The following is a 144,179-nucleotide window of genomic DNA, read 5'->3' on the forward strand; positions in this document are numbered from 1 at the left end:
ATCTCCTCCTTTTCAGCCTGCAAACTCTGCCCAAATAAAACCAACAAGGTTGGGATACTCCTGCACTTCCACATGCTGGAAATCCCACGCTTGGCCTGCAGCGATGCCACCCTGGGGGGACACACAGGGATCCCACAGCAGCAGCATTGAACCTCGCACACACAGCGGGGACACAGCCAAGTTCATCCACCTCCCTGCATCTTCCTCGGGATCAGGTCTCCTGCTCTGGGCATGGCCGAGCCCTTTTTACATCTGCTGTGGGCAGCCTCACCTCAGGCAGCCTCCCACCTTGCTCTCTCGCAGCACAGGCGAGGCAGGACATCTGGCCCACACATGTGCAAGGGAGGAAAGATTTCTGCCTTGCAGGCCAGGGACTGCCCGTAACACTTGCTGTTCCCTGCTCTGGAGGCTCCTGGCTGTCTGGACACTCTCCATTACGTGCACTCAGATCCCCGGGAGCATGGCTGGAAGGCTCTGGTGGGGCCTGGTGGGAAGGGCCCGCATGGGAAGTGTCTCCTCTCCAAAATCAGCAGGCTCCCATGAAATAAGCACGTTAAATAAGGATATACAAAAGGATAGATAGATAGATTTTCTGCTGCTTGCAAGATGAAAGTAACGAAGCTTCATTTTCTGTCAGAAAGCACTTAAATCATTGTTTCAGACCTGCAGGCAGGGCTGGGCAGTCCTGTGATTCCCATTCCTTAGATAGGGAAGGGGAAATGAAAAGCCTCCTGCCTAAGGTCAGAGCAGGGAAAAGCCAGGCCCAAAGCCTGCCCTCCTTGAGGCTTTGCTGCTTTCCCTGGGACTCAATTATTACCATTATTAGGATTTAGGTGCCTACACTGCATTAGCTGCACTATCCTGTGAGGGCTGTAGGGGCTGGCATGACTTTCGGCATGGACCTAAGCGGTCCCTTCCCTGGCTCCTCTCTTCCTATTTAAGCAGAGAAATAAAGAGCAGAGGGGACGCACCACAGCCCTGAGGTCAGCCAGATGCTGCTCATTGCTTTTACCAGGCTGCTGAGCTGGATTTGTGGTCTTAAATTGACAGGCAGTTTGGCCCAAATCCCGAATTGCCCTGGAGGCTGAGGCCAGCTCCTCTCATGGCTAACCCAGCTGGCTGTGCAGCTGCCACTGCCTCCTGCATCTTCCCTCAGCAGGGCACAGAAGGACCCAGGCAAAACCATTCTTGATGAGGTACAAACGGCATCTTGCTGCTGAAGAAACCTCTCTATCAGAGCAAGGTTCAACACAGAGAGAAAGGCTGGAAAAGACCTTCATGATCACCAAGCCCAGCCATCGATTAATGTTGGCACTACTGAGTGCCAACATTAAGATTTGTCCCTCCATGCCATGACCTCACGTCTCTTCAATACCTCCAGGCACGGGGACTCCACCACCTCCCTGGGCAGCCCGTTAGGTGCCTTACCACCCACTCCATGAAGAAATTTTTCCTAATGCCCAGTCTAAACCTCCTCTGGCACAACTCAAGGCCATTTTCTCGCATTCTATCACTTGAGAAAAGGGACTGACGCCCCCCTTGCTGCAGCCTCCTTTGAGGTAGCTGCAGAGAACGAGGAGGCCTCCCCTCAGCCTCCTTCTCTCCAAACAGCCCCAGTTCCCTCAACATCTCCTCAGGACTCATTTTCCAGCCTTTTTACCAGCTTCCTCACTCTTCTCTGCACATTCTCGATCAACTCCCTGTCCTTCCTGCAGTGAGGGGCCCCAACTAATCACGGTGTTTGAGGCACATGGGCCTAAGGTGCCTACAGCTGGCCCTAAGCACCTTCAGGGCGCTGGGCCCACGGGTGCCTCCATCACCACAGCAGAGCAGAGGATTTGGCTGCCAACAGAGCCAAAGGACCCTTTCTTTGCCTGGTCCTTGTTCTCAGCTTGCCCCATGGCCCACACAGCTCCGTTCCTACCCAGAGATTTATGAACCAGACCAGAAAGAGCAGCGACAGCCCTCATGGAGCAAGGGAGTTGGCGTCCAGCTTTGGCTTTCCTCCTTTCTGCTTCTCTTGTGAAAGACACTTCAGAGGTGGCAAATTTAAACTTGGTTCAAAGGCCAGGCCCTGCCTCTGCAGAGTTTTAATACAGCATTTAAGGCAAATATTCCACCAACTGTGTTCATACTGCATAGTTATATATAATTTTAAACACTGATGTAATTGGGGTTCTTGTGAACTCCTTCCTGCTGTTGTTTCCTCATCTTGAGCCTGTATTCAGACATGAGATTTCACTGAGTTAAATTTTTAAAAGGAAAAAAGGAATCAGGCTGAGACAACTCAGACATCGCTGTCAAACTTCTGTCTGCCTTACTTTCACATGAAAGAGATTTCTTAAGTTCCTCCTAAAAATATGCATCCATGCAGCACTACCTTGAAAGGGAGAGAAAGGCGGTAACCACAAGTGCTCCAGAAACCTCACAAAGACCATTTCACAGCAGCAAAAGCCGCAGTCGCTGAGAAGTGAAGTTTTACAGGGAGGAATACACGCTCCGTGATACAGGGAGTGACGAGACTGCAGCATCTTGAACTGCATAATGAGAAGAAAGAGGAGAAAAAGCAGCAAGGGAAACGGTATATTTCGGAAGAGGTTTGGTCCTACTATCTTGCCTAACAGGAACTGAGCAGACTTAAAGCCTCCAACTTTTATGCTTTCCCATTACAAAGAAGCCTGCGAGCCCACTGGCAAACCATCACATTTAGAGAAAGTTGCAGAAATCCTTATTTCCTTGTTATGCTCATACCAATGTTTTTTTCCCCACTTACCAAAAAAAAAAAAAAAAAGCATTTATTTTAGCTCATTTAAAAAAAATAATAAGCTTACGTATTCACAGGGACTGCATACAAAAAGGGACAAATACAGATATAAACAAAACAGCGAATTACCCATTATGGAAATTAATTTCAAGAGTCACAAGGCATATTATTCCTGGAAATTGCTTTTATTTAGCAATTATGTTAACACCGCAAGAAGGCAGCTGGCATTGAAAACAAACAGTTCAATTTAAAAATCAGGGAAGGGAATTAACTGAAATTTCAGGGCACTCACACCTGAATACACTCCACTACCTTGAATACTTAAGACTCCTCAGAGGTTTAGGTTTAGGCTTTTGTTGAGGAATAGAAGAAATGGGATAAAAGAGTAGGAGAAGCTTTTTTTTGTTGTTGTTGTTTTGAAGTTATTCATTTGTTTTCGCAAATCAAAGTCAAACCCTGACAACCAGCCAGCAGGTGAAGAAACTGAAGGAGTCGATGACAATACTGAGATAACAATTTTTTTTTATTTATTTTTTTCCTGTAAAATGGCTTGTGCTTCCACAGGTACAACGGCAAAGAAATTAGTTCAGTCCATTTCACGTGGTGTATAAAAGACCAAGGTTACAAACATACCCAGCAGTTTAACAGCTGCTAACACTGTTCAAAGGTAAACATCAACTTCTCCATCGTTCGGGGCTCGCTGTGTGGATGAGGCCTTTCCTATGGTCGGGTCGAAGGAAGGAGGACCCTTCCAGGGGCTCTTCATCACGTATTTGATCCAAGAGGAAAACAATGCCCATCCCTTATCACCACGACAGAAACAGAAGGGACTTCAAGGTGACTTGAGACTGGCTTGCCCACCAGGAAAGCGTAAATATGCCCTGGTCAAAGGAAATCCTGACAGCCACTGGTTTTGTCTGTAGCTTGGTTGTCCAAGCAGCTTGCTTTTGTTCTGCTGCCAATAAACAGAAGCCGACCAACACAGAGTAAAGCTGTATCTTTACTACTTGTCGAGGCTCGCTCTACAGTTCTTGCAATATCAAAGTGTTTGCTGCAGTCGGTGGGACTTGGTTTGTACATTTTGACTTTTCATCCTAGAAACCCTTCTCCGCTCCCCATCCCCCAAATCAGCCCGACCTTGTAAGTTTTTCCTTGTAATTCACAAACTGTAGACTTGTGAAGAGTGCTTATAAAATAAGAATACTGAGAAAAATCTGAGAGACACTTGTAACTTCACTTTGTTTTCCTTGAACAGAAGCAAGCCTGAAGGTATCTCTTAATATTTTCTTCCATGTTTTCTTTTCAAGCTCTATTTGTTTACCTGCAGCTACATGGAAGAGCTGAGAATGAGATGAACCAACAACTCACAAGAGACTGAAAACTGAGTAAATGAGGAGGAGGATCCTTGGCCAGAGCTCTCCACAGCAGCTGGGCTGTCCACATCTGCTCAGCTCGAACGCCTGACAGACTTCTGCTTCCTACCTCTTCACATCGACAGCTCTACATATCGATTCCACAGGAGCCGTCACTTCACACCCCATGCAGCAAGTCAGCAACAATCTTGGACAAAACAGCATTTATCACCCACGACAGAACCACCCTTGACAAAGAAAGACAGGCACGGTCTGCCTCAAAAAAGAGTATTTGCAGCCTACCTTTAATCAAGAGCAGGAGTCAAGCCAGGTTGTTTTTTCTAGCCTATTAAAAATGCATTTAAACCACTATCAGTAGTAATGATGGCCAGAACACTACCACCAGTTCTCTAACCCCATGAAAGTGTCAAGACTACTATCTTGGTGAAACACGACTGTCTTGGAGAAGCTTCCACTTCCAGAACAAACGGTCAGCAAAAAAAAAAAGTGAGCAGCAAAGGTGAACAGCTCCTGCAACAGCACCAAAGGGAGTTACCACAGTTCTAGCCAGCAGTTTACTTTGGGTGGTGTGCGGAGTAAAATAGTAGATTGTATTCATAGACTGTTGAAGTTTTTCAGCAATTCAGGGGAGCCCCCACTCAGCACCTCTGCTCCCTGCTCCGGCTCTAGGCAGGACCCTTCAATTCCATGAATTGTCCTTAGAACCCAAGGAACATTTTGCTGGGAAGACCACCTGTGGTTCCAGCCTTTCCGATTCATCCTGGGGCTTCCCAACAAAAGTGAGTGCTTTTTAGAGCATGAGCCAGGTCTGAAAGCTCCTGGCATGGCTTTGCTTCAAGGCGATCTGTCCCTCGTGGAACCGGGCTGACAGTGACTCGCGTCTCTTTTGAGCCCCGTTCCCACCCTCAGGAAGAAAACCAATCCTTTAATTACTATGCCAGTACAGTACGACTACTGTACCCGAGGCACAAAGTGACCACACTTGGAAAAAAAAAAATCTTGATTAAAATGCAGTATCATGCTAACTCCTTTGTGCTATTTGGAACACGATTCAAATACGAACAACGCTTACCACTGAGCCGCTTATTGAGACTTCAGCACTCTACCAAGAAGCTGCCAGGAAAAAGGAAAGCATTACAGCTCCAGCATGCATGGATATGACAGGCTTTTTTTTTTTTTTTAGGATAGAAAAATACTTTTAGCTGGACGTTATGCAGTCAAAGCTGTTTTTGAAGCATTTAAATAGAATCAGCAGTTAACAGGTGAAAAAAATCCACACAGAATACACGGCCAGCACTTGAAATGCTACACAAGGAATATCATCACACTGAAATCATGAAATCAACTTTCAAAACAAAGTTTGAGTGTGGTTCTCAAATCGAGTCACTCCAAACAGAATTGGTCTTACTTCTCTAGAAATTACTTTTTCCAGCTGAGTTACCAGATCAGTGAAGGTGTGTGGTTATTGAGACAAGGGAAGGAGAAATGGGATAAGCAGCCAAATGGTCATTTAGTCAGAGCAGCATACATGGCACTAGTGTTTGAGAAAAATAATGCTACACTCTCCTGCCTTCCCAGTAAATCCAGCTCTGTGGGACTCACCCTGGATTTGAATACTGGTTAATGACAAAGTACCTGAATTCATGCAAAGGAACTGTGGAAATTTGTTCCCCAGATAAGAGGCAAGTTTTCCCTCCTACAGCGTTCGTTGTTCCACAGAATTGCTGACAAAAGAAAAAAAATCTTGCTTAGAACAGTCCTTCCAAAGGATGTTTCCCTAAGATACAAACCATCAGCCTGTTTTCCACATCATGCAAGCCAAACAACGCAACCCAAGGGTGTGCTGGCATTTCTAGTGAGCATTCCTCTAGCACTGTACATTCACTTTGCACAGGGTATAGCTCTACAAAGCCCCAAAGCAGCAATTAATCTGCAACAGCAAAGGAAGCAAGTAAAGCAGCTGGATAATGGAGATGCCTTAAAACCTGTACGTTTACACCCATTTACACTCAAAAGGAGACTACGCATGCATGTCCTGACCAGCTAAAGCTCAGTAAAACACAGTTGCCACTCCAGACCGGTGAAATTGTCATACAGGAAGCTCAAGACTCCTGACCCCGAGCAGTAACACACGGCTTGAGGCCTTAATTCAACAGCAAACAAACGTTTCCTGAAAGTGTGTTCATAGCATCTCTTGTGAGAACCAAAGTTAGGTATTTCAGAGTCCAGTAAGAACAAGGTGGAGGTGAGAGTGCCTCTCGCAGATGAGGTATATGCTAACCAGGAGTAATGCTGCAGTGTGCATGTGGAACCTGAGGAGCTGGAGCTGAATATAAACAGGGAAGAGGCACCTTCACAGTTACGACAGAAACCGTAAGAAGGAATTGAAGGCCCAAAGGCATTTCTTTCCCACCTGGCTGGGCTGCCATTCTCGATGAAGATTAGCCACAAGGTCGGCTTGTGGGAGTAAGGAGTCAGAGTATGGAATCACAAGAGGATCTCATTGAAAAGGCACTAGGAAGAAGCACATAGCTTTAGGTTAACGAGGTTCGTCCTATTTCCAATCACCGAGAGGGACAAAGCTGTACAGTTGGGTTTTTAGAGAAAATGCTGCAGAACGAAACTGTTTCTTTAAAGCAGCAAAAGAATAAAAAAGAAAAGTAAAGCTATTTTCAAATCATTAAAATGCTGAACATTTATACAGCAAAATTACACTAAAAACAGCAGCAGACAAAGTATATCCCATCACCATTGGCAAGGGACTTGTAAAATGTTTATAAGGTTAACTATAAAATAATTTTACAACCAAAATATGAACAGGCCAATTTAAGTATATATACAGAATATATTAAAATCATATAAATTATATATTTATACAAAGGGCACAAATATAGCAAAAAGCTATAGTTGACTAAACAGAACTGAGCTTGAATGGTCTATTTCATCTAGGTGTTATAATTTTCTCCCATTTTTTTTTTAAACCTGGATAGATTGATACCTCAGATACCAAGAGTACAGAGAGCAAAAGAAAAGAAAAAAAACACAAATCAAAGAGTTATCATTCTGTATGAAATGAAACTAACAGTGGGCGGGGTACATCTCATATGAAATTCTGATTTAATTATCTCCATAGTAAACATTTATCAGCTCCCTTAAAAAGTCAGGAATTTCAAGTGATCCACTTCAGATGCACCACCCTGATACATATATTTGATTACATTTGAATGCTGTTTGATTTGCAAACATTTGGAAAAAAAAATGGATACAAACACATCTCAATCTGCAAAAAAGGTGACAGATGGCAGCAAGTTGAAAAGTGAACAAAACACTCACTGGAACTAGATAGGATGCTCTCCTCTCAGCATTTTGGCTACTAAGTGAGCTTAAATAATAACTTATTTTTAATTGTTTTTTTATTTCAAAACATAACAGCATATAACCACAATCCATTGAAGCACTAAACAGTCCCATCCGTGGGCTTCTATTCAAACATTTACTAAGTGCTTTCCTGAATTCAGGTCTATGTGGATAAGCTCTGCATAAACTGTACCTAAACCTTCCATCTTGCTGCAGCACTACCCCTTCATTAATGCAGTTTTTAAAGGGTCGCCACATCTCAATTAACCCAATGGTTCTGGGCATGCAAGGAGCAGTTAGGGCAAGCTAAGTTAAGCAGAAAAAAAAAAAAAAAAAACAAGGCCAGACTACACATATACAGAACACCGGCTTACAAACCAGACCTATGGATGTAAAAAAACAGTGAAGCAGTTTCACCAGATGCAGGTTAAACAGGGAGGAAAAAGAAGAAAGAAAATCAGCCATATACCATACGCAGTGAACAGTGGATATCTATTACACTGAAAGGAAATCAATGCAAACAGGATTTCCTCAGTTTCAAGTAATCCTTGATGCCTTTTTGGCCAGCTGTGTTATACCATAATAGATATTTTAATAGCATTTATACTCTACAATTTAGGCAGCTAATTTTTCTCTTACATATCCAATTATCTCTAGTGAACATTCACCTAGGGTTGTCCACACATTCTGTATTAGCTCCTTGAGAAACTATTCAAGTTAAATTATATTGCAAATTAAAGACAGTTACATTCTGTATGTTCCTTCTAGATTTGAAAAATAGGTTTTAAAGGCTTGTCAAAGTTTAGAAGAAAAAACCTTTCCATTAAAAAATCTTAGCTTAAAAAAATCATTAAGACACCTTTTTCTGATCCAGGGTGCTAATAAAAAGATTACAAATATACTACAATTTGACCAAGAAGACTTCATGAATATGCTGCTTTTGAGCATGCAACACCACTGATATCTGTCGAGTTCCAGGTATCAATGCATCCCATTCCACCACAGTCCCTCACAATTTCTGTGTCAGCTCCCCATCCCCACCCCACCACCCTATTAATAACATTATAAAAAAAGGTAAAATCTAGAGTTAGTGGCAAAATCTTCACAGTAAATTGTTAAAGAAAACGTTATCGTGGTCATCGCAAAGTGATATCAGTCAATTGGACCCTGAAAAATTAGCTTGACGCAGTTGTGTTCCCCAGACAGTTGTGTTGCACAAAAAGGGCAGGCAGCATGAAATGCATGAGTACCATGAGGCAGTGGGATTTGAGACCAGTATTTTGCAGACTTCTCAGAGCACACGTGTCCACACGGGGTGAAAGCATGAGTCGGAGGACCAGCATCCACGTAAAAGCCTGCTTCACAACCGAGCCAGAGAGGCACGTAGGGGCCAACGGTTCTGCACATGGGACATTCCCGCTCGTTGGCTTCCGTGTCACTGCGATGCCCCCAGTTGTGATAGCCATGGACATGACCACAGCTGAGGTACGCCCAAGGTTGCTTCTCCTCTACCACATCTTTGCGGTTGATGCTGGGAAACGCCAACGTGTTTAACCCGACGGGACACTGCGGCCTGGCAGCGTTGATCTCCTGTCGCAGAGCCTCAATGTGTTTCTGAGTTGGAGTGTGAAACAGTCCGTCTGCTGTTCTCCACAGAAGGGTGGCTCCGCACAGGTCGATCAGGGAGCCGTCTTGGAGGACGTTGGTCTCATTTTCCACCTAGAGGTGGGACACAAAGATGATGGTCAGATCTCAGATACCACTTTTACAGACAGATCTATAAACGTGTCCTCTTTCTCAAATGGTTACTCTTACTAGCACGCTAACTAATTTTGCCTTACTGTTTTGTTCCCCATTTGTTCAAATTCATCTCATCTCTTTTCCAACATTTTGGTTTATAATAAGCACGGGTCTTTTATATGCTGTGCTTGTACACGAGGTACTAAATTTACAACTGTTAGATGCTGTGGGAATACTAGCTATTATGCACAGTTTTCCTTCCTGTAATTCTTTGGGAAGGTGCTACATTACACTGAGTTCCTCATAAGACGACAGGACAAGGAGTAATATTTTTAAAACAAAAAGGTTAGGTTTCGATTAGATATGAGGAAGAAATTCTTTACTATGATGGCAGTGATGAGGCCCTGGCGCAGGCTGCCCCAAGGAGCTGTGGCTGCCCCATCCCTGGCAGTGCCCAAGGCCAGGCTGGATGGGGCTGGGGGCAGCCTGGGCTGGGGCAGGGGTCTTGTGGTTAAGGTAAGTGACCACAGACTGAAGAGTCTGGCCATTCCTTAAGGGCTGTCTTAGCAGAGCACCCAACTAGTTCCCCTAAAATTCTCTGTTGATGTGTGTTGGAAGAGGGCTGCTCATGCAGCAGCAGATCTTTAGACCAAAACCAGCTACACCCAGGATAGACCAGCTGACTTCTCCTCAGATACTACTTTTTGGCTTGTGGCAAGCATAAAAGCATTTTGCAGAAGCACGAACTCCCCCAGCGTACCTCATCAGTGAAACAACTCTACCACAGATATATTATAGAAAAATGACAAATGCAATACCAGCTACGTGCACAGGTACTTTCACAGATATCATTACAGCAGAGTGAATTACCAGCCAAATATCTCAAGCAATAAATTCTGCAGCCAGAGCCACACAGCCTCAGCTTCTGAACAATTAGCCCCCCACCCCCAAACTAGTTAGCTCTTTATTCAGTGAGGTATTCCATGCAAATACAGCCCCAACGTGCACTGCCTAAAGGTTTCTTTCATCTGAAAAAGAAAAAAAAACAACAAAAGAAAAACAACACAAAAAGCAGGTACGTGTGATACATTTTCAAGGGATTATGCTAGAGACATACTGCACTTCGGTGAAATATTCCCTAGTTTATTTTAATGTTGAGAACACAGGCAAACTGTGCCGTTGCTCCCAGTTATATAGTGATGAATTTGTACTAAGTGAAATTTAAAAAGACAGACCTACCGGCCAGGTTTATACATTGAAAATGAATAGAAAATACCACTAAGGCAAAATAAATACCCTGGACATTAAATGGGTCACATTAAGTCATCATGTCGGCCTACGAATTGCATGAATGACAACTGCTTTGGCATTTACATTCTAATCCAGTTTAAATTCACAGATTAACCATGGATCATCCTTGCACAAAACACCTAGACAGTACAATGCAGACTACAGATAAAAGGTCACCACCATAAAGTACTACCAGCAGAGAAAAAAACTCAGCAATTGAAGTAGAGAGAATCCTTGATTTGATGCACTTCTCATATAATTCCTTCAGAGACAGAAAAGAAAAAAGCTCTCATATGCAACGTGTTCAATTCATTATACGGGGTGCATTTGGTTTTATGAACCCAATCAACGAATACTGATCACATCAATACCAGTGTGCCATGTAATTTTATTTAAATGAGAATCTGAGTCATTTTGGATGCAGGAAAAGGAATTTGTTTTCGTATTGCCTTCTTTTAGTAGCACTAATAAGGTGTTTTGCTAACCACGTATAAAGGGCACAACTGCAACATCATCTGTCCCAGTCCCTGAGGCAACATTTGCCTCCCACCATTATAATGGCAAAACAATTTATGTGCTGCAGGCTGTCTACTGAAAGCAGAACAAAATATTCAAACTCCATTTTCCTTACCCCCTTAAAGCAATCAGTTTTCACCAAAGCAAGTGGCAGAACTAGAAAGTCAGTTCAGTGCAAGCATGTAGGATAACTCTTAACACCACCAAGCTAAGGGGAACTCAAGGTTGCAGCACAAAAATAACTTTGGTCATGAAGAGAGGGATAAAAAAAATCCCTCTCCAGCACTACTCTGTCAGTGTTTAAAGTCTAGCAGCTGGATGATGAAGGTACAAAAAAGAAGGGGCATCTTTGTTTGTTGTGAAGGCTCTTAAAATCTCCTATCTCACCTCAAATCCTAAAAAATAGCAGAAGGTGCAAAGCACGAAGGATCTTCCAGGTCTGCAGTCAGGACAATACTTCAGTCTAGGCAGAGACAGGACTTCTGGCGAAGCTTGTCTGAGTGGGAATATGATAGTCTGTGTATTTCACTGAATTACTTCTGCATGTTGGTGTTTGGTTGTGGTTTTTTTTTTTTCTTTTTTTTTTCCTTCCCCTCAAGGGCAGGTAAGAAAAAAAAAAAAAAAAGGAAGAACAAAGATAGCATTTTTCCTTCCTAGGCTCTGCAGATCTTGGGAAGGGGAAAGAACAAGAGTGCTGTGCTCCTGTCTTCTATGGGGAAGTGGGCACATCCCTTCACAGGAACATCTATCCAGTTATGTATAGCACAGGTCTCTGCAGATGAAACTTTTCATTGTTGGTAAAGACAAAACCATCCCGCTCCATAGGGTAACACAAGAACACACTAGGCAGGGTTTCTTTGATCTTCTGAGTAGCAGGTAAATCAAACAGAAGCTGCGCTATTCAAAGTTGTTTTGCATGCAAGCATACTATTAAGATTTTATGCGCACAGGGAGATGCCTTTTGCAGTACTAACTTACAGATCTTCCCATGTCCCAAAAGGCCATTTTTTTTTTTTTTTTTTTTAAGACGTGGGGATTCAAGAGCAAAGTTTGTTTAGCTTTTACACTACGCTATTTCAGTTGGAAAAGGGACACAAGCAGAAAACTAGAGAGCATTCTGTATAAGCAGAAACAGAACAGCAACAAGAATGTACTGTAGCATATGCATACTTCATTGATTTCAGAGCCCTCGCTCTGTTTTAATTACCAGATGCTTTCAACTTACCAGTTTCCCCCGTTGTTGAGCAGATCTGGTTTCCCGCAGAGTGTACACGTCACCACAGACCGAGATCTCCCTCCAAACTCCAGGTTTAGACTCCTCAGTAAACCCTCCTTTTGGATGCATGACCAGCACCCCATTTGTTGTTAATCCATCCATGTGGCCATCAGGATTTTTCCATTTCGCTGCTTTTTCCTGCATGTGACAACCACACCAGGAAAGAAAGTTTGTCTAAAAGTTTAGAGACTGAACTTTCCTTAAGTTTTGCGAGTTGTGTCTAAAATGCTACATTTCCTCACCAGCCAGCAGCTCACAGATCTGCAGAACAAGTATTTTTAAGACAACCTTCACAGTCAGAGTAGCAACATCTTTTGCTCATGCATCTCCAGTTACGATCTTGAATATTATTTCCAACTCAGTTCAGGAACTCTGCACATCAGGTGATACTTGGGGCCCTGAACCTCAACCTGACCTTGAGGTCTACTCCAAGGTCAGTAGTATAAATACCTCTGACCACTGTGAAGGAACACCACTGCAACACGTGCACTGGTTTCCATACTGTGGCCAGTATGTTCCTTGGTCTTTTGGTCAGCACCAAAAACTACAACAGCAGCTGACTCACAAAGAATATCAAGAATATAAGAGACAAACCTAAAGAAAAACCTTTTAACAAAGGCTACTGAAGTAGAACTTCATTAGTAATTATCACCAAGAGTCCATGCTGGTAATAAATCTGGCACATAAAACTGCAGCTTCTGCTTAACGCCGTGGCTGGTACGCCGCAGTAATAAAAAACTAATGATAGGATAAGTCATTGACTCGTACAAGAGAATCTGGGGGCTTGAACATAAAGGAATGAAAATGGAGTTTGCTCACACGTAGCATAACCAGTAGCAGTACTTACACCAAGAAATATATTTTTGGAAGAGTCAAATCCAGCTGCAAAAATCCTTGCTGTATATGGCGGGCTCCTGTCACATACAATCCTGCACGCGAAACGGGATATGGTGCTTTGTGTAATCTGAGTTTCATCATTATTTTGACTTCCAGAAATAGTATCTGTTACTACAAAGTCTATAGGGCTTTCTGTTGACCTCCCAACCTGCAAAAAAAAAAGTAAAGACGTTGGTATAATTTGAAAGAGCTATAGAAGTATCAAACATTAAGGGTCAAGTTATATCAGAGATTTTGTCAAGTTAAGGTTGATGCCATTAAGAATCTACTGGCTACTGAATTTTTGGATGGCAAAATTCAACTAGGGACTAGTCCTTATTCTTCACATTTGTCCTAGCTATGAATACGCCACTGGCACCACAAGACAAGTGTTCACTTGCTACAACTGATGCACATGCCTGGCCAATTTTTTCAATTAAGAAAAAATTAGCTTGAAAATGGTAAGTTTTGCTCACAAGTCTAGTTTCAAGTCAGTTTGCCATGAAAATCAAGGACTTTTAAACTCAAAACTTGGTTATTTTCATACATCATAACAAAAAGCTACCCACCTTCATGTTTTCAGAATTTGTAGTTCTAGAACAGAAGAAATTTCAAGTAAAACCCCACAATAGGATTAAGCTTATTCCTAATCATGCATATGCACGAATAAAAAAGTTTAAAAAAACATTCTTGTCTAATGATCTGCAGTGTTTTATTTCTTCTGAAGAAAGGTGTTTTTACTGTTTGCTCATTTCTTTTATAGATTTTGCCACCTATGAATTTTAATTCTAAAAAACTGGAAGCATCTAGGCATCTGGAACAGAAAATTTTGTTACAAAATGGACAGTGGGATTCGACTGCCAACCAAACACAATGAGACTGCGTCAGTACTTCTACGAGCAAATTAGTGTTGCACCAAGTTTGAGCAAAATTGGGAAAGTAGAGCTGAGGAACAAAGCATGAAAAAGTTTTATTTTATTTATTTTTTCCAGACAACTTGTTTTTAAACAGAAAACTCAGAATTAAGCCTATTCTTTACATGGAACTACTTATCAAGAATCCACATTCATATGAAACGTCCTCTTCACTAAACATGATCACATCACCCCCCCCCCCCCCCAAGAAGTTGCACTCAGCTTAGCTCCTTGCTCCTCAAAGCCCTTCACATGTGGTTCCATCATGAACAGCAACAACTCTGCATACTAAATTCATTACGCCTGCTTAAAACAGTGAAGAAAAATTATTCAGGAGTTGAGAAGAGTGATATTTTTAATACTTAAGCCTTGCCACAACTGAACTGATAGCAACAGTACAGGGATCTTTCCCATCCTGCTATACTTGCAGTTCCACTTTTCAGTTACTCTTAAGCACATGCTGAAATTCACGACACATTCAGTTCTTTCCTCTGTATCACAGTTCTTGAAGTAGAAAATGTGATGAGCTTGCCACAGAAAAAACACCATAGAAATACCAAAACAGGTCTAATCAAGAAACGTGCACTTCAATTTTTCACAGAAAGCGACTACCAGAACACCCAAGGGACAGAGTTTAGAAACTACTTCATACAGGACATTTCTGATTCGTGCAACTTAACAAGTTCAAGCTAAAAGTTATAAAGCTTTATTCTTCTTCCTCTTACAATATTACCACCACCAGGCTCCTATATCCCACCCAATGCAGATCCTGCTAAGAGTCAGCACTGACCAGCAGCTTACTTGTAATCTTGGACTCTTAACCTGCATGCAAGCTCTCTTAAAGGGTAAATAATGAACATGAAGTCATTCTGTTCATAACAAGTTTCTGCCTGTTGCAATCTATCAAAGAGATCACTCTCAAAGCTTTTTATATGCAATTAGGGAAAATAAGACAGGTTCTTCTCTAAAGGATGACAAAGTATGCATGTGTTCCCCAGTAACTCATGTCATGGTCTATGAAATCTGATTATATTCAGATATAAATATTAAAGTCTATAAAGAAATCTTTGTGTTTTTAAAAATCTGAGATTACAAGTAAATTTTGAGCAACAAAATCATTTCTTTAAATCTCATTTGTGTCAGATGTACGTCTATACAGCCCCAAATATTTGAAATATTTGTGTTTGTCTTTTGAAAGAGCCTTCCAGATGATCAGTCCATGTAGCGTGCTACACTTCAGCAGTTTTCCATGCTTCATATCAACTCAGAATTTTGGATTTTAATATCACGAGAAGAAAGCCTTCAGAAACAAATGACAAATTTGATCAGCATTTACCAACTAGAAAAACAATTTTATCTCATCTGACGTTGCAAGGCAGAGCACCATCACTTCACACCTTCCACTATTCAAAGCTACTCATTACAGACTTCATTACATTTGGTAGTTTTCTTCCATTTTCCTCTATTGCATAGGAGGCTTTTCTTTTAAGGAATTTTTAGGCTCTATTTCAGGGCTCTTCTTCTGAATTCTGCCATACTCCATATTATTTCACTCAGCAACTTCCAACAACACACTACGAATCTTCCAACTGATGCCTCAGACAGCTTCTGTTGTCTACACCACAGGTTATTGTCAAGAGCTGTAAAAGCCAGGCAGTCAATCAATTTGCTAGTGTCTACCATCAGTCAAAGAAGTGCTATTAAACCCCCCCCCACTCCTGAGACAAGGCAAAACCAGACAACCTGCCAGCAGATAACATAACTGCTGTAGATTTTTAGTCTCAACAGAAATTCACTTTGATAGGGGGAAGCAGAGCATGCATTTTCTGCAGGGCTGTTTCTTTTTTTTTTTAAAAAAAAAAAAAAAAGAAAAACAAATCCAATATTCATATGCAATATAGCTGCTCCTATATATATATCGGTAGTTATTTAGTGCACTGGCTACACACTGTGGGTCCTTTTAGTAGCACTAACAGGTATAATCCATTCTTGTCCAAACAAGCCACGAAGGAGCAGTTTCTACTTCACCTTAATGCCTCACGAACAGAATGGTAACTGGACTCTGAAGGAAAATGGTGTGGGTTGCTTTTTTTTTTTTTTTGGCAATATGCTCATTACAAAAGGAACAACTTGCCTTTGGGAGACAGCAGATGAAACATTCACACATCCTTCTTGGCAAATGAGCAAACTTTATGTGGATGTCACTAACACAAAGCTCCACAGTAGCGTTTGTGCTCAGAATTCACTACAGAATTGCATAAAGGAAACCAGTTGTGAAGTGGTAGGTTACATGCACAAAGACACGTTAATTTTCATTTCATTACAGAAGGTATCAAGAAAATGGATGGTCTGACAGCCTGGACACTGCTCTTCAATGCCTTCTGATTTTTTCACTGCCCCTTGTACAGTCTCTCCACATTTTCCATATGTGCCTCACTTCTGCTAATATCTATTCCTGTTTCTTCTTGGTTAGAAGCTTGGAGAGCATAACGTGAGAAACTAATTCTGCGTTTATAGTCTTCAAAGTTTTCCTGCTTGTTTCTGAAGAGCTGCAGAATACAGGTCACCAACACTTCTCACGTTTTCCTTCAGAGAAAGGACAGACTACAGGCTCTCAAAGTGGAAGAAGGAAAGAGGTGAGAGGTTCTGTGAACTGAATCTCCCTCACTTTGAAGAGAAATCAGCTCTAACTGAATGGATTCAATCTTCATGGGTTAGAAGTCGTGCCCTGGCTACGGAGAGAAAGAAAGCAAGAACTCTTCCCTATGCTTTTTTCCCCTCTTTCAGGTCCCACTGCCAGCGTTATTCACAACCCTCTGTACATTCCTCAGTACGGTTACCTCAGTGAGGCTGTGCAGTGCTACTGCCCCATTTTCAGAGGGGGGAAAGCTGAGATAAAAGCTAAGCAATCTGCCCAAAACCAGGGGCTGAGGATAGTTCTATGGTCTTGGCATTATCGTTCCCTTTTCAGCTTCCACATCCTTACCAGGGTTCTATAAAAGCCAGGAAAACACCTTTGATAAGAAATCGGCAAGCTCCAAGGACTGCCTATGCAAGCAATGGTTGATCAGCAGTAAGGTTTTATCCTGTGGACCCCTAGAGACAACCTGGAATTTGCCACCAGGTACTAAATGGCAGCACAAGACAGTCCTCAAACAACTTTTCAGCCTGCCCACAATCCAATTCTTGAGAATAACTAAGGCCTAGTGGCTCACCTAAATAACAGAAGCCTCTTCAGGCTGCTGTCTGAGAATGGCTTCAGCAGCAAAACATTGCCACAGTCTATCAGACTAGTCCTTTTCCCATTTTCACAGCCATCAGGCCTTCTAGGCTGAGGCCTGCAGCACGTCGAAGACAGTTACAGATAGAGGAAACGTCAACCAGGACACAGTGCTCAAGGGGAAGTTGAGATGGAGTCACAGCACGATACATCAAGGTGGCTGAAACAAACCACGCTGAAAAGACAAATTTTTAACAACAAAGCAGCCGTAACCCTAACACGTTAGCCATTTGAGGGGTCACCAGAAGGACTGAGATGCTCTACAAACAAGACTCAGCTCCAAAAGTTTTATCAAGATGGGCTAGTCTGGCCTGTTACAAGCCAAACCAGGCATCAACTACAGGTGCATGACAGATAATGGCCTGAGAAGTGCATGAGTAAAGGGGATAAAAGGAGAGCTTTTGTGACATTTCAACAGGCATCCCAGAGCTGATCTGGGCTTAAAAAGCATTAGGAAGATGTGTGCTCTGGTGCCAGCCACCCCAGTGCAGATGACGCTGGCTCAGTGCATGCTCTGAAATGTCCTGCTCTGAGTATTGGGATCCTGAAGGGCACCAGAGGAAGACACGTTAGCCAGGCTATTCTACACTTCACCAGATGATTCCTCTGAGCCAAAAATCTTGGTATAGGTCCAAAGTATCCTTGATTAGCACCCGTAACCTACTGCCTTCAACAAGACACCCCAAGTGCAGTCTGTGCAGCACTGCTTTATAATGTGCTGCATCTCCGCACTTCATGCTGCTAGATTTCGCTAGTGACAGCTAATCCCCCCAGCTCATTATTCGACATCCCTCCAGCACACAAAGCTGTAACTACCACTACATTATTATACAATCAAGAGTCGTCAATAAAATACAACCAGAAAACGCAGCTGTTCTGCAACTCCTCTTTATTCATGTTGGTGTATAAAAGCAGCAGAAAAATTCTAGCTATCAAGAATGGCATTTCAAATTACCGACATACAGAAGAAGTTTCACTGGAGCTACTCAAAGCACAAAAAACACCTTGCAAAAAGAAAACAAATATCAGATAGTAACCCAAAAGGATGGGTTGCACTTTTTCACCAGTCAAAAGTCTATTTCAGTTCATTTGTGAAATCATTTTCTAATGATCCATTCATGCAGCAGCACATGAACTAAACTGTTTCTTCTCAATCTCTATTTGGACCTAATCATGCCTAAATCACATTAGGAAAGTTACACAGAGAAAAGAACAGAAGCCACATTAAGTAAGAACCTTTTCATCTTGACAGAGTCATTTCCCCTTCTGTCAACACCACTCAACTGCTGACCCTTCTGAATGTGAAAGACTCAACAAGGAGGGATAACAATTCATGATAAGATACCCTAATTACAGAGGTCAATGACAAGACAGACCTGATTAGTCTAGAGTGGAAAAGGTTGTGTATGTCTGTTTTCCCCCCGAGCTTCAAGTCTAACTTTCTACTGTATTTCTGAAGTATTTTATTAGGTATAAAAGCATTACACAATAAATTAGCTTAGGTTACCACAATGCTAGATGATGCAGAGAAACAGAAACACATATACGTTGGATATAAGATAACTTAGAGAAACCCAGCACAGTCCCCTACACTATTTTATACACTTGCATACCCTTCAGGAACAGTTTTATTACCCTATCACCAGCTTGCCTCTTTCAATGCAAAGCTCCCACATGCCCCTTCCTCCCTTTGCTTTCACTTTCCCTCTTTCCTATCCCATGTTCTACTCCTTATCTGCTTCCTTTTTACTGCAGTTACTCAATTAACTGGGAGCTGGGGTGGGGAGTAGGTGGAAAGGTGCATTCCTGTGCTTATTCATGAATTCAGACTACTCTTTTTCTTTTTCATACAAAATTTCATACAATTGTGACACTGTCCTTGTAGAAAAAGCAAAGAGCATTAAGGCAGTAAGGATACTGATAGTGCTGGCACTGGTTTGAGAACAGACAATTCAAAATTTCAAAGCTCTCATATTAGGCAGCTAGGTTTGGTGTAGTGGGTTTACGTGGCAAGGTTTTGGTAGCAGGGAGCCATAGGGGTGGTTTCTGTGAGAAAGATCTAGAAGCTGCCCCATGTTTGGGAAGGGCCCCATTGTTTTCCAGATCCGAGCCAATAAGCGATGTTGTTTTGCGCCTCTGTGAGAGCATATTTAAGACAGGGAAAAAACGCTGCGCCACACAGCAGCCGGGAGAATCAAGGGAGTGAGAGAACAGCCTTGCACCAAGGTCAGTGTGGAAGGAGGGGGAGAGGTGCTCCAGGCGCCGGAGCAGAAGTCCCCTGTGGCCTGTGGTGAGGACCATGGTGAAGCAGGATGTCCCCCTGCAGCCCATGGAGTACCACGGTGGAGCAGGGTTCCTCGCTGCAGCCCGTGGAGGAGACCACAGTGGAGCAGGTGGCCCTGCACCGACGGAGGCTGTGGAAGACCCCTGCCGGAGCAGATTCCGGGCCGGACCTGTAGCCCGTGGAGAGGAGCCCACGCAGGAGCAGGTGATGGGGCAGGAGCTGCTGCCCGTAGGGGAGCCAGGTTGGAGCAGTTTTCTCCTGAGGGATGGACCCCGTGGTACGGACCCGTATCTGGAGCAGTTCTGGAAGAGCTGCTGCCTGTGGGAAGCCCACGCCGGATCGGTTCATCAAGGACTGCATCCCGTGGGTGGGACCCCACAGCACAGGGGACGAGAGTGACCGAGAAGGAGCGGCAGAGAAGAAGTGCTGTAGACTGACCATAACCCCCATTCCCCGTTCCCCTGCGCCGCTCGGGGGGAGGAGGTGGAAGAGGGTGGATGGGGGGGGAAGGTGCTTTTGTTTTTTTTTTTTTCCTTTGTTTTCTCACTTCTCTCGCTTGTTAGTTGTAGGCAATAAATCTTACTATCTCCTTATGCCGAGTCTGTTTTGCCCGTTACAATAATTATTGCGTGATTTTCTCGTCCTTATCTCAATCCTTGAGCCCTTTTTCACATATTTTCTCCCATTCCTCTTTGAGGAGGGGGAGTGAGAGAGCGGCTGTGGTGGAGCTCGGCTGCCCACTCGAGCGGAACCACGACATTTGGTCATGAAAACTCCAGAGAACAGACAAAATACCTGGAAGAACATAATCCAGAACTGTGGTTTCACATGTTGCTTTTTAAAAAAAAAAGGAACTGGTCTTACCTGAAACATGTCTGTGTCTTTATCATGAGTATATTCCACCACAACCGTCTGGTTTCTGGATAAAGTGTAAGAGATACTGTGCTGACCTTTACAGCTGATAGCCTGTTGAACAAAAAACATCTATTATAGTTTCCACATAAATATTAGCATCAAATTTATTTTACTTTATAAGCACCTTTGACTACGTTCCTAACAGTGTATTAAAAGGCTTGGTAAATAAATACAGTAGGACTTTTTGTTCTGTTTTTAATAGAAAATCCCAAGCCGCACTTGTTTGCTTCTAGTTCTCAAGTACCTGGTACCTACCGTTTTCATAGTTTCAACTCCAAAACTCAGGAATTTCTGAGGTTTTACCTCAGAAATTATACTAAGTTCCTAAACCTCAGGGAAATTTGTAACCCCGTTGAAGACTAGATCTCATGGTTCTTTCATTGTGTTTTCTTTTTATAATAAGTGAGCAATACAGCTGATTTCCATTTAAATGTGCCAGGATTTCAGACGTAAGGATGTCATTACAGTTCAGCAGATTTCTAGTTACACCAAATAGTGGCTGTTTTATAACAATTGTAATGAAGAACGTGCACTTTCAACTTGTTTTTCCTCACTCACTGAATAGTATTTCTTACTGTCTGCCAAAGGAAACTGATCTCTACAGATATGAATACAGCAAAGACATGAATGTAGCTACAGATACGAGTGTGGCAAATACTAAATAGTATTTCGGTATTTAAAACAAGACAAGAGGACAGCTCCTGTTATTCTGCTTTATTTGGTTAAGACTTGGTTCTTTACTTGTTAAGCCTTCCTAGGTTTACATCTCTAGGTTGTCTTTTTCAGAAAAAAATAATTGTACCAGCCCAGGAACTGGTTCAAGAACAGAACAGACATCACTCCCACAAAGGAGCACCCACGGCTCTGAAAGAAACAATAATAACCCTTTTTCAAAGGACAAGGGCACAGTTGTCACAGCAGAGAGATAAGAAAGGGTGGGACTGGATGATCTTTTCAGAACCTGTGAGACGCACACAAAATCTCTGTGGCGCTAGTGATTGTCTCTCAAGCTTAAAGACTAATACTTACTTTAAACGATTATGCAGTGTCAGTGTAATTGCACGAGATGTACGATGTAAATGCACCGATAAAAGCTTCAGGACAGAGTGGAACATGCCAAGAAACTAAGTCTATTGGCTAACAAGGAAATAAATGCAAATATAAAGTCCATATAACAGCACACAATTAGGAAAGGTAATGACTGTTACTTCCCAGAAAACACTTGCAGACACTTAAGTACTGATTTAATAGGTAAATTAAAGCTTTCTCCACTTTTCTGCTGAAAGGGGTCATTACCTACAAGAGGTTCTCTCTCAATAGCTTCATTCCTTCATGTTGCTCTTCATCTACAACAATCACAGCTCACAGCTAGGGATGGGAGCACCATAGAATAATTAAGATTGGAAAAGACTTTCAAGATGATCTGGTCCAACCAATACCCTACTACCAATGTCACCCACTAAAACATGTCCCTAAGTACCTGGTCCAACTAAGCAACTAAAAATGTTCTACTCAGCTGTCATCTCACAGAAGTCTAAATGATCCTAATGCTACAGATAACTGTTAAACAGATCATTAAAAATTTTTTCTCAGTGTTAGAGGTATTAAAGACATCTATGTGCATACTGAAAGCCTAGTCAGGATGAGCAAAAATATTGATGAAATATTGAAAAAACAATGAATTTTTTTTGTAAACTGAGTAGTTGCAGCAACAGATTAGAGACAGCTTTTACAATGTGCCTCTTGCTGAAAGCTCTTCGCAGCTTCAGCACCTGCTAAAGATTTAGGCTTAGGTGATAATACCCCGAGGCAAAGCATTGGGTGAGATGACCTCTCCTAGTCCCTTCCAGTACTTTTGTCTGCAAGCAAGCTTTTAACACCTAGGAGGTGATGTGTTTTCAAGCCATGCAGTCTAGTTTCCATGATTTTATTTCAACAGTCATAATGATCACCAAAAAACGTGAGGTTAGCAGGAGCTATCTGTTAGAGTACCTCACGGATCATGAATTATAAGTTTCTCATTTGGAATGGACAGGCTGTTTTGTAATAACCATCACGCTGATGTGCAGTATGCTGCAAAAACAAACACCTGTAGATATGATGCAAATGAAGTCACTGCTGCTTTGTGGCCTGCCAAAACACTGAATTGGAGGACTGAACCACGTAACAAGAGCTTTTCCTCTTTGCATGCTTGACAGCTAACAATGGGATCTCGAGCCCCAAACAGCTTTCCGGTGCCTCAAGAATAAGAGAAAGACTAAAAGTGATGAGAGACCCTTATAACAGGCATTTTAATTATGACCTGGTAATGATCAACTCATACATTATAGGAAACCATTTCAAATATCAGAAAATAGCAGCTTTCAGACAAAACTTTTGTTTGTTTCCAAAAAAAACACAAACCTAGGTGGCAGCTGAGTGCATAGTGGAGGACGGGCCCATCGGCATCCTGCTCACCTGATGGTCGTGACTTAAACTCCAGCCAGTCCATACAGCACTGGCCATCAGCAGCCGGGTAAAATTCCAGGCACGGCTGCGTGCCCCAAGCTCCTGCTCTTGTCAGATAATACTGGATCAAACAGAAACCTTGGTCAGACCCAGAACCGCAGTTTTAAGGTCTGATTGAAAAAAAAAAAAAATGAAAGAAAAAAAACACAAAACAAGTGGGAAGGTAAGAACTACCAGACATACATTTAATAAGGTCATGTCCTCATCTACAGAACTTAGGGCTTAGATATGCTAATAATTCCCACTAGGATGGCCATGGTCAATATCTACTCTGAAAAACGAAGGTAGGGCATGACCTGTACTTTCTTTTCCCTCCCATCTTTTCTTCCTCGTTTTAAGGAGGCTGAGTTTAAACTCAGACGTTTCCAGCGTGAAAAGCCACATTTTGTTTCCTGGAATTGTATAACCATTTTTCAAAGTCTAAGAATATTACAAGAAATGTTTTTACTTATATCCTTGCAGTCTACTCAGCACCAACAGTTGCTCCAATTCAAAACACATTTTGCTGTTATTTTAATTGCTTATCTCAAAGCAATTGACCACTTCCAACTAAAAAAAAAAAGTAACTATTTCAGGAACTACACAAAACCCACAAACTGGCACAGTGAACTATGACAAGCGTAGGGCAAATACCTTAATAAAACCGTATTGTAGGTGAAATGGAGCCATAGGCAAAGTCATGAAGGATTTTGACAGCTTGAGGAGCTACAGAACCACAGCACTGCAAGTCCCAAAAAAGCTTGGAGATTGATTGCCCCAACCCCCTTGTAATTCTCATTGGTTTCTATCACCCAAACTAGAGAGGTTTCTTTTTCACTGCTTTTAGCATTCAGATTTCCAGACCTACTCCTGCCAGTCGGATTTATTTTATTTTCATTTTTTGCTCCCCAAGTCTTTGAGTTGAAGTCAAAGACTCGGGGATTGAAAAATGAAATCCCCAAGTCTTTGAGGCTGTCCCTAATTGCATTGCTCTGGTAAATTCTGGAAAGTCCTGACTCTCACAAGATGCACGATAGCATCACAAGTTCTAGCAGATGACTTCAGAGATTCAGGCTGGACACCACCACCTCCACCTTCCAGGCAGAACTAACCCACAGAAGAACAAAAACCAGGCACAAACATTACCTGGACCTCCCCACCTCCTGCTCGTGGCCGCCGAGACCCACCACAGCAACAGTGCATGTTTTCAAAGCATGCAAAAAAGGCCACCAAGCTTTTGAGACTGCAGGCCAACAGCACCTGAATTTGAGAGCAGCTCTCACATCTTTCAGGTTCTTACAAGTTTAGCAAAAATCAGTAACTGGGTACAGGAAAAAAAACCTGAACGAGTTCCCAAAAAAAACAACTGCTGGAAAAAAAAAAAAAAAAAACACTTTGCTAAGGTATATAGCCCGAGCTCGCCAAAGAAATCAGAAACATGTGGCTGCAGACTGGCCATAGCATGCGCTGCCTCCTGTCCAGCAGGAATGCTGTTGGGAAGATGCAGGGTAGATTAATTCAGCTGCCCACACAGCAATTTGTTTGATATGGTTAGCTGTCTCAGGCTGCTGAATTCAAGTAATCCCTCTGGAAGAAACAGAGAGGGGGCTAACTGACATAAAACCCAAGGAGGAAGAGGGGGAGCAAGCGATGGCAGCAGGAGATTTTCCAGAATAATTCCGCTGCCAGCATCCCCACGTCCACACTGGGGCTGAGGGATTTCAGCAAGTCCAACTGTCAAATAAAAGCAAAAGGAGATGATTGGGGTGCTGTACTCCACTTGGTATAGAGGGCCAGACTTCCAAAAGCATCTTTTCAGATCAGAGCTCACGTTTGCACAGCAATCACCTCCACAGGACTTCCAGTTGGAGGACACTGAAGCAGCTCCAAGCCTCACTGTACGTCAGGGCAGTTTACCTTGAGAAGAAGGCTCCTCTCCTCTCCATCACTCCAAGGAAGCCCTGCAGTTAGCTCGGCCACACGGTGCTCCCACAGCCCTGAGATTTGCGTTCCAGTGATTTTGGGACATCAAAAGTGCCATATATTACCAGAGACTGAAGAGAGGTAGATAGTAGAAGCCCCACTGTCCCACCCTCACCTAAATATGACCCAAGCAACTCAAGTTAAAAGAACAATCACAACCACCTCCCTCCCACCCCTGCTTTGGTAGCAGCTCTTCAAGTTTTGGGGTATTCCCTTCCCACTGGTTTCAATTATGCTCAGCCTTTTTTTTTTTTTTCCCCTTGCTTCTCTACGCACACTTTTTATTCTCACCACTTTCTCTCCAGTTTGAGAGCAAAACCTCATCACAGCACCCTGCACTCGCTATCGAAGCAGCAGCTCAAGGCTACGGCTGACAAACCTGCCAGGGCACAGCAGAGCAGAGATCAAGCAGAGCACTTTCACAGCAGCATCGCTGCAACTCAGCCTGCCCGCAACATCCCAGCCCTCACGAACCCTTTGCTCCCCCTGTGTGTCCCCAGAAAGGTGCCTGCTACCAGTTTCACCATTTTGAGAAGTGAAAAGTAAAAGTGCCCTCTACCCAGAGATGAAAACGCCTTGCGGGTAAGGGGAATAAGAACACACAAAAGTTTAGTTAAAAAAAAAAAAAGAAACCACGCAGTATTTCTTAGAACTCTTTTCGCTGGCAAAAGATACAGAAAAAGGAGAGAAAACACTTAAAAAATCTTTAGCAGACAAGATGTATACCCATTTAACCAGGGGCCATGCATACAACCACATCTGCAAACAAACAGCATTACTCAGGAGTGTGACAGCACTGCAAGTGCCACCTCTCTCCTAACCACAGACACCACCCGTGGCCACGGCCCAGGATAAACTTTAATTTGTTGTTGCACAACAGGAAATGGTCAGTGTTGTCAACACAGCCCCAGAAATGCCTTTATTGACCAGCAAGGCACAGGGAGGTAAGCAAGCAGCAAGCCAGCCCTTCCACAAGGGTCTGGAAAATATCCTGACCTGAGGTGGAAAATCTTTTTTAAGAGGTGAACTGCTCCATTGATAGATTTCTCAAAATACGAGAAGGAAAGCCGTATTTTCCTTCCAGCCCTTTTCTATGGGCTGTTCTCTGAGAGCTCTGAAAGCCCATTTTGCATCCTGCAATGAATTACTGAGACACTTCTTACAGAAGTCAAATCCTATGAATGATTCAAAGAATGCAACCTCTATTGGTGGTCAAAGCAGTACACTAAACATTCTGGAGTAAGGATCAAACCAAAAGAAAGGCTTGCAAAGTACAGGTGTATTTTTGCCCCCAAAACTGTATGAGTATGAGATTCTGTATTTACTTACAGAACTCCCCCAGAAGGGGAAAAATACATGGACTTCTCCCCCACCACCAGCCAGATGTTCCCTATCGAGGAGCATCTGCTGGTGTCCACAGCTCTTTCTGGCACGCTGACATTGATGAAGTTGCTCATTTTCCTTAGTCACCTTCAGCCCCACAGCTCAAGAACAGGTCAGGAGCTCACTGCGTGACTGCATTCATTTAACTCTGAGATCAAACCTTTCGTGCAGGGAGCGTGTCGATGGATCAACCGGAGGAGCACATCTCCAAATTCTCTCTGCTGCTTACGGGGAGCAGCTCTAGGCCACTTCCAGAAACAGAGATGTTCCTGCTTTCTTTGGTCTGCAAACAATACTTCCTAGACAAAAAAATCCCCTGCTTTTGGAAATTTAAGCTTTACTTGTGCCTGAACAGCTCCTCAAAGATCACGAGACAGACCTGGCATTATTAGGGTTACCAACTCTTCCCCACCACAGCAGAAGGGAAAGCTAAATCCATTAAGAAAAGAGGCAGATGTCTCGCAGGAAGGGCTGCTCCCTTAGAAGAGGAACCCTACTTTCATTAATTAGGTTGGGTTAGGACAATAAAGTGATTTATGCGAACACTTTACTTTTCTTTGTCGGTAGTCAAGCTGACCGACACCACACTGACGCATGCAAAATTAATGACAGCAGCAGCGCCTTCATGAGTTAACTGCTTGCTTTCTTGGCTGCTGGCCTTCGGTTTCTTTTCTGAAAAATAAAACCACTCAGGGACATCAGACAAAAGTTCTTGCAGCTTGAAAGCAAAAGGAAGCTTTATCTAGTGAGGAAGGAGTCCTTCTAAAGAGAAGAACGTATTTCCACTGGATTTCTGGACTGCCTGCCAGAGCCAGCAGACATCACGTGTGGACACATTTTGCCCACATCAGGGAAGCGTGGCCACTTCAGAAGTTTCCCAGCAATTTATGACAATTTTCAGTCCATGCACCGTTAACTAAAAACCAGTTGCAGTTTTATTCCGTCTCGACTTCAAACCAGCAGTAATCACCCAGAATTGCTCCTTCTGCAGCGCCGCATTTAAGTAACACGGAAAATTTACGCTGACCTCTAGCTACTGATACGGCTATTATATATATTGTCCTCCAGCCTTCTGCAGAGAAAATAAGAGACATTATCATGGAAATTTTATGGGCTCTGTGTGCAACAGGAGGGGCTGAAATGAGGTACCAGAGCCACGGGCCAGCTGCTTGGCAAGCCTGCATCTGCTTCCTGCCCAGCGCCACGCAAACCCATCCTTCAGGGGTCTTCCTTCCTCCCCTTGTCAGCAAAATCTAGGCTTTAAAAAAGATAATAAAGATAAATACCAAGGCTATCACTTCTTCTTACCTCTAATCTTTCAGGTGTCAATATCCTGAATGCTCTGAAATGGTTAAAAAGCAGCCCTCAAGAGGCAGTAAGTGCAGGTAAGGAAAATTAATGTCACCACAAAGAAATGGACGGAGCTCTGCAGGCAGCTCTCAGTACTCATTGCCAACTAATATTTCAAACACATGCAGGTGTTGCGACTACCTACGGGGAAAACTTTTCTTCAGGAGGTGGTAAGCTGAGCACAGCAACGCTGGTCTTCTGCTTCTAAGCTCATGTTTTTCAAACAAAAACCACAAGCGTGTAAAAATATCACAAATCCCCTATCGGTTTCAGACAGCTTTGTCTGTTTGTGAAATGATCTCTGTGCTAACAGTGACAAATATTTAAAACTGAGGGGGGAAGTTAAAAAAAAATACACATGTAACAGGTCATTAGATGAACTATTTCTTTAATGGTTGAAAATCTGTTAAAACCCTACACGTGTGGCACTGTCTGAGCTCACACCCCACCCGCAGGCTGCCTCTCCTCGAGCACAAGGCGAGCCCCAAACTCGAGGTAGAGAGGCTCAGGGTCTGTGCAGACACAATTGCAGAGTACACCACCTCTGTGCATGCCTTTAGTCCAGGGCAGACTGCTCCTCAGACAAAAAGCAGGCGTTCAAAATGCACAACTTGGCTGCTGCCTGCATTGCAGGGATGAAAGCGAGGTGGCCAAACCCATGTGCAGCCCCAAGTCCTACCTTAGCACCTAGGACTCCTGGCCAGATGTGGTAAAGCAACCCAAGCTGTTCTGCTTTGTAATTCAATGTATTAAAAGCAGCTTGAAGCAGGTGTGTTTTTATCCTAGCAGGCACAGCTACACAACGTAGAACCTCCAGAACTGTTTTGAGAGTCACAAACTTTTGATGGTTGGGAATCAACACCTGACCTACAAAACCCATCAATCACTTTCCTCCCAGTCTGACCTTTTAATTTTTCTAACCCTTAAAGACTTTTAATTTCCCCTTCTGTTTTCTTTTAAGTAACATCACATTGCAAGTGATCTTTCAGGCATCTTTGAAACAGAGCCTGGAAGCTCTCTCCCCTTGGCCAGCTTGCTCCATTTCCTCCCCCAGCAGACAGGAGCTGGAGACAGCTCAGACAGACACAATAAGCCACGACAGAGTCAGATGCATCAACCACCCACAGCATAACCATGAATCCAGAAGGCTCCTTTGGGCAAATTACTGCCTGCACTCTGCTTTCTATTGCGACTGCTCCAGAGCTGCCTGCTGTAGTCATGCACTGAGCACATCACACCTGCTTTGGAAGCCCAGCAGACACGCGTTTAACCACTGCCCTGCACCGAGTTTCATCTATTTGATGTGACCTGACCTGGCTTTGAGAAATCCAGGAAGTGTCAGGCTTCCAGGACACGCATATCCCTGGAAATTTTGCAGATCGTGTACTGAGAGCCAACAGTAATTTATCCATACTTAAAAAAAAAAAAAAAGTCATAGCACAATTTCTCATTTATTCCACCGTGTATTCTCTTTTCATTACCTTCACTGCTCACTACAGACAATATGGGACGTGGCTTAGTGACAGCACTCAGTAGGTCAGGTTGATTCCCAGACTTGATGATCTTGAAAGTCTATCCCAACCTAGATGATTCCGTATAGAGATCCACCCACTGCCTTACAGGTTAGATTTGTATCTGTCAGTGCAGACTGAAGTCATTTTTTATCTTCTTCCAGTTTGGGGGAATGGTTACACTACTTTTTGGAAGACACATTTGTTCCCATTTCAACTTCAGCCCACCATGCAGTGATAGCACTGTCTAGACACATGCAGGCATGAATTTGACGTGTGGTTTCCACAGGATATTTCACAGTTATTTGTGCAAAGGAAGCAAAACAGCCCAGGAAAGCAGGACCAAAGAGTTGGGACATGCTCCTGGTCAAGATACTGCTTTTGGAAGACCTTTTACTTTACAACGAACATTTAAGGTCCTCTATCTGCAACAAACAGGGAAGAAGGAAAGGGAAATACCTGAGTTATGCCAACAGCTACAGTACCTGGTCACACTGCGAGGGCTTCTGTAGAAATAAGGTTCACTGCCATGGTGAAACGGAGCTGGTTCCCATCATAGCAAGGAAGCCTACGAAACCTTCCCATTCAAAAGTGAGAGAAGCTGAAGAGACTGGAGTTCTTCTAAAGCAGACAATACAGCCACTTTGCAGAGAAATACTAGAAGGCTGACTGGAAAAGAAGCCCACTACACTGAAAACTACATGGAATATGCTGTTCACTGTAGTAAGATCACATGCTGAATACCACTAAGACTTTCCCTGATATGCGTGGCCTCCCAAAGAGAATCCTGACCCCCAAACCTTTGGCCTTAATTCACTAAGGGTAGGACTTCTTCTGGAAGACTACAAGCCTATAAATCAAAAACATGACGGCATAAACATGATTTTGCCACAGCAGCTGGAGCACATCCCCCCCAGACTGCCGATACAGCCACCAAAGTGTCAGTAATTAGGGAAGGATGCAGCAGTGTTTGCAGCGCAGGCTCTGGTGCCAGCAGCCTCCCATTCATTTATATACATCACGAACAAAAGCAGCAGATGCCTGGCTACACTTACGTATTTGGCTATGCCAAGCACACAAAATAGCCACAAATTAGAATCCTCAACTAAAAACACGCGAAAAAATAGTTAAAGTCCCCTCAAGGGTTTCTATCAATACACAGGCTGAAAGATTTGTACACTCGGCGCAGCAGCGCTGAATGCTTCTGTGAATCAAAGCACCCACGAGCACCAATCTGAGCCTGCCAAAGGAGAGCACATAATAACAAGATGAGAGGCTGCATATCATTCTGTAGCTTCCAGAAACCATAAATTCAATCTGACACAAATCAATTCTGCATTAAGACAGCCAAAGACTCTCTAGACAGTTACCTTAACAGACCTGTTAAGCAGCTGTACAAAAATCCCTCAAGAGGAGGAAAAAAAAAAGATAAAGAGATGTGAAGTTACTCTTGCCAAAAAGCCATTTAGTGCTTATAGAAAGCAGTTAAGTTTTTTTTAAAGACAACAAAGGACAGAAGTTGCTTTCTAGACTTCACACTACAGCTCAAGTATCGTCCCAAGAGAAGGCAATCTTTGATAGAACAAACCCAAAAGCGTTCGGTTCTTCTCCATTGGCCAGGTTCCTACAGAAATTGCAACGAGTCATTGCAACAAACCAGACTTCGCAGTGTTTTCCTTACCACCAAAAAGAATTCCTGCAGAATAGTTCAATTGGTACTTGACCAAGCTGGACAAACATTATTGATAGCAACCGTCGGAGGAAAAGCAAATTAAGCCCACCTTAAAGCATCCTGGCACCTTGCATCCTTGCTGTAAGGCATTTGGGGAGCGGAAGGGATCCTGTAGGATGTCTCCTACCTGGATGAAGTTCAGTCTGACCAGCAGGCTCTCGGTTTATGTTCAGATGCTAATATCCAAGTTGAAGAAACAGCGTGCCAGTTAATGGCATGCATCTTGTATGCCACTTTTTTTAATCTTTATGAGCCTACAGTAAGAAAAAAGTACTTCTAACCTTTGCAGTTATCAGTCAGACATATTCCCAAGCACCTTCCTGTGTAAAGTTCAGAACTTACTCACATTCCTTACACGCAGCTCAGTATATTTAAAAAAAAAAAAACACCGAGGCTTTTTTTGTTTAAACTGTTTGGCTAAGCTACTGAAGTGATTTAAGCCATAAAGTTAGCACACTAAACAGGAGTGAAAATGCAATCCTGATTTATGCTGCTGCACAGAAGTTGAAAAAATCAAGCCGCTAACAAGTAGGAAGCAGGGAGCTTGCTGCACTCTTCGTGCAGTTGCCAAGCTCATTTCCAAACGTAACTGGCTGCGAGCCCCTCTGGTGCTGTCTCTGGATCCGCACAGAACTGACAACAAGCCTGGCCCTGACTCACAGACCGTGTGTTAAAAAAGAAAAAGTTATGCAGGGAAATAACTGAAGCCCCTGTCTTGATGCAAAGAGGCAGTGCCATGCCATCTCCTAGCTGGTAAACTGCAGAGGATGCTGTGAGTGAGAGGTATGCATCCCATTCCTGGCCACCCACCCCAAATGTAAGAAGCTGCTAACAACCAAATTCAGGGTTCATTTATCAAAGTGTTTTGTCACTTGTGGTCACTCTGAGTATTTTTCACAGTCCAGGCTAAACAGATTTACAAAATAAATTCAATACTAATATAGAGAGGTTCGACCAAAAGGCAATTATTTTATCCCTTTGCCTGTTTATCAACTTCGGTGTGGAACAGGAGCTAAAAATCTGGGTATCAACAGTAAGCTACAGAGCAGAAGCAAGTACAGAATAACTTACAAGAATGAAAGCACCTGAGCCAAAATATGGGGAACGTCTGCTGTTAAACAGCTTCGATATCAGAGCAGAGCCAAAAAAACTTTCCCAGTCCAACACTGACCACCTCTGCGACAAAAACACCACGTCCTCAGCCCCACCAGAGCAGAGCACCGGACCTACCTGATCATTTGGTTAAACTTCGAAATTCAGGGTGTGAAAGGGTGAGCAAGGGGCAACCAGCGCCCAGGGGAAGTCAAGCCCGAAGATGGATATTTAACGGAGTGGCCACATCTGTTTCACTTCTGTCTGATAAAGACCACCGCAGCCCAGCACTAGTCTGAGCTGGCAGCAAATCCCTCCCTCCCTCCGTGGCTTTGGGAAGGAATAAATTTAGCGCACGCTAGATTGAACTGAAGGATATTCTGCAGCCCAATTCCCAGTGTTCGCAGAAAGTAATTAGAGGATTAGTAGCCTCTATTGGTCTGCGCTCCTGTTATTTTCATTGTGTTCTCAAATGCAAGTTTCCTATCATTTTTCAGTAAGATTGATTCAGGTGGGGGTGGGGAAGGAAAATTTATGGCCCTATAATGTAAATGCATCGTGCCAGCTTAAAAACCGAAGCCGCAAAGATTTGTTTTAAAAATAGGCAGCGCTGGCATTTGGGCTCAGCAGGCTGTGCTGGATGCACTCGCATCCAGAAGTTACCCCTTATCTCTTCGGCAGTTTATTAAAATTTAAAGCGAGCTTTACAGAAAACTTGCTTTATATGAATATGTAACATTAGATAAGAGAATGTCTCTTCGAAATCCGGGCAGCTCACACGTGATTTTAGCACTGATTTGACCCGTGTGCCTCCCTCCCCCCGTCGCACGCATGCAGCCTCGCTCAGAAATAAGTGAGAGGATCCTGTCCTGTATTAACACATCTCCTCGGGTGTACCTTCAGCGATAAGCTCAAGTTATCTGAGCACGGGGTCAAAGCGGTATCTCAAAGCCTCGAGGTTCGGAAGCAATAAAAAAATTAAACACATAAAAGGTACAGCATAAGATTGAAGCCGCGGTAACCAAATTATGGGATACTTCTCCATTTCTGTGGAAAGCAGCAGCTGGATGTACTGGATTTCAGATCCTATATTAAATGAAATAAATGCTGAGAAGAAATATTGAAGTGACATAACACTCTTCAGAGGCCCCCTCTGTAAACAAGGCATGGTTTTGATTAGTGCTCTGGAACAGCAAGTGCTCCTAAGGATAAAGCAGCCTGCTTTTACATGGAGAACCCAGAAGGCTTGGGAAAATACTTGCAGCAAAATGCACTTCAAGTTCTTCCCCCCGCTACCAGAACGCCTAGGTACAAGTTATTAGATAAAGGTTGATCATTTCTCCCAGTATTAACTGATTTAAGTCATGTTTTTTGTTTGGTGGTTTAAGCTGTTTAATTTCTTAAATCAGTTGTTTAAACTAGCTTTGAACAAGTCTGAAAATCCCCACCGCAGTCCAGCTCCTCTCCTGGTAGAGCTTTGAATCCCACCGAGCCTCGTGATTGAGTATTTGGCACTCAGTACTCTCAGACTGCCCATCGTAAAGGACATAAATGACTTCAAGATTATGACCTGCATTTAATAATTCACAGATCTGAATATAAAAGCTACTGTCAAACAGTTTTACTAGCAGCACTGGACACATTTCAAAGTTAAACCAGGTCCCAGCCACAATTTGCCAAGTTTACAAGTAGCTGCTTAAAAAAAAAAACAAATGGAAACAAAAACCTACCCAAATACTTCATTTCTTACCACCTTCCACACTAGCACCACGCACACAGCACGAGGAGCCTATGACACTTGCTGGTCCATCAACCACACCACGCTCCAGCTGCAGCTCTGAACTTCCAGAAGCTTTTGCTGCAAGGCTCCTGCTCCTGCCTGCTGGTGAGGCAGGCTTTGCTTTCCCCTGCAGGCAGCACACGAGCTGGAGACTGCAGGCTAAGAGAAGAGCGTTGCTGCCTACGTGCTTTGTGCATCACTGAGGAGGTCACCGCTCGCTCCCTCTCACTTCGGAGCCCATCAGCCCAGCTCCTGCCAAAGGAACAGCTTGTGCAGAAGTGCCCTCACCTGCCTGCATCCCAGGGAGCTGTCTGAAGGGCAGCCTGTTCCATCTGCACAGCTGGGTCTGAAACTTTACCCCTCGACCGCTCGCGTTACGCAGGCTCTCAAGTTCATTTGGCACACAAAACGAGTATAAAATTCAACTGTTGTAAGCTACAGCCCAATGTTCGTAAAGTTTCAGAGCTTCGATGACTCCAGCATAAAAATTGGAGTGTTACGAATCGCCCAATCGATGACTCAGTGTCTGCTGCAGATAGGAACAAAAGATGCCTTCCCTTCTGCAAGCCCGCTGCCAAAAAGCCCCATCACCGTAGAGCTGCTGCATGAAAGCCTTCCAAGTCCTGCATCTGGTATTTTGCACTGTCCCATTCCTCTGCCCCACCTTCACCTCCAGGCTTCTCTGCCCTCTGTGTGCTGTTGAGCAATTATCTATTGACATGGGCTGCGTGACTTGGAAAACGAAGTGACATGTGCGATACATTAATTATATAACGTATAAAAACATAAAGCACCGGAATCACATGGCCTTGGATCAGATTCCATGACACGCTTGGAACATCTGGATGCCAGCCAAAGGGATCTTCAAGGACACAACGTACAAATGGTAAGTTTTAGGGTGAATTAGGAACCAGCTACCAGGGCCTCCTAGGAACAAATATCATCTACATGTAAGAGATCAGGTTATTTAACACAGACAGTAGAAAAGTAATGAATAGGCTTTTTCCCCCCCCTCCCCCCACCAGAAGTGACAGCAAAGATGAAATTGCAAAAAAAAAAAAAAAAAAAAAAAAAAAAGAATTGGCATTCACTTAGCTGAGCTAAAAGTGATTTAAAAATAGTTAACATGGGAAATCTGCACTGCAACCAACTGGTTCTACCATAAAGTATGAACGTAAAGCTACAAAACCCAGCGAAATGACTAATTAATGACAACAGATGAAAGTGACAGTCCAGATCAAATGCCAGATAAAAATTAAGAACTTTTTTTTTAAAGCAAAGATAGTAAATGGAAATGCAAAGAAAAATGTAATCTCTTCAAAGTCAGTAACTGAAGGACACGTTCAAATTTGCATTTAATAAAATTATAACTGAAGACAGCTTATCAGTTTGCATAACAAGCACCCTACAAGCTAGCACAGATTCATTTATCCCTTAAAAAACAGAATTTAATAACACAGTATTGTTGGAAAAACAGAGACCACACCGAGTGCAACACCAACACAAAAATTCTTTTATACACAGATCATCACACAGGTAGCTAGCTTTAAATAAAGAATTCCTTCCAGAAAAAAAGAGGAACTCCTGTTCAGTTCTTCTATAAATACCTAAGGAAGGATGTTAGCCTTTGTAACTGAATGTACTCCATCTGCAGCATGACTTCAAATAACTTACTGTCCCAGAACGCTTTGTCCAACAGACCCCTTATGGAAATAATTTCTATACTGATTCTCCCATACTTAAGCTCTGTGATAATTTCATTCTACAACTATTTTTTTTTTCCCCAACTACCTTAATTTATCCTCATATGTCAACCCCAGTTGTTTTTATATACGTAATATATTCATACATAACTAAAATAAGTCATTTAGAACATCTTTTTACCTAATTATCTTATTCTAGCCTCTTAGTTTCCGTACATGGCAAATGATTTAAAATAGTTTTATTCAAGAGATTCACTTCAAGTTCGGTCAGCTAGGATGGACAGCACAGGGATCTAAACTGATAGCAGATGCTATAGACAGAAATTTATAGATTATAAACCACTTTACACTACATAGAGCACTGATCCAATTTTTAATCTTTCCCAGGTTAGATGCAAGCTTCAGTTTGAGGAGGGGTTTGGTACTGGAATTTGTTCTTGAGCCTCTACAACAACAGCAAATAATCTCTTAAATCTCTACTCTGTTAAGGATGGCCTGCATCTGCTTCGTCTAATGAGGCACCAGAAAGAGAAAACCCAAACAGCTGAGACTCTTCCTCCACATCCACGCAGGCACAGGCTTTCACCTCCTTCCCTGCAATACGATGCCTCCGCAGACAGAGCTGAACCAACAAATCACATCTGGGCTATAAAGCCAGCAGCGTCCTTTAATCTTCCAAGACTAAAGCTCCCCAGGTTTTCCATCCCCATCGTGCACACATATTACTCCCCTCCAGCCCAGCACTATTATTTTCTACACCTGAAAAAAAAAGCCTCAGGTTTGGCACTCACTCACAGCCACCCCTAATTTGTTTTTATGGCATCCTTTACCCTCCACATCCAGCTTCATGGAATGCCAGCGGTGCGTGCTTTAACCCACAGGAGCATCTTCCATCACCAAAGCCAACACTACAGTTTCTGTGGTATGACTTATTCCCCCCAAAAAACAGACTTCAAAGAAAACAGCAAACACCTGCTTCAGAGCAACCGAATGCCTTGGCACACTTAAGGGCTCTCCTGGAGAAATCAATATTAACTAACTCAGAGTTTAAAATTTATATCTAAAAATTTATCTTCAAGCCAGCTCCAATTTTCCCCATACCAGACATCTTCCAATTTCATCCAGTTGTTCTTGTAGTGGGTTTTATAAGTGTAGTTTGGCTAAAATCTTCCTCAAAACCGACCCAAGCCAATTTGATCGCTTCAAGATGGAATAAATCTTCGTTGCTAGCTTGTTCCAATAGTTAGCTATTCCCTAGCTAAAAAGCTTCCCATTTGAGTCGACTTCAGCGTCTAGCTCTCGTTATCGACCCTCCTGGTAGAGCAGGATGCCTTTCAGCACCCTGTGTGCTCGTGGCTGCAAGCTAGGAGCGCTCAGCACTCCGACGAGCGGAGCTGAGTGTGCTCCAAGGAGCCCCGGCGCTGTGCCAGCAGCACGCTCAAAGCGCTAGGCAGCTGCTGCACTTCAGAGACAAACCTGTGTGCGAGCCACTTTCTGCCACCCAAGTGGCAGTTTCTCCACAGACGCAGTGAGTGACTTCAAAAAGCAGCTAGTTTAGGCCGGCGGGTTTCATTTGATGCCATACAAGTCGGTCTCTCTCTTTTTCCTGCCTTCGTATCGTTTTTGCAACTCCTGTTCGGATCCTCTTCAGTTTTCTGAAATGTTTTCGAAGAGCTGACACCAGAACTGCACAGACTGTTCTTAAGCAGCCTCAGACTATATGATGCTACCATTCCCTTACCCCTACGTCCCTTTTTATCCCAGCCCAGAACTGTTTTACCCCTTTTTACTGACTGCAGAAAAGCCTAGTTTCCAAGACACAGCCCCTACAGCAAGAGATTGGGACCTGACACAGCCTCTAAATATTTAGCTTTGATAGTTGGATTAAAACCAACATGCTTTTCATTTTCCTTTTTGAAAACCTACCTCACCAACTCACCCAGAGCTCTTTATGCAGCCACCTTTATTATTTGCCCTTCCGACAGATGAACTGCTACTGGCTTTGTTGAGCTAGGGTAGGTTCCTCCTCCCCCCCCCTTCAATTTCACATGGTCCATTTAAGGCAGCAAATTGCTTATCTCTATGGAATCCCATTAGCAACTGGCTCAGGAAATTAAGTTTCCTTAATAATTTCTTGGGATTTAAATGAATTAATAGTCAGCTGATAATGGTTAAGATATTAATACCGCATGGTGCTTCTTCCCATTTCTTCTTCATTTCTCACACCAGCATATAATTAGAAAAAAAATCTTAAAGAACGAGGAAAACACAACACACAGGTTATCCATCAACTGTCCTACCATTTCTGTGCACAATCCACACTTTGGAGCATCACATGGTGCTGTGGGACGCTAGGAGTTATTTCATCCCTCTCAGATAAAATCAAGCAAGCTTCCTTCCATCCCTTCTTTACATTTACCATAGTAACAGCACAGCTAGGCAGCTGAACCACCACAACTTGCTCCCCACTGCATGCAGGAGGGTATTGATACGGTTAACCAGGCAGGCTTGCGTGCTGAGGAGCTGCAGAAATGAGCACATTATTGACAAAAGCACATTACCCACAGAGCTGCATCCACAATACCCCATATCCTCGATGGGGCATTGTAACAAATGCACCTACGGTCCCTAAACGCCAGTTACCTTCTCGTGCTCCTAGCACACCACTGAAACTCTACAGGAATTCCCCCACTGCAATCACTTACCGAGCCAGCACTGGCTCGCTCTTCGGCCACTTCAGATTCCTGAAAATGCACCCCGTTACAAGTGGTTTTCCCAGTATTCATTAGGCTAGGACTCGCTTTATAAGCCTCTTGTGAATACAGACACAATGTTCTGCTTTTTTTCCCCAAATACAAACAACACACGCTTGCAAACAGAGATGAAAAGACACTGCAGAGGTGCTGTGCAAGCTTTATCATCCCCACCTGCCTTTGGGAAGGAAACAGAGCCAGGCTCCTGCCTGTTCTTCATAAACTTAAAAGAATGCCTCGTTACTTTTACTGCAGGAAAGGTACTGTAAGGGGCACAACTCACCGAAATCTCTGAGGAACTAGATCATGGCATTCACGCTGTGCCCCTGTCCCCCTCCTCAACAAACAGCTTGGCGGAGTAGTTTAGAGAACCACATTTCCCCTTCCTACTTCATGTCCTTTCTGAAAGCATCCCTTATTATGTTAGCACTCCATTTCTGCAAATCCACAGCAGATTACAGAAATGCCACAGAGTTTCTTCTGAAGCGATGATCTGCAGAGATTCCTTGCATTATTCTGTAGGCAAGGAAGGAATTTCTCTGGACTGGAACCTGCTGAATGTGTTTCTCACAAATGCTACTCAGCTCACTTACCATGGACTGTCCTTTGGGTGCTTTAAGTTGCCTTCAACCCAGATGACAATCCCAGGTGCCAATAAAGTTAGGGTCATCCTTCATACAGTCCTGTCTTCCATTGAAATGGAAGAAAACAGCGTATAACACCAGAATGTTTAGTTTCCACTGCTCACAGTACATCTTCCCCCCTCTCCTCCTTGCCAGGAGCTTGAGCAAGCTGGGATTTGCATGGAGCCAGATCCATATATTGACATCCTCACCACAACATGTTCTCTTAAGACAAATATTTTGGATGGAGCTCCCTTAATCACCTCTATTTCTAAAAATAAATATCGAACAATAGGTAGCATTCACTTTCCAGGCATAGGCAAAGCATTGTAGATTGCAAATCCTGACTTCAAGTAAATTCTTTTGAAATGATTAGATGTTCCTTTGCCAAACTGCTACAAACATATATAGGAATTAAATATTTGTTTGCCTGACTTGTACTCTTCACTTAATTGCTGACAAAGATACCACCGTACACACTGGGGAAAAAGAAAGAACTATGCCCCATGAAAATCCAAAAAAAAAAAAAAAAAAAAAAAGAGCAGTCATTGAAGTCATAAATGAAATTTTAGTATGAATTATATGCAGTTTAATCATTTTAAAGGGTCTTAAAATGTCAGGCACCGAACTGACATATTCTTACGCAGTGGAAAGCGCAAGCATCAGCTAGTTTTGGTGCCTACAACCTAATGCATCTTCATTAGAATTTTGCTCCAAGACTCAAACTTTGATTTTGATAGCTAAAATTGTCAAATGAAAGAAGGTTTACAAAGCATTATGAAACGATAACGCATTACCTGAAAACAACTGCACAACTGTGATGTGTAACTAATTGCCTGGAAGATCTGAAGCATTAAATTCCTACCCTCGGGGCAAGAGATTATCAAATCTAAAACTTCGGGAGCCTGCTTAAAGAGGCACCATCCCATCATGAACCTGTTGAAGCGTAAGGTTTCAGGGGTTAAAGCACCGAGTACCTGTCAGACTGCATTAAGCAGTTTCAGAAATACACCAGTCGAAAGCCATTTCAGAGATGCAATTGTCCCTGCCTTTTGGTGAATGAATTGATGCAGCAATACAGTTGAGACTTTTGCTGTATCACTATCAAACAAGTGGATTTAAAGACTAGAAAGTCTGCCAGAACTTGCACAGATTCTCCTGTTGCTGTAAAAAAAAAAAAGATTGGTTAGATGTTCAATCTGTAAGAGTGAAACACTACACAGGGAAATATTTGTTTTGTCTGCTGAAATCCAGAACTTCACAGCGCTGGGAAAAAGAGGCAGCTGAAGAAGAGCCACTTTAATGACATCCCAGGGGAATACAACAATAAGAGTAATTGCAGCTTTGTATCACAGCACATCAACCTGAGGAACTTCTGTTAGGAAGTTCAGACTTTTTTTTCTAATGCACAATTGTGTTTTTTTGTTTTTTTTTTTTTTTTTTTTAAGTAAAAATAAATAAAATACAAACAAAAATTACACAGCACTCATGGAAAAAAGCATTCGTGAAAGAACAATGTGTTAAAGTTGTGAGAACAGGAGGACAGACATTCCTCCTGGAGCAAAAAGGCTGGGTTGTTACCACGAAGCTTTTCCAGTGCAAATGCTGCAGGAAAAACAAGCTGAAATCCCGTCCAGCTCTGCAAAGACTTATTTTATTTGTGACACCAGGAGATCACAAATCAGTGTTCTGCTGCTAGACACGCAGATGACTGACACTCTCTGCTCAGACGGGCTTCCAAGCCAAATAATAGTTTTGAGGAAATGATAGCTATGAAGGAACAGCGTGTATCCTGCATTTTTCCCTTCAGTAGCAAAAGGCTCCAGTACCAAGAAAAACATAAAGACAGCAGAGGAGCTTGAAGTCAGCTGTAACGTGTAATTTTTAATGCTTGCTTTGGTGCATCTCAGGCAAAGCACATAGTGATTTTCACTACAAAACAGTCAAATGAAGACGATCTGCTGTAACTAATACCCTGATTACAGAAGTATATTTACGACTCCAAGATCCTCCTTCGCCCTTCAAAGAAACACAAAGCAGCAGCAGCGCAAGGAAATCACCTTCAGTCCTGCAACTTCTTGCTTTACAAAGATCTGTTTATTCAGGAAGGCTCAGAACTAGAAATTCTGGGAAGGTTTTGAGGATTTCAGCCACAACTGGCAGCATTCAGAACTGCTTGCATGCACACAGTCGTCTAAAAAACAAACAAGTAAGAAAGCAATTTGTAGAAAAGCATCACTATGGTTTAGATTAAAGTATTCTTCTATGCACGATATTATATGCAGCTATTCTGCCAACACACACCCCCCTCCCTTTCTGTTACTACATTGCCACAGCCTGTGTTAAGAGGCAAGGGGAGAAACCTGCTATGGCAAAAACGAGTGTCTAGTTTTGCCAGCTCAAGAGGAAAATAAATAGTCAAATGCTAGCACCACAGAGTGATGGATCAACGTGGTGCAAGTGTTAGTGCTATGGCTGAAAACTGGGACACAGCAAGTCTCGATTCCTGAGCAGGCTGCTTTTTTACCTCATGTACTCCAGTACAACAAGGCAGTAAAACAGCAGTGAGCGCTGAGCGGCGCATACATGTTTTAAATATTGAATGCAAAATGAGAAGGAAAAGTCTCTTTAAAAACCTGTAAGTAGAGTTCTGACGTTTTTCTCTCCAAGAAGAAAATTTTCAGTGCATTTTTCTAAAAAGCTCGGCAAAGGCATCTCACTGATGCCCACGATAGGCCAACTAGGACAACCTCATACATGACCCTTGGCATCCCTTACCCATGACAAAAGAGCACCAAGTAGGGGACCACGAGACAAGCAGCTGGCAGGGGATGGGAGAGGGGAGGTGTGCTGGGAGGCAGAGTAACTGCAGAAGGGCTTATTACTACCTAGATATAGTATTTATTTTCAGAAGATGCACAGCAGATTATGTGTGAGGGGAAATGACAAACTGCAAGCTTCTTCTTCACTTCATTTCCACATTGTGTGTCATCTAGCCATAAAAAAATTATTATGGTACATTCTTTTAAAACTGTTAGAGCCAGATCCTACATGTCAGTTATTAAGTATTTAATGCAATATATGCCCTCACCCCCCAAAATTTTAAATGCTTTAAATCCTGGCACCTTGGAACTAGCTCCCAGCCTAGCAACTCCGCAGCGATTGGCACAGAGCACCACATCAGAAAGGAAGCCTTCGCCCTGTCTACACGCACAACCAACCCAACTGCATGCTTCACGACAAGACAACCAGCCCCAGACAGGTATCGATCTCAGTTTCTGCCAAAAGCACTTCAATATAACCACACACTCTGTTTTTAAAGGTAAGGGCTTCCCGCCCCCAGTAAAAAGTGCAATATATACTCAGTCAGCAAGGCACAACCATAAATCAGGGTAATACAGTGCTGACCATGCCAAGACGTTCAGCAGGCTCTCAGTCTCTCTGCTCTGCACGCAGTTGTTTGCTGTTGACAATGTTATTTTAGCCTAGCATCAGAGAATAATCTCATTCCACTCTGTCTTCTACTAGGCTGCAGGGAAAAGCGCTCTGATACCACGCTGGTGGGCAGCTGGCACTAAAGCAGCAGATTTAAATGCATCAGAGATGCTTTATGGAAAAGGGTTACAACTGGAAACTGCTCATTTCCACGCCTCGGCTGCAAGTTTCCTTCAGCACTAGTCATGTTCTGTGGGAACAAGATGAGTGAGGCATCCAGACTAATGCACAAATAAAACAAAGATAAAGGGGTGCATAAGCAGCAAAGCATCACATCAAGTAAAAGGGAATGCTCTGGACAGCGACTGAGTTGAGACTGTAAATCCTTACTATTGGAATGAGGAAGTTTTCATTTTTAAAGAAAATCTACCTTTTATTTTCATTGTCCTTCAAATACACATTGATGCACAACCTGAAAAGTTACACAAGTGACACAGAAAATACATTATGTACCTGTAACAAACCTTACAGAGTGCTCTCTCCTGTTAACAGAGCCTGAGAAACCCAAGACAGAAGCAGATCTTGAATCACCCAGAGCGAGGGAGCTGAGACACCTGAAATTTGTCATCTTTCACTCGTGCTAATAACTCAGTTCACAAATTGCCAAATGAAAGGGCAGTGAAAGCCAGTAAATCACTGTATTTAGGACAGAGCATCTGGCTAATAAAGTCAGCCCTACACACGAACACAGCTATGCACGTTTAATAAATAATTCTGGGTGTGACATTTCCTTGCAGAAGCCTTCCTAGAGTTCAGAACAAGGAGAACCTGAATCACAGCAGGAGTACGTGGAAAAAAAAAAAAAAAAAAAAGACTGCAGATGTTCCTTGATTATTTGGCAGACCATCCACTGAAAGACAACAGATTGCACGAGGCTCCCCAGAATGTCCGGCAGCCACTGCACCCAAACTTGCTCAAGTTCCTTCTAGAGCCACCTTCAGTTGTGGCTAAGCCTGAGATTACAACAGGTGAATTGAAACGACCTTCCTCACGTACCTGATGCCTGAACTGCTACTGAGCCAGTGGAGCCTTGACCAAAGCTTGCTGTAAAACAGCTTGGCCGAGCCTCCTTCACCGAGACAGCAACTCATACTGCACCAGCTCAGGGTTGGGCATCTCCACGTGCAGCAAGTGTCAACGCAGGCGTGAGCATCAGACACAACAACCCCAACATCCCAAATCACCTCCACAAGCAGGAGGTCAGCTGATGAAACGCTGGACTACCTCCATTGTACCTACCTCTGAGCACTGCTGCAGTGTTTTGTCTTCATCTAACTCACAGTGGCTTATTCAGAGCAGTCCTAGGCAGGGCTGATACGCTTACAGCTGGGAGCGAGATAGTTGGGTATCAGATCAGTTAATACACCAATACTGCCCTGCCACCAACACTGGAGCTACGCACTGCGTGCCAGGCTGGAACAGGCAGGATTACTGCTTCGTGAAAGCTGTGATGTCTGCTTGTTGAGGCAGAACTATCATTTCTCAGTATTTGCATAGCCTGCAATCCTACCTGAGGCAGATACACTGCTTGTTACATTCCTTTTTTATTTTTTTTTTTTAAATGATTTGTTTGAAGCCATGTAAACCTTTGACCTAGGAAGATGTCTCCGCACTCCCCTTTCAAAGCATGCATTTGAGTGCTTCTAAAGCTACACGTGGTGACCTTCATTGTCACAAAATAAAAACAAATTACTACTTCAGTCTAAAAAAGCCTCAGTACATTCATTCGGTCATGGTATAGGATGGTGTTCCCTTGTCATCAGTATTTGGTATTCATATATACATACCTGCACACAGCCACCACTATGCCTAAAGTTTGATTAAACTATTTTCTACAGAATTGAGTGTTTATCCAGTCAGAGTCCTACTTCATCTTGACAATAAAATCTTCATCTGGAAGAGGACATGACTGCAGGAAGACTAAATTCCTACTAAAAGGTTTCATCTCTTGATTAAGTGATGAAACGCCTCCGCTTTACCACCGCGATCACACAAATGTTGATTTCCCAAGCCCTGGACAGTGTTTCAAGTCAGAAATTTATATCCAGTGAGCAGAGCCACAAAATGAGGCAAACTGAAATGAAAGCAGACAGGACAGCAGGAAGTATGCAGATACCAAAAAACAGATTATTAATCTTGAGCAACATGGATTAGAATTTAAGTTTGGATGCTACGAACACGTGGGAGGAGCAAACTGATCTGTCAGGATTTGGGGACGTTCCTCAAGCCCAGTCCTTGCGAAAAAGCCTTCTGAACTTGAACGTCTAGAATTAAAGCCCTGCAGCAAACAGGAAGAAAAACTTTCTGCCAAAGGATTTAACTGTTAGGTTGTAAAGGGGTTTTGTCTGACATCCAGTACTGGAACAAAGTACGCTACTGTAGGTCACACAACGAGCATATACTCCTGTTTAAAGTTAAAGAGCCTTCTACCCAAATTTTACAAGTTTTATTTCCATTGATTGAAAGCCATGAATCCTTTCTGTCAAAAAAAAAAAAAAAGCAGTATTATTTAAAAAATTATTTGAGTGCTTTCTTTTTTAAGCAGTATTATTTAAGAAATGATTGGAACACTTCCATTTTTTTCTCACATCCCTAAAATATTTCTACAGCAAGCGCCATAAAAGCAGCTTACAAAAAAAACTATGCTAAACATACATGGCACCATCTACATCTGCACATTACACAGATATTTCACAGAAACACTTCTGGAAAAAGATTTCAGGTTAATGAATGGAGCTACTGTGACTCAAGAGACAGATTTTTCACAATCTACTCGAGATCTTTAGTAAATGTAAACATCCAAGGGAATTCAGATCTGCAACTCTTCCTCTGTGAAATCCTTCATCATTTCCCAGGAAAAAGAAGTTCCCCAAGAAGAGTCCCGTGCTTTTACACGCATCACACGAGGCGTGTAATACTTGCAGCTCTCGCACTATGTGCCACTCTAGTACAAGGATACTCGAATGTTATGTTGAAGAACAAAAATATACTTTACAAGTAAACCATAGCTGGTCCTTCTCAGTTACAGTTAGGATTGTATGAGTGACATTTTAAGAGAACAGGGGCAGTCTCTGCAATAAAGTGCCAACATTTTGACTTACAGCTTATTTTATTACACTACAACAGCAACGGAGTCATTTCTGTGATTAAACGCCACAGAAGAATACGAGAAAGCTTTGAGGGGGAGGGAGACGTTAGGAAGAACACTTTATGAGCTATTAGTTTTGCAATCCAGCTTTCCGAAGCCAGTTTTTCATTTGGAACAAAATAAGAGCAGCTGCCCGTGCTGAAGTGAGGTCAGCTTTGTTCCTGCCTGCCTCCCACCTGGACCACCAAGGCACTGCCTTATTGCTGACCCGCAGCACTGGAGGATTCTTTGGTGGGCTGAAGCAGGGAGAAACTGGTGTGGAAGACTAAACGCTAGCATACAAAAACGCAGAGGAAAGGAGGAGAACGTTTCTGCATGTCTTAATATTATAAAATTCAGACAAAAGACTCACTGTGATGACCAGCATCAAAAGCAACCCATAAAGCCCACCCCAGGTTTGTTTCAGTCATCCTGCAAGTTTTGTGGGTTTGCAGTCATTCCTTGTCCCATTCAACATTTCCTCCCAACCTGCTCTGGTAGAAACCTAAAAAACAAAGCTTTGATATATGAAGTAGTACCATCAAATGTGAACACCAAGAAATCCTACCTAAAGAAATCTGATCATTATTGTTGAAGATCTTTTGACCATTCGTGCACTTTATTGGCATTCATGCAACACAGATAAAAGAATTTTTGCTTCAGTAACACTCGCCACCACTCTCAAACCTCAAGCTGAAAACTATATACCCTTCCCTCCCTTTTTCCTAACCACATCATCTCCTTAATTACCTCCACTGGAATCCTGGGCTCTGAAGGAGACTGCGTGCTAAACAGATGCACAGACAGAATGCTGCAAAGGGAAGAGCTTCAAAGAGAGGTCGGTTTTTATCTGTGCCATCAGCTTATGTCCCTCCATCCAGTGAGGCTCCAAGCAAGACGAGGTGGAGACCCAGTTGTGGGGAAAAGGCTCTCAGGCTCCACGGTTCAAAGGGCTGAAGGACAGCTTTGCTCAGGTGCTACATCTAAACATAAACAGGAACATCTAGGATTGAACATGAGCCAGTGGTGTGCCCAGATGGTCAGGAAGGCCAGTGGCCTTGGACATCAGAAGGAATTTCTTCATGGAAAAAGCATTAAGCACAAGACCAGGCTGCCCAGGGAAGCTGTGAGGTCCCCAACCCTGGAGGCACTGAAGAGATGTGGGGTCATGGCATTGAGATGCAGGGACAGAGCTTAGTCATGGGACTTGGTAGGTCAGGTAGACTGTTGATCAAGGTAGACTTGATGATCTTGAAGGTCTCTGCCAGCCTAAATGACTCTAGGATCCCGTATTTTGGGAATAGTGTTACCTTACGATGGTACCACCGAGGCTGATTCCAGGAGCTGAACCGTTCTGAAGGCACAGAATCCACAACAGTCTTAACACAGCTATGGAAATATCACACAAATCACTATCACAAAACCTTTGGACATTGTTGGGTAGTGTCTGATCCCATGAATTTACTCTTGACAATGAGAAAACAGCATAACTCTGGCCCCATGAAGTCCTGATCCCCAGAAGTCCGGGCCTGCAAAAGACGCCATCTCCTCAGTTAAACTGAACTGAATTTGAGATTAACTGGCAATAAAAATAGAAGTTTGCCTTGCTGCAGAGCAAGCATAAAACCTGGTCTTTATCACCAGGAGGAGTTTAAGTGTTCTTTTCACATTCCCCTGCTCTTGAGGGCATCCTTAACCGAAGCTGAGCGTTCCTGTTTCAGACACAAGAGCTATTCAAGTTGCAAACTGGGAATGCTTTGTCATCTAATCATCCATCAGCTGAGAGGCCTGAGAGGAGAACCAATTCTGCAGCTGAGGAACCAGAGTACCTTTGGTCACAGGGGAGCCACATCGAAAATAAGTAAATCAGAGCTATGTTTGTTTCTCCTTTCCCTGTCCTGGAGGACAGTAGAGGGGGAAAAGCAGCATCTCAGTATCTTAAACCTAGAAAACAGGAACGATTCCCAGGGAAATCTTGCTCCCAGAGTCAACATCCAAGGCAGAGAGAGCAGCACCTCAGAATAAGTCCAGCCCAAGACAGATCACGGTTAAGACACTGGTCCCATTCCATGAGCAGCCAGGGAAATGCCAGGACAATAATCAGAGTGAGAGTTTTAGGGGGAGGAAATGCAAACCCGACTTCAGTGCACCAAACCCAGTTTCTCAGCCTGACAGGGAGCAATACCTCTCCTTGCCTGCCACTATCAAAAAGCAAAGAGATCATCCATCACTCCCTGGTTGTGGTGAGCTCCGTGGAGGAAAGAGGACTCAGAACTCGCACTGATGGAGAGTTGGAGGAAAACTGAGCACTGCAGCACCGAGCGAGCTGGCAGTGCTGGGCCTATAATTAGCTTCCTCGAGTCAGAGCGATAGGCATCTGCTGTTACCGAATTAGAAGGCCAAAGTATATATTACCACGCGCATTATCTCACAGCAGGCATCTGCAGAGTCCTGAAGTTCCTGAAGTACTGGCAGAATCACGGCGGCCAGGAGACATCGGCAGAATTTCAAGGCGAGTCTGTACACAGCACACACACGGTCTCACGAGGAGGTCAGGTAAGTACGAGGTGTGGTGTGGAACCAAGGCTCCACAAGATGGTTTCCACAGAAGACCAGCTCATGGGACGATCCAAAAAAGATTATGACCTTGTGGAAGCAAACCCTTGGTGCTAAGGAATGCTGAGTTGCTCCTGTGACCTCCAAACACAGATTATTTTTGTAAACACTGAAGAGCTTGGAGCATTCAATGAATGAAGCGTTATCGTAAGGACTTGGCTATGGCTACATTCCCTCCAAAGTGATCCTCCTGATAAAGTACTCCCCATTTTCCCTCTAAAATCTTTGTGAGATCTTTGGTGTTGAGTAGAAAGAAAGCTGCAGAACCCCAAAACGAAGCAGTCCTACACCTAAAATAAAGCATAAACGCTTCTCACAGACCTACAAGCAGCAGAAAGAGGAATCTCATAGCCTCAAAATTCAGTCACCCCTCTAGCACTGACAGTGAACAGATGAAATTAATTGCTCCTTTTGCAGATGTCGTAAGACACCCCCCAAAAAGAAACTTAGATTTTGTTCTTTCCATCAACAAAAGCTCAAAGCCCTCTGGAAAATACATATTTTCCAATTTGTAAAGCAGGAATAGCAGCGCTTTGTTTCTTTGAAAAGTTTCTGTTGGCCCACGAGGCTTCAATCGCTTCCTGTGTTTCCCAAATAATTGCTCCTCTCAACAGACCCGTAGCACACAGGAGTCTCATCTACTGTTTGATGCGGTTCCAGCTCCTCTGCTCCAGGACAGCTGCTCCATGCTGCCGTGACTGAGTACACGCTACCTCCTTTTTCCAAAATACAGGGCTTTACCCATTTAAGGCAATTTCCCCGAGACACTACAGTTTGGGTTACCAGAAAAAAAAACACAACCACAAGACATCCATTATTGGCTGCGTGCTCCTCTTTTCACCGCTTTTGCTTCTGAACACGAAACCACCTATGCACATATCAGCAACAAATGCTCCAGGAACCTTCAATTTCCCTGAAAGATGGTAACACAAGAACAGCATGCAGGCGGCCGTACGCTTCTTCACAGCGCCAGAACATCTGTCTTAGCTCTGCGGTACACATCTCAGGCAAGGACAGGCTCTCTGCATAACACATGCCATAAATCCATGCTCTGCACAGCCTAGGATCCAACCGTCTCTCCCTGTGGGTGCTCTGCAGTTAAAACCTAACGTGTAAGTCGTGCTTCAGGTCTGTGTAAAGTCCCCCCACGACAGAGGTGAAGAAGCAAGTTTCCAAAACAGAAGCTGGGAATTCCTGTAGTAGAGATGCTCCCAGTCCCAGGTGCTGCTAGCGGTTGTATGCAGGCACCAGGCTGTTTGTAATCGTGCTGCAGCACAGCCAAACCAAACCCTGGAACACACCAGCAGGTTTTTATTATCTGTAGCACGCTGGGGAGGTTCTCACTTCATGATGCCAACTTGCAGGGATGTGTTTTCTCCTACAGAAAGCTCAAGGAGTAGCACCACACACCTCAGCCTCAGGTTCTCCCAAGCTTTCAGGTTCTCCCAAGCTAAGACCAGCCCATGTACCTCTACGAGCAGATCCATTCCAGGCAATTCAAAGCATGAATAAAGGAAGTGTAACAGGATGAAGCTTCACCACCACACCAGATGGTCCAAAACCTTCCGCTTTAAATCAGGGACAGGGGTGTTTATGTGCTGGGGTATGGACAGACTTGAAGCTCACCTGGGATGCACAGCCTCTAGCTCACCCAGCTATCCAGTTCCACGAGGCTGAAATCCCCCAGGGTATTTCTGACAGGGTGAGGGAAGTTGTGACCTGATTGTGCTGTGGCCTGGCTCCCTATGGAAAATGAAATGGAAGCGCCTGGGGGAAACACAACACACAGCACACCTTCAGCACTTCCTTCTTCCACTTCCAAAGGACACTTAAATTCAAGAAGAGTCTCCTCGAAGTCTTGATTTATAGCAGATGGAGTTTAAACAGTTTACAAGGAAAGCGTTTTCTGATCTTTTGTCTGCCCTCTGAAGGGAGAGCACGAAAAAGAAAAACAATGTTAAGTCATAAAAAAAGTAATTGTAGTCCTCAGCAATTTTAATTCCCCTTCCTTCACCAAGCATCTGGTTTTTGTTAGAAAACATTGTAAAGTGATTTTCCAAAACCTTTGACATGCGTTCTGTTCAATAGGTCCCAAAAGCCTAGGAAGGAGAGCATCAAACAAAGTAACAGTTATTTATTAAGCCACGCTAATGAAATGGGTCTAACCATTTTCTTCTGCTTACCCATTCCCTACTGCTTTCCAGAGCAAAGGGGTGGGGGCTTCACACGCCTCTGCACAACTCTGGACTTTCAAGATACATGTGATTAACTGACTTCAGAACAAGTTGGTGCTCCATGAACTGATTACACCAAAAATAAGCCCAAGAAGTAAGAGATGAGCCACGGACAGAGCGTGCCCCCTTCCAGCAGCCGAGCTCTACAGCTCTCATCCTGAAGCAGCACCAAAAGCTGCAAAAGGATCCGGGGCCTTTTTGCTCAGAATTCCCAGAGCACATCAAAGCACGTGCAATAATCTGCATGAGATAACTAATCACAAGAATCCCACGCGTTCCTTTTCTCCAGTCACTCAAAGCACACTCTGCAGCTCTCTCCCCGACCCGATAATTACTCGTATGGCTGCATTTTGTTCTTTTCCAGTAGCAGCATGAAGCTCGACGTGAGCTGCAGGCACCCAGCCAGTGACTATACAAGCTGCTGTTGTGATAGCACAAGGCAGAAGCCAACTCGGCAGGTAATTGGACTTGAAGTCAGAAAGATCTTTCCCAGTCAGCTTGAAACAGTAATTTCATAGGGGAAAAATACATTGTCTTTATCTACCACAGGTTACCAAAGGAAAACTTTTATCCCAAGGCAGACAATACCAAGTTGTACCTCCACAAAAAGCATATTAAAGGTAGATTTATTTTTTATTTTGTACTCTGCAGCAATTCAAAGGCCATTCGCAATCTGCTATCAAGTCAGCATTAATATCCAACAAGAAAGCTTGGGTATCAAAACACAACAGCCTGTTATAAAGGAGTATTTCTAGTACTTGCTGGTTATATTTTCCTGTCCATTGAGTAAAATGCACTGGAAGGTCTCACGTAGCAAGTAAGCAGCTACTGTAGTTATAGTTAATTTCTATATACTGATACCATAGAATTCATTCATGCTTACAGAGTAATCCTAGGGAAACCTGGAGGGCTCATGTCAACCACTTCACCCCCGTGCACAATTCACGTCTCCAAAAGGCATACTTGGAGTAACTCGAGCACATGAAGCGCTTCATTTTTCTAACCTACACACCCATGAAAGTGGTTCCAAAGCATTAGAAAGCCGTAAAGAAACCTAAATGCAGAAATAACTGGCCGTGGGCAATGACATCACTTGGGCGTTCGGTATCAGCAGTAACCGCACTGCTGGTGCCAGGTGCCAGCACCCCATACCCGGGCAGAACTGGAGGAGACGTCTCCCACAGTGCCAGGAGAGCTGCAGGCAGCAGGAGCCAACAAGGAGCTCGTGCTGGCTGTGATGAGGAGGAAAGAGGAGCTTGCACAGGGGGAAAGCATTAACCTAACAGCCCGCTGAACCAGCGTATGGGAAGATGCACATCTCTGCTTGGCAGAAAATGGGATCGGAGTCTTATTGAGACAGGGCGTATTAGTCACCCACTTCAGATCTGTGAGACAGACATACCGTCCTCAAACATTGTTCTAAGCCATTTTTCTTTTCAGCCAGACACCTCTTTCCCCTCTTTCCTTGCCAGAGGCACATACTTATATACGCCAGATGAAAAATAACACCCACCCACAAAACAAAGAAAAAAAACACAAGAAACCCAGTAAACTCCACATTAACATCTCAACTTTCCCAGCTCATTATAGTGAGGGGGGATGTAACTTTTCATGAAGTTCCACAGTCATTGGGAACTTTCTGCCCAAGTAAAGCCTGTAACTCTATCATACACCAGCAGACAGAGATCCGAGTTACATGGCATTAACTATTGTATGTGGAAGCAACAGTTAAACTCAACCAAATAAAGAAAAACACTAACAAAATTAAAGGCTTTTTGTTTGGTTGAGTTTATTCACTGCTGCTTTCACAAGCTTGAAAATAAAACCCAGCAATTCTAACGATGCCATGATGAGCTATGAACAAACTCACACCTAGGATTTGAGTAGTTACAGGTTTTTATGGCTCATGCGGTTGTACCTGGCGACAGACTTCCTCTTCATCAGGAGATCCAAGAAATGCAATTAACGGCCCTTCTTGTTCTACATTCAGTTTTAAGAAGAGTGAGGACACACTGCTTTGTGACTTGATGATTTTGATAGTCATATATCATAAGCCTAAGAGTTTTCTTACAATACAACAAATTTTGGCCCTGCTGGAAAAGTCTGTCTCAAACGAATGGCCGGAGCGTTGGAGAGGAATGACACTAGAAAATTCCCTGAATGGTGCCTAAGCACAGAGTTAATAAAATAGTTTCTGAAGTCTGTAACATTGAAAATATGTATGCATGATTTCAGTACTCTGAAAAACCTTGTGACTTATTACCCCACGTAGTGCTTTCCCCCCATACATCCTCAGGAGGCCAAACAACTCCAAATTATCTTCTTCAGCACCTCCAGAAGGCAGAGTGGCAAAAAACAAGCACTCCAGGGGAAAAAACAAAAGGCACTGATTCATACGCAATTATCCCAGCTAAATTTACTATTGAAACCATTGCTATTCCAGCTGTCCTTGACACCTGCATAGCAGGGACAATGGAACATGACAAGCACACTCTTATGATCTATTGCAGTTTTCAAGCTGACACGCTAACTTAGGATTGGTGACAGTCAACGGTGCTGGAGCTGCTGCATTAACAGAATTAGCACAAAAGCAGCGAGGCAGAGCATTCAAGGATCCACGCCACAGCAGTGACAAAACAGATGGAGACGGAGCTTTATCCACCACCAAGAAAGTATCAGTAGCCCAGGAATACCGTGTTTCTTTCTACTCAAAGATCCAGTTCACACAGTGACAAACAAAGTAAAACGGAGAACTCATATCTGAAAAGTTACAAGGGAGCATGTAAAGGGAGGAAACTTGTAATATCCTGTGCAGTACATGTTCCCACTGGTTTTTTTTCTTCCCTGAACAAGAATTAAACTGAAAGATTGAGAGCAGAACAAAGATTTTTTTTAAGGTCAAGTTGCACATTATTTTCCAAGAACAAAGCATCTCACTGTCTATTCTGTAATTCCCTGCATTTCTGGAATCATTTACAGAAGTTGTGTGCAGAAGCCATTCCTGGAAAAACAGATTTAGGCTCCGGTGTCTAGGATGTCAGAAAAGCCTAAGAAAAAAGTGTTTTAAAATGTAAATGTCATTTCTGTGCATCTGAAAGAACACTAGCTGAAATCCACTGCACCACTGTGCTGGCACACATCCACCAGCCTTGCCCCAGACAACAGTATAAATACACAAAAGCTCTTTTATAAGGGTTCAGATAAAGTGCAAAAGAATACATTCAACCTGACAGCCACCTGAATCCAGATCCTCGAAGGAAACACTTCAACATTTCAGGCCCTATGCTATCTTTATAAGGACATTAATTTGTACAGCACATATTTTATCTGCACTACAATAACAAAGCAGATGTACATTAACCAGATACCTTGTGGTGTCTGTCAGGTGTTTAAATATTTTGAAAATCAAATGCCAAAATACTATCTGAAGTCCAAATGCTTAAGATTATCCAGTGCAAGTATGTGTACATTTCCATCAACTATGTGAAACGTGTGTTTTTTTTTAAATTTATTAAATTTTAAGAAACAAACCAGGGTTGCCAACATACACACAGATAATACAGGCCTATTTCGAAAGTTGATTTCATCAGGAAGATTCAACTCACCAATACTTTTATTTTAAGAATATGAATGCTGAAAAATATTTACACAAGCCTGAAAGACTACATATTCATCTACACTATGCAGGCCCTATAAAGTCTTGAAAAAAAACACCCTGATATAGTACATTTTGATATGCTTGGGTAGGCACTATCTGTGGTATGTATTATGAAAGAAAACAACATATACTATGCATTAAACAATTCTCTTCTCTTAACCACGTTAGAAAGCACACTTAGGAGATCAGAGTATGGTGTCCCTCTCCCCGATACACATTTTAGGAATCTGATGTATATATCCTGTATAAACCATCCATTTTTGTGAGGGTCACCAGAGGACTGACCTCCGGTTTGACCAAAGGTCTAACTACTTTTGGCTTCTGGCAGAAATGGTTTGAGAGAGGTTAAGATGACTTTTTGCACCATGAAATGCATTCTACCAACAGAACTTTAACCAAGACAATTCTATATGTTAATAAGTTACTATGTTAACATATTTAGTGTAATGCTTTTCCTTCTTTCCCTACCCTAGGCCACAGGTGAAAAAATCCACATTATTAGCAACAAAAACTAATGGCATATAGGGATCACAGGTTTTTTTTGTTTTGTTTTGTTTTTATTTGTTTAAAAACACCATTTCAGTTATCTTCCTGAAGAGGAAACACACAACAATCCTACACTACAGTGAAAAAGGAATAAGTACTACTTGTGTTTGCATCACATGACTATTCTATGACTCGGATAAATCCATCAGCTTTCTGAACAAGGGCAGGAGGGTCAGATTAACTCATACCTGAGGTTAAAGACTATTTTAAATAAGTAACTGGATTAAAGATACACATCTCTAGAAAGAAAATCCAGTGCAGACTTTTCATCAGAACAAGTACCTGGCTGCCACAGAATGAGCCAACAGCAAGGTAAATCAGGCAGCTGTGATGCATGAGTTGTTCTCAACCCAGGATCACTAGAAAAATAAAATATGTCTCACTGCTGCATACCTTAGATGCTTGAGGAGTAGAAATCACGTGAACAGTGCTGGGCTTAACTCCATTTGCCTTAGGTCGTTTATAAAGGGCGAATCTGCTTTTCCTGCGTCCTCTGTCACCATTAGGGAGGGAGCCATTATACCTAGAATGAAACAAAGAGTTTGTCATTTAAATAAACATCAGCAATTTAGAATACAGAAAAGGAAAGCAGCAATTTGGTCATGATATCCTGATGATTTCAAGGATGTGGTTATAAAACATGTAACAGCCATAGTAAGCTTTGCCTCCTAAATTACTATGGGCCTTCCAACATTCCTTTCCTGCCAATGGTTGAAGTTTTACTCATCACTAATAAGGTCATCAACTACAAATGATAGTGAGCTGTTTGGCCACAAAAATAGTTCTTCACCTCTAGAATTAAAGGAATTTGGAAGAACAAGTTCTAAATCTTTTCTGCAATTTCATGATGTGGGAAGTTTGAAAAACTCCTTTACCCTACCATTCCCTTCCCCACAGCTCACGTAAGAAGTGGAAGCTCATGGAAGACAAGTGGAAGAAAAGGAGTGATTTGAAAAAAAAAAAAAAAAAAACACACACAATTTAGGGGCAATTCAAAGTAAATGAAATGGAATTTTAGTCTAGCCACATAGGATTTTTTAAAATCTAATCATAAAGGTTTCATTTATTATTAAGAAAGGAGGACATGAGTGTTATTAATTTATGTGGCTATTTGAGGACTTGTTAACAACATCCTTTATCAGGTGTAACACAGTAGCCTTCACCACTTCTTTCATCTCTCCCAGGACAGAGCCCCAGTGGATAAGTTATTCAGAGAAGCATTAAGCCTCAAGGGGACAATTCCTTCTCCAGGGAAGGAACCAACCAAAGTTTCTTTGCAGTGCATAAGCACAGAAATCACATTTCCCCCCTCCCAAAGAAATCACATTTCCCCAAAGATTTAGGAAAGGCAAGCGCTCTTCATCATAGCACCTTCACCTGTAACATCCCTGACAACTTGCAGCTGGTCTGTGAAGCTATCTCAGGGCTTGGACTTCCTGCACAGATGCCTCTTTCATACCTGATCTGCAGAGTTTTCTGACTTTTCCCTGAAGGACTACAGTTGCAATTCCACTTCTAGATTTCAGTAGGCTGACTGGGGAGGTCTGTTCTATACTAGATCATGTATATTCCTCTCCCAGAGTCTTTGAGGTTAAAAACTAACATCACAACAAGGAAAAGAATCTGGAGAGAAAGAAGAGGAAGATTTGAAGGTGACAAACTCCCTGGAAAGCAAAAGAGGTTAAAAAATTAGGAGTATGTATCTGTTTAGAGTTACACTTTGCAGTAGTTCAGCTCTATATCCATCACACCATCTTCAGATACCTCAACCTCATTGTTCAGGTTGTACAAGAAATTCTTTGACAACTGCTGACTAGGAAAAAGCAATGCGGTAGCCCAGAATTACACTTTTCATATCATTACTGTTTTGCATACATACCGACCTAGTTTGTTTAACAAGAAAATGTACTCGGAGAGATTTGAATCTTTTTGCAAAAAGAGAAGTACAGCAGATGAAACCAGGCAGTCTCGTTGCTAAAGCCCTGCAGCACTGCCCTACTGAAGGCTACAGCCTCACACAGAAAAATAGTTTAAACTTCTCCTGAACAACACCTGAGTACCTGAGATCGGAGCTGCAGGACCACTGAACGTTCACGAGCACAAATGAGAATAGATCAGAGATTAGAGCCTCAAATTTAAGCTCTAGTACATAAGGTCTTAAATGTTCTAAAACATTTAAAGCCAGACTTGAGGTTTGTTTGTTTAAATATTTAAAAACACGATCCCAGGATTCAAAAAGAAGTTAAGAGCTTTTCAGCTGGGCTACAGTTGAACTTGTTCTCCCACTCCTATTTTCACAGGGAAGATTACTGTATCTCTGGAATATTAACAAAGATCCCCCAGCGCAGCAGAACACCAGGAGTAAATTACTTATTTCATGCCTATTCAGATCAGGAAACTTGTTATTAACCCTACACACACACTCAGTTACCACAGGTGATTCTCCCACAAGAGAGACAGCTTCATAGAAAAATACATCAACGTGATCCACAGGCAACTCGAATACAAGCTCTCAACACGTGAGTGATTTGATTCTGCAAATTGAATCTTTTCAGATATATACATGTGCCACCCTTCAGTGACACTATTACCACAAATACACTGGCAACTTTTACTCTAAGAGAGTTAAAGATGATACTCTTCCTACCAGTATTTGTACCTGAAAACCCAAGAAACTGATAATTCCTGAAGAAGTCGTGTATAAGTAGCATCATCACTAGCTTTATATTCTGTAATTTAACATGTTTGTACTCATAACTATTTAATAGCACCAAATTTAAGAAGTTTCAACAAAAGTTAAGACCAGGAGGGTAGGGTTATTTATTTTTTCACCTCATATCCACAAAGCAGTTACATGTATAACTGGAGAGGCTACCTGATTTCATTTCATTTTTGTGGGATTTAAGCATTTTTTAAATAAGGAAAGAAAGAAGCCACTCAAGGTTAAAAGGCTTTTTGGAAGCTTCAAATAGGAAGGAAATGCAAGCAAAGTGAAAGTTTAATTCATCCGTCCTGATTAGCAGTGACAAGTTTTTCACAAAGGTTTTCTTTGTGCCAATTTCTAAATTTCCTTTGTGAAAAGGGCAGGAGGACTCGAGTAGTTTTTACTATTTGCTATGCTTTAATTATAGACTTGTAAGCTTAATTTTGATCCAAGGCTGCTAAAAAGGAGATAGGACAATTACTGGCATACCAGTAATGTTTCCCAGGAGAAAAAATTAGCATCCAAATTTGCCTTTTCCCCCTCCGCAGCCCGCATAGGGCTTTGTTTTTTCCAGGCCAGGTTTCTCAAGCTGCGCACCACGGCCCTGCCCTCCCCACAGCGCCTGGGCCCCACCTTTCCCTGCCACCTCCTAAACAACCCCATTGGAAAAAAAAAGACACAAAAGAGCCAAAAAGGAGCTGGTTTTAAGGCCACGGGATCTCCCCAGCTGCAGCAGGGCCTGTGTGCACCCACCCTGCTGGCCCAGGCTCATCGGCCCTCTGGGCTGAGCTGCCTCACAGGATCACGGCACCATCCACGTGCAGTTGTGTCCAGCTAAGGAAACCTGCACGAGGAGAAATCCACCTTCATGGAGGGCATCCTGCTCCCTTAAGGGTCTGAGGGGTGCTCCTGAAGCTCTCCAGAGGCTCACACACAGCAGGGAGAGGAGCAGCCCCGTGTTTCTTCCATACGCTCCTCAATCCGAGGACAACCGGCGCTGTGAAACCTCGTGGGATAGCTCTGCTGATAGCGCCGTTCCTTGCAAATAAGGGAGTGGTGCTGTGGGCACCATCACCAACAAAGCCAGTTCCCTGCAGATTTACATCAAACTGGGGAGGACTTTGCTATACAATGACATGCAAAATCCCAACCCGCTGTTCCCAGGGCTGGGACATGCCACGAGAGCCTCCCCGCTGCTCTCCGGAGAGCAAGACCATACACGCTCTCTCCCACAGGCCAAGCACTGTTTTCCACCAGTCCTGTAGCACCCTACTGCTCTACTTCGAAGATCATCAAGTTGTAAACCACTCACAGGATGCTTGTTCCATTAGTTGTTGCATTTTGAGTCCCCCCCGCTCTCCTTTCCTCTTTTCCCCCTTCTCCTTTTAAAAGGAGCTAAGCAAGACCCCTGAAATTTAGGGGAAGAGCTCTAGAAATCTTGACCTGCACCTAAAAAAGTTTAATTTCAATTCAGTGAAGTCACCCCCAAGATGAGGGAGACCAGCTATTAGCTACCACACACAGAACTGCTGCTTGCAGCCAAGTTTTACAATGCTATGAAAATAAAAAATATAAAACTTAAACATTTCTTCATACCTATGCAACCTACCTCCCAGGAGACTACAACAGATCAGGTAGCAATTTTCACTGGTAATACTTCCCCTGGGCAAAAAGGAGCAACTTCACCCAGCTTTCCTCACAAATACCAAGGGCTCCACTGCATACACCAGTTTTAGGTAAAACCATCCCGTTTCAGAGCCTCAGCTTCCAGCAGCTGACCCAGAGCACATCCTTTGCTGAGCTGAGCAACAAAGCCACAGAAGTATGAGCAACAGCTTTCCTTGTCAAGTCAGCCTCGAGTGAATTTTTCCTTTTATGTACATGCTGATGCTGTGGTTGGTATCGTACAGCAGTAGATGCTCAGCACAGAGCAAAAAGTCAGGTTGGGCTTATGCTTTTATTTTAAACCACCACCGAACTGGTGTGGGCCAACACCGCAGCCAAAAGCAGCGGTCCCACCCTTCATTTGCTATTTTGTTCCCAGCTTCTCTCCCTGGTTCACATGAATTGGAAAGAAAACCAGATTCATGCTTTAAATTTAGTTTTAAACCACATCAATACCTTGCTCCCCAGTTCACTGGGAGGCCACAGAAGCACTTAGAGCAGCAACAAGAGGAAAAAAAGGCACAGTGGGCAGGAGAAAGATTCCTTTGGCAGTGCTGTGAGCCTACAGTTATGACATCTACAAGGCTGTAAGTCTAAAGAGACATCATTCACCTTGCCAATATCCAACAGCAGGGCTTTTCACAACTGTAGGCTGGAGTCCTGACCAACTGGAAAGCCCTCTTCTGCTGAAGCATCCAACTTTTACTCTTGAACATAGCTTACAAGTAAAAAAAAAGGAAGTCCACATGCTAGTTCATATCAAAATGCAAACAAAATTTCAATATATGGAATATCAGCTGCAAAATATATGAACTTACATTTTCTTTTAAGTAATTCCACAGCTGATATTTCATTCTTTACACCACCCCCTTGTATCATACTGAACAATTCATCTTGTGCACAGAACTACTGTACTGTTTCAGCATAATAACTTGAATGGTTTGGGATTTTCTATTTTTCCTTCTAAAAATAATATTGACTGAAGTTTTGGCAGTGCATGTAGGACTGGTTCTTGATTAAGAAACACTGTAGTGCTTCACAGATGACTGCCACAAATTACAAGAAAACCCTCTAATGCAGAAGTTCCTGGGAGGTAGGAAGGAGGGTACTACTGCCAACATCCCCAGCACTCTCAGTCGAGCTATTTCCAACCCGCAGAGGTAACTCAAGGAGCCTAGACTGCCCAAAGACTGTTCTCTTTTGTGTTCCAGAGAGGTACCTTTCCCTTCTCACCATGTGGAGCTTTGGGACAGCAAACAGCTGCTTGCTGGTCACAGGAAGTCAGAAGACAGAGCTAGACAGAACTGCAGGACCTCACCCAGTCCATCCCCAACTTGAGGGCTTGATCTAGTCCATCTACAACACTTCTGTTAACATTTTGGCTAATCTGGGAAGCCAGCCCTCTCCACCGTGCGAACAGTATTCTGTATATCTTCAACATATGTGTCCTAGGACTTCAACATCTTCGGAGTTACCACTCTCCCTGATACATGCAACAAGGGAGATCCAGGTCAAAGCAAGCTTCTTGTTCTCCCTGCCATATCCACCAAGGAACCTAAATAACCTGTTCTCTTTTCCATTTTACAGCAGGCTCTTGTGCTAGAAGATTTGATTCCCATCTGATTTTTCTCCCTGAAATAAAAGAATCTAAGAAGTTACAGCACTAATTGAAGTAGCTTTAAGTAGAATTCGTTACTATTAGCTATAGCATCAAGCAACCCATGGGTAAGATGAAGGCTTCCATCCTTTGATTAACAAGGGCCACGGATCCAAGACAAGGTTTAAGCAACCTCGGAGGAAGTCCTAAACAAAAGGCACATAGTTCCACTTCGGGCTCTGCTGGCTATGACATCTCTACAGGCATAAATGCTTCCTGATCACTGTACCAGCAGAGCAGCTTAATAAAGCAGTCTTCTTGTAGAGCAAGAAAATCCAAACAAGCAAGTTCTGAAGTCCCAAATAATCTCATCTCTTTCCCCAATTAAGGGAATGTTTTTGCATCTGTGAACTTGATTATCCCTGAGAAACGTATGTCGGAATAGTTATTCGTGGCTATAATCAGCATTTTCCCCTCCGAGACAAATATTTGTTCTTGTAACTTGCATTGGGAAGTCATTCTACCCCTACAAAACACCTCAGAAAGCGTTCCCTTCTCCAGTACTTCTGGAACACTTGCTGGCACAGCGATCAATCCTGTGTGCTCACCACAAGCCTCTGGTCCCCAGCACCAGGTTTTAGGACTGGCTGCCTAGTTCAGTGCTACCCGTACAGCCCCACAGCCTCCGAAGAGGCTACAGTGGCTCAGTGAAATGCAGCCTGACCTGATAACCCCTGTAATTATTAGGCAGACTGTCAGAGTTAGCATGGCTGGCTAGTGATTAGAGGGGATATTTTTACTCAAACTGAGACTATTTGAAAGGTCTGCTATAGATACGGACCTTTACAAATGTTTTTTTTAACTACAGTCCAAAAGATAGTGGTGATTGCTCCTGCTACCATTAAGAACCCAGGAGCCACCTTGGCTTATTGTGCTTTTATGGTGAAATGCAGCCAGTCTCTTTCTGATCAGAAAGAGAAGTGTGGATGAGCTGAACACGTGGCACACTGTGAAAAAAGCTTTCAGAGCCACCTGCAACACATCAGATATGCTAGAACCTACTTCCCTCCTTCCCAGGGTATTCAAGATTAAGCTGAACCTTATCTATCGAAAACACTGCAAGGAGACACGTGGGAGGTGGCAGGGGCTCTCCAGGGTGACCTTGCTTCTCCTTTAGCATTCTGGCGCAGAACTGGGTGTCCTTCTGGTTCTTCAGGGAAAGAACCTTTCTCTGGCCGCTGTGGCTTCTTCCCAATCCCCCCACCCCATAAAATCATGAAAGGAGCTGGCACACTATGGTTTGGACCAAGTCATAGACTGGTTCTTCAGCTGGAGCATAGCTCCTCCACACATCCCCTCCACTAGCAGCAGGACCACCCTGTCATCGTAGCGATTAGAGGATCATAATCATAAAAAAAAAATCTTTCTTTTCTTTTTAAGGAAGAAAATACACCTGACTAATCCTTCTGCATGGTTAGCTTACATAATACAGGCAACCCAAGAAGATGTGCACCTGATCTATATACATTTCAACCTCTATATGAAGTTAAAGGGTACTATTGGCTTACAAATACCACGTTAATCTCTTAAGAGCTGCTTTTAATCTGCTTTACCTGCACTACATATTCAGTTTCCTTCAAGCTGCCCAAGCCCCTGTCATTTTGATATTCCCCCCTCCCTGATGCAGAAAGGAGTCTACAGAGCACGCAAACACAGAAGCCAAGTGGCAGAAGCAACCAGTCCCAAACGAGGGGCACAGGGGTTGGGTTTTTATCACAGCAGCTATATTTATATTTTCTATTTAACATATAAAGACTGGTTTTAACCAAACCCACGATTCTGACACTTGTGCAAGCGATCTCACATTTCTTCTGCAGTAGGAGGAACTTCAGAAAATTCTTAAACTCTGACCAAATTCTGCTTAACAAGTGGTTTGTTACTTGTCCCAGATAATTTTTCTGGAAAATATTTTGCTTTTTTTCCACTCTTGCGAAACCGAGGACAGCAGACCTTTGTCACAGCTTTGAAAGACATGTTTCTGTAGAAATTTCAACTGGCATTGTAACATTAATTATTAAAAAAAAAAAAAATAAGATTTTTGACTGCATGTATTGTTGACAACACGGAAATAAATATTTCAAGAATCAGCAGTGGAGGATACATGCTGTATAGATTTCTATAGGCAAGGCACCAATACAAACAGCACAAGAGTTTGATGAATGCTCATACCCCTCACAAGCCCAAAGGAACATGCTGATGCAGAGGACCAGAGCCTCAGGATGAGCTTCAAATAAAGTAGTCAAATAGCCTGACTGTTTCAAACAACTTAATAGCTGAAAACCTACCCAAGCAGCCCAGATAAATACTACAGCCAGAGACAGGAACGAGTATAGCTGCACCTCCATCATACATTTCTTAGCAGTCATCCACAGCCATCTGGCTAGCAGGGAAAAAGAGCAGCTACCTTCAGTAAGAAAAAGAGAAAAAAACAGCCACACCAAGACTTGATATCCACTTAAGACACTATTATCCCAGTTCCAACGTAATATGCCAGAAGAGCATTAGAATGCAAGGGGGGTTCTTTCTAGAAAGCAAAGGGTAAGAGAATCAGTTCTTCCACATAATGACTTCCTTAACAATCCTTATTTCCAGCATTTTACTGCTCCCCCCCAGCATTCATTTAACAAGGAGGCAATTTCCTTCAGCGCTTTAAGCCCATCTCCCAAGCTGTCAACTAAAACCATTCACCACTGCATAAAACCAACAATCCCAGTGCACGGCAAAATACAGGGTATAAACTAATCAAGTTCATTTCAAAGCGTGCTTTTTCTTCTAGCTGAAGGAGCATAAAAGGTGGGCAAAGCAGCGTGTTTAAGGAATCTTCTTTCCAACCCCAAATCTCTCGTACTAGAGAAAACGCTATTCATCTGGGAGTTATCTATAATCTAGCCAAACACCACTGAAATTATTTGATGCAGCGTTTTGTTCAACTAAATGCAGACAGATATGATAAAGCCTGATCTAGCTTTCACTCCATTCAAAGCCAGTCAGATAAACACAAAATTCCTTTCAAAAGAAAAAAGTACAATGCACAGCTGGGTTTTGACGAGAACGAAAAGAAGCGAAGGGGGAAGTCTGTTTAACCAAAACACCAGACGTCGGACCTACACACAGTTTTATGTGGAAACAGTTTATAGTCTCCTTTTAAATAGCAGATCAAAAATGGCTGGAAGTTGCAAAATTAGAACAAATTAAGACTTTACGTAATGCAGGGGGACAAGAGACTACGAAATATACCTGCCCTGACATCCCAAGCATGTTCCCAACCCATCTGTGCTTCATACATACGTGAAGGAGCAAAAGCAAACTGCCCAAATTTTAGTCTGAGGAATGAAGAGGAATAAAATCGTGTTGTGTCTGCAACTGCACTGCATTAAGCATTACGGAGAAGCTACGTTGGATGCAAAGCATCGTTTGGGCCATTAACCCAAAGGCACAACTCAGACAACTCATTTCCTAAACTGCCAAATGCTCCCCTTAAAACGCTATCAAGGACTATTTGACTGCTCACATTTTATAACTGAAATAAGAAAGCTATCACTTCTGCTTATCCTCCAAACACAAGCAGCTGTAATATTTTTGTGATTCTGCAGACAAGAAGTTGCGGGGTCTCTTACTTACAGCTTTTTCAGACACTCAAGCATGACAAGAATCTTTTCAGGTTCATTCCGGTATCGTTTAGCACAGAGGAAGAGAGAAAATTTACATCCATTTCATGAATCTAGGTGAGCTCAGAGGCAGCACGCTGAATAGAAAGTGAAGCACTCAGCTCCCGTATCCTGACCCGCAACGTTTATGTCAAATCATATCAATTTCAACATCCCTCTTCCTTTCCCAGGGAAGACAGCCTTACAAATGCACGGCTCCCTCTGCAATCCCAGCTGCTTAACAGATCCCCAAATGTTTGCCTCAGGACTAGAAAATAAGTAATTGGGTTTCCTCCCGCGTAGCACTTGCAGACGCTACAGCCTCTCCTAACACAGCAGCTTCCTCAATATCCCTGGTGCTGCATCACCGCTGACTACCAGGGCAGCACAGCCAAAGGCAAGGCAGTCTACTGCATGGGCTGCTCCGAGCAGGCTTGGAACGAGCAAGCAAAGGTAAAAAACAAGGAGTTTCCTTTCTGCCTTCAGTACCCAGCAAGATCCACACGCTGGAAGTTCCCCAACGGGATGCATTTTGAAGTGTTTCTCCACCACCGCCCGGTAGGAGCGGACACGCCGACCTAGCTGAGATTTCACTCCACGGTTACCTTCAGCATGTAATATTGTGTTACTGCCAGAGGTCTGTCCTTGCAATTCGTGTTCTCCAAACAATACAAACCAAGAGCAGGCATTTTACGAGGTAGATGTAAAGATAAAACCTCAGCAGAGGTAAGCAAGCATTGCTGCAGAGCTGAAGCTACGATATTTTTTTTTCCACCCCAAGTCTTAATAGAGCAGAAATTAACAGTGCACTAGTGCAGAGAGCTAGACTTCAATATATCTTCTTCAGAATTAAAATACCCTGACAGCTTACTAATTCACAGCATCCTTGGGCGTTTGCTTTTTATCATAATCTATAACAAAGTTAATCAGTCACCTCTAACCAGGAAAAGACTTTGCAAGGCTGTTAGATGTTTACTGCTGATCAGAAAAAACAATTTGGATTCCATATAGCTTTGTAACTGCAAAGAGTTGCAGTTTTACACTTTAACGCAAAGTTCTTGAGATTTTTCTTCCCGTAAGAGGACTTCCCAAAACGTTACATCAAATAAACACCGAACCTTTACAGATGCTTGATCCCAGAAGACAAACCCCATAAATATTTCGGAATTACGATGCATTTGCATACACTTACTGAGAATGAATCAAAGTCACATAAATGATGCATGCCTCAAGTTTTTTTTGTTTCTAGAAGCTCAGATCCTGATCTTTAGAAGAATCCCACTCACAGCTTCTTGCAGTCCGGTCGATGACTGCTCGGACAGGAGGCTTTGTAGTGCTCACATCTTCAGATGGGAAGGCACGCCGCTGTCAGTGATGCAGTGAGACACGTGCTGGGTCAGTCACAAGCTAACTGTGCTCAACTGTTTATACACAGATGCCACCACCAAAACCCTACGGCCACGCCGTAGGCTCTGCAGCTGCTAAGTTTCTTGGAGGACCACAATTTTCACTTAGTTTATCTGCAGTGCCTATTTCTGGTTAGGCTCTACAACGTGAAGTCTCAGAAAACCTGCATTTATGCATTCCAGCTGATACGAAGTAATGCACACAAGCAGCACAAGGGTTTGTAGAACAGAAAACAAGCTAAAACCACATACAGTCCTTTCTTTTTCTTCCTTTGGAAGTCTCTTTTTCTTAGCCAACACCCACAAACACAGGCAGCACACTATTACTATTTTTGGTGACCAGCTTAAAAAAAAAAGCCACCCCATATGTTTTTCTTTATTTATCCCGATTTCTTTGATTTTAAAGGCAAGGGAGCACTACACAGCAAGCCAGACCAAGAATACAGAGGATCTGTTTAGAGCAGCGTTCCCCAAAGTACAGGCTATAATCCCAAACAGTATTACAGGACGTAAAGCAGCATTTGCAAACCAAATGGAAATTCAGCTGTAGAAATCAAAGCTGATGAGCCCAAGACTGGAGTTGGAAGTGGATTCTCCAGCAAAGCATGCCTGAAGAGATCTAGTTGAGGGACACAGAAATCAAGTAACTGGTTACAGCTGACCGGCTCAAGAGATTCCCTGTTGCCCTCACAAATATTTCTACCTGACATCAATCTCCGTAAGGGCACCTGGGCCCATGAGCTGCTGTTTCCAACTAACCAGAGGAACGTATGATGCTAAGAAATGCCAAAAAATGCCCTGCCAGTGCATGAGGACGTATAAATACATGTACACATCTCTATAGGTTATATGTACTTGTACATACCTAAGCATTTGACAGATTCCTGCATTTTTACCTCTTCTCCCTTGCCCGCCTAAACATACTGCATGTTTATTGCAGAAAAAGAGCATACTCTGTCAAAAGAGCTACCCTGTCAAAATTTTGACATTATATCTGTAAGACACTATCTGTAAAGTTCTCCCAGAACTGTTTCACTTTCCTCCCTATCAAAAAAAGCCCTAGCAAAAACACAGGAAAGAGCTACAGCGTTTGCCTCCGTTATGTAGAAATCTCCTGTGTGAGAGATGCCACCACTCTACCACCAAGAGGAAAGATGTACAGAAACACATCTCAGCCTGTTTCAGTATCTTCAGTCTGTAGATATTTCAAGTCCATCTCCTGGCACCACCCATTACAACATAAGCCTGAAGTCTGCTAAAGAAACACTCATATTTGGACAAATCCCAAACAAACTTCTCCTCTGGGACTTTTGGGCTGTTTTACAAGCACTTAGTCCAGTTTTTGCCCTGCAGAAAATGTAAGGTTTACATTGAGTAACAGACTACTAATCTTGGTTAGCTCATACATGAGATGTGAAAGGATGAGGCTGCTGAACTACACGAGACATTGTCTGTAACTCTCAGTTTCTGACTACTTTCAGAACGCCTCCAAAAGGCTGATTCTCCAGGAAAAACAGACACTCGGTTATTCTCCGGGTACATCATTTTCCACTGAAAAAGCAGAGGTGAGCTGATCCAAAACAAAAGCACGTACCAGCACAAGGTCTCGGCTCTGCACTGAGCATTTCATTGAGAACACTTATTGAAGGCTTTTCCAATAACCCATTTGCTACCACCGATACTTTCCATCGGCAGGCACTATGCTGACTTTCACATACAACACACCAAACACATTTTCTATGCCGAATTTTTCCTTCACAGCCACCTGGGACAGACCTCATGGCGTGGCCCAGGCTGCCTGTAGTGATCACTTCTGCACCCAGACCTCTTCACAGCAGTTAGCTGCAGTGACAAACATCTTCCTTCGTTCCCATTCACTCCAGGTTGACATCCCACAAATGTTACAAGCAGTGGAGGTGAAGCAACGATAGTGACACAGAACAATCAAAACCGAGGAATTTCATAAGCCAAGGAGGCAGCAAAGCATGATTTCCTCTGGGTAACATGTCTTGCAGTTGGATTCCTTCTTTGTCTACTACGGTGACAGCTCCAATTGAACTTCTTCCTGAGCAGCGAGGCAAACAGGGGCACGTGGATCCCTGATGTCTAACAAAGGAGGGGGGCGTTAGGGGCTGATTTATGTTACACCCTCCTTAATAGAGCCCAAACAGCGTAGGGAGGTTTTGGAATAAAATCTGTTCAATGACATACCTCGTTTCCATTTACAGACCGCAGCCCTCACCTGCCACTACCTCTTCCAGTAAATCACTGAGCATCCATCAGAGGCAGATGGAAAATGACTGCAACAGGGAGCCAGCAGTGCCAGCAGATTGCGGTGCGGAGTCCTCTAGCAGCAGGGAACAGCAGCTACCTCATAGCTGTCTCCATCTGTTTGGGTCATCACCCTAAACCTCCTTACCCAGTTCTGTCCCTACCCCACGTCTGCCCTTTGTGGTGTCAGAGCCTTGAACACTTCATCTCACACCACTTTAATATTCCTAAGCAGTTCTAGAGGCTACAAACACAATGATCAGTTTGAAATAGGCACCTCCACAGAATTTCTCTACACTTCACGTAAGCTTAATTTATTCCAAACCAAAATGTATCACGTCAGCATCTGGACTTTCCCTCCTCCTCAGCCCCAAAGCAAACAAAAAACAAGGAACAGAAAAATAAAAAAACTAAAGTGGTCCTGTCAAGTGCAATATGCTGTACCTTTTTTATTATTATTATTTTGACAACAGCTATGAGTAGTATATTTTATGATGCCATACTGTGCATAGCCCTGTGCATAACCAAAATTCCCCTTTCTCCAAAAAATGGCAAGAGTATACTTAACACCTAGGAGTAGAAGAAGTAAAAAAATAATAAAAAAAGTTTAGGTTTTCACGTTATCCCTAACCGTAACGCTCTTTATATTAAGTTAATCATGAATACAGGTGGGAAATGACCTTCACGTAAGCAAACATGAGACTACTTCCAGTCACTCGCATCAAATCCGCCTACTTCATGCACAAGTAAGAACGGTGGCAACAGGGGCTGGGGGGAAGCATAAAGTCACTTAGCACATCTGGTTCTCATGTACCAGCTGCCACTTTTACAAATGAATACGCTTATTTTCTGGATATTAAAAAGCATCACGTGTGCGCCTACCACTCATTTACTCATTTCACTCAACTGCTTTGCTCCCCTGACTTACGCGTGATGAACTGATCTGTGATGCACTTCGCTACCTCCATGCAGCACAAAGCAGCACGCTTTTACCACCTGACACATTCACAGCAAGTTTCGTCAGCTCACAAAACCGAGGCTGTTTCTTCTCAAACTGCCATCCCTGCCCCAAAGTTACAGATCAGCCCATATTCTCGCTGGCTGGGGTCTGAATAGAGCCTGCAGCTGGACTCCAGCCAACCCCAAATCCAGTTCCTTCCTTCCTGCCTGCACTGCCTACAAAATGCCCAGAGGAGAAAGAACAAATCATTTTTGCCATAGAAAGATCCGCTTCCTCTTTAACAGAGTATTATTTTACAGTTGTTCTCTCTATGCTGAGAGATTTCCAGTAGGCGAAGCTTTAATATAAACCAGTTTTCTCCAAGAAGTTTAAGGTGCAAAGTCACAACATATGATCAGAGGCCAATTCCTGCATTGAATTTAAGGTCACATCACACATAATAAACTAGGAGGGTACCTTGGGCTTGACTTAGACCCTGCTAATCACTTAAACCCCTAGCTTTACTTACAGAAGGAACTGTACTTTATATTTTGTAGTCTTCCTGAATCCTTACATGGAAAGGTATTTGCTATATTACACACGCCTCCGCAGACTGTAAACTCACAACTTAAAGGCTATATATCTAGTTTTAATGCAAGCATTACAGCTGGAAATGTGATTGTGCAACCGAGGAGATAAGGCAAGGCTGAGCCAGCAATATAACAACAGTATTTTGTATTCAAACATTGAAAGGAAGGCATAAAACAGAAGTCAGAAGTTAAGGCTCTTCCGCTGTGACAGCAAGCAGATTGTGGAAACACAGCAAAGAAAGGCTTAATTACCTCTTAGACTGAAAAAAAAAAAAAGGAACACATTTGGAGTGCTTTTGGGAAAGCACTGTCAGAGTCTTTTAATGGGTGCAGGGGCTCAATACCAAAAATAGTGACTTGAAGAAATCCTTTTGGAATTGATGACAAAAAGGGCGCACATCCTGAAAAAACAAAAGAGCAGCTTGCAGTCTGTAAGCCAGCAGCTTCATCCAGACACTAAGGGAAATCTCACCCTGGTCAGAGAGCCTGCAGCATTGCAACTTGCACAGGCAGCGAGTTCCTATAACGCTGGTACCATCCTGTGGGCAGCAGTGTGTGAAGGGGCCTCTCATGCTTCAGGCTTCTCCTTACTCCAGGGAAGACCAGCTAACAACAAAAGAGGAGTGCTTTTGCATGGCTTTCTTAATGTGTTTGGCTATTGCCAACCTTCTGTCTCCAGATTTAGCTCCGATGGATGAAGGCACTCAGCCGCTCGTGTCAGCCAACGCTTGCCTCCTCGTAGACCGGCCCTAAGATCAATTGGTTTCATTCACTGGTACTTTTTTCCAAAAGCCTCTGAGGTATTGACAGCCCATTTAATGAAGTCTTGTGGCAGAATCGGATTAACAAACACTCGTGATCAAATCCTGTCCCCAGCGCTGCTCTACCAGTGGGGACAGACACGCAGCAAGGCCCAGCAACCTCCTCTGGCCACAGGCCGCGACAAGAGGCCGCACACAAAACTTGTGAATTCACTACTCACCCCTTGATGCGCCAGGAAACTATTCCAGCAAGTGTTAAGATCCAGAAAATAATTCAAACAACGTCTTACATGCCTGTTAGCAGGAAGGTGAGGACAATTACTACAAGATAATGAACCTTAACTGCTCCAAAATGCTCCCCTCTGAAGCCAAAGGGATTTTTGAACCCAGGCATTGGGTTTCACAGCTGTCTGCTCTCAGAGGCAGAGTGCGGACTAGGAGGAAGGTGAGCTGGAAGAACAGCCAAATGGAAGAACATTTTGATTTATTAGTTAATGTTCCATTAAAATACATGGTGATCTATAGAGATGAGCAGAACCCTGCCACAGGATGTTTGGGAACTGTATAGCTCTCAGTATCTTTCAGCAGTCCAGTCTTTTCCTACAAAAGCACACGCACACTACTTCTGTTTCAAAGACTACAACCACGCCGTTACTAGATCAGACAGCAACAATCAAAATAAAGTCGTGCTGCTCCGCGTGAAGAACTACAGCTGTGCTTATATCAAAGTTTCAGCCCATTAACTTCTGTGTCTAGACTAAACATTTCTTTCACTCTTCCTAAAGGCACGTGCTAGAGAGTTTGCACATTTGGTCTCCAGTTTATTTGGAATATGCAAAAGGAGATTTAAGCTTTTAGATGCTTCGATTTGTTTAGTTTACTTTTATATAGTGACTAATTGTCCTCACAGTCAGTATCACTTTGTCTTTTTCCATGACATTTATATGCCCTAAGAGGATATACCTCGTGAGTTTGAAGCTTACCTGTTTGTTTAAGCATTACTAAAGCCACTGAGTTTGGAGAATAAAGTTCTTTCATGACAATTTATCAACTTACTGGATCCTAAAATGAAGGCAGCATATATATTTTAAGGTGAGGAGCAATTGGAAATCCTACTAACCACATCACTACACTTGGACATGACCGCCTTCTAAAACGTGTTGTTGTTCAATCAGAGAAAGATGATGCCACCGTTTCTCCTTTGTCCTCAATTCACTGGATGCAAGGAGAAAAGGAGAATTTCACAACAGGGATTAGTTAGCATTACAGTACTCAAGGAGAGGACTAATGCTTTTAGGCCTTCTCCTTTTTAACACGCTGTCAGCTATCTGTGTTTTCCTGCCTGTCCCCACTCCTCTGGGAAGGCAGCACAATAAATTGACATTTCAGGGATTTGTCTCACTGTGCAAATGACTGCTTTTGTCTCTGCTTAACACAATTAACTGCTGCAGTCAGACATGTAGCTATGTTGTCGTTAACATAAGCAATAAGATATGGCAGATGAGTATTAGGTCAGGATATACGGTGTACTTAAGCCCTATATTAAAGATATTATTAAATAGGGAAAAATCAGCCAAAATAAATCCCTTCCAGCAGCACAAGACAGGGCTTGCTCAGTTTCCCTGCCTACCAGTGGAACAAGCTGCTACCGAGAGAAGCGTGCCTAACAGGTCCTCAGCAGTCAGCACCTTCACATCGTGCCTAATCAAGCTCAGCTCTAAACTACTTTGCTTTTAATAAAAAAAAAATAAAAATTGAAGCATTGTAGATGTTGCCTGTACCCACTTTCACAACCGTTTATAATCCATTTCATCTATAGAGCCCTTCTGTTGTGAAACAGGAAAGTTTTCAGGCAAATTGTTCTTTCTTCATCCTGACCTAATAACTGACCCTATAAAGCAGCAGCACACACACTTCTGGCTGACCTTATGGGAGCTTATAGTCGAACCCTGGAAGAACTGAACAAACCTTATGTGCAAACAGTCAATGCTCACCCATCCTGCCCAGAAGGGCCCTATAGCTAGGCACAGAAGTTGCACTAATCAGAACAAGAAAGCGCTGCACCCAACTAATGCAAGTCCAGTGCCACTTTGTTCACACACCACTGATAACCCAACTGTACCAAAACCCCATATTCTCAGACCATACAGCCCTTTGGTATCAAGCTTTCAGAGACTCTGAACATTGCTATTAATGCCGTTGAAGCTTTCCTATAAGGACTGTGTGTCTTGCACCTTACGCTCTGTTATCAGCTTAGTCAACCAGTGCTGCTTGTGGCTGGGGTTAGTAGGAAAGACATTTATTTCAAAAGAGCTAGCCAAACCCCAAAAGATAGGTGACTCTTCCTGCTGAACCCCCTGAGCTATGGTGCCCATTGTGACATGACAACAACCCCACAGACAGCTTTGTGCCTGCCACCCTTCCCTCCCCTTGCTGCCCCAGTCTTTTTGTTTCTAAATCACACAGCCAGAAACTTGCCTATTTTATAGTCATAAACAGCACAGAGACCCAGTGAGAGTACTCACACATGCAGCCAGACTACAAGGCTAAATGTGTAAGGGATATGACACAAGGGGCACATCTGATTACCCAGGGAGGATGTAAGATGTGGTGCCAGAGCTGGACAGCACTGCTCCCACTATCATCCTGCCCAGCACACTCACCTGCAGCTCTGGAAGCCCCTCCTGCCCTTGCTTGGTGGTCAAGCAAGGCCTGTCCCAAGCCACTGAGTAATAGGATTATAAAAGTCTAATCCCAGTTACAGCTTGCCAGAGAAGTTACAAATTAGTCCCCCACCCCAAAGTACCTGAAGGACATGATGATCTCCAGACCCAGTAATAAACTGCGTAAAGCTCTACCGGTAGCTGTCTGAACCATGAGAATAAATAATATTTATCTTACAAATAAAAGGAGAATTGTCACTTCTCTGCAAGAACTGACAAGTAGCTACCAACTAAAGAAGAGTTTCACACCTCACTGAAGCAAAGACCTGTTAAATAGTAAACACGAGAAAGGAGCCCTGGTACAAGCGGCACACATTTACGTAGGCATGGAAACAACCTTTCATCTAATTCAGAGTGGCCAGACTCTTCCCTGCTAAAAAGAATAAAAGGAGCTTCAGCAGAAATAACCCAGGACTTGTAGAGACTTTAGAGAAAGAACTGATGCAATATCCTAGCCTCTACTTAAAGTATAAAGCTTTGAACAGCTTCTTGTCCAAAGGGAAACAAGTCAGCTAAAAGAAAAGAGGAACCCCTCCAATACGGCATTAGCACATGCAGGTGGTAGAAGTGAATGGCATGAGACCACCACTTACTGAATTAAGTGTTTATAAAGAAAAAAAAGTGAGTAGCTTTGCCTTACAAGTCCTTCTGGAAAGACTTGCATCCCTGTTCCTGTCCCTCAGTGTTCAGAGCTGGGACAAACCTCACATGAGCTTTTCACTGCTGACCTTGGAAGGGAGCAAGAGCAAACCCCAAGCAAATTTCTTGATAAAATAAAAATTATCCTCAACGGAAATGAGATTTAGGGTTATCGGACAGCACAAAGCACACCTGGAAACAAGAGTTTCTGCATGAAGCTGGGCACTCAGACTGAATCCTCCCCAATTTCACTTGCCTTGCTGACCAGGGGACAAGTGAGCCACATGCAGGACAGTGCAGAATAACCAAACAACCCTGGGTGACACCACCAGCAGCACTCCTGCTAAACTTGAGGACATAATGCCAACTCTACAACGTGGTAGAGGTGTCTCCTTTATAAGACTAGGCTTTGTACCCATACTAGTCACAGACAGGAGGCAAATCCAGAATCAAAAACACGTGTAGGCAACACCAGAAAGCAAAAAAATGACACAAGGGAAGGGCTGGTTCAGCCCACCTTAACATCTTTTTGCCTACAGGTGTGTTGCAAACAGCTGGAAGACTTTTTCTGCTGGCATTCTGCACTGATAAACCCTACCTTCAGCAAGGTGCTCAGGCTCAGTGCCACGCTCCATTCAGGCAGCCTGGAGTACCAGGAAAGAAGGCTGCATCTTCCCACAGCATCAAGTTGACGTGTGCTATCACTACTAACAAACAAGAATTAAGCGCTTTAAAGGGCAGCATTAACTCGATAATAAATGAGGATAAAACAGCCTTAATTTCGTTTGAACTGGATAATAAAAAGTTCCTGACTTCTTAGGAAAAATCTGTTCTCAAGCAACCTTGTAATCACAGTTGAAGAACAGCCTGCTGTTAAGATGGAGCATGAAATAGCTTCAACAAGATGCTGCTTTCAGCAACAAAAAAAAACAAATCTTAATAGCCTAGAAAGTCATTCCTGGTTTTATAGGCACATTTTTAAGTAGAGCCAAGTGGACTTTCATAGCATCTACTCATTTATAAATTCCAATTGAAAATGGAAACTATGAAGCCCTGGTTCTGCCAAGGGGGGAAAGGCGCAGTTATTTGGCTCTGCATGGGAAGTGCATCAGGCAGAGGCAACAAAGCCTTACATTTATCAAACTTGTTTACTCGGAGTAAACAGTCTGTTTTCCATATTTAAAAAAAATAAATAAACTGTCTTCTACTTCTACATGTGACCTACTGCCTGTACATGCCAAAGGGATTACAGCTTGGCTTCCCAAATGCACCCGGTTTCCCCTTTTTTTTTTTTTTGTCCTCCCTCCATAACAAGCATTAAACCCACAGATGTTTGATGCTGTGATTTGCTTCGACTTACACGGATCTTAACTTCCTGAGTTTGAGATTCCTGCCCTCTGATTTTACACCAGGACCAAGCTGCTGTGAATGCGGCCGACAGCTGAGCACAGATCTGCACTCCTGCAAACCTGAGAAAGTCAGAAGTCCTCCAAGGAACATGACAGTCACAGAGAACTGACTGGGATGTGGTTTGTTTCCCAGTGTAAATGAAGCACAACCTTTGCTCTACCCAGCTTTCATACATAAATTCATTGAAAAAAAATCCACCCATCTTTCCTCGGATGTAACCTTTCCTGCGATTTTTTTCCTGCCCCGCAGTTCATGTTCTATTCAGACACAATATTCCCGGTGTCTGATTAATCTCCCCACAAGCTCTGAGCTGGCACTGATCACATTCTTGATATGTAGCATCTAAGATCTAACAGCATCGAAGCTCAAAGGTGCCCAAGAAGCCACCATCAATATCAAACACACACACACACACACATTTACGTATCGGTTTCTCCAGAACAGCAGCCTTCCAGCTATGACTGCCGAAGCAAATGATTCCCTGGGAGAATCATGACCTTGAAGACATTTAACGGGTGGCTACCAGTCTTTGCTACGCCGTCCTCTAAACGAAGCCTGAAGTACGTTTCCCAAATAAGGTTCAAAAGTCAAAAATAAGGTTCAAAAGCAGAACCCAGGGTACCGAAGCGGTTTCACTAATATATACAGCAAAGCATGGCAAAGAAAATTACAAGAATCACGAAACAAAGCCTCGGGCTCGCATCCAGCAGCAAACCCAAGCAAGTGCAGCAAAAGCCAGGACCACTCCTCCTGCTGCCTTCACCGTAAGCAGAAGGAGATGGACACCAAGGACGAGCAGAGAGAATGATGCTCCTGCACCCAACAGAGCTGCTGGCTCCCTGCAGCAGCTTTTCTTGCTGTGCAGGTCAGGAAGATTAACAAAAGAGTTCTAAGAAAAGCCAAACAGATAATTTAACAACTGGAAGCGTACTTGGAAGTAGGAAACACTTAAAGGACTTTATTTAGCTCATCACGAAGGTAGTGATTAAGGAGGAACTCTGATCAGTCAGAAAAAGCTGGTGTGAGAAAGAGGAGTCTAAAAATGAAGGTCCCTTCAGATTAACACAAAAGGCACGCTTCAAGTCTAAATTGCTCAAAGTACGGAGCAGCCCATCAATCAGAGCTTCCCAAAGGTTATCATCGAATTTATCGCTGTAAACATAGATCAGAATTTTATTTTTTGAAGAAGGTTAAACTGAAGCAGAGCTGCAGTCTCTTTGTCTAAGGAGGTCCAATGGCCCACACCAAACAAAGCTGCAGAACAGCTCTTTGGGCAACACTTAACAAGTTCACTCATTCATTTACTGCAATGGCTGCCTCTGAAAATTTATACGTGAATATTGACAGATTTCAAAGTGACCACTATAGCAAGACTGAGTGACAATCCTTATTTTTGTTCCGCAAAATAAAGTAAGATTGGATACTGTAAATCCATGAAGTCTGTAAGAAAGTTTCCCTCAACGTGCTGCACCTCCTTGCTAAGGAATAGCCAACAGGAGTGTTTGTTAGTGAGAAATATTACACCTACGTGCACACACTTCTCAAAAACCCCTAGAATTGGTGGCAGGACACCAAACTCAGCTCATCTAATGTCAGGGCTCAAATCTTTCACTGCGAGAGAACTCAGCCACTAAGACACGTGCTGCTTTGGTGCTCCTCCTCCAGCTGACCCCACTGCCCACACCGCTCACCTGAGAGGTCCCAGCTGCTCACCAACACCATGAAACGCTGGAGAAGCCTGCAAAAGGTGCATGCACGGCCTAAGGTAGGTGCTGACATAGTCCAAAGGCAGAGATCTTGCAAGCAGCAGCCACAAACCCAATGGTGAACACCATGCCCACATTGCCGTGGGCCACAGGAGAGGTAACTTGAGGGAGCTGCTTGGTTTTGTCCAGCCCAAAGCCAAACCTTGACCCATCCTGAGTCCCTGATCAGGCACACCAAACAATTCCCTAACACCACGACACCCTGCGTTCAGCATCTCCTTCCCAACAAGCACTTAATGGAATACTACTTCAAAAGAACTTCAAATAATGCTCAAAGAAAAAAAAAAAAAGAAAAAAAGACTCCAAGTGTTTCTACTTCAAGAAATCCACAGCCTTTTGTGAACAGATGATGCTACGAGCAGATGTACACAGCCAGATGATCTCTTCTTTACCAGCCATCTTGACCTGCCTGGCTTGATTTATATAAACCGGGTTTGTTCGCGACAGCATTGATTATGTAAACCTCAGCAAAACCTTAACCAAACACAAACTGCCACAGCACTTACAGAAAGCACGTAACGGGCTACTGGGGGAAGTGATTAGAAGCACATTTGCTGCAATGACCAACTGCAGACACCTGGATTTACCCTGCAAAGCACAGACAGGATCACAGCCACCACGAGACAACTCAGGAAGGTGTCCAGGTGGGAGACACACCAGGGGATACCTCCCCCTCGATGTCAACACCAAGCATCGAATCATCTTTAATATTAAGGCAGAGTAAGTGCAGAAGACGAAGGGAAAGTTTTATCATCTTAAAAACCCAGCTCTCAGCAGTTTGCCAGCTCAGTCAATTTCTTTGTTCATCATCATTTTCCCCCACCCAGTGTAAAGGTCTCACAGCTCAAGACAGAAGTTATTCATCACCATCACAACCAACACTTTTTTTTTTTTTTAAACACTCTAAGGTATCTCAGAACAACTTTTTTTGGTCAAATTAGCTGTGAGGTCATGCTATCAGTTACAACAAGAACTGGAAGGCCAAGCTTTTGCAGCTGATGGGTCTCGGTCTCCCTTTGACGAGCAGAGCAGATTTATCCTGTCTTATCTACACTGAACTCCAGATTGAAAGATTTTTAACTACAAAACAGGTATTTATAATTTTTTTAAATGCTACTGAACAGATGCTTAAGCTGTTCCAAGAATCCCCAGCCACAAGCATTGAGTCACCAAAGGAAAAAAAAAAAAAAAAAAAAAAAAGAGAGAGCACAAGTTTGTCTTATTTATGGCATTACCATTTAAAACATCCGATGGGAAACGTGGCAATCAACCCCAAAAGCGTCAAAAACACCAACCCAAGTGTAATTACCGAAGTCACAGCACTCCCTGCATCGTCCCCATCACATCCACCTCTCTCTACATCACCTCCACGAAGCACACCACGTCAGTGCACCGTGCCAGCCAGTGCCTCGCCGCGTCCCATTGCAGGCTACGCAGGCAGACCGGGCACAGACACACTCAGCTGCCAGCTCACAGGCTTCCTACTACAAGGACGAGAAGATTTCTGTCTTTTTTTTTAGTACGTGCAATAGCCGGGCAATATAACCTCGGTAGCTTTAGGGAACAGCTGATAGGCAAATAATAACTAGGCTCGGCGATCGGAAGTTTATTTAAATTTTATTGGCGTGTTTCAACACACTGCAGGGAAGATCAAGACCTTGGGCAGAGCCGATAAGCCAGAGATCAATGCATTTCCATATGAAAGGAAATAATTTAAAAAAAAAACAAAACAAAAAAAAAACCACACACAACAACAAGCACGCCGCGCTTTGCTATGGTGAGACCGGAGCCAAAACATTTCATACTTCTGTACTTTCAACGGCGGCTAAAAATAGGCAAGCAACAGAAAGGAAAACGCTTCCAGCTGTGCACAAAAAAGCCTCTGCAGCACAACACCGATCTACGGGCTCCGCTGTAATTAAAGACTCAGCGTTATGCCGAGACTTTATTGTCGGCGACGGCGTTGCCCAGCTGAGGGGACCCTCCATTTTCGCAGTTAGCACAGCGAGATCGCTCCTTTATCAGATTTACTTTGATACGGGCGCTCTTCCCAAACCAAAATTAGTTAAATTTGAGTCTTTGGACGCTGTGTTCTTGCTGGCAGCTGAGCGTTGTCCCCCGGTGCCTGTGTCTTGACCTGTATCGCCGCGAGGAGCGTCCAGCATCCCCAAAGGTTGGCCGCTCGCCTCGCTGCCACCCCAGCAGCCGCTCTGCAGAGGCGAGCCCAGCTCGGGAGGGCACCGCTCGAGCAAAACAACAACAAAAACAGCCCAAACGACCCCCCAGAAAAAATCAAGGTTTTGACCTCCCAGCAGCTCTGGCACGGGTCCTGGGGGAGGCTGAACAACGCTTCGCACGGGGCACCGGGCTGGAAACCTGAGTGTTTCTATCTCCCCGACCCCAAAACCATCCTCCCTGACCCCAAAACCATCTCTCCTTGTAACCCTGCCCCTAAAAACACCCCCCTGTCCCCAAAAACCCCCATCCCCAACCCAAACCCATCCCTCCACGACCCCCAAAGCCCCCAAACCACCCCCCCCAGCATCGGCGAAGGAAAAAAAAATAAATAAATAAAACCAAATAAATTAATAAAGGGGGGGGGGGTGGGACGAGGATGATGATGATGATGAAGGAGGGATGAAGCATCGCAGCCCCCCTCCCCAAAAAACAGCCCCCAGCCGCAGCTCACCCCAGCACCACCAGCTCCCCGTACTTGACGGGCTCCTTGTTGGGGGCGCAGTGCTCCTCCTGGCTGGGGGAGAACATGGGGGCGCCGCGAGGTCTCGCCCCTTTTCTTCCTCCCCTTTTTCTTCTTCCTCCCCTTCCTCCTCCTCCTCCTCCTGCGCGCTCCCCCCCTCCCGCCGGGGCCGGTCCCAGCCCCGCTCTGAGCCCGCGGCCGCCCGGCGCCGGCCACTACACCCCGGGGGAGGGGGGGGGGGGAAGCGCCCGCGGGGCGTACCAAGTGCGGGGGAGGGGGAGGAGCGACGCGGCCGCCCGTTCACCGCCCGCTGAGGGGGTGGGGTTTGGAGGAGGTGCTGGTGCCTCCCCCCCCCCCTTTTCTCAGGGAGTGGTGGTGGTACGGGCGCGGTGTGTTATGTAAACATAGAGTAAAGGGGAGGGGGCTGCGCTTAAAGGGGCCGCGCACTGTGGGTGTGGGGGGTGCAGAGCCCCTTCTGGTCGAAGGATCCCCAGTGGGACTTGATCCCTTCAGGATCCCGCACAGCCCACAGCCCCAGATCACCAGATCCACACGTCCCAGCCCCAGGCACCTCAGGCCGTCCTGTCATGGTCCCATGTCTCATGTCCCGCCATCACCAGGCCTTGTGCAGCACAAAAATGGGCCAAAAAGGCAGTGGGGTGCAAAAAAAACACCCCAAATTTTCTGTAGTAACAGTGGGGTGCAAAAAAAAACACCCTAAATTTTCTATGATGACACCTAAGGGCTTGACACCCTGCGCTGCTCTTCAAGCAGCCCCCACTCACGCCCATTGTTCGCGTTCCTTCAGTACCCGACCAAGGCAAAAACCCACAAAATTAGCCCCAAAACGATGCCTGTGGAGGATGGGAATTCTCACTGGCTCTAAATCCAGGTTTCCGCACCCTGTTTGAGGACAAAGAAAAGTAATTGCAGCAGCCGCGATGCCGCTTGTGGCCGATCTGATCCCTGGGCTGGGATCCCCCATGGGTTGGGATCTCCCCTTGGTCCAGATCCCATGTGGTCCCAGGATCCCCAGTGGGACTTGATCCCCTCAGGGCCAGGATCCCTCACATCCCACAGCCCCAGATCACCAGATCCATAGGCCCCAGCCCCAGGCAACTCAGGCCATCCCATTGCTGTCCTCAGGTCCCTCAGCATGCGGGAAGGCCATGTTCCCATGTCCCGCCATCACCAGGCCTTTTGCAGCACAAAACTGGGCCAAAAAGGCAGCAGGGTGCAAAAAAAAAAAAACACCCCAAATTTTCTGTAGTGACAGTGGGGTGCAAAAAAAAAATCCCTAAATTTTCTATAATGACACCCAAGGGCTTGCCACCCTGCGCTGCTCATGGCCGTGGCAGCCCCCAAGCACACCCATCGTTCGCTTTCCTTCAGTACCCAACCAAGGAGAAAACCCACAAAATTAGCCCCAAAACGATGCCTGTGGAGGACGGGAATTCCCGCTGGCCCTAAATGGAGGTCCCCGCACCCTGTTTGAGGACAAAGAGAAGTAATTTCAATGGCCTTGATGCTGCTTGTGGCCCTCGCTGGAAATCTTCCCCAGTCGGAGCCATGGGCTGGGGAGCGAGCCCTGCTCCTCCTGCCGGGAGCTTTCCCCTGGCTGAAATTGTATTTAGCTATTAATTTTCCTGGTAATGCTATTTTTCTGCCGTTTCTGGTGAAGAGGTGAAATGGAAAAATCCAGCCAATCTTGCAGGGCTGCAGGATGGAGATCTTCCCAGGGGCTGTGCGAAGAAGACAAGGTTTTATTAAAGACAGAGAGCTGAATTATTACAGATTTATCTTCTTTATTGCCCTAACAAAATAGAAAAGAAAGCCGGGCCGTAAGTCACTGTCAAAGAAAACAAATACAGCTTGGAAAACAGTGTGAAAAACAATCCTCCTGGCTGCATCCTCTTCGAGTCCTTCCCTCTCTCCCCCCGAACGCAAGGCCTTCGTGTTAGCTTTGCTTTCACACGGCATAAACAAGCTGAAATTGTCTTCCAAGGAGTGCTCTGAAACAGTTTCAGGCTTCCTGTAAGCCCAAAGTCCTGCTGTCCGGCTGGATTTACAGCGTTTTGTCCTGCCTCCATGTCCCCCATGCCCTGTGGGGATGGAGGATGAGGAAGGACCTTGAAGATCTTTTTTTTTGCCTGTTTCCTTCTTTCTCATTTTCTAACACTGTGCACTTTGGGGAGAAGAGGCCAAAATGGACAGAGCCTTGCACAGAGAGGTTTGTGAGTGCTATCTCGATGCAATGAATGAAGAAAATACACCGGTTTGCATTGCTGGAAAAAAAAAAAAAAAAAAAAAAAAGAAAAGACAAGTGCAGGGCTGAGAAAAAGAGCTGAGCAGGCTTCAGGGAGGTGTATTTGGTGAGATAACCCCTGGGCTTTGGGTTAATGCAGTTTTTTTCCCTTGGAAATGCGACTGTCTGTTGTTTTGACAGTGACTTATGTTGCAGCGAGGGGTGAGCGGCAGTAACAGCCTCTTCATTTGGCAGTCCCACGTCGGTTGTTTTAGGCTGGAAAATGGAGAGGGGAGGCGCAGCCCCAGCCCCACAAGGTGTTAAAGGGCCTTTCTTCCTAAAGCGCTGGTTTTCTCATTGCAGCTCCCAAGGACCCACTGCTCCCAGCACTGGAAACCTGCTTTTAATTTTCTAATGAGAGCAACGAGGTGGAGACAGGGGCAGGGAGCTGCTTTGCCATATCCATGCTTTGCACATCTCCATGTCCCACACCAACACCAACACCAGCGCTTCCTAGAGCTCCAAAAATTCCTTTTTGCAACTGGAGCAAACAAACCGTAGCTGGCATTTTTCCCCAAGTCCATTGAAAGAATGGAGAAATGTACCTACAGCTGCATTCAATTATTTTTAAGCTCGAATTGTCTTGCGCTCTCGCCTTTGGGGTGGCTCCATGTAGCTTCTCGGGGCAGCTTTTTGGGGGAGCATCCCCTGAAGTGAGAATTGATGATAACTTTGAGCCCCTTCCTTGCAAAAGGCAGCTCATTCCCGGCTTTATCATGAGCAGCTGCTTGGCCAGGGCAGCAGCTTGCAGGAGGGCTATCCAGCAAAGCCAGGAGAGCATTAAAATCAGTGTCTGAAAAAATCCTAGACACGGAGAAATAATGCGTGCCCGTTTGTTTTTAAAATGTAGTAAAAAGTTATTTTAAATACAGGAAGATTAATAAGGCTCTAATTCAGCAAAGTACTTACAGATGTGCTGGACTCAGAGTAAGTACTTCAGTGCTTTCATGAATCGGGGCTTAGGGAACCAGCTTGAAATATAAAGTATTGAAAGACATCAATAGCCCTCCCACCATACGTGTGGCTCATGTTGAACATCCCAGCTCTGGCAATGAACAGAGGCACAGGTTTCCATCACCAACCCAATGGTCCTGCAGGGCCAGGTCTGTGTTCATCTTTTGGGGTGATGGCTGGTAAGGATGTGCTGCTGGGCTTAGCATGACACCAGCACCCTTACAGTTCCCTGCTTTACATGCGGGGTTTGGTGCCCAACCCAGACTGAAACAGGTTTGCATTTCTTTACAATGTTTGGGAAGACGTTTGTATGCTTTGGACCCGGTAATGTCTTAATTTTCATTTCATAATTTCATTAATTTTTCATTTACGGTAGCAGCGAAAATTTAGAAAGGGCAATGACATCATAAATAAAATGGAAGAGCTGAAAGGATAAAATGATCTCAAGTATCATGGTGGCACCTTAAGAATGTGTTACAGGCTCGTGCCTAACACATAACTCTTTCCTAAAGACCCTAAAGGAGTTTTAAAAAGCAGAGTAGCTACAGAGAGTGACAAAGGCTGTTAGGAGGCAAAAAGGCAGTCATCAAAAGGCTACATCTAAATGAGGAAGAGGGAATACAGCATAAACACTGGTGAATACAAAACCACAACAAGACAAGCAAAAAAGATGTTACAGAACAGTTTGCCAAAGGCATGGAAATGCACAGAAAAATATATCAGGGACAGGCTGGGGACAGCCCACAGTACAAGGGTGAAAGAAATGGGGATAAAAAAGGATAAAATTGTGGTGGCTCAGCTCAGTGAAGCCTCTGCACCAGGACAGGGGCTGGAGGCTCCCAGAACAAAGCTGTCTTCATCAGGGCTGGGGAACTCCTTAAATACCACTGTCAGCAGCAGAGATTTTAAAATAAACAGGTTAATTGAGAGCGGAACAGATTGCTGGGGTGAGATGTCACTGGCCCAAGGGTTGTAAAGAGGTTCAGGTATGACAGGGCTGAATTATGAACAGCGTTTGTCTCCAGCAGATGGGAAACACCAAATTTGACATCATGGGCAAGCTTGAGAGCTGTGTTCCACTCGGTCTGGCTTCTGTACCATCAAATCTGTAGGAAATGCAGTAAGAAGCAGGTAAATACGGATGCTTAGGGACGCAATTAATAAACCTGAGAGGGCAACAGGGGCTTTTGCAGAAAGAAGTCAAAGTTTGTAACCTCTGAAGCAGCCAAAAAAGATGATCACATACCTGCATTTCACGAGAGTTTTGCCACATAAGGGCTGTGAAAGAAATAAAAGCAGCATGAGATAAGAAAGTGCTTCATGGGGTAACAGCAGGAGAAACCAAAAGCTTGGAGTTCTCCTTTTCACGGTGGGGAGAGGTTACTGCCGGGACACCGTGGTCTTCTTGTGGGACCTTGGCCGGGCAGCTCGCTTATAATGGAAATGTTTGCTGAGAAGCCAAAAATTTTAAGCTGACTGCAAAGAGTTATAGGAGGACCTAGCAAGAAAACGTCCAAGTGAAGTACACAGAGAAGATGACCTTAGCCATATCTACCTAATGACTGGCTCTAATTGAGCTATTATCATTCAGCAAAGACATGCTGAGATTTTAGTCACTATAGGTCCTTCTCTTGCAACATTAGCCCAGAGATCAACAGAAGTCTCAAAGACAAATAAAATGTGCCAAGGAGCTCCTGTACGTAAACGTGTCTGTCTTTTCCAACAGCATGGGTTATCCTGAGAAAATCTGCGATGTCCCTGGCTGGGTGGTCCCCATCCCTTTCCCTATGGGGTAGAGCCAAGGGCATTGCTCTGCCCCGTGCCCCAGCAGCTCACCCGTGTAGTTCCTCTCCTGAGGGGCTAGCTAAGGGGGAATAAACATATTTTGTATGAGTCTGCCAAAATCAGAAGGAGCAGCAACCCGGCTCTCAGCATCGCCTCTCAATATGGGTCCGCCTGCAGCCCCAGAGCTGACCCCCTCTCACATCAACACATCCCCTTTGTGGGATGCTCTCTCCCACCCCAGTTGCTCACCCATGAATGGACTTTCCCTGTCCAAGATGTTGCCCTTTTTCCTATTAACATCCTCTCTGTTTAAAAGTTAACACTAACACAGCGACGGTGGGAGGTAGGGAACGGGGACAGCTTCCCTTGAATTTCCTTGGACCCGATTTAGGGAAAATTCTGCTGCTCCAACCTTCATCCCAGCAGACAAAGCTGGTGATCGACCGGTTCCCAGGATTAGATCACACTGTCCTAGTGCAAAAACCATCCCCAGCAATGACACTTCCCCCTGGGAAGACCCGGAGAGGAGCTCCTGCAGCAGATGGCTGGGTCCACATCCACAAAGAGACAATCAGCCAGCCCATAAATCAACCAAACCTCATCCACTGGACTTAATGAGAATGCCCAAATCGCTGCAGGATATAAGGGGGGGAGAGGAGCTCCTCTTTTCTAGCTGGGATGCGATGGGAGCTCTGCTATGCCAGCAGGGTGAACCTCAGACCCCAAACTTTCACAGTTTGCAGCCGCTGAAGGATTTCACCCAGCAGCAATTCAGGAACACCCACAAAGCCACTTAAAATCAAGCACCGTTTGCACATATTTCCGCGACAGAGAATGAAATGCGCTTTAGAAATTATTGCATATTAGAAAGGAGAGAGGGTCCCCTGGCTGCCGTTCAGGCAGCGGATCACCAGCACGTTGCAGCAGCCTCCGGCACGATCCCACACGCTGCTCCCCAGCAGAGAGCAGCTCCCAAAGCCCCCAAGGACCCACAGGGTCCTGCTCATCCTGCAGGACCACGCCGTCCTTGTCTCACTTATACATGCACCTGATTTTGCAAGGAAAAAAATAACATCATTTTGCTGAGGTCTGTGGGATCTGTGGTTAATAGATCCTACTCCCAATTTCGGACTTCTCTGGCAGCAAGAACTCACAGCTAATCAGTTTTCTCCTCTGCATCTGCTTAGGGTAAAAAGGGGCTGGGTCATAGCTGAATATGTTAAAAGCAGCGTTTGGTCTGCAAAGTATATACATCAGTGAAGTCCTGTAACCACCTCCTAGCATCTGACATTCTTTTCATTACTATAATTTACTAAGTGAGTGCATTGCCAGGTGCTCCTGGCAGGCATCCAGGCTGCCTTCAGCCAGGCAATGGATAAACTCAAAAAAAAAAAACCACCACACAACCACACTGAAACCCCCAAAACCTTGAAATCTAAGCACGAGGAAAGAAATTAAAACAAACAAAACCCCAGCGAAAGCAAACAACAGATGGGCACAGATGTCAGGAAGATGTAGCCAAAGGAACAATGTCCTGCAGCATCCTGTTAAGGCACCGCGCAAGGGCAGCCCCCAGCACTGCCTTCCTCCTGGCCGTGGGAGCGTCTGCAGTTATCGATGGTGGCTTCTCCTACACCTGCAGGCTGTGGGCAATTATGAAGTCGTTAGCTTTGTAAGCTGCAAGGATCACCATCAGCGTGGGGATCAGCCGAGCCGCCGGTTGAGTTGTCATTATTATGGGCACTTCAGCAGATGGATGGCCGAAAAGTGTATTTCTCAGCAATAAGGTAATGACTGGGAAATGCGATTCTGGTAGCCCCCTGATTGCTGCCGGCTTTCGCTGGCATCATTAGGAGATGAAGATGCCTCGTACCTCATCAGATAACGACTTTCCTTAACAAGGGAGCGGAGTTATTTTGGAAGAGGGTGAGAACCCCGCACCTTTAGGGCCAGAAAAAAGGCACGGCCGTAAGCTGCTCTGCTGAGATTTACCAGTGATGTTAAACTGGGGGAGATTTTGTATGGGAACATGAGAAGAAGCTCACGAGACCATGAGAAAAAAGACCATGAGACTTTTTTTTTTTTTTTTGACAGTAAGAGACGCAAGATGAATGAAAAAAGGCTTTGAGCTGAAAGAAAATCAACACGGATTCATTGCTAAGTGTTAGTGGCCGTAGATATAGCAGACGTCCAACCAAAGCAATGAAAAATCCATTATTGAAGGGATAGAAAGAACAGGCAGCCGCTTGCTAATAAAAATCACCTTCTGGAATGAAAGACTCCCTGTTTCAGATATTTTAGTCAAAAATGAGGCTGCCGGTCATTTTTTCATGCAAGAGAAAGCACCTGTATCTATCCCATCTGGACAGCGAGCACCCACGGAGCCGGTGGCAAACCCTCACTGACCTCACGGGGAAGGATGGGGTCCTACCAAAGGGTGAAACCCCCACCAGGCTTCACCCACAGCCCCCTGCCCAGCTGAATATTTGGCAAAAACACCCCAAACGTGCCCTGAGGAAAACACACGTGGACCATTCTCCTCTCTGCGGGCTGTAAAACCCAGTGCAGGGGAGGTGCTGAGGCTGTTGGTAGGAACACGCTGGCATCTTTATTAGGAAGAGGAGGACCTGACAGCCCTGCGTGAGTTACTTGGTGCTGCGATCGTGGGATTTTGGGAACAGATGGGAGCGGGGCCACGGGAAGCCTCCCTCGCCCAGGAGCTGGCCCAATGTGCAACCCGCATGGCCGGACCCGCAGCTCGCCCCATCTGCAGCAGCCAAAAATCCGGGTGAGCTGCCAGCCCCCGCCTGCAAACCTTTACATTTGCCACACGCAGCCCATCGATAACTCAAGGGTGTGAACGGAGCATATGGAGGCTGGGGCGAGCGGAACAAAGGCAGAAGCCGCGGGCGATTTCCAGGATCAGGAACAGAAAAGGGTCCCTCACCATGCAGAGGTCACTGCCTGAGCACGGGGAGACATTTAAATATTTCAGCGCGTGCTGGATCCTCTCCGAAACGTCTGTGTGTGAGCAGGAGCTCCTCTGAGCTGCAGCAGTGTCTGGGGTAAGATAAGGGAGCAAGGAACAAGTGCAGATGTCCCTGCTTGGCACCATGTGAGAACTTTAAAGCATCCCAGGGGCTCGGGGCTTCTTTTCTCCCTGAGTTTACTGTGCCGATACCCTGAGCCCCGGGTACACCGTGCAGTTTCCAGCACAAAGCCGAGATAAATGTTTTTTTTGCCTCCCAAAATCCACATGGGATCTGTGCCATGGCTGCTGGCACCGATGGATGTGCCCACAGGGGATGGGTGCTGCGGGGTGTCACCTCCACCACGGCCACCCCGTCACCTCCCCTGTGCCCGTGGGACATGGCAGGGTGAAGGAGACAACGTTGTACACTTTTTCCCTCCTCCTCCTCCTCCTCCTCATCTTTTTCCTCCTCCTCTTCGCAACTGTGCAGCAGTGAGAGGGGACATTGTCAGGCAGCCCGTGGGAAGCACAAAGCGGTGGCTGTGCCGACCTCCTTATGAAAATTCAAGGCTGTCCTCCTTTTTCCTGGAGGTTTCGGTGTTTTCGCACACACACGTATCTTTGTTGTTCCCCCACCCCAACACTGCCCTGTCCAAAAGCCTCCGGAGCCAGCCCAGCCTCGCCGCCCACCCAGAAAATAGCAAATTTTGATATACACAATCAAAGCGAGGACAATTAGGGAGAAATCCTAATCATTCCGTCCTGGAAAAAAAAACACTCTTACTGCTGTTTCCAGTGGTGCTACCAGTTAAAAACTTCTGCTGGGAGCACTGGCAACTCAGTTTTTCCCCAGATCCGTCCCTTGAAGCCTCTCCTTGCTGTGAGCTGGGTTTCCCAGGAAACTACTTAACATGTGTGATTTGGAGATTTTCATTTCAATACATAATCCATGACCATGAGGTCCCTTGGCTGGAGTCCGTGACTTTTAACAAGGATTAATGATGTGGGAGCCTTCATCCAAATGCCCCAAAAGAGGGTCAGACCCGGTCGTGTGCCCTCCTAAACCTTCAAATCCCTTTTGCTTTTCTTTTTTTCCAGCCCTATGCTGATTTTTTTCCCCCTTTCAGACATTTAAACCAGAAGTTTACACAGGTATACACAGCTTTTTTAAGATCCCTTGATTTAGCAGCCCAGCAGCTGGTACAACTCCCTGCAAGGCTCAGCTGCGTGGCAAGGATGGGCACCCACGGGTGCTGTTGGTAAATATGGGCCGTGCAGGGGCTGTGCAGGGCTTTTCCCTTAGCCACAAGCAGGATTAAGGCCGAAGAGCTCCTTCCTGCCAAAAATCAGGGAGAATAATCCTGTCATAAGCTATTAATGTGGAGCTGTGCTGGCACTTGGCAGCAAACCACCAAACCCGCAAAGTTGTGTTTAATTTGCTGGTAGAGGACAGACCGAGCCTTCTTCGCTCGATTATACCGAGACGGTATTTCAGCACCCAGCCCTGGAAAAAAGCCACTGTGCAGCTCATGTCAGCCCCGTGTCTCCATCCTAGGGTCACCGGGATGCCCTGAGCCCCCGGTCCCCATCTCGTTGTGGCCCTACATGCATGCTAGGGTAGCAAGGACAAGCAGCAATAACCCCACATCCCTCCTGGGAGAAGGGCTGGGAAGGGGGATTTTTTTGTCTTTTACAGGGTTTCTTCGTCAGCAGCGGGCTTTGCCTGTGCCTTCCTGCTTCCCCGGCTTCCCCCTCATGCAGGATGTCCTTTCTCTCTTTTCTATTTTTACTCAAATCCCTTTAACTTCTTGACATCTTTCAGGCAGCAGCCCGGAGGAAATGGATTATCCCGGCGGTGGCACCGCGCGGCTCCAGCCCCAGGCGAAGCAGATAAAACTCCTTCTTCCCAGGGCTCGCCACATTCCTGACCTGGCCACAGCTCCTGCAAAATAGGAAATGCAGTGCCCATTAGCTTTTGTTCGGTAAAACCTGATGATTAGTCATCATATCCTTCACGTCCATGGGAAACGGCAAGAAAGGAACATCTCTTGCTGCATCGACACGTTTCAACGCACACAGCCTGGGAGGCAGCCCTTATCCTTTCATCTCAGCTTGTGGCACATCTCTTTGCTTGCTCAAGGCCCGGCAGAGTCAGGAATCTGCTTCCCTGCCCCTGCAGTCAGCCTCCAGCGCGTGGTGACAGCCAGCAGGGCACACAGATGCAGAGGGTTTTTGTTTTTTTTTTGCAAACTGCAGTGACTGAAGCCGGGGCTGCCGCTGGTGTTAATTTTTCCCCACGCTCGCTATGCAAAATACGAGCTTGATATTTCCCTCTTTTTGTTCTGCGACTGCAGGGCCCAATTTTCTTTCTTTTTTTTTTTAATTTTTTATTTTTTAATTTTGAACAGAACAGCTGTTGTGTCCCTCTTTTCCTTTGTTTGCAGCACGCAGGGATGTGCAGAACAGCCACTGCCTTAAGAGCGTTTAAAGGCAGCACCGGGAGAAACTCCAGAGCGGCTCCAGGGAGAGCTCCCACGTTCCTGAGATTCCTCATCCAACGCTCCGCAGACAGGCTCGCAGTTTTATTTGCAAAAACTGGGAAAGCTTCCAGCTCCCAGCCTGTAAAGCCTTCCACTAAAAAATAAAATAAAATCAAGGAAAACAGGAAAATCACATTTTCCCCCACCACGGAGCGAGAGCCTTGCGAGCAGCGAAGCCCCTGCCGATGTGCCCTGGTGAAACACCGTGCCGCGAGCACTCACCACTGATACATTGCTTCCCAGCGAGGGTGCAGGGCTCAGGAATTCAATTTGTAAGCGCTGCTCTGGGTTGTGTCTCTTCATGCTCTTCGTCGGCAGGAAAATTCATGATGGGAATACACAGCGCGTGCTGGGAGCCCGGACAGAGCAGGGGCCCTTGGCTGGGCTCTCGCATGTGTGAGCAATGGCCAGGGAGCTCCTGCAGGGTTTGCACCGTGGGCTTTGTAGCAGACTTGATTTTTGTTCCTTCCTGTTTTATAGAGTCATAAAATCACCGACTCATTTAGGTCAGAAAAGGCCCTTAAGATCACCAAGTCCAACCAGCAGCCTAACACTGCCAAGCCCACCACTGACCATGCCCCTAAGCACCACGTCCCCATGTCCCTTAAATACCTCCAGGATGGGGACTCCATCCTTGGACAGCCTGTTCCTGATCCCAACCACTCTGTGAAGAAGTTTTTCCTAACGTCCAATCTCTTATCTCACCCGAGCTCAGAAAGGCTTTGACCTTGAGAGCACACAGCTGCCCTTCTCTCAACGTACCTCCCGTGGTGAGTTGGTGACACCAAAGAGAGAAATAAAAACCCGAACCAATGGGCAATACATGGTTTTAACCTAATTTGAAACATCCCAAGCAGATGATGCAGAGAAATCTGAAATCTGTAATCAGATCTGCGGTGAGGTGCATTCATTTAACTGCAGATAAGCCAGGTTAGTGATGGAGAGGCTGCAGAGGCTGGCCGAGATGAGCACGTGAGGCTGGGGCTCCTCCGTGGCCATGGCCAAGGACGGTGTCCCGTGGCCCTGGCAGCACCAAACCCTGCACAGCTCAGCTCCAAAGGCTGGAGTTGCTGGAGGACCCCATGAGCAGCCCAGATCCTCAACGTGGAAAGATCTTCAAGATGGAAAAAATGCATTTTCCTGCCCTGTGCCTCTTCCCCAGTCCTCTCCACACCCAAACCTTTGCTCTGTCTGGATCTGGGCACCATCCTGCTGAGGACCGAAACACTCCCATCACCCCTAGGTTAAGGTTTGAACACAGATTGTGGAAAAGGAGTGAACCTGACATACCCAGATCCCGCAGGAGAACCTAGGCGCCTTCGAAAGCCTCCTCTCCTGGGTGCAGATATTGCTCTCGCTTTGATCCGAGCCGCCCGACAAACAGCACGCCGGGTCCCCCACCTCCAGAGCGAGATCCGTGCCTGCACAGTGCAGCCAAGCCCTGCTGGAGATGTTATCAGGAAAGGGAATTATTTGCTACTGGAGAATGTACTTGTGCCTCGCAGCTATTTGGCTGCACAAATATGCGGAGTGTTGCCGATAACTCACTAAGGGAAATCTGGAAAATGGATTCTGCAACGAGATAATTCTGCTTGTAGACTTATTTTGTGTATTTCTGTTTCCTTCCTCCCCCCACCCCCCTTCAAATTTACATCTAAATGGGATCTTTGTTTTTTTCTGAGTCAATATTTAGTCACTGGCTCCCCGTTCAAGCCTCCGAGCTCGGTTTCTCAGAGCAGAGCCTTTCCCCAGGGAGAGCGGGGTGGGGGTGAGATACTGGATCCGCGCCCCACCGCTCCTCCAGGTACTCACGGTCCACCCTTAGCATGACTTTTGCACTTGGATTTATAATGAGTGAGCCAAACCTCCTTACTGCAAGCACCCAGAAATGAAAGCCACATCCCATGTGCTGATATCAGTGGTATTTGGTGTTACAGAGGTCTGCGATTGTGCCCACCTTTAGCACCGATGGCAGCAGCAGATGGAAGTTCACATAACTTCAGATACGGAGACACTTCCCAAAGACCCTCCTCAGACAAGAATGTGTTTCAGATCCTCTGTCTTGCAGATCCTTGCACTACTTCCAGGAAGAGTCAAGGAAACCTATCCATTAATGGATTGATTTCCACTGAGGGATCGGCCGCTCTTCGTCCACTCTTGTCAGACCAGCCGATGGGGCTCGGTTGATGTACAAGGTCCCAGCACTCATGGTCATTGCTTTTTCTTGCTTTTTGCAGTAAAGCCACAATATACTTACTTAGGTTTGCTTCTATACACAAAGGTATTATTGGCTTGTCAATATGCAAAGGTATTATTGGCTTTTCAGCAAGCTGAGCTACACCCACTGGAACACAAAGCACCACTTGTCATTATTTTAATGAAAGCGCCTCTTAAATCACATACTCTAACTAGATTTAATTTACGTTTGTAAATAAGTAGATACAATACGAAGGAAAAAAAACAGATCTTCTTAGTTTCATATAGAGCATCCCCACAGACTTGTGCTGAAGCAAACACGGGTTGGGTTACAACCTACAAACTTGGCAGTTTTTCCAGCCATAAACCCAATTGGTTTTTTTTTCAGTTCCACCACACGGAGAACCTGCAAGGTGTGACATCAGATGGATTTCACCAGCCCTCATGCACACAGCCACATGGACCTTTTGGGTTTGTTTCGTGTGTCCCTTGTTCTGCCTTTGCCCAAATCAGCCAGGAATGGGACTCGGCTGCACGGCAGGAGCTGACTTCCTTGGGGAGCAGAAGTTGCCAAAAAAGCAGGGGTGCAGAGCTCCTGGGTGGAGACAAGGAGGTGCCAGGCACCATCTCAGTGCCCTGCCTATGTTGCTCTGTAGAAACATCCTCACCTGATGGGTCAACAGGAAAACAGATGTACTGGAGGGGTTAGGGAGAAAAATAGGTTGTGAGGACACCAAGAGTTGTCCAGGCCATGGATAATCCCAAGTTATCAGCCCACACAACCAGCAGGATGGAGGTGGGCTTCACTGTGACCAGAAAAGAGCAGGGACGAGCTTGCGTGGGGACAGGGAGTGGAACAGCTGCCAGACAGCCACAAGGAGATGTGGGGTGCAGGCTACACACCGTGGTGACCAAGGAGCTGAGGAGGATCTGGAAGACATCCAAGTAGGGAACAGACAAATCTGTGCTGGTGGATGATTGTTGGAGACAAGGTGTGAGCAGAGAGGAGGGATCCACGTCCTGAGTCCTCCTGCTTAAACAACTGGTAAAAAGAGGAAAGAGAATCAGCATCTTTCAAAGTGAAAAACAAGGAAAAAAAAAACATCTCACACCCTCTTTCCATGGGGAGGTTTGGTGCAGACCAGAGGGAGAAACACCCGCCCCCTTCAGCAGAGCTCTCCCAAGGACACGCATGCATATGCACACATCTTAATAGGCACACATATCCAATTGTAACCAAAAGTAGCTTGAATCCGAGTGATACGATCTAAAAACACCATTCTGGCACCTGGCTCCAAACCCCTTCTGCCTCCTAAGCCACTGAACGCAGCAGGGTGGTTTTGCAGCCGGGCTCAGTGTAATTCTTCTGCTTGCTGTCTTGAAAACACGCGGAGATTGAATTATATAACAATATTGTTTAAGCGCTAGCAAAATGCACAATTTGATTAATCTCAGCAATGCACCAACTCAGAGATCTAAAAAGACAGCTATGTGCATTTTAACAAAGTTAAAGCCCAAAGCTTTTCATTTCATCCTAATGGATAGCAAAGGTCATTCTCCATTTGATAAATGACGACAGCACTGCTGCATTTGTCTTCTGGCTGGCAGTGCCGGATTCCTCTGAAGCTCTTGTTAATGAGATTCCTCCTACCACAGAAACAAAATCCTCCAGTGAGGCGCTGGCACTGGATTTATCACCAAAAAAATACCAATTCTGCATGCACACAACAGGATAAATGCAACTTCCCATCGCGCTGGAAACATGCCCACGGCAGCTATGTCCTGATGGAATGACGCTGTCCATGACATAAATCCCAAGTGGTGGGAACTAACCCTGCAATGAGACATATTTCTTTTCCCCATGACTCAGCTGAGCAACATTATTCACAAGGAACACATATCAGCAAAGAATTAAAGGGTACATTCAGTATTCCCCCCTTGGGAAAAAAAAAAATGCCTAAAATAAAGCTATCAACCCAAATCCAGGAGGGGTGATATTTATTTTGCTTGCAAAACCACCTGGCAACATCCAGAATCCAAGGGGTTCCCAAGCTGGGCCATAAATTAGCAGAGGCACGTGCACGTGCTTAATGTTGCTCCTGTGTCCTGTGCAGTGAGAGGTGGATGAATTAAAGCTGCAGGGGACAGAGAGCATCTCTTCAAAGGGTGAGCTAGGAGCCACAGGGGAGAGACCAGACAGGAGTATGGAGTGTGAGATCATGCCACAGAGGAGAAGGTCATGGTCAGAAGCTCTGGGAGCAGGCAGGGGTGCTGTACAACCCCCAGAAGAGCAAGCACTGCTTGGCAGCCCTCCTCCTTCTCTTCCTCCTCCTTCTCTTCCAGCTCAGCAGATGACCAGGGAAGCAGCAGGAGGAAAAGCCCAGGAGAAATCTCCAGAGGAGAAATCACAGCTGGAGCATCAGATGCCAAACTGGGCATGACTAACCTGACCCCAATTGTTCCCAACTCTTTACCCAAAACCATGGGTTTTGAGGGCAGCTCCAGCAAGGAGACAGACTTTTTCCATGACTTGCTGTGTCTTCACAAGCATGTAAAAACCCCTGGTTTCTTGTGCTCTCAAAGAGATGCACACAGAGCCCCTTCCTTGGGATGGAGAAGCCCACTGCGATTTTTCAAGTGGAGACCAGACCCTCAAAATCTTGAGGCTGACACTGAAAAATCAGCAGATTCCAGAAAGCACCCTCTTTATTTTCATTTGACAGCATGCTCTTAAAACTTCATATTTTGAAACTGCTCAGCACCCATGAAAAATGAACTTTTCATTTAAATAACACAGGCAGCTGGGATTCGGTGCTTTGTAAAAGATGAGCAATGCGGCAGCCGGCCACGCTGTGAGTCTAGAAACCATCCCCATGACAGACAAGCTGATTTTCACTGCGATTCCTCCTCCTCCACAAATGTGAGCACTGCTGTGAAGGGAAATCATGGGCCGTGGTGGGTCAGGGCTCTGACTCCAGCCCTGCCTCCTCCTGGGTGTTTTCCTGCCTCTCCTCAGACAAAACACCCTTCACCCTTTGTAATGGCCTCAAGTTGCACAAAGGGAGGTTTTTACTGGACATCAGGAAGAGTTTCTTCATGGAGAGGGTGGTCAAGCACCAGAACAGGTTGCCCAGGGAATTGGTGGTGTCCCTGTCCCTGGAGGTGTTTAGGAAATGTGGGGACGTGGCACTGAGGGACAGGGCTTAGTGATGGGACGCAGAAAGTCATGCTGATGGTTGGACTTGGTGATCTTCAGGGTCTTTTCCAGCCTGAATGGTTCTCTGGTTGGTTAGGCAAGAACCTGCACAGGTACCCAAAAAGCTTTTTATATTTTGATGTCTCAGCAGCACCAGCTTTAGTGTCCCCAACCAGGACAGCTCATGGGCAGCAGAAGGTGCAAAGATAAAACCTGGAGCCACCCAGCTGCTGGGTGAGCAACACAGCTCATGTGCACCCATCATCTCTGGGGACAGTCCTTTGGGGTGTCTATAGCACAAGAGAGGCACAGCACAACCAGCACGTGCAGGCCAGCTGGGAGCAGGAGAGGTTTTAAAACAGCCCATCTGTGGCTGTCATCTTACCCCGCTGGGGTAATGAGCCCTGCTGGGTGCCCAGCCTCGCCCATGCTGGGTGCACTCAATGGCTCCTTTCGTCCTGGCCTCCAAAAGTCACCTCCCTCAGGCACCCTGTTGGGGCTGAGGTTGGACCAGAGGCACCCAGAGGTGCCTCCAGCTTGACCAGTTTGGGATTCTGTGGTTTCATTTCAGTGCAGGAGCCGCTGCCATCCCCGCATTGCCCTGGGGGCCTCCCCTCACAGCCACGGCCCCGTAGCTCCAGCATCAAGGCCAAGGGCAGCAGGGTTTAAGCATTAAAACATGAATCATATTTGGCTGAGTCACAGGGATTTGCCTGGACACAGGCTCCCTCCCCAACACACACAGATGCTGCTGTAGGGGCTGGATGTGCTTCTTGGGGGGGATCCTTTGACCCCCTAGATCCACCTCCACGCTCCCTACAGTGGTGCTTCAGCTCCATCCCGGGTGCTGCTAATAAAAAATACGGCTGGCTGTGTTTGAATATGAAGCTGCGACAGTGTCTGAGACTCGTTAAAGGTTATCACGGCTGAATCACTCATCCCGGGGGCAGGCGGGGGGAAGCAGCTGACTCACATCACGGCAACACGCGGCCGGCGAGACCGGAGTCCTGATTTTCCCCCTGGCCCAGGGCTGCTGTATGAGCACAGGCTGTGATTTTCCTCCACAACTGCTCTTTTTCAGGACTGGCCTTACCACATGAAGCTCTCTGCTCCTGGATGAAGGATCTGGGAAGTACCAGGATAACAGCAAATTAACGCAAAAGCAAGAGGGACCAGATTTCCCCCTTGGTTATGCTGCTTCGATCTACAAGCAGAGCTGTTAAAGAGTGTGATTCTCTGTGCAGTGACATGCCAGACACTAAGAAGCCTTGGTTCTAGTCCTGAATTTTAAAGATTTGGTTTGAGTTTTTCTGCCATAACAAGAAGCCCCTTGCAGGTATTTGCAAGATGCACATCCCTCGCTTTTCACGGTAGAGATGCTCTTGCAGAACCAGTGAGGACATGAAAAGAGGGGACCTGCCCGAATGCCAAACCCTCTTAAACCTGAACTCCCATGAGAGGTTCCCTCTGGTTCCTCCTCATTGCAACAAGGGGAAAAAAATATTCCAATACTCACCTCTGGCAGTCTCAAGTGCCTCACATAGCCTAGCGGTGCCTGGTCTAAGCCTCTTCCCAAAGCAACCCCACAAACTGCACATCCCATCCTGACTCCAGCTCACACATTCTGCATTGTATTAATCGAAAAGCCAGCTGACAGGCATGTACATAAATTAAAAAAGCCATTAAGTCTCTTATCACAGCCATAAACCTCCAGTTGCCCTAACAGACATGCCAGACCCCTCTGCCTGCTGGGGTGGGCTCAGCATCCAGATGCCCAAGGTATCTCCAGACAAATGGGTCCATCAAACTGACCACTTCTTTCTTGGTGGGGGGCTTGGCCAGGGTGTGAAAACAGGCTCACAGGATCTGCTTTTCCCCTGGCCTGACCCTGCAGCCTTGATTACTTTATAGCAGCGATTTGAAAACATCCACGATGATCATGCAAACACCGTGGGTAGCACCTCCTGGGGGTGGCGTGACTGTTAGAAGAGATGCTTCTAGCTTTCCCCATGAGATGCAGCAAAACCCCTCTCCCAGCAAAACAGCCGCTCCTGTTTTTTCCAGCCGTCTCTGTTATTTTTGTGTCACATTGCTAGTTAAAAATAACCCTTGCCAGCACGAAGGGAGTTATTTGGGGCGCCCTTGTTTATCTTTGTTTGGGAAGAGCTCAAGCCTCCGTCAGCTGCTGCACTCCTCCTGAAAACCGACTTCTGCAAAAACCATCAATGCCCCCGACTGGTTCACAGCCCTGGAGGGATGCTTGTGGCTGTGCATTTAGCCAGGCATGGTGTCACCAGCAAAAGGGGACAAGGACATGAATGTCCATCAGATATAGTGTGGGGGATATCCCGTTGTCCTGGACATCAGTTTGCGGCTTTTTAATGGGTTCCTGCAAGCACATCCTTGGCTGCAGGACAAAGCAGAGGGAGAAACCCTACAGCAGGCACTGGGGAGATGCACAGCCAGTGTCCCAAAACATTCTCCTGTCCCCTCGCACACAAGGAGGGGGACGGAGACACACCAAGTCCCTCCCAGGGTCACACAGCTGACAGAAAACACAGTGTGTGTGACTGAGAATGGTGACAAAAATGCTCAGGTCAGGGCCTCCTCAGATGATCCTCCCCAACCCCAAGGCAATCCTTCCTTGCTTTTATTTACTGCAGGACGTTTTATGACCCAAAAGCATTCCTGGGGAAACTGTAGCACCCTGTTTGCAGCCACGGCGTGTTCTCATCAATGAATCAGGCCTTTCTTCGTGCCCTCCGTGGCGCTGCCTTCTTTTTTTTTTTTTTTCTTTTAACAGGCTAAAGCAATCACATAGTAAAAGTCTGGAATCCAACCACAGGGAGCGCAAAAATATTTAACCAAGCTGTTTTAAATCAGGGCCCTGACTTGCTTTCACGCTGGCCTCCTTGCTTTTCCTTGCCTTGCACCACGCTTTCAATCCAACTCAAGGACTTCCAGTGAGCCTCCCATGTCCCCATGTCCGTCTGTCTGTGGGAAGACCCCAGAAGGACCCACAGAGCCCCAGAGGTGACACCGGTTCCCTGGTGGCCTCTATTTCTTCATTTTGTCCCCCTCTGCCTCCAGGCAGCCAGAAGGGCCAAGTGCCTCTGCTCCTCCATCCTCCTGCCCACCACACCATGACCTAGTCACTGAGAGTTGGATCTCCCTACTTTCCATGGTAAATAATGACTTTAATTAGGAACTATGCATAATTAACCGCACTGAGCTGATGACTCAGCTGGCTGTTAAAAGACCCTGCGGTCCCCTTTTTGCCCTGATTTTTTGAGTTTCTGCAACTTGACTCTGGGCCTTTCCCCATGGATGTCAGTGCAGACCTTCGCGCCCCTGCGAGAAGGTGGCACCAGGTCCTTCGGGTCCACCTCAAGCCAGGACACATTTCTGAGGGATGAGGGTAAAGCCCCTCTACTGCAGAGGAGGGCCAGTCCCTGGAAATGAGGTTATTGTTGTCCTCATTTGAATTTTAAAATGCAAGCAGGCTCTGTCTGTTCAGACATTACACTTAGACTCGGCGTTGTAAATAATGCAAGGTTTGCTCTTTTTATCAGCTTGCTCGGCAAATCAATTGGAGGGCTCGGGAAAGTGTTGTCATCATAAACGAACAAATTCATTAAGGCCCATTGTGCACCTTCATGTTTTAGTGGAAAGCAAAGCAAACACATCCAAGCAGCGCTCGCTCAGCCGGGCGGTCCTAGCAGGACAAGGATCTCCCATGGGATTTATTTTAACCCCCCAGGACGAAAAGGGAGCCTGGGTGAAGATGACTGGCAGTTTGGGGACTTACATCTCCCCTCCTGTACATATCCCAAGGGAAAGAAATTCCTCTCCTGAGCATCTTATCCAAGACCATCAATTCCTAGCAGGGAGGAAAGGAGTCTGGCTGTGCTCCCACCCTCTTGAGCCCCTCATCCCTCCGATGGGAGAGGTTTCATCCCATCAAAAGCACCCGGACAAAGCACTGCATGCCAGAACTCTATTTCTTTAAGCCATTTCTGCGCCCTCTGACAGCCTTCCCTTTCTATGAATCACCACAGCCCAGCCAGGGCAGCTGTGCTGCTGCTTACACGTGCTCAGTAAATATGCTGTCTGGCAGCGAGCGGGGAGGTTTCTTCACAGCACGTTGGATGCGCAAAAGGGGAGAGATGCAGAGCATCAGCTCCCTCTCTGTTGCACGGCTGCGAGTGGCTTCACAAGCCATGGGACATCCAGCTGGGATGTTCCCAGAGCTCTGTGTGCCCCACCGCGCTCAGCCCCTGATACCTCTGGGTCTGGAGACAGCTCTGGTGTCGCCCTGCAGCTCAGGGGTCCCACAGACCCCAAGACTTTGGCTGTGGCAGCAAGGGAACTTCAGAGGGACCACGAGCCCACTGCAAGAATGCCTCTTGCCAAAGGGAAATGTGTTCTTGTGCAAGCCCCAAAACATCAGTCATCACACCCCTTCTTCGCTGGAGCTCCTTAGTCACCTCCAGGTACCTGATATTGCAGCTAAATTACACAATTTCATAGCATTTGCCAATTTTGCAGGTACCTGCAGCCACAGATGGCCTTAGAGCATTGCTCTAAGGACTTAAACTGTTAAAAGATTTGTTTTCACCCCACTTTCTCAGCAACAGAAGTGACCCTTGGGCCGCCCCTGCACTAAGTCCTCCTGGCACAGCCGCTACATGGGATTAATCTGGCCCCGTACAGCGCCTGCCTCATCCGAGCTGCCGCCAAAACCAAGCTCATTTGCACATATTTATCGTAAGAAAAAAAAATAGCCATTCACTGATCCAGAACATTCATCTCTAAATATTTACAAAGCATTATTTATCCGAACGAAAGAGACATTTTTCCACTCAACAAACCAGGCATATGGTGGTAGCAGGCGATAGGAGATGAATTGCACAGAGCAATTCTAAACAGATTTAATGCCAGCAATAATTATTTTTAATCAGACAGAAAGTTCCCTGGGTGATAACCGAACATCCAGCATTTTAAAGCGACTGCGTTGGCCCCACATCGTTTGAGACTAGTTGTGCAATTAAGCTCGTTGTGCCTTTTGATATTCTGGTGTGACTTTGTCACCTTTCTCCCTAGTTTTGGGAAAAAAAAAAAAAAAAAAAAAAAAAAAAAAAGAACAAATACACCAAGCCCTCTGTCATTTATTTCAAGCATGTCTTTTAATTACGGAGCTGCACTGAGATGGTGCACACAATATTCCGGGCTGGATGCCGGATTCGCAGACTCCCCGGTTGCTGCTTGGAGCTGCTGGGCAGAACAGAGTGAATCACGAGCAGCTCCCCCACTTCAGACCATACCGGGGAACACGGAGAACAACATGTACCGACACAAAGCACTTAACAAAGAAAGGCACGGGAGGAGGGATTTTGCCAGGTTTGTTTTTTTGGAGGGGTTGGACAGATGAACCCGCAGCCCTTAGCCTGGTTGTTCGCGCCCAGTCACGCACCGGGGGGAGCAGAGCAGGGGACGGTCCCCTGCCACCGTGACAAGAGCAGATCCCACGCTCAGCCCCCAAAAGTGGCATCCCAGGAGAGATTAAGTTATCTATCTGGCATGGCTCATGGTTTGCAAGTCTCCTACAAGCCCAGTGACAGCTACAGTTAGGGTCAGCAGTGTAGGATCATCTGCAATTCAAGGGTTTATTCATGCAGTTTCCTGCATAAGGAAATTGTGATTGGGGTGGTCCAGCACTAGGATTTCATTTTTTTTTTCATTGCCTAAACCTTCACTAACCTTGCACAGGGCAGTTTTGGGGTTCAACAGGAAAATGTTTGGGGTCTGATGCACCCACAGATGCTCAAGGATCTTTTTTCTGCTCATCCCAGAAAAAAAAAAAACAACTCATCCAGGAGACCCACAACCATCCACATCATCTGAGGGAAGACACCTGGCTGGAGATGTGTCTCAGACCCTGGTGCCCTTTGCAGCTTCACCTGGGGGGTGCAGCACAGGTGCCATGAGGACAGTCCTGCTCTGTCAGCCTCCAGGGCTCTCCTCCTCCTATCTGATGAAGTATTTCTGATAAATCTAAGGGGGTGCACACCGGAGCCAGAAATCCAGCCGACAAGAAGCAGGCTTTTCATCTTCACTTTGGGGACTGCTAACAAAAAAACATCTTCAGAGAAATCTGTCTCCTGTGTGTGAGAAATGCTCTAACCTGCTTCTAAATGGGACGGACATGCTGGTTGTTTTAATATCCCTCCCAACCACCAGCATTCAGAAAAGATAAATGGGGTTTTGCCTACATCCACAGAGCCTTTGCGCCTCAGCTAGGCTGGAGCACAGCAGCCAGCACGCACAGGCTGAGCTGAAACACAGTTTGTTCCAGCAAGCAGAAAGCTCAAGGGGAATCGTCTGCTGCCTCTGAAGTGATACCATCAGGCCAAGAAGGTCTACGGCTGGCTTTTAATAGGCAAGATTATTCTAGGCAGGAAAAAGGCAGCGCAGTTTCACTCCGGGGACTTGGCCAAGCGCAAGGAGATGGCTCTTGACTTGTTCTCCGCCTCGGCTCATGGCAGCCCTGGGCACTGGGGTGCCCCTGGGGGTAATTTTGGGGGTGCTGGAGAGGGTTTCCCATGCAAATGTTGGAATTACTTTCCCATATAATTATTATATTAAATGTAAATAAGCCCAGGTGAGACCCGCCTGCCCAAGGCAGCTCTGGCAGGGCACGAGGTACAAGCCCTGCCAAAAATCTCCATGATCTCCACATTGACCTCGACTCAAATAATCACCTCCCAGGGCCCAGGGGTGGGTTTTGCCATGCAGCTGTCCTAAACTTTGCAATTACACCCAGATTTACTGGCTCTGGGTGAAAGGATGGCTGCTCATTGCCGGCATCAAAGCTGCGGGTGCACGCAGCGCAGCGCTATCAGCAGTTCATTATCCCTCCCGGCCGCCCGGCTTCCTTCTCCTGCCCTGATAAGATGAGCAGCAGAAGAGAAAGGCGTCATTCTGGAGAAAGCTCTCGGGATCTGTTCATCAGATTTGCCCTTTTATAATAAGAGCCATCTAATTTACATGCTCATTTAAGGCTGTATGCAGGCATGCGTCTTAGAGAACCTTCCAGGTACTTTATTCCTTTATCTGAAAACCAACCCATTTACAAAAACAGCACTTCCCTTAAACCATAATTAGGTCACTGTGACCCCACAGAAGCTTTATCAAACCCCTTTTGTGTCCAAACAGCACAACTTCACAAATGCTTTATCCAAGCATCCCCATCACGAGGTTAGGCGTATTCCAGCCCAATGCATTAACAGATCCACAAGCTTCATCTGATTAGCAAAACCGAAATGCCTAGGGGAAAAAAAAAAAATAAAAAATGGGGAAATCATTCCTAGTTCTATTTCTGCTGCAGTACAAGCACCACTTCCACCCGGGGAACCCTCTCCTGCTTCCCTCGCATGACCCTTTCCAAAATCCTACATGTGGCAAACCTCCCAGCGAGGACCTTCTCCAAAAAGCACCAAGAGGGCTCGGTTATTCATCAGCCTGTGGGCTCCCAGCCTGCAGGATATTCAGACATTCAGAGTAACTGGAGGGGGAAGAAGTCATTTTTTCCCATTTCTGGCCTGCTGAGCACCCTCGGTTTACGAAGCACTAATTTAACATTGCAATGCCATAACAGGACAGCCACAGCAGCTCAGAGCAGTTTTGCTCACCCATGCATCCTTCTCCCAGGCAGATTTTTTTGCAAATAGCATGTGATAGATGGAAAAAAAAAAATAATCAGAAAGCATGCAGCGCTGTGAACAGCCACCACCAGCAGTCCCATATGCTCAGGGTCACCGGGACACGGCGGGTGCAAAGCCCAGGAGCTCCCGCTAATTCGCACAGAAAAGGGATTTCCCAGCTCAGCTTTGGCTCTCCCGTCGGATCCGTCATCCGTTTAGCGGCGCTGCCTGGAAATCAGCTTTGTGGCCGCTCACCCCGGCTCTCCCCGGAGTCCCAGTGCCCCAGGACCCCAGAGGCAGGCTCTCAGCTCCTTCTGCATGTGTCTCTCCCAGTTTGGAGCTGCTGGATTTTCTGCTGACATCGCCCTTCACCTCCAGTCTGTTTGCTCCCTCCCCGGTGTTTACGCTCCTGCAGTATTTATAGGCAGGCGTCGCGTCCTCTCCCAACCTCCCTGGCCAAACACAGACGGCACTCTTCACGTCCTCTCCCAAAATAACCCCTTTTCCCTGCCCTTCCCAGCCTCACTTTGCTGCACCTGCTGTGATTTAAACTCTTCTTTCAGGGAGAACAGAGCAAGCCTCCGGGACAATCCCCCAAAGGGATTTCCCAATGTTTTGGGAGCAGGGAGCACCATCAGCATGAGCATTTCCCTATGAGACTTTAGGGCCAGGACTTTAATTTCCCCATAGCTCATTAACTCACCCAGCACCTCGCTTTGCTGCCCACACTTTATATCACCAATTATTCCCTCCGTCCCCTTTCATCCTACCTTATGAACTCAAGAAAAAACAAATCATCTCTGGCTCATGGTTGGCTCTTTTTCCCCCTTCTCAAGTCTTTGCCACTCCCCAGGCAGACGATGCCACCTCCAACTCCTCTGTCCACAAAGGGCTACCTTAAGTGTTTGATGCGGACGCTGCAGGGAGGAATACTCCCTCCGTTTCAGGTTATTATCTCACCAGAACACCATACATTATCCTGCAATCTCCAGCCGAGCAGGGGGTCTGCGGTATCATCGTGTTAGCTTGTTTTGAGCGCACAGATTGCTCGCTTCATGTTTCTGCCCACAAAGAAGGATGCATTAAAAAAAATAAAAAATAAATAAAATAAAAACTGAAAGCATCCACTTAGGCTGCTGATAATATCCTGGTGGAAAAAAATAAAATAAACTGAAGCAATGGCTGGTGGCACAGGATTTGTTGCAAGTGCGGAAAGGCTGTTGGGGAAGCACTCGAAGGGGTTTGCAACTAGGGGAAAAAAACAACCCTGCAACCCTTGGAGCATGCCACGTGTTGTGATGCTCTGTGTGACCGTAGGGCTTCGTGACTGTGACTCTGCAGGATGTTTGGTGCACGTGTGCCAGAGAAGGATGCTGAGCTGCCCCACAGAAGGCAGAGTATAAAAGCCAATGCTCCAAGGGGGCACAGCACCTCTTGTTTGAGGAGGCAGGGAGCCCTGGTTTTCCTTCCAGACCTCAAAAACTTCACAAAATTTTAAAATACACCCTGTCAGACAACCAGAACCATGGGCTTTTGCTGGGACGAGTAGCCACCACCAAAGGTATCTGCTGGCTTTCAGCGTGTTTGGGACTCATTTCTCATGTGAAGGGACCCCACGAGCAGCCAACCTCCCCAGCACAGCAAGGACCTCACGAGGACTTCCCAACTAACCTGGCACTAGTCCTTTAGGGGTTTAAAGAGAGAAGAAAATTTACATGTCCAAGATAATCAATTCCTCTGCTCAATTTGCCTTGCAGATTTAAGAAAAAGATGGATCTTCTCAAGCAAAAGCCATCAGCATCTCCGTGGCACGGCTGCTCCCCGAGGCTTGACACGGCACCAAAGAGCAGCAGGACCTCAGCATGAAAATGGGCAACGAGGAGACAGCATGGGCAGAGCAGATTGATGTCCTGACTCAAGGAAGGGGCAAATTCACCCACCAAGGCACCTCAGAGCAACATTTCCCAAGGACCAAGCGTATTTTACTGCAGTTGCTCTGCACCTTCCACCTGGAGAGGCGGTAGAAACCCCAGCTCTCTCCCTAGGAAATTTTCCCATACCCATCAGTGCTATCACAGCCTCAGATTAAATCCCTCTGTGTTTGACATAGAAATAATTGATGCTGATCCAACTGCAAGCTATTGCTTTTGGTAAGGAAAGGCTCTGCATCAAGCAGCATGAAGATCCGGAGCAGTGAAGAATGGTGCTGTTATATCCCAGGAGAAAAATAAATTGTGAATTTGGATTGGGGGGAAAAAAGGAAAAAAAAAAAAAAGAAAAAAAAAAAAGGGTCATGAGGACAACCTGACCTTAGGGCAGCCTCATATATAATGTATAATTGGGGCGCAGCAGGACAGCGTTTGAGCAAAAGGTCAGCTTGTGCCTGCGGAGGGAGGAGATAGCCGAGGACACAGCTCCTGGGGGCTTGGAATGAAGAACTAAATCCTGCGGGGCTGAGCCTTTGAACAACCCCACGTGGCCAAAGCAACTTTGCAAATCATGCTTTTTTCTCTCTTCAGAGACACCACCTAATTCAGCCGCTGCAGCTGCCTCTCCGCAGAGAGCCGGGACAGCCAGAAAGCTAATCATGTTCCCCACAGCCACGTGCAGGGAAACGATGCTTTACGTCAGGAGCCATCACTCCAGGGCTGCTGAAGCTTTGCAAAGCTTTGCACGGGGCAGCTCAGGCTGTAGGTTGCAGGCTGGGCTGCGTTACCTTGGATCCACTTCCATGCTCCCCCCCTGTAGCCAGCGGGGTGCCACCTAAGGACCCTCCTGTGATGCTCAGGGATCTGTCCTTGTCAAATACAGCTTAAAAACCCACTAATGCTTATAACAATTGCTGTATATAAATGCTTTTAGAATCCAAACTAGACCGTATATAGGACACAGCCCACGTAGAGCATGTGGACCGTATACAGCACCTGGGCCATGTATAGCACCCGGCCCCTATGCTGCACATTTCTGTGGCAGCGCTCATGCAGGGAAGCATGCGAAGGCAAGAGGACTGCAAAAGCAGCAAATGAGGCTGGAAAAAGTACCCGTGGCACAACAAAGCTGACCAGATACACGGATCGTAATTTAAGCTGAAGGCTTTGCAGAATGCAAATGTGGTTTGCAATTTCTTACATTCACAGCCAGAAGCAGGAGTCACGGCAAGAGGGAGGAAGAGGAGGGCACCAGGGATCCCAGCTCACCTCCAGGTTCAGTGCCATTGGGCCTCTTTTCATTAAGTGCACCTGAAGCAAAAGGGATGCTGGTTTTGCAGTCTGGTTTTGAAGCTAATTAGCATTTTTCACCCCTTGTTTTTTTTCTCAGTTTTCCAATACTTTTTCTTTCTTGCTAGAACTGGGTGTGCTGGCTTGGCTTGCTGGTCCAGGACCAACTGAAACTCTTCGACTAAAGAAATAATTATTAACTAAAGAGTTGATTTTATTGAATGAATGCACTTCACCATTCAAATTGAGTAATTTTTGACCAGCCTGTTGACAGTTTCTGTTGGAGCACCGCTGTTTTACTCATGTATGTGTATCTACACATACACGAACCCTTTCCATCTGGGAACAGCATCTTACTACGGTAGGTTTATCACGCAGAGAAGTAAACACAGTTGTCAACCTTTGTAATACAGATGAGAGCTGTGGTGCGGATCCAGGCACAAAATACTGCCCCAGATCCCCTGCTAAGCTGAATACTGTCTGATTTCTCATGTGCATATCTTTCTGCTCCCTTTCCCAAGCCCTGATGAAAAAGAAGCCGCAAGGATGAAGGAAAAGGAATAATGCTGCTTCACCTACAAAGAAAACAGATTTTTCTTTGCAAGGAAAGCCAAGCAGTGGTGGATTTCGGAGATGCTCTCAACCAGGGAGCTGCTCAATCCAGAGCTCAGCCCCCATTGGGCCATACAAGATCCTCTCCATTGTTGGAATTATTCAGGATTTGGGGTCCAGAAGAGCATTTTCTTGCTATTTCTGAGTAGCTCTGAGTGCAGACTGAGCTACTTAGTTCTGGGCTCCACATTCATACCTGTACTCCCAATGGACTTGTAACCACAGGAGAGCCCTAAAGATTTTGGGTGGGACCTGGGAGCACTGGGCTTGCCAAGCACCCCTTGTCCCCTGCATTTTCCAAGACTGCAACTGCGTGCTGAATGGGGATCGCGAATTTATTTATATTCCAGTGGGCAGCTGTATTCCTTCTGGTTTGCTGCACACAAGTGTTATTCTTCCAACAGAGCCGCTCCCTTCGCGTTGGCCCTTTGGATTACCCAAGCCCTGAAATGCTCCCTCCTGTTTCCCACAGCCCTGTGCAAACAGGACAGCAAGGCAAACACCGTGTCGCGAGGGTACTTACCAACGCTGCCAGCTCTTAAAAATGCTGGAAAAGTGCTTTCTGTGCACTTTCCTGTCCTGCTGTGCTAATGCAGGGTGTGCCCCCAGCCCAGGCGTCTGCCCTCGGGAGGGGAGCATCGTCTGGTGGTTGCGCACGGTCGGATCCTGAGCTCCCTGCCTGCCCTTTTCAGACAGCACGCCGTGCCAGGAAGGGCATTATAAATTCAATTTAATAATTTAATCTTCTCTCTCTTCGAATTAGGAAGGGCTTCCTTGAACTCCCCGATGATTTTGCTGCGCCGTGGCCAGCCTGCTGTCCCGGTGTCTCACCGGCCGCTGGCTTCAAACGCGGCACAGCCGAATGGGAGGTGACACATCTCAGCACTGCACATGACCAGAGGCACAGCTATTTAATGTATTTATTTTAAAGCCCTTTTTACTGGTCCATTAGTCACATGCACGTAAACCAAGCACGTTTCTTGGGACTGGCTGGCGGCACGGACAGGCAATTATCTGCCCTTGGCTACCAGCAGCAGCGCGTGCTGCCCAAATTTGTGCCAAATTGGCAAACCGTCCCGGGATTATTTGATTTGTTGAGTGGTTGTGGCTGAAAACACAAGGAATTTTGTGAAATAGAGACACCATGGGCACAATGTAGGATCTTGGGATCCCTCCAGGTCAACTTTGGAGACCTCACTAGAGGTCCCAGGATAAACCCTAGCCCAAGGGACGTGGCCACAAACCCCTCTTTGATCTCAGCAGGGCTGGGACATCATCTCACAACCCTTAAGAAGGTCTCACCCTCTTCCTGAATCCTGGATCAGCTTGACTGGGGATTCCCATGACAGTCCCAAAGCTAAACTGTAGGTCCTGCTACGGAAATACGCTGGGAGGTTTTCCAAGGAGGAGGAATCCCATTTGGCACGGGTTCTCCAGGAGGCTCAGGCACCCACAGAAAGGCTGCTGCTCAAGAGGGCTCAGCAGCAGCAACACCAGGCTCAGCCCTGGTTATTTGGGGATGGCTGCAAACTTTCTTATCCCCCCCTAAACCTGGGAAAGGTCATGACAAGCAGAAGTGAGTCTGCTTCTGGGTGCATTTGGAGCTTGTCACCGGGCACAGGAGAGAAGCAGCAGAGCACTTGCTGGTGCACGCAGCCAGCTTGCCAGCCGAGCTCATCCATGGCAGCCAACAGACAGAGAGATGGAGATCTGCAGTAATTGAACGGAATAATATCCTGTGCAGGGATTTTAAATATTTTTCATTCAGGGATAAATTAGGCTTTAATTAAACGGTGTCATTTAATGCACTGCCCAATAGATATGGTAATTGCTTTCTTTTTTTTTTTAAGAGGCAGCGTGGTTATAGTTACTCATTCGTAAAGTGCCAGCGATGCTAATTCAGCCTGGTGGATGTACAGACAGCCACGCTGCACATCGCACCCCGGTGAGACCAAACCCCAGAGCTGCCTTTGATCACCACCACTGCAGCTTGTGCACCCTCTAATCCCCTCCTGTTCCCATCCAAACCTGTCAGGAATGAGCACAGGCCTCAAGGGGAGAGATGTGGTTCCTTGCTCCTTTTTGGCACCAACAGCAGACCGTGCCCATGCTGGGGATACCCTTCTCATGGGGCTTGTCTTTGAGGATGCAGAAGGGAAAGGGGATGCCTTGCCCTTAGCTGTCTGCTACTTGTACATGCAATAGAACCAGCTACACCAGTATAACTGCTGGAAATTCAGTGCTGGAACTGGTGAGGAGCCCTTTGGTTTGGTGCTTTATGTGAGGCACATTGCACTTACCCCGAGTTGCTTGCAGGTATCTCCCTCCCTGGAAAACCCTGGCTAGAACAGCATTTCACAACATTTTAAGGATTACCCAAAAATGCCTTTTACCACTCCACTCCCAGAGCCCCCCGTGCTGGATGTCACATCTCCCTCCATCTGCTCCCTGCTGGGTTAATTCCCCTCGCTCCGAGCTGCCCTGCCTTTCATCCCCGCTTTAATGAGCTAAGTCGTGGTTAATGATGCTCCTCTCTAAAGCAACAAAAGAAACCGGGTTAATATTCGGGGCTGTTCTCTCAGGCTCCCTGCAAACTCAGTCTGGATGGACGGCGTAAATCTGCCAGGCGAAGTGGCAGGTGAGGTGATTTATGGCACGGCTGCGCCCTCCGCACCAGCAAAAGGAGAGCTAGAAATATTTTGATTGTGCAGCCAGCACCACTTCACACCAAGAGCTTCCAGGTTTAGCACTGCTGATTTTTCTCCTTTTTTTTTTTTTTTTTTTTTTTTTTAAATTTCAGATTGAACGTTTATTTTGCAAAGAGGGCAGCTAGGGACTTGGGAATAAATTGCTATAGACACGCACCAGGACGGGTAGCTGGGGAGTTTTTGCAGCTCCAAGAGTTTTTTGTTTGTTTGTTTTTTGTACCTCCAGCACAAGGTTCAGGACAACAGGACCAAAGCTTGCACAAGGTGAACCCAAAACAAGCCCCAGCTTGGAGAGGAGCCGTGGTGTTTACTGCGGCGGCGGCAGAGGAAGGATGGAGAGCAGCCCTCACCAGTTAATTTTAACAAAGCGCGCATTTTCCTGGCTCTACAAGGCACTCGCATATTTTAGCTCCTATCTTCTGTTCAGCAGCTAAAAAGAGACTTTTCATGCCAGTTTTGGCTGCCGCGCTGCGTTCCCCATTCACAGGCTGCTCCACAGCACAGCCGGCAAGGGGAAAGTCAGGGTATGGGGATGTGGGGACACCCCAAAATCTCCTCCGCAGGCAGCTGGGCTTCTCGGGCACGGTGCTGCACAAGCCCTCACTGTGATGCCTGCAGCGAGGCAGGAATGCCAAGCAGCACCCGGGCTGAATTAGCTTTCTGCCCACAGCTCGTCCCAGGAATCCTCACCAACAGAGATATATTTGTATTGAACAACAAAAAAAAGATTATAGGAAACCACATAAACGCAATCCATCACCCACAATTAGAAATAAATGAGGGCAGAATCAAGAGAAACTTTCCCTATTCACGTCCTCTTACAGCAGTATGCTCATGTATATGTATATATTCATATATTCAAGGACTTTCGTTAAAGATAAAGCTAAGAGAGTACATATACATTTACATATAGAGTGTGCATGCATATACATGTATATGTATATCTATATCTGCATATAAATATAGAACCATAGAATATCCCGAGTTAGAAGGGACCCGCAAATATGAAGAGATATATATATAGATGATAGAGATAGAAATATAGGTATATAGAGATGGTATAGATAAAAATATAGGTATATATATCAATAGAGATACAGATGATGGTATCTAGCTGTAGCTAAATATAGATATATAGATAATTCTAGATATAGATAGATAAACATACACATTATAGATATACACAAGCAGCCCAAAGATACAGACCTTGCTGGCCTTGCTAAAGCCCAGGCACATCAACACCCAAAGTCAATTTTATCCCAGCAATTCACCTATTTTACCCTTTTTTTTTTTTCTTTTTCTTTTTTTTTTTTTCCTGCAAATAAAGACCCAGCTCCAGGAGGCAGGTGAGCCTTTCATAACCACGGCATTCTTCGGGAAAGCAACCAGAAAAGATTATTCAACCAAAAATACCTCCTGTCAGAGCACAGGATCCTTAATCCCCCGTTATTGCCTGTGGGTAAAAACTGGTGGAAAGTAGAAATTACTCTCACTTTAATGAGGGGCAGACCCCTGCAAAGCCCAAATAGCCAGCACAAGGCCCCAGCAGCCCTCTCACTGCCTCTCCCACTTGCTGCAGAAGGCACTTTCAGGAGCACTAAACTTACCAAAACCCCTTTATAAGATAATAAAAAACTTATTTACTTGAAGAGAGTGGGAGGTGAAAGGTTTCTTTAAGTAGATTTAAAGTGAAAACCATTAGAGGTGCATTGTTCATTGAGTTCCTTTACCCATGACATGAGAACAAAATGATCTGATCTAAGCAAAACTTCTGGTTTCATAGCAACAATGAATATATATTTTTTGTGGGGAAATTTAATGCAAATCAGCGCTTAGGTGCATAACTTGTGACTACTTTATTTCCTGTAGTCAAGTCTGTTGAATCTCTATTAAAATATAATTTAACTAAATGGTTTCCTGGAAAACAGGAATAATAAAAAAACTTGTTTTAAAGTCAAAAAAATGTCGACAAAAAAAAAGCTTCTGAGGTTCAGTTGTTAAAAATAATGCTGTTTAGCTCCTGTAGCTCACTTTGCATGAGATCTCAGAAAACTTTTGGGAGACGTCTGGGTGTCTTAGCCCTCTCCTAGTGCCGGGAGGCAGCAGGAGGGCAGCATCCCCGAGGTCCGTAAGCATGCTGCGAGTTCACCACTGATGCTACACATCTTCACCGAGACATAGGAGCTGGGAAATGCACCTTTTCTGGGTTTATTCCCATAACTTTCACAACATATGGCCCAAAACATGTCACCTTGCTCCACAGACACAGCCACCATCACGTCCATGCCATCCCTCTCCAATGGCCACCTCACTTTGGAAACCAAAATCAGGTTCCTGCAGGATACAAAGCGTCTTCTATGCTGAAGAACAGACATCTCCACCAAATTTTCTGTCTCCAGGTTATGATACAAATATGAGTGGTAGCAGCTCCTCCTGGCCCCCAAATTTGGGTGAAAGTGTCCACATCTCCCATGCTATGCTGGAGCTCGGTGCTCCGGACGCAGACAACCAGGACAGCAGGTATAGAAGCAAAAATATAAGTTTCTTATGCAGTTTTTTAGCCTCAATCTTCAGACACGAGCCATCAGCCACTTTCGGACACATGGTCTTCAGTCCAACCAGGGAGATGATGGTTAAAATATAGGGGAGTGGGAGCAAGAGAAACTGGACCGCGATTTCTGGGCAGCTCATGTGTAAGCTACATAAAGAACCTAACCTCCTAATCAAAGCAGAATTTAGCCAGTATATGTTTTGCCTCTAATCTTCTTCATTTTCTGCAAAAGAAAGGAAATAGTTCCTTCAGGGCAATCAAATCTATGAGTTTCCAGGGCTGTTTTATCAGAAATTTCTCCCACAGGCTGCTACTTCTGGAGTTTCCCTTCCCTGAGGGGAAAATGGGGACTAAAGGGAGTTTTGCTGCCCTCCCCATAAAAAAAAAAAAAAAAAAAAAAAAAAAAAAAAAAAAATGCTCCTGGCATTTAATTTAAACTCCCCTGCTGCAATTTAAAACCTTTATTTCTTCTCCTGTCCCTGATGAACAATAACAGAGAAATATTATCACACAATATAAAATATTAAACACCTGTTGTAAATATTAAATTATACACAAATACAGCCTGCAAAGATAATACTCAATACATTGTTTACATTGCTACTGATTAATATTGGAGATTAAAATTAATACTCACGTAATATAAACATCAACATGCTTTTAGTGTGCAATTAAACTGACTGATTTCATCAGCACAGAATGTTCTCATCCTTGCAAAACAAGACACAGTAAAACCAAAACCGAAAAGCAGGTCTGAAAACATTGCCAAAACCAAACTCCCCACTACAACAGCTTTGGATTGCAATTTTTTTTTTTTTTTTCCACTTTGGAAAATAATTTTCTCAACCTGGCAGGCGTTTTGTCTCCTCCACGTCAGGGTCCATCCCTGGCGATGGATGGGGTATCCCAGGGGCCGTGAGAGCCACTGATGTTTTCTTTCCTGAAGAAGCCTCTAAAATAGGATGTGTTAACACAGCTGCTGGGTGTAAGGCACGTTGAGATGCTCACATCTAACAAGGTCTCACCTGGAGGGTACCACCAAGGGAGGATGGAGACAAAGAGGGCAGAGCCCCAGGTGGTGAGGGAAGGGGGATCAGAGGGAGGGAAAGCAGAACCCAGGGAGCAAGGTCTGAAGGAAAAAGGGAGAGAAATCAGTGGGAAGTCTTCTCAACAGTCCTCAGGGGTGTGAGGTCCCCTGGAGAAAGGAGTGCACAGCTCTCCTCGTCTGTGATGGGCAGATTGAAGTGCAGCGCATTTGTGTGAGACATGAGGAAGCCTTTCTAATGACAAGGCTAATTAGGCACCTGTATAGATTAGCTGGGGAAACAAAAGACTAAATCATTGGAAATCTTTATGAACAAGTTAGGCAGGCACGTAGGAATGCTGCAGAAAAGGCAGGGTTCTTTTCCAGCCAGGGAGAAACCTGGCGCTGTGTTAAATGGCCATCTATTTTCTCCGACTGCTCCTACCTTTGGCTTTTTATCTCCCCAGGAGCCTGTCCTGCTGGATCTCAGCAACGGGAGCTGAGAAGCCGTGCATTAGCTCCTCTTCAGGCTCCCAGACACCAACCAGCATGAGGGGAGACCAAACCCAGCAGAGGTCTGTAGGAAAACCCCTTCTTGCTGTCACCATGCCGAGATGCAGCACTGCTCCGTGTGCCTGCTGCCTCCGCAGGGGAGAGCAGGATGAAGACAAAACGTGGCTGTGCCATTAGGTAATGGCACACGTCTTGGCAGATGACTGTGGTGATAAAGCATGCCGTATGTCCCAGCTCCTGTCTTTTTTCTGACATTTTCCTCACCTGACATTGCTGTGGAGCGTTTGAGAACATGCTCTGGCCCTCAATGCTTTCTTTGTCCCCACTATGTGCCACACACCTAAAGGCAGTTAACCTCTGACATGGCCTGGAAAGGATCTGCTGCATCCTCAAAGTGCAGGCTGGTCCTCCCAAATCTCCTGCTGCACTGCCTCCAGGGAATGTTGTCCTCAAGAGCCAGAATAAGTCCATGTAACACATGGTGCACAACGCAGGGGAGAAATCCTGCGCTCAGCAGGCGATATTGGCTGCTCTCTGCCAGGCTGCAAGGGCTCTGGAGGAGCAACCAGTGCCTGGGCATTCAAAATTTGCATTAGCAACCCCGCTGACAGACTGCAGAGCGTGTTACAGAGCACGCAGATAACTCTGGGCTAGGAGGACTGCAAGGTTTTTTGGAAGGCAGCTGGCTAGAAATGATCTGAATAAATTCGGAGCGATTATTTTAAATGAGCTAGACAACATTCAGAGAGGCTAAGAGCTGTGCTTGGGATGGGTAACTGAGACACCCAGATCCAAGCTGGAAAGCAGCTTTTGGAGAGGCTGATAACCCAAAATAAAGGCGGAGGCAGTGGTGATGGCCCCGGCTGGGATGCTGAAGAGCAGCCAGATGTGGTCAGCCCACGTGGGATGGATTAAAGGACGGGAGGCTGCAGGCCCATTCACCATCTGCTATTGAAAAATAACAACCAAAGCTCAGGTTTTAATTTGCCAGAGAAAAAAAAACAAACAATAATTGGATACGTCCAGCTGTGGATTTCCCAATAAGCAGCCTCATGTCAGTGGTTAGGCCCCCAAAAAGGGGCTCTGCCCCACAGAGAGCTCCTGGCCAAGGTTTCCTTCTTGGCAATCCAGCACCAAGCTTGGTCACAATCCTGTTGCTGGTTGCCCTCAGGTGCTTGCATACTCCTGCAGCTTGCAGAAATGCCAGCAATGAGATTCCTTCATTTTATTCATTTTATTAAATTTGTACTGTGGGCACAGGCACGTCGCCGTACCTTTCCTGGAACAGCTGTTTGACCTTTTCCTTCATTCTGTTGCTGCTCGCCATGAATTTTTGTGAAGTCCTTTACAAAATCACTTCTCTGGTGAGACTTTTTCCCTCGTTTGGGTTCCCTGAAGTGGATTTATTCCCGGCTGAGGCCTGAGCATCAGCACTAGGGAAGCAGGATAGGTCCCTGCAGCACAGGGTGGCTGGAGCAGGCATCGTAGCTATTGTTCTCCGCATCCGCTGCTGCTACGAGGGGAGGAAATCAGCTCTACCTAAAGCAAAGAAAGACATCAATTAAGAAAATCATTAGAAAAAAAAAAGTCTGGCAGTAGTGTAGCAATGCATGGGAATAGGCAATGCAGGCAGCCACAGAAAACAGATGTAAGGGGGTGAGGGTGGGCACCCCTGCAGGGTGTCAGGGGGCAGGGGGTGAGGGTGGGCATCCTGATACATTTCCTGAGTGACTCTCGGATGGGGCAGGCACACAGTGGCTCTCACGGTGTGCTCTGGAGCCCACCCAAGCACCACCCGTGTGCAGGGAGTCCTCGCTAATGGGAAAGCCACCTGTTATTCCCTTACAAGGGGAAAAAAAAAAATGTTTTCCTTCTGCTAGCCCTAGCAAAGCAAACAAGCCAACCACCCAACAAGTCTCTTTTGACCAAATCTCCCCCTCTGAATAAATTTTGGGGGAGAAAGCAGGGTGCTGTGCTAACCCCTGTGCTGCTGGAATGCCTGCTGCCGCAGAGCAAGCCTGGGCAGCCAAGGGGACCCCTAAAAAGGGGGCTGCCAAAGCTCCTGGCACTGTTCCCAAAATCCCCATCTATTTCCTAGCAATCCCGTAGCCATGCTGACAGCACAAATGCTCCTGGATAGAGATATTTAGGGGAGCATCTTTCCCCTGAGCCTGTTGGTCCCTGATACCCCCTGCCTCGCCTCCGCGTCTCTCCATCTCCACCTAATGAATTTGCACTGCTCGGGTCCCACTCCTGAAATAAATATTGCACACCCCGGGCTCCCTGGGGTCTGGCAGGGTTGGGGCGGCTCGTGTCAGGGAAAAGCCAGCGCCTGCCAGGGAAGGAAGCTCCAGAGGGGAGATGTATTTTTGTTACTGTGGCTGTGTTTGAAGTTTCTATAGCTACCAGAAGCGAGCTGTTGGGAAATGCTGCTGCACCCTTCCCCACGTGACGCTTCGGAGCGGAAAAGCAGGAAACGGGACCCATCGAAATTGGGTTTTGATTTCCCTTCTTTAAGCATCTCTCATCTCCGTGCCTCCTTTCTGGCTGGGCCATTTGGCCGCGTGTTAGCCATGCTCCACAGAGCCCAGTGATCAGATTGCAGGGGCAGATGTCTCACAGCTTCCCCGCAGAGCTGCGAGCGATGGTGGCCAAGGACCCCGAAACCAGGTGGGGAGCAGCCTGCCAGGCTGAGCGGGGGCTGCCCAGCCCTCAGCATCTCCTCATCCCGGCCATCAGCATCACATGCTGCTGGGCAACCCCATCGGGATCCTGCATTTCTATTTTTCCTCCCTTTCCCCGTTTCCATCAGTCCTTCAGCATTTACACACCCACCCACAGGCGCACGCAGCACGCAGCAGATAACCTTTAACGAAGCTGTAATTCTGCTTTCTGATGCTGGCGACTCCAGCCCTGAGACCAGGAGGAAAAGAGACCAGATAAAAGAGGCAAAACCTTTGGAAAGCCAAAAGCACTGCTCCGAGCCCACGCCAAGCCCCGAGACCACCTTTGCATTCTGGTGCCTGCATCCCCAGCTCGCTGCTGTGATGGTTAAATCCACCTTCCCTCGTAAAACAATGAGCCAGTCTTTCACATGTGCTGGGGAATAATGCTCACTCTGTTATATGTGGAGCCGAAATTGCTCCAGGGGGACAGAGGGGTACTCAGCTACACGATGATAAATGGGGTGTAAGGACCATTGCCTCAAAGGGGTTCAGGTATTTGAGTCCTGGCGGTAACAGAACTCGTTTTGTTCGCGGACGGAGGCGTTTCTGGAGGCTTTATCTAGACCCAAGGCGTTTCTCCTCCTGCTGCCAAGTGTTGGGACGCAGCAATCCAGAACAGTGCACTCACATCCCTGTTATTTTACGTTACCGAAACAATTCGGTCGCCTTTCCACAGTGCAGACACGCACGTACAGAGAGGGGCTGGTCCCTCAGCGCTGATGAATTGCTAAAACGCGCTGCTGGGGAGGTCAGGGGTCAGGTGCGTGCAAACATCCTCAAGTTCAAGTGTTTCCCCAAAGCTGGCCTGAACTTCTCACGACCTTCCTTGGTCTGGAAACGCGAAGCAGCCGGCGCTCCTCGTGAGATTACCAACACGTCGTGAATCCAGCACCGTCCGCAGCATCCCCAGCACAAGTTGCTTTTCCTGGAGCATCCGGCCCTCAGCCCCAGCTGCTGACCAAGACCTGGAGAGCTGGGCTGGAGGTCGTGGCTGAACGCCAGGAATTGCTTCAGATGGCTTCCAGGTGGTCTCTGATGGCGTGGATGTGGCCTTCAGACGTTTCTCCACCTGCTGTCAAGATCCAGGGACCAGAAACAGAGAGGAGAGATTTTGTTATCGAGCAGAGGCTGCCTGCCCTTGTCTCGGGTCAGTGTTTTAGTTATAATTTGCCTAACGGCGTGCACTATTTCTGCTGTTGCTTCTAACAAGCAATTTGCCACTTTGGCTGTTGCCTGGAATGCCAGAAGATTAACAATCTCTCTCCTGGGCCCACAAAATCTCCTTTTACTGCTGAAACTAATTATGCTGTTAACCACTAATGCTGCCGAAGGAGAGCTAATGAGTTGCTAGACGGTGGGCGTTTTATCTCCCATGCACAAGGAGCTGCAGCGACGCAACGTGCGGCACCACCAGGAACCTTGTGCAGGGGCCGCAGGCTGTCTTGAAAAAGAGAAAACCGGGGAGGAGAAAAAGCCACAGCTCCTCTTGCCGTCCCCATCACCTGCGATGCTCAGAAGAACAGCCGTGGAGATGGAAATGAAAGGACATCCCGCTGCTTTTACACCCCCAGGGCGCTGTCAGCCTTAATGAGTTAATATCGTTAAGCCCTTCTGCTATCATCAGCTGGGAAGTAGTGGAAGGGAGGCTTTTCTGAAAACAACCCCCCCCCCCCCAAGACAGCGTTTGTATGTTCTTGGAACAATTTTTCCTCCAGCCGTCTGCTGCCTCTCCACCTTCCCCCAGGAGGTGTGACCTGCACCTTGCACCGCTGCCATCGCTGCTGGTTTTATTACTACTGCCATCACCATTCCTTAATATTAATATTAAGTGGCTTGGAGTGCTAATCACGGTCTTGACCCCCTCGTGCTTTGTTTTGCACAAGTTTTGGCACTGCTGTGAGCTGCTCTGGTCCCAGGCACTCTCCGGTGCACACTGAGTAAAGCCACGGCTTTGCTGTGCTCGGTGCTGCCTAAAAATCCCCTACACCCATCCATAAAGCTCCCGTGGGTTTGCAGCCACAGAGCAGGGCAGAAGCAGTGTACAAGGAGGTGAGTGAGCTGTCCCCTTTGGGGGGCTGAGCAGGAGGATGCCCAGGAGAACCTGCACGATTTGGCCCCCTCATCGCAACAGCTCTCTAAATTACTAATTTAGGAACTAAATTACCACTGCATTGGAGTTCAGAGGTGAAAAATCATCATAAGTGTTGGCAATACTGCAAATTTTACATTGGACCTTCCTCCCCATTTTCTCCATACACATTCTTCCTTGTCCCCACAGCAGCACCGGTGAGGAAATGCTCCCGGGAGCAGACCCACAACTGGGGAAGGTCTCCAGCACCCTAAACCTGCACTCACACCTCCACCTTACCGAGCACCCCACCTGGCCCCACAGCAGCTGATTTCCCTGCACATCACCCATTTTCAACCTCCATATTCAAGGCATTAATTACGCCCAACACAATTATTCTCGCCTCACACAACAGCCTCCACACCTGCCTGCCCTCCTGCCCTGCTCACGAAACTCCAAATCCTCTGCGCCCAACTTTCCACTCCGTGCAGCCTTTCCCCGTTTTGAGCACAGGAACATTTTTATTTTTCTTTCTTTGATGGATCATTCAAAGGCTTCGACAGCCGTGTTTGTTTTTTTTTTGTAACCTTTTCTGAGCACTGCCTACTGCTCTTGTTTACAGCTGGGGCTTTCGGCTGCTCAACAGTTCCTCCATAAAAGCATTAGCTCCTCGCACTTGGGTTGAATGCTTGGCTTGAAATCGGGGCTCTCTATACGTTTGTGTGCATTTTCTGCACCTGGCTTGGCTAGACGGCAGCTCGCTGCGTCCTGGGGAGAAATTGCCTCTTCAAGAACATCCGCTGCATTGTTATGACGAATTTTGAAGGAAGAAAATAAAGCGTGCAGAGCCAGCAAGGTAGGAAAAAGGAGGTCGAAACACTTCAGGGACTCACACAGCCCTCGCAAGCTCCTGGATGTGGAGTGGGGAGCATTTGCAAGGTGGGCATTGCTTAGGGGAACTCGTTTTCCCCTAATTTACCCTTCCTTGTTGCCTTGCTCACGTTCCCAAGGGACCTTCAGGGTGCTTCCCCTTGGGAAAGGGGGCTGGTCCCATCGCACTGAACCAGCAGTGGTAAAGGGCTCACGAGGGAAACAGGAGGGTTGAAATGACCCAAAAACTGCACGTGGGAAGTTTTATTAGTCTATGATGAACACCACACAACCTCTCCTCTCCCCATGCCTCTTTCCGATCTTTACCAAGCCCCACAGCCAATTTCTGGCCCTCGGGCTGATTTCTCCCCTTCTCCTCCTCCCCATTTGCTTTCTCATCATGTTTTCCCTTTAGCCTCCATCCTCCAAGCTGCTGCTGTTAGTGCTATTGCCCTCTTCCCTCTGAGCCTTGTTAGGTGCTTACACAAGAGCCGAACTCTCCCAAAATGTCAGGGAGCACCACGTGCTTGAAAACCCAGCCCTGCAGCGCCCTGGAAATCTCACTGATTACTGCAGAGGTTGTACAAACAGGGGGAAATACAGTGAGCCTGGCCTCGGGTGATTCCCAGCGTCCTACAACAGCAAGCAACAGGCAGCAAGGGAGGAGGGAAGCCATATGGGTGTCGGGGTGTGCTGTGTGCTTGGCCAGGATGGGAACATTGCAGGCAATCCTTGGTGCCAGGGGACAAATCCTGCTGTTCAGACGTGAGGATGGCAGCCAGGGAATGGGTCCCAGCGAGCCCTTTAGGCAGGCTGGGCTTGATGTTCCCCAGGGCCAAGGGTTTTCTGGGTGCTGCAACTCCCCTCTGCTGTTGCACAGCAACCCCTGTCCATAAAAAATACCCATCCCAGAAAATCCTAGATGCCCATCCCCATCCTAGAAAATGCCCAAGTGGTCCTTCCCTTCTCCTTGCTCTCTCTTTGCCCCTCTCTCCCTGCTGCTTGCACTCCTGCTTTCCCATATCTCCAGAGCAAGCAACCGAGTTCTTCATTTGGGATAGAGGAAGGAGCCCCATGCAACCCCATCCATAGCCAGAGCTCTCCACCGGCCTTATTAGAGATGAAAAATTAATGAGCTTAATCCCAAGAAAACACAAATTTCTCCTGTTTTTCTGCAAAAAAAAAACAATGAGAGAAACAGCCTCTGAAACTTCAGGGCTTTCTTGCAGTAGCTCATGTTACTGCTGGGGGAAATGGCAGGGGCTGGGGTCTGCATTTTAAGTGTGTGGAGGCACATAGAGAGAGCCCTTGCCACCCCAAGAGAGATTTTGGTCTAAGCAGCCAAGGAGCAGGAGGAACCAGAAGTGCTGGAGAAGAAGCAGGACCAAATCTCCTGCTTGCCAGCCCGGTGACCTGCTCACCCTTAATGCTTCTTCTGAATTTTCCCCCGATGTGGGCTGTATGGCCACAAATTGTTGACTTTGCCCCTCTGGAGGACACGTGGGGGTTGAGTTTTATGGACTTGCAGGACAGAGCTCTGCTCACAGCAGGTTTGCTGCCTCCTGAGGAGTTATATTTGCTCTTCCTTTCCCTGCTGTTTCCTTAACCTAAAATAAAACGTCCCAGACTGAAAAAGAAAAAAAGAAAAAAAAAGAAAAAAAAAAAAAGGAGCATGTTTTGCTCCCAGTGTCTGGACAAACATCTCACTTCCCAAGCCCTAAATAGAGCTAATGGGAGCTTACATGAGCTGGTGGGAGCTCGCTGAGATGCTGCAGCTTCAGAGGGTCACGAGAAACATGGGGCAATGTAGCCCATGGGTGCCCTCCATCCACCCTGCCAGACCCACAGGAGAGGGCAGCCTGGCCGTACCCCATGCCACGAGCCTTGAAAAATTAGAAAATCAGCCAACCCCCCTTGAAAAATCAGCCTTCCCCTGGCTGTCCTTCTGTGCTTCTCATTACGATCGTGTGGCTGTAATTAGCACAGCCCGTGCTGCTCACAGCCCCTCCTCGGGGACAGCTGTGGCCGCAGACATTTATTTCTTCCCACCAAAACCCAACATTCGTGTGCCAGCAAGTCTTCTGCTGGGCAGGAGGGCTCCACACTTTGCCTCGGGTGAGAAGCAATGGTCTGGTTCGGCATTTTTGGAAGAGTTTGTAGTTTTTTGTTGGGTTGATGGAGAGGAGCCGCCTGCACCATCCTGCATGGGGATGGCATAGCTCTTGGGGTGCAGGCACGGGTCCTTACCCAGCTGTGGGCACCTCCAGGGTCCCAGCAGGGCAGGGAAGAGATGTTCTCCTTGGGTCACCACCAGGGCAGCTGGTTCCTGTGATGTGCACCCAGGCTCACAATTCCTGCTTTCCCCCTCCTCCAAACGTGACACAGAAAAGGATCCCTCTCCTCCTCTGGGCCTGTCTGTTTACACCAGGGACTCTCAGCCAAAAATACAACCCCATCCCACCACAAAAGTACATTTTCTACTACCCTGTTTGCCATGCTCAGCACCAACAGCAGCCCAGAGCACAGCTCCCAGTGCAGCTCTGCGACAGATACCTGTGCAGGAATCACAACCCCATCGCCTCAAGATAAGAAAGGGCAAGCAGAAGGAAATCCTCCTCCATGGCTCAAAGCCCAGCATCATTCCCCCTCTAAACCAGCCCTGCGAAACCTCACCCTTGTGCTTTTTTATTTTAGTTGCCCTTTTATATTTTTGGGGGGTTAATCCCCTTCCAAGCTGGCCTTGTAAAAATAACCTCGCTTCTGGAAGAGGAGAGAGACTGCTTCTGATTTACTGTTTATTTACCACCAGGATTTAAGTTACACACTCAGGGATGGACATGAAGGGTGCCCAAATTGCACGGACTCAGCTCTGTCCAGCGGGGCTTTCACCTGAGAAGAACAGGCATCATTTCCATCAGCCCCAGGGAAAAAGTATTTAAGGGCAAGCTCTTACCCAAGGAGAATCCCACAGTGCTCTCCAAGCTGTTCTTGCAGCCAGCTGGCTGGAAGACAACCCACACCGAGTGATACCAAGGCTCAGGAGCATTCGGTCCCTGCCCCATTCTGTTCCTCAAGGCAGAGGCCCCTGGGCTGCCCACGCTGCTTCCTCCCCTTCCTCCCACACATCTCGCTGCTTCTGGGGCTGTGTGAAGCCCAAAACCTTCATCTGTTGCAAAAACATCTGAAGCCAACACATGTGCCACGTGCTAAGCCAGGTGCCTGAGTTGCCCAGCGTGCTCTTGCATTTGGAAAGCCTTGTGATGTTGTCCTAAAATGCAGTGAGCTGTTTTCGAACATTTCCTTTGCACAGCTCTTGTCATATAAAGCTTTAAAGGCAGGCTGTAAAAGCAGGGCAATACACCCCCGATCATTAATGCACTTCCAAAAGGTGTTCTCACTTCTCTGCTTTGCTTTTCACAGCCCAGATGACAAAAAGGCTGATGTGAGCAAATCTAAAATTAATCACCTGAGTGTCTTACAGGCTTCCAGGTAACGAGGGCAACTGCAAATTGCTGTCTTTGCGAGATGCACAGACCCTCACAGATTGCTCATCTCCTTGCTCCTCCTGCTCCTGACATGGGTTTGTTGCTCCAGGACTAGAGCAAACCTCCTGTCCTTACCTGCGGGTGTGAGAGGCAGAAACTGGGCAGCTTCTCTGCCTCACATGGACAGGAAGAAGCTTATTAATTAATTAATTAAGAATATTAACACTGTTCTTCTGAAGCAGGTTCTGCTCCAGCCAATTCTGCTCCAGCCTTGTTCCTTCTTCTCCAGCAGCCAGGATGCTCCAGAAACAACCCCGGAGCCAGAGGTGATGAAGCTGAAGAGCTTAGATGATCACTAGCATGATGAGCATCATTTACACAACAAAATAAGATATTTAAATGTGACAGACCAGACAGAAGGGTGCACAGAGCTGGAGCCTAACAGGGTGCAGAGCCACTCTCAGGAGCACGCACCCAGGCTGTCAGAGCTGAGCTATGTGAGGGAAGGAGGAGATTTAAAAATCAAGCATGCATTAAATGGTGAGCAGGCTGGATGTCAGACTGCTCTGCCAGCAAGCTCAAAGTCAAAGGTTTCACCTACAAAACAGTCCATGGGTGAAGAACATCCTGGCGAGAGACCTGCCTCAGACCCAGCTGATGGAGAATTACTGTCTGCAAGCACACCACTGCTGACTGCTTGGGAATGAGGGAGGGATTTAAGGGTTTTGTGTGAACCTGAGCACTGGGACGGGCGTGATCCAAACCTCTTGGAGTTCAGAGGCACCTTGAACCAGACCCCAGACCAGTCGATCTCCAGAAATCCTTACTGGATTGCAAAGTCCTTAGGGCTGCCGGGGATGTTTGAGCTCACAGAAAGCCTTCGCGAGCAGGGATTAATTTGCGAGAGGAACTGAGAGCTGGAGCTGTAAGCCAGGGCCCTGACCCAGCACGGCAGGCTTCTTTCATTGCCACTGTTCCATAATTATTTGAGCAATGGCTACATTTTCCCAGATACTGCCTTGAAAACCTGGGGAGAATTTGATCTACGGCTTGGCAGAGGGTGCGCCTGCTGCCTACCTGCAGCAAAGGCAACGCTCGCCTGCCAAGAGCATGGTCTGGATTCATTGGGATTCGGGCTGGAATTTGCAATATCCCATCTGCCAAGCACATATTCAGCTTTATGTGTGCTTTGATTAAAGAGGAAGGAGAAGCCTTTGCTGTAGCTGATGTCTTTTGTTGCCCTGAGAACACCTTTCTGGAGGCTCTTTCCCTGTTTCATCCAGCCTCTTCATTCTGGCAAGGTTTTCCACCCTGCTGGGTTTCCCAGAACTGTAAATCAGAGTGGCGTTGGCAGATTTCATGAATCCATCATGCCCAGCTTTCTCCTGCCCAACTACAAGCAGAGCTCATCTTTTGCAGACCACTCCGAGAAACACCAGCAGGGTGAGGACAGCCACCTCGCCACATCTGGAGCTCCTTCCACCCATCCCCGAGGCATTAATGTTAAACTTTGCAAACTTCTCCTTGCCTTTCCAGTTTTGTTGCCACAGAACAGGCAAATCTGTATTGCTCTGACTTCTCACAGCACCTCCCGGCTGTGAAAACCATCCACCAGGAAGCATTTGCCAAAGCTCTCCATCTCCAGCACCCCGGCCGCGTGCCGTAAGCGATTGTAATCCTGGATATTGGAAACAAGGGTCTGTACTTGGTGCCTCTGCAAACCAGATGTCTGCAAACTTAAGATCACTTACAGGATGTTGTTCCTCATTTATCCCACATATATTTTCAGTGGAGACAGGAGGACAGGCACTCCGCAGGTGACCTGAGGAGTCAGCTCCCCATCAGACTGCACACTCTCCTAGAGAATATGCCCTTAATAGCAGTTACTTATTGGCATCAGGAGATAAATGCAGACACCAGGAGTGCCGTATTTTCTTGCCTTTCCAACAAAACATGTAAGGAAGCAGCAGTGTAAGAGACTCCTGTGCAAAGCTTACCTTAGGGCAGCACCTGGGGCTATGACGTGTCCTGGCAGGGTCCTTTCCTACCAGACCCACTCCTGAAGTTTCCCTTTTCCTGTCATCACCCCCTTTCTATTCAAAGGCTGGAGGCTTTCCAGATCAGCTTGGGGTCACTTTTTGTGGCCATCCAGGAGGCAGGAGAGGGGCAGCTTTGCCTGGGACAACTTATGGCCTCCCTGGCCCCAGCACCACTCAGTCCCTGTGCAACCCTGCCCCATCAGTGCAGTGCCTTAACAACAAAAGCATAAAAACACAGACTCACAGGCTGGTTTGGGCTGGCAAGGACCTCACAGCCCATCTAATTCCAGCCCCTGCCATGGGCAGGGCCCCCTCCTGCCAGTCCAGGCTGCCCTCAGCCCCATCCAGCCTGGCCTTGGGCGCTACCAGAGATGGGGCAGCCACAGCTCCTCGGGGCAGCCTGCACCAGGGCCTCACCACCCTCTGAGGGAAGAATTTCTTCCTCATATCTAACCTAAACCTACCCACTTTTAGCTGAAAACCATTGCTCCTTGTCCCACCAAGAGGATTCCCTTGCACACGGGATGCTGCAGATGGCATCCATTCAGGGCCAGCACAGGCAGCATCCCCCTGCCTTTGGCATCCCCTTTTTTTCTGGAGCTGAGCAGAGGTCGGCTTCCAATCGGTGCCCCAAGTGTCTTCATTAGAGGCTGCTCAGAGGCTCCCGGCTGCTGCAGCATGGCCTCTGCCAGCTCCACGGTGGTCAGGAGAACCCTGCAGGCTCGGTGTGCTTGGTCTGAGATGACAGGTCTGAGAGCAGGGAGACTGGCTTAGAGCGCTCCAGTCTGGACACCATTTCTCATAAACTCCTAAAGCTCCTTTTTTTCCCCAGCCTAACCCAATCCAGCACATTTGTTACTCGGCTAAGATCCAGCAAAGAGTTTTATTTTGAATGCCAACAGCAAATTTTTATGACCACAAAATAAACCTTGAAATATGATATGTTTAGATAAGCGATGGGAATGCTAAGAGACTCTCAGCAAATTGAATCAAGAGGTGTGAACAGCTCTGCTTAAAGGACATTCAAAAATAATGGCACCGGGCTTGTGCTGCGAGTTCCAGGAGGAAATATGCTGGAGGCAACAGTCAGCAGACCATAATAATGCTCTTTGAATTATGGCTCTGCAAAGATGAGCTATAAAGGAGCAAGAGGAGACGCATAACGAGCAGTCCTGAAGCAAGGGCGAGGTCCCAGAAGTTCAGACCCCAAAGAGATGCCCCAAACCTGCCTCCCAAAGGCTCCTTCCAGAGCTCCTGAGCAGCACAACCAGCTTGGAAGAGACACGACAAATCCCACAGGGCATGCACGTGAGCTGTGGCCTCTGCTGTCCTAGCCAGGGCTCCTCAAAAGGCTGTGGTGGCCACAGCATTGGTCCTCTTCCCTAGGTGCTACACAGCCCAAGAAATCCCAGATGTGGTTTCAAGACATTCAGCAGCCCTTGACAAAGCTGCAGGGCTGTTGTGGGTTCTCACTGCTAATGCAGAACAACACAAATGCTGAAGATTATGGTTGAGCATTTAACAAAGCTCAACATCTGCCCAGAAAAGAAAACAGGAGACACTTTCAGGACATCACCTGGCTCCTGATTTCCCCCTGAAGCCAGACTCAGGCACCAGGGCGGCACCCCCTGATGTTCAGACAATGCTGAGTGGGCAAACACCCTGCCCAGATGATGACCTGCCCTCGAGCAGGCTTTTTGCCATCCCAGGGCTGAATTGCAGCTGCGGCACAGCCCCAAGCCCAAGCCATTGTCAATCTGGATACCCCAGGGGGCTGAGGATGCTGCGGCTCACGTCCTCCATCTCGGCCTGTCCTCCCCTCTCTCTGCCTTCTTCCCCTGGGGATTTGGGGTCACCGGCTTTATTTCTGAAGCAACCCCGTGGTCGGGCTCCAGCCCAGCTGAGCAGAGCTGTAACAAGCTCAGCCGGTGGTGTTTGTGCAGGGGGCAGAGCTCAGCTGTGCATTAGCAGAGCTTTCTCAGGGGGGTCGTTGGCGACGGGGATGAACTCCCCCAGGAGCCCTCGCAGACCTCCCCATCGCGTGCAGAGGCCGTTCTGCTCACGTCAGGAAGCCAAAACAACACGTTCTCAAATTAACAGGGAGCAAACCACACAAACACTGCCCCGGAGGGGAGGACGAGGCGGCACACACCTACCAGATGCCGGCCACCTGGCTCCAGGCGCGACTCGGGGGCGCTCAGTGCTGCAGCAAGGAGCTCGGGGCTGTAAAATAAATCTGGGCTTCGACTGCCTGATGCTTTGCTGTAACAGTGATGTTGCCAAAGGGAACGGGAATCAGTGTGGCTTACCCTCAAATTCAGGTGCACCGCTCGGCAGGGTTAATATTTCAATTAAAGCCCCGGGTTCTGGAGTCAGTGCGGTGATGGAGAGGGCTCCACTCTTCATTTTATAACCAAGTTCAGCCCCTGAAGCCTGAACTGGAGCTGGAAACACAGAGTCTTAAATATTTTAACAAATCCGTATTTTGAAGCCAGACCCAAGGGCAAAGTGAAAGCCACCCCAAATTGCCCCGTGCACAGCTCCAAGACACAGAAATATTCTGGCACTGAGACCTTGCCTGGGTGTCCTGAGCCTTGCATTGGCTTTCACTGTGAATTTTGTGAAGGAATGAGCCCGAGCCTGGGACTCCTCTCTATTTTAATCCTGTTCCATCACTCCCAGCAAGAACCAGACAAGCAGCCCCAAGAAATGCCTCAGAAAGTCTGGAGGACAAAAATAAATGCCCAGACTGTGGTTAGAGGGGCTGAGCTTGGCCAAGCCAGCTTGGGCTGGAAAACAAGTGGGCTGTTTTCTTTTAAAATAACTCCGGTGCCCCGAGACACAGAAATGCTGTCCCGTGAAAGCGTGGCTACAAAAGGCAAGGGAGGAGGACAGGGATGGACAACCCTGGCCTGGATGCACCCAAAAGTGAAGCTGCCATAATCCCGGGTGCTACATCAAAGAGCTTCTTTCTTTCCCTTCTGCATCCTCCTTGCCCTCCTTCTCCCTCGAAGTCTGTACCTGGATGAGCCAAAAATAAGCTCGGAAATCCTGCTTTCACCAAACTTCAGCCACCCACAGGCTCTTTGCTCCCCTTATCCCCCAGATGCTTAAATCGTGCAGGTTAAAATAAACCAGATGGATACGATAAAAGCTGACAAAGCAAAACTTGTGGCTTCTCCAGACCCAGTAGAGGTAGACTGACCCCATCGATGCTCTCCAAGCCAACAATTAAGCAACCTATGGCCAGATTTGGGCCAGGCTGTACCTCCAGCTGGCCTTGCTGGCAAAGCAACCTCCTCCTGCTCTTCATCTGCTATAAATATAGCCATAGCCCACCTAAACTCTTCCATACTCTTGGTGGCTCTTAAGAAATTCATGCAATCCTTAGTAGTCAAAATAATGAGATTGTCTCCTAATGTGAGATTTCCTTTGCAGGATAAAGTACACCTAAGGGCTGCTGATGTAATTCTCTCATACTAAGCTGATTAAATGCTGAGGAGTTAGAGCCTTTTACAATTTTATTACATTAGATTCCAGAGATGAAATGAATAGAAATGACCAGACACTGAAGGAGGCAGAAATCTGTGTCCGCAGATTTTCGAGGCTATAAATTACATTCAGCCAGTATAGCTAGGTGTCTGCAAGAACAAATCTAATAATAGAGTGTCCGTCTGTTCGACAATATGGATAAACTTGGGCTATCGGTATTGTACAGCATTAAAAGGAGAATTACAAGCAGGACCACAGAGAACAAGTAAAGGTCGTCGGATCCCAAGGATTCGTGCCATCCACCCGAGGAAGATCAGCAGCCATAAGTACTGCTTAGCAACTGACTGCAGGCTCTTATTACCACCGCTAATTACTTGTGGTGAGAGATGAAGGCTGGCTGGGCTGGACAGGGGAATCGACATTGCAAATCCATCATCCCTGCCCAAAAGGTCTGAGCTGGATCCAGCTGGAGCACATCTGTATATACAGGCTTGTTACGTCCTAGATTTGGCTGAGATTGGAGAGAAATGAGGATTGCAGCCCACCTGAACGAGCCTGGATGCCTCTCAAAATTAAGGCAGAAACAACAATATGCTTCTAGGCATGGATTGAGATGACGTTTTGACTTTGGGTGATTTGTCTCCTTTCAATAGGCTCTGACCTACATGAGGCAGCTGGGGAGGGTGATTAGCACCAAGGCTCCTGATTCTTGAGCTCCTTCCCATCTTCCTTCTCAGAGAAAGATGGATTCAAAAACCACTTCCAACCATCTTTCGTGCACGCTCTTGGTTCAGTATTGGCCACACGACCTGGTTTGTAATCACCAGACGGGGTAATTTATGCAAGTGATCAACAAAGCAGCCAGTGTGAGTCGTGCGACCTAATGTACAATGTGAAATTCGAGGGATATTCATGCACCGATGCTTTACATTTTTTCTCTGGGCACTGCCGTCAGCAAAACACTCCGGTATTCAGATGAGGGTCCTACAAAAGGTCAAATTGAAATTTGCTTGCATATCTGAACAAATATTTGTGAACAATTTTCCCCATTATTCTCTAAGCTTTACATATGGCCCATTCAGCTGAGAAGAGTGGTCCTTTTCAGGCTGTCAGGAGGGATTGCAATGACTTAAAAGCAGCCTGAAAGCAATTAAGAAGCCGACTATTCAAATGCATTTTCTGCAAACAAAAGTTTATTTGCTATATATAGATAAATGCTGCCAGTGGGCTAATTTGGAAGCATTGTTGATTACCCATTGTAATGAGGCCTATTACATAATTAAAAGAGTTTTCTCCTAACTGCATTTTGCTGCTAATTAACATTTTATGCCATCTACAATGGACACTTTGGGCTGCATCAAAGACATTATTATGCAATTTTATCCTACGAGCAGCCTATGAATTATTAATTAATATTAAATCTGTTGATTAAAGGGTAATTTGTAAGTAAGCCAGTCATAACTACGAACATGCTTGGCCCATAAGTATTCCCCTGAAATCAGCTCCAAAATTGCACGGACTAAACAAAAGGTTAACCAAAAAAAATAAACAACATCCAAAAGGTTTGAGAGTGTGAAACATGGGATACCAGGAGAATTTATTTACAAGGACCTCTGATGTTTCTCCAGAAATTCCAGTTGCTGGCGTTTTAATTAAATAGAATCTTCTGAGATGCTCCGTCATGTCCCAGTAGCATGCACGATGTGAAGGCAATGCAGTCCTCACTCGTAGCCCTTGCTCTTCGTGCACATCAAACAACGACAGAGCCACACTGTGCAGGTTCACCACAACCTGGAATTTCGGGTCAGGAAATGCCCATCCCTGGAGCATGGCTGGGATCGGGGAGTATCTAAAGAGATGCCTTTGCTGCAGCATCACCTTAAAAATTAAATGTGGGCCAGACCAGGGCTGAACATGGGGACTGTTTCCTTCCTGATGGTCATCTGTACAAGCGCATTTGTCTTTGCACAGGTTCAGGGTGGCTGTTGAATTGAGATTCTGGGCAAAGTCCTGGCTTGCTGGAGCTGGGAGCAGACTCCCTTCAACGTGAGCCAATTCATCATCTGAACCGCCCACCATGGGTGATAATCAGTGCTGTCCAGGTCCCGTAAACTTGTACCCCCACCAGCTGCTCCCCCTGTGCTGGGTAAGGGGGCTCTGGAGGGACGTGCTGCCCCTGGGCTTGCTGCTCTGCCTTCAGCTGAGGGGGATCCACAGGGAAAGAGGGGGGCTTGGGGGAAAAAAAACTCTTGCTGTAGGTGAGGAAACAGGCAGACGGGGCTGGCGGAGCAGGACTCAGTCCTCTTTGAGCTGTCAGAATAGGAAAATGGAGCAAGTCACCCTGAAATGTCGCACTCAGGGCATCACCAAAGGCCAGCACCCTGCAGCCAGGGCTCATCCATCATACTCTGAGGCACGGCACTGTCCCGTGTCTCAAAGGCAAAGGCACAGCCCCACGCGTCCTCCCCAGCCCCAGCATCTGCTCAGCGCTGCTGCAGCCCCTTTGTGCTCAGGCTCACCCCGGGTGCACCCCGTCTCGAGGTTGTGTTGTCGACGGAAGGAAGACACAGACGCTCAATATGAGTGAACAATGAACTTCAACTTTAATGGATAGCTCAGTCGCCTTTTATCTAGTTTGAACATAATCAACTCATACATATTGCAAAAACTAAGCTCAGGATTGGCTAACATTTCCCGCTCTTTTCAGGTAGTTCCTCCTTCTTTTAGCCACCGTCCCGCCTTAGGGACTGTCCCCATCGCTCAAGGGCATCGTGTCCTTGAGCCTGATTGGCTCTCAGCCAGCTGTGTACGTGCCAGACTCATGTGAGTTGAGTACGGTACTTCACTAGCCCATTGCCTCTTAACTGCCCAACATCCACGTGTCCTATTTCACTTAACCATTCCTCCACAATTCCCCCGTTTTTATTTTGCGCTACAAATACCTTCTCTGTGAGTTGCTCTAGTTTCTTAGTTAGGCAGTTAAAGATTATACGTGCAGCAACTATAATCAATATAATTATAAGTAGAAAGCGAAGTCCCTCTTTAACTAACAAAACCCATCCACCCATGTTCCCAAAAACAGATTTAAGCCAACCTTCAAACCAACTATCTTGTACTACAATTTTTTGCATATGATCCCTTAACCATTTCAACTGGTCGTGAATTGACTAACCATGGTCGGAAAGATAAAAGCAACACATTCCTTCTACATCTTCAAACCCATGTCCCTGAGCCAGCAATAAGAAATCAATAGCGGCCCTATTTTGCAATACAGCATGTCTTAGACTCTCCATATATTGTGACATTTCAGAAAGAACTTGTGTTGTTACATTTGATTGTTTAACAGCCCAACAAGCAAGCTTATTAATGTTAGTCAAAGCGTGTGCAGTTCCCACACCAGGCACCAAAGAAGCAAAGAATCTTTCTGCTGGACCCCACAATTCTACATCATCATTACAGTCAGAACCCAAAGTTTTTAGTTCTCGTTTAATTCTTCTGCTCCTTGTCGAGTTCTGCCACGAGTGTAAATCTGGAGTGAAAAGTGTGAGTCGCCCTAGGTAACACGGTCCTCCAAAAGCATTGGCTGGTACTCCTTGCCATGCACGGTCTCCACAGATCAAAAACATGCCAGAGAGAAGCAGCACAGCCGCCGCTGCTTCCATGGTTACGTCAGACAGGCTGCAGGGTCCTGATGTCCGTCCCTCTGCTCTGTGCCGACTCGCCACACGGTGAACTCCAAGCGCAGTGCTGCTCGTGGCGGTGACTGAGGGGGGTGGGGAGGCTCCCAATGCCCCGTAGCCCCAAGGCAGCGTTATCATTCTCTCTGAAGGCGGCAGTGGGCAATGCCCAGCTCCAGCACTTCCCGGCAATCCCAGTCGCTCTGTAGCGGCAACAGCGACTCTCTGCTCAGCCTGATGTGTAGCTAAAGCGCTAGTGACTGTTCTCCAAGGCTTCAATAAATTTTTTAGCAGACTTAATATCATTAATAACATCACCAAACAATTTATCTCCAAATTTACGCCACTCTGTTTGTTCAAAAAACTGTATCAGGATTTGTAAAACAACCCTGCGTTACTGCATATGCTAATAACCCTGGCAAATCTTTTTCTACAATCTATATCTAAAATACTCCGCTTTTCTAAAAAGCATCTGAGCAAATTATACGCCGCTTGTTTTTCATACCTTTATATATACAGTTACAGCCTTTCCAAAGACCTCGGCGGCGCTTTTCCGGCGGGACCCTTTATAGGCTCATCCCGAGTGCGGGGACTCCCTTCCACCTTCTGAGCTGCGGGTGCGGGGACTCCTGTCCCTTTCACCTTTCAGACCTTGGCGACGCGTGACCGTCGGGATCCTCTCCCGGGTGCGGGGACTCCACGTCCCTTTCACCTTCCCGACGCGGGTGCGGGGATTCTTGTCCCTTCCACCTCCTGGGCTGCGTTGCAGGACCAGTTCCTCCCTTATTCCGTCGAACACGTGGCCCAGGATCACTGCCAGCAGTGTCCAAATCCCGTTCAGACTGGTCCCTGTTCGGGCGCCAATTTGTTGTCGACGGAAGGAAGACACAGACGCTCAATATGAGTGAACAATGAACTTCAACTTTAATGGATAGCTCAGTCGCCTTTTATCTAGTTTGAACATAATCAACTCATACATATTGCAAAAACTAAGCTCAGGATTGGCTAACATTTCCCGCTCTTTTCAGGTAGTTCCTCCTTCTTTTAGCCACCGTCCCGCCTTAGGGACTGTCCCCATCGCTCAAGGGCATCGTGTCCTTGAGCCTGATTGGCTCTCAGCCAGCTGTGTACGTGCCAGACTCATGTGAGTTGAGTACGGTACTTCACTAGCCCATTGCCTCTTAACTGCCCAACATCCACGTGTCCTATTTCACTTAACCATTCCTCCACAAGGTTGGGAACACTATAATAGTGATTGCAATAGCAATAACAGCACTGATAATAATAGCAATAATCAAAATAATCATTGTCATCATCACCGCCATCATCCAGCAGCCTGCTGATGCGCATGCTGTACCACAGGGAGAGGCAGCCAGGCTGCTTTTTCTCCAGCCTGTCAGGAGAAACTACCCGCAGCTCTCTTGTTTACCAACACGAGCAGGCTGCGGGAGTGCCACGTGTTACCAGGATGCAATCAAGCCCCGTGCTTTAATTATAATGGGGGGAACATGGGGGGAAGCACGCCAGGGGTGTTTGCAGCACGGCGCAGTCCTGACTCTGTGCAGTGGCTCGTGATGCGTCTCACACCCAGTGTGAGCACAGTGGCACGTGACTCGGGTGAGAAAAGTAGCAAAATAGGTCAAAAATAGAAAAATAGGTCAAGCAGACAGCCACGCTTCAGCTCTCGGACATACGCAGATGTCTTGGATGGAAAGGGCATTTCTGAAGGCTAACAGGGGACCCATGACATTCCTGCCTCAAAACCAAATCTAGCATATTTCCACTCTCAAAAAAAGGGTGAAAATGACCCAGATTTCTGGCTGAAACAGATCCCAGTGCTGAAGGTCACTGCCCTGTCCATCCTCACTGCAGTAGCTGCTCTCATGGACTCACCCCCCTGCGAGCCTGTATCAATTAGTCGCTGCCCTCCTCCCAAGAAATGTACACAGAGGAAATAATAGTTTGAATTCATAAGCCCTTGGATACCGAGATAATTAACGGGAGTATTAACTATAGAGACGTGCAGGAAGATACAGCCATGTTTACATCAGCCTTTCCCGTTGTGTCTTCCTCGCATTGCCTTCTCCCATTACCCTGAAGACCTGATGCAGAGCTCCTTGCAGTTATGTAGAAATGAAGCCAGACAGTTCCCAAGGTTTACAGCTCATAAAGGATCTGGAAGGCTTTTCTTTACAAGACTTAAAGTAATTTCGAAGAAGGCAGACTGGAGGAAAGGGGTGATTGCATCATTTCTTTGTGCTGTGTGTAGTCATCTCACCTTTGGCTAGACGTTTTGCACTTTGGATTAACTGGCAGCTCAGTGAGAAGCAGAAGGTATCAGCGACACAGTCTCTTGCTGCTTTGGGTGCTTTTCTTTGGTCCCCAGCACCCTCAGCCCTGCCAGACCCCAAAATCAAGGAGTTGCTTCCCAAAACTACAGGGACACTCGTGTGGCAGTCCATAGGAGCTGCGCCGTCCAGAGGCCGTCTTCTTCCCCAGCACACTTCTGGCCGTCAGGGCTGCAGAGGAAAGCAGGAAAACATCAACTGGATGCACAAACAGAAGAAAAAGAGCCTATTAAATGCTGCTTTTCAGATTTTAGAAGCAGTCTCTCCTGGCTAATTTCTGCTTTATGACTGTAGGAAAGTGGAGAGCATTGGGGTCACCCATCCACCACCCGACGCAGCTCCAGCCTCAGCATTTCCACTCCTCCCTGATAGCTCTCCCAACGAGACCGACCCCTTCATTTTCAAAGCCACGAAAACACAGACGGCAGCCTCCTCTCCCACCCCTGCAGGCTCTCCGGGTGGTGAAAGCCATGCCATATTTCCTCCTTCTGCCAGACGAGGCTGTGCACTTTCTGACCCGGGCCACTGGCAGAAAGCCAGGCCAGCCCGTGGACTGCAGCATTATTTTTTTTTTAAATAAACGTTTCGCTATGTGAAGGCCTATAAATACCCAGGCGGTTCACTGCAGATTTACCACTCTCCATTTTTCTGATCTCAGCGCTGATGCTCAAAGTTCAGCCCCCCCTTCCAAATTAATACACAGCAGTAGCTTTGCATGTCAATTAGAGCGAGAAGGTTATTCTCTGGCTCGACCTCGGAGATCAAGTGCTAATGCACTACAGGAAAACGCGGTGATTTATCACCCAAACTCCAGCAAGGAGCACTTTTTCCTACGAGGAGGGCTCGCAATAACTTACGTGGCACGATCAGTCATTTCTTGGCCTTCATCGCGGGGGCACTCATGGTATTGCGTCCGTGTGCAGGAGCATTGAGCCCCCCGATGATGATTGAATGCAGCGTGGTGTTACTCATTTTATGGTCGTAGCTTCGTGCCCCGGTCATGGAGCCAGACCCAGTCATGGAGAACAGCAGACCTTGTACCCGGAGACTTTGTGGCTGGAGGATGTGTTGTGTTTTCATGGCAAATTATTACAGGGCTGCTGGATAGGGCACCGGGTAAAGGAAGAGAAAGTGAAGTGGTGAACAGTTATGGCTGGAAGTGGCAAAACTTAATGTTTTTAAGCCATCCCATTGCCACGTGTTGTGCTTATTGGTAATCCCAGGGGGGATAGGCTATGGCACAGAGCAGGAGATGCCACCGTCAGCCTCCCCTGAGCTGTAAAAGCAGCCCCACGCACGGCTGTGTCACAAATTGGTGGCTGGGCTCCCTAAGGGCCAGGACGAGCAGCCTGGGCTCATGTCCCACAGCTGCAAGGACAAGATTTGAAAAGCCCTGCTGGAGCCAAGCTCAGCTAAGAATGGTCATTATAGGGAATATTCGGAGGTGAAAAGGAAAGTTTAAAAAAATATATCTTAATTTACCATCTTGGCTTTCCTGCTCTTTCCCTTTTTTCCCCTCCTTTCCTCCTGCTTCCCAGTGAAGCAGAGCAATTTGCTCTGGAAGCAGCAGTGGGAGAGGACTCACGGGCAGGCAGGGCTCTCTGGCCAGAGAGCTCTCCACGTGCCGCTGCGCTTTGAGGAGCACGGCACCATCCCAGGTGCCCGTCAGGGTGGCTCAGAGCCTTGTTTGCCTTTTCTCCCCAATTGCATATTCATCTGCTTCATCTGTAAATCCCCGGAGCCTCGTTTGTCCAATTAGTGCTCGCTGAGTCTCTCGCTGCTGGCAAATAATAGGCCCTTCCATGCACTATTGCATTACCCGAAAGAAAATTACTCGGTGGCTCAGAGCTGAGCAACTTGGTGCCATGAGACATGGAAGGGAGGGGAGGCAGCTCCTGCCCCTCAGCCTGCCCTGGCACAAGCCCTGCTCGGCCAGGAGGGGACATGGATGGGGTCATTTCAGTGCTGGTTTGGTATTCTGGGAATTGGGCTGGGAGAAAACCCTGCCATGAACAAACTGTGTTGGCTCCATCCCTCCCCATCACCCCGTAGGGGCTGTAGCATCCTGCAGCTCCTCGGCAGCATTTTTGCTTTGCTCCCCATCACTGCTGCTGAAAGTTAATCTCTGCACCTCCCCTCCAGCCAGACCTTTTGCAGAAGAATAAATCATTTGAGTGGGTTAAAAAAGACTCCCAAGCATTTGAAGAATGAGGACGCATTTGGGGCCAAAAAAAAAAAAAAAAAAAAAAAACATAATGAAAACTTATTTTTTTCCTCCTCCTCCTGCTGGTGCGGTGACTCCAGCAGCAAGAAGGCTGTTAGCTCCATCAGCACCCCAAACAGGCAGCACTGAATTTACCAGCATCAATATTGGAGGTACAGGTGGAAATTAAGCTACTGACCTTGACTTTTTGGGGCTGGGGCACCTAACTCCGCAGCAGGGCATCTTGCTGGGGACCCATTGCGTGGCCAAAAACGCAGCATCCAGATTCAGGAGCGAGGAGAGTGATATAACTGATGAAATCACCCGTGCTGGGACATAGCAGGACCACAGAGCTCTGGTTTTCTTTCCTCCAGCCTGACATTCAGGCAAGGCTTATATATATTCCTTGACAGAGGTTTGTGAGCAATTTGACCTGTGCTAATTCCTCACCCTGGCTGGGAGCGTGCTGCACACCAGAAATCAATCTGCCCGCTCGATTCCCTGTCCAGCTGCATGCAGTTCCTTCCGAGGAGGCGAGCGAGTCCTTCCCTGATTTATCATACAACTCTAATAAGTGCATTTTATAGTTTAGGTCATATCCTTTCACGACTGCCGTTATTTTAGACTGGCTTTATAGCAAAAAAAATGTGTCGTAAAAGTGTCTTTCTGGAGTGGAGTCAATTAGCCCTCAGCTCAAGCCCCCCTCAAGACTTGGAAAGAAGGAATTTTGTTTGTCAGTGGCAAGCGAGAAACCCAGATGACGATGTAAGTGCCTGCAAGAGGTGTCAAACGCAATTACAGCTGCAGCTGGAGTGTGTTGAGCCCTACATTGCTCACTCCCCAGGATGGGATGGGTGTGCTGCCCATTCACAGCTTGCCAAATCACATCCCTGGTGAGGGTCCTGTGCCCACAGGCCTGCCCTTGGCTTTATTTTGGCTTTACACGGATGTAAAGGAGAACAGAACAGGGCTCGGACATGCTGGAAGATCACCCATCCACGAGTCAGCTTGGTATCAAGAAAATTCAAAGTTTCATCAAAGACTTCAGTGGACATCAGCTCAAAGCCTTTGTTCTTCTCCAGACCTGGAAATAAGCCAGAGTCAGAAATACCCACCCAAATTTCAGAATAATCTGACCTAAAACCAGGAGTTCAACCTAAAATAGAGATTGATCCAAGTATAACCTCCAGATTCAAACCCACCTGGCCTTTCGGAACAGCCTGGCACAGGAGCTAACAACATTTTGGGAGACCTTTTTGACACGATGCCAGTCTGTACCCTGGTGCAAGGACCAGGGACCTTTCCAGCAGGAGGCCAGAGGGTGAGATGGGGACAAGCCCATCCTCTGGCTTTTAAAACTGTGTTTCCAGCTGGTACAGACAGGGAAGAAGGAGCTCTATATTTAAAAGCCATCTCAAATTAGCAAACATGAGCCAAGCCAGACTGAAGGATTAAATAAGCCAAAGGCTGACGGTGCCTGTTAACCTGCTGTAAGTGGTTGCTCGCTAGGTCTGTTCTGCTCTTCCAGCAAACATCTCCCTGTCAGATCCAAAGCCAGGAGATTTCACCACTCCGACGTGCTCTGAGGTCTGCCTTCACCACGAGGATCCCATCTCCCTCTTCCCTTTGCTTTAGCACAGAAAGAAGCAGAGACCCACCTACAGAGGACGCGTTTCCCTGCTTTTCTGTACCCCAGAGGCATGGTAAGGAAGAGCTATGAGCCACCAGCATCCCCAACCCTCCCAGCCACCCACAGATCTCTTCCAGCTGGGAAATACTCGGTCCTCACCAGCCCACACACCCAACAATCCTTTTGCAAGCAGGAGCCGAAGCCCACGGGGAGGTGCATTTGCTCCATCACATTTTAAGGTTCCCATCTCTCTTCCTCACAAGCATTAAAGGCTGGAAAATCACTCCTCTACTCAACCACCACCCAAAGCTCTCCAGCAAGGGATTGAGGACACGGGCTCCCCATTTAATTAAAAAGCATGTGAGTGTGGAATAAAAATAATTTGGCTCTACCCGTAGGCTGCATACCTCCCCCAGAGGCAGGCAGAGAAGCACCCAGCATCAAAGAAGTGGTTTAAGGCACTTTCAGAAGCATTGGGTGGAGATGCTCTACTCCATTTCTGCTGTTAGTAGTGAAAAGAGGCCATCAAATATCCCCATGCAGACTAACAGGGTATAGATAAATCCATTCCCAAATACTCTCCCTTCAGCAAAAACCAAGACATCTGCTTTTGAACCACGAACTCAGCACCATGCAGCAATTATTCCTCGTGAGCCTCAATAGGTACCGAGTGAGTCACAACTCCATCGTTGAGCCGTTTTGGCTGTATTTTGCAAATATTTGCTCTCGAGCAAAAACGTTACGCTTGTCGCACCAGCAGACTGGTTCCTTTGTGGAAGGAGCCTCCCTGTGCACGAGGAGACACACAGGAGACACACAAAAGACCTCGACGAGCAAATGCACACATACGGAGAGGGCTCCGGGGTGAGCTGCTTGCAAATCCAGCGTTGTGTCCCGGCACAGGGCGGCCACAAGAAAAGCTCCCCAGAGCCACCACTCTCCCTCCAGGCTTCTTCCAGCTAAAGCTGTTAATTAAGTGGGTTAAACGCCATCGTCTTCGCAGCCCTCGTTACTGTCAGCCTCCATTTGGCAGCGGAGAAGGAGAAGAGGCTGAGTCCGCCTGAGTTGGGTCTGATCGTTGGTGGATGTCATGAGGTTGTGGACACGGAGCCAGAGATGTCAGGCACTGCTCTGGGCTTCACGTGCACCAAAATGCTCGGGGAAGCAGCAGCTCTGTGAAATTGGGGGTTTCAGGGTGTCTGTGTGTGGTGGGTGTCTGAGCGTGGTGTTCTCAGCCCCCAGATTTCAGGAGGATGAGCTGAAGCTGAGATGGAGTGGCAAAAAGAAATAAAAATGCCAAAACTCCACGCCAAAAAGCAGCGGTCTCCTCCCCAGCAATGCTTAGACCTGCAATGCATAAATCCGGGCCCCAGCCCAAAACCTGAGCCACGTGGGACCAGGGAAGGACCCGCAGAGGATCCCACTGCTGCTGCCACCAACCCTACGTTTGGGCTGCCCTGGTACAAGCCAGCACGTACCCAGCCACTGCAAACTGCCATAAAGCCCAAAATAACAATGCAGGTTGTGCTGGGAACGGAGAGCGCCTGTTCCTAACGCTGCGTTAAAGCGCCGAGCTTAGTGCTGTAACAGGTTTTTCAAACATTTCTGGCTCTGCTCTAATATTTTAATAGCGCTGATAGTGTTTATCATGCGGCTGGGGATGGTTGGGCTGGAGCAAGCCGTGACTCCAGCTGGCAGCCACACCAGCAGGCAAGGAGCAACTCTCTCTCCTCCGCTCATGCACCCCGGATCATCCCTGGGACGAGAGCAGCAGGGAGCCCTTTGGGATGAGCTTTTTAAACGTCCCGGATGACCTGAGCACATAATTCAATATAAAATCAAGGAGGCTGAAAGCCAGAATTTTTTCAAAGCATTTCCAGGACTGAGGCAAAGAGTTTCCCGTTCCAAAAAGCTCTGTATTAATCAACTTTTTCCAAAGAGGGCTCTTTCCACCAGGCAGCTCCGAGGAGGCGTCGATCAGGCAGCAGCGGTGCTTGTCTCAACGTGCAGCTCGCCGCGGGGAAGCCGGGGTTACGTTTGCAGGATATTCCCCACGGGCAGCACTTGCATTTACATCCCGGTGTGGGCAGGAACGAGGCAGGATCCCAGAGAGGAGGATTTTCCACAGAGGTGGACGGAGCCCGGGGCTGTGCTTTTCCTGTTATGCAAACAAAGTTTTAGGTGGGTTTCTTTGTGTTTTGTTTTGTTTTGTTTTCCATTCCTCTTCGACATTCCAGAGTTATTTGGTTGATTCAGGCTCTGTAGTCAAACCTCTGAGTGCACCACGCCTATCTATCGGGTTTCGCCCTGGCTTCGGGATGTTTAATGTGCATACATTTGCTTGCACGCATGCATCAGCCCAGGAGGATTTTCACGTTGCTCGGAAAGTTCTCACTGGCTGGAAAGGACTCCTCCAGAGACACCACCACGAGAAGGAGCAAACAGCATCAAGCAGAAAATTATGAGCTATGATACGAGCACGGAGCATCGCTCGGGCTCCTGCTTGCTTGGTCCGCCTGCCCCACCAGCAGCTCCGGGGCAGGCACACAACCCCTGACCACCATGGGCTTGCAGGAGATAAATCCAGGCCCACCACCAGGTCTCCTTGGAGGTGCTGCAGCATCTTAACCATGCAGGAGACCACGCATGGGGCAATTGAGCTGTATTCAGCAAACAGAATATGCTCACCAGCAGATGATCGCGCTCCCAGGACCTGCAGCATCCACCCAGGGGGACCCAGATCCCTGGGAAAGGTGATTTGCAGCTGATAAACAGGCTGGCTGCAATTTGCCTTTTTACATGTCAGGAACTGAGCTGGGAGGGCACGGAGTCAACATCTGAGTGGGAGAAATCGACCTTTGTCACCTCCTTTGGCCATGCACATGGTACATTTGGAACATCTCCTGGTGCAGCACAGACACACCGGGAGGCCTGGGTTAAGCATTGCCTATTTTTATTTTTTTTTTTCATAATAAAAGCAGGAATGTTCCATGATGGATTATGGGGTTTTAATGAACGTGCACCTCACATTGTCGTTGGAAAGAATTAATGCAGCAGGAAGCAGCGAGGTGGGAGGTTGAGCACTGGGAGTCAGAGCCTCGGCTGGCGTAGCAGGGGCTTTGGTGGGGATGGGCTGGGTTATTGGGGCAGGAAACCCAGCCTGCCAGGGAAGGAGCAGCCAGCAGGGAAGCATGGAAAAACCTTTTTAACTAGAGGGTATGAGGTTTCCAAGCAGGGACCCCACAGTCCCCCAGGAAGCCCTGCTGTGAGCATTGCTCCTTGAGCACAAACTTTTAGCAATGACAAACCCAGCAAGCGCAAGGTTCATCAAGTGTCCTTCACCCCTCTTTTGGTGGCACGAGGAGTTGGGTTGGGGTCTGATGGGTTTTGCAGGCACTTGGTGTTCACAGCTGGCTTCAGAAAGCTCGTTGTTCAGCTCCCCAACCTCTGGGCTCTGCTTTTTGGGATCTCAGCTCACAAGCAAGTGCCCGGGGCTGCAATATCGAAAGGAATCCGGAGCAGCAATGAATTTCCCTGGGATCTGAGCGCCGCCTCCGTCAGGTCCCTTTCCAAGCCCCACCCCAGCAGAAAGAAGGGTTTTGGGAACCAGAACAGCCCCAGGGGAGCATCGCTTCGTCACCTGCACACACACGCTTCGTACGCAGATCTGCTGGCCCCAAAATGTGCTGCTGACGGGGCAGCCAGCTCCGCAGGACAGACAGAAACCACAGGTCTGTGCACCGATGGACACACATCACCGACCTGCCACCGCTAATTACCCTTGATATTAGCGCTGTCGAGAGCTCGTAAGGCTGTAATTAGAAGGAAAAGGAGGAGATGGATGGGTGGAGAGGGGAAGAGTGGGAAGTGTGCGAGGCGGCGGGTCAGCTGGGCAGGCTGGAGAACATTTGCAACAAGAGACCTCCACGGGCGTCGTTAATCCGGATCTTCTAATTGGGAGTTTGGAAGAAGCCTCTTCCATCTGTTCTCAAGGAGGGAGGGCCAGGGCTGCCCAAGCTGGCCGGAGCAGCGTGCGAGGGATGGCTGCCGGCCCCTGCGAGGCTGACATCAGCTCTCCTGCAAGGATTTCCACCTTCCCTCACCGCCAGCAGCTCCGGGATGAGGGACATACGACATGGCACATCCCCAGTCCGCTCCATCTCCCCACATCCCCAGGGGAGGATGAATTTCTAACGCTGCTTTCAAGTCTTGCTGCTGGTTATTGGTTACCGCCGTATCAGCCATCAAAGTTCCCATGAAGCCAGTGAATAGGACACAAATTGCAAATTAGGCTTTAATTAGAAGCTGGCACCTGCTTTCTGACCAAGAAATACAATGAAGATGTCTATATGTTGCTATGGCAGTCCAGCAACATAGATTTCTCTTTCAGGACCCTTTGAAGACAAATTTACTCAGCACTATAAACTTGTATGCCAAAGTGATTAACACTTTAATGCTAATATCAAGCTGGACCAGTTACACACATTTTATTCATTAGAAGGCATCATTTTTCAACTGTGTCTTATCAGTATGTAAATGAGATTTTGACTCGGTCGTTGTCTGCTCCCAAAAGCACAGCCAAAGTGAATTCAATTAATGCGATTTACATCCCAATGTGACACGCGAGGCTGCGCGGGGCTTGATAAGGCAGCCCAGATGGGAGCTGGGCCCCCGGCACCGCCGTGCCATCACCCCCAGCTCCCCCAGCTCCACGGGGCTGAGGACATAAGGAAGGGAGTGGGGAAAGAAGCTCGGCTTGGCCAACCCGAACCCAAACCTTATGTCCTCGTCGGTGCCCCCACTGGCATCCTAACGTGTCAATAACCACGAATATCTGGTTATGGTCCCTACAAGTCAGCAAATTCACAGGCTGACAGAAGAAGGTCCAAAGGCTGAAGGAGTTAGGTATTTTCATCCTGGAGAAGAAAAGGTTCAGGAGGGACCTTGTTGCATTATTCCAGCACTTCACGGGCAGCTACAAAGAGGATGGAGGCTCTCTCTTCATGGAGAAGACACGGAGAGATGGGTCCATGCTGCAGCAGGAGAGGTTTCATCTTGATACAGGATATTTTTTACTGTGAGAACAATCAACGACATGGTACAACCCCCATCCCTAGAGGCTTTCAAGATGTAAATGGACAGGGTGCTAGAAAATCTCACCTAGGGTCCCTTTTCCCATGAAAGGTTGGACCTGATGATCTTCTGAAGTCGCTCTACAATTTCATGCTACATCTCACCTTCCCACTGCCACCCTGCTGCCCAAACCACTGAAATGGCACTGAAAGCACCGGGGCCAGCATGGGTCACACTGGGGTAACTGAGGACAGATTTACCCTTTTTCCAACAGGCTCTGCAGGTAGGGAACATGACTGGAGGAGCGGCTGGAACAGCATGGCCAGGTCCCCGTGAGATCCTGGCTCTCCTTTTTTTGCTCAGTTGGCTCCAGCAGGGGCTGTGATGGGCGATGCTGCTGGGCCATCATGTGCCCGACCACCGGGACATGTCCTTCATCATTGGTGAGGTGGGAAACCACAGACCTACCAGGAATGGTCTCATGGGCCCCATGAAAACAGGAATGAGGTTGGGTCTGAGCATCCAGCACCCCCAAATGGTGTTTGGTGCCTGCTCGTGGCAGCCTGGGCTGGGGGCACGAGGCCGAGAGCCACCGTCCCGTTGCTCACCGCGACGATTTGTGCACCATGCAATGAATTTTCTTGTGCTGGAATGAGCCCTTGCTAATATTTCTCAAGCAGGCAGTATTTACAGCTTTGTTTGTGCAATGCTGCTTGTGTCCAGGTAAATCACCGGTGTCTCACCCGACCTTGGGAAT

At 46.3% G+C, this 144,179-nt stretch overlaps 1 protein-coding gene across 1 annotated transcript; it reads right to left on the bottom strand.

Annotated features, from left to right (window-relative positions):
- Positions 1-8,646: 8,646 nt before the first annotated feature.
- Positions 8,647-79,635, bottom strand: PELI2 (pellino E3 ubiquitin protein ligase family member 2; the record flags this gene model as incomplete). Its single annotated transcript, XM_084288228.1, has 6 exons — positions 79,527-79,635; positions 55,052-55,181; positions 20,535-20,636; positions 13,164-13,361; positions 12,266-12,454; positions 8,647-9,213 (listed from the first exon to the last, which is right to left on the bottom strand). The coding sequence occupies exons 1-6, from the start codon at positions 79,601-79,603 to the stop codon at positions 8,647-8,649; spliced, it is 1,263 nt and encodes a 420-aa protein (XP_084144354.1). The 5' UTR covers positions 79,604-79,635.
- Between the last annotated feature and the right edge of the window lie 64,544 nt (positions 79,636-144,179).

Source organism: Netta rufina, assembly GCF_964035555.1.
Source record: "Netta rufina genome assembly, chromosome: 5".
Taxonomy (NCBI): domain Eukaryota; kingdom Metazoa; phylum Chordata; class Aves; order Anseriformes; family Anatidae; genus Netta; species Netta rufina.